Source organism: Odontesthes bonariensis, chromosome 7, assembly GCF_027942865.1.
Source record: "Odontesthes bonariensis isolate fOdoBon6 chromosome 7, fOdoBon6.hap1, whole genome shotgun sequence".
Classification (NCBI taxonomy): Eukaryota; Metazoa; Chordata; class Actinopteri; order Atheriniformes; family Atherinopsidae; genus Odontesthes; species Odontesthes bonariensis.
Window position 1 is genome coordinate 29,653,647 of NC_134512.1, and position 144,179 is coordinate 29,797,825.

Consider the following 144,179-nt stretch of genomic DNA (forward strand, 5'->3'; position numbering starts at 1 on the left):
ATAACATGTAAGAATCCCCCATATAGTCCCCATAAACAAATCTAATTTCTGCTGTGATCAATCCAATAATATAGGCTCCCCACTGTGTCCCCACAAATATTACTTGAGATGAACTTTTCCCTTTGATATTATTTTTGTGACAACATCAAACTAATAGAATAAGAAGAAAAAAAATGATTACAGGACTCCGATGGTATTCCACCATCTCTACTCAGCTACTTTGAGATGTCAAAAAGCAGAGCAGCAGTCTGTGAGAAACTCATCCTTGAGGAACTTGGAGGTATGTTGACTTGTGGAAGAATCATTACCACTAAACTTCATGCTTTTATGGATTACCTCACCTGTAGACACCATGTTTAAAGAGCCACTACAAGGACATCTCAGTCCTTGTAGGTTTCCCCACTCTGGAGGCTGATATCTGTGCTTTCTTTTACTTTCTACTCAGACTCCACAGCATCACATTATGCTGATGGTTCGATAAATTTACCAATTGAACTCGATGAGGATATAAGGAAAGTGAATGAGCAGGTAACTATGCCTCTTTACAGTCCAGTCTCAGCGGTTGTATTGTATGACAAACAAAACACTGACGCATGTGATCAAACTGTTTGTTTTCCGTGCTGCAGATTACTTGTGAAACAGAAAATGAGAAGAACATGACCGACGGTGGGTGAAAGTCAGAGTGCATGTAGGGTAAAATAAAATGAAAATGTGTTATAGAGCGGTGAGTAATCTCCAAGAACAATGTTGCTCTGCTGCTTAATAAAATTCTGTGCGGTACTCACTTATTGCAGAATTCTAGCTGTAACTAAACAAACATGCTTCTGTATTCTACTGTAGAGCACCTGTTGCATGCCTCATAATGCGCTTAACCATCCGTGGCAATTCAACTTTTGTCCACGAGAGGTCGCTCTTTCTTGTTTTGTTTATATTCAAGCTGTGCAAAATGAGGATATACAGAATCCCAGCATTTGTACAGATCATTGAGTGTTAGTATTACAAGGGGAAGGCGTAAGTTGATGGTAATGAGGCTTTTAAGTGTTTGAGCTTATGGAAAAAGCATCATTGACACACCGTCTGCTATCAGCCCTGAGTTGGTAAAGCTTGCTACTCCTAAGCTTAAAGGATAAGACCGGTTTTTTGACATTGGGCCCTTGATTTCACATTATAACATGATGTTCTACTCACCCCTGCTTGTTGTTGAACATTTGGAGCTGTTCCGAAGATATTCGCGAGGCGTCTGGCTGCTCTCTTGAGATATTCGGCCATGAAACGGTTTCCTATGGGCAAGCTTATACAGGCACAAACTATGCTGTTTATAATTTATTAATTACTCTACACTAGCACTGATAACGTGGAGGTGCGTCGCTTACTTAAAAAAATCCGGGTTACTAATTTTGAATTTTAACCGAATGAATAAATAGGCAGCAGGTCTGTGGGCTGTCTGTGGCAGTAGCACGACGATGAAGAGAGTAACACCCACTTTCTGACAAAAAAATCAAAATTACAATAACCCGGATTTTTTTAAGTAAGCGACGCACCTCCACGTTATCAGTGCTAGTGTAGAGTAATTAATAAATTATAAACAGCATAGTTTGTGCCTGTATAAGCTTGCCCATAGGAAACCGTTTCATGGCCGAATATCTCAAGAGAGCAGCCTGACGCCTCGCGAATATCTTCGGAACAGCTCCAAATGACAAACAACAAGCAGGGGTGAGTAGAACATCATGTTATAATGTGAAATCAAGGGCCCAATGTCAAAAAACCGGTCTTATCCTTTAAGTAGCATGCTGCCTTGATAATAAATGGGAACAATTGTGTGTTTTTGGTAACTGTGCAATGGAAAATAAGAGATGACTGACTACAGACTAGAGAGGAAAGCATGACATTTTTGTACTTTTGTCAGATGAGTATATGGAGAATGAGAATGATTTGGCTCTTGAGATCAGTGAACATGAGGCACAGCGAGAGAAACACCACAGTGAGAAGGTGCAGAAAGAAGAGCAGAGGAGACAAAGGGAGATGGACTTCCAGGAGGAGCTTAAGAAGATCATGGAGGAAGAGAAGGTAAGTCACGTTGGATTCAACATGGTGCCTCATCCCAATAGTGGTGAAAGTAGCAGATAAAACATAGATTTTTAGTAACTAGTTGAGCTGAGCAAATTTGTAAACCTATACTGCATGATGTTTTGTGCCTTATATACCTTACAGTATATGAACTTGCCTATACCATTTGCCTTACTTGAGAAAGAAAGAAACTTTCCACTTGACTTCTTAAGAGTGACATTTAAAACCACTGTCTGTATCCAGCTCCAACAGATGAAACTTGAACTGTTGAAGAAGAGAGCCCAGGAAAAGCTTGAACAGGAGCTGCTGCTTCAGCAGGTATGCCCAAAGTGAGCATTTTTCATCAGTCTATGAATAGATGCATTGTTGTTGGCGAATTAGCCACGAGCAATTTAATATTTATGGAAATTCCACATTATTTCAACTGGCTAGACAGTGTGATACTGAATTTTTAGCTTTTTTTGATAGCGATATTTAGCTTCATACGTAAGTGGTTCACTGAGCTCAAACACAAAGATGACATTCCCTCCACTTGGTGATTATACCAATTGAATGTAGTGGACTAAAGTAGGGTTGTTTCTCATTTCCATGTGTTGTTTTTGTATTTTTGAAGCACACGTCATGTGAAGAAGTGAGACAGTTATGCTTGTTGGAGCTTTAATAACTACAGTATTTTTACAAATTAGGAGTTAATTTGTAACTTACAAAAACGAGTGGAGTACGAGAGGAGGATGATTGAAGAGGAGTGGAAGAGGAAAAAAGAGGAGGAGGCGGAGAGAAAAACAAAGGAGAAAGAAGAAAGGAGGAAGATGGAAGAGGAAGACAAAAGGAGAAGACAAGATGACAGGAAAGAAATGGAGGAGGAGAAGAAGAGAAAAATGATAGATATGAGACTTACAGAGAAAGAGGACAAGAGAAAGAAAGAAGAGCAAAGAAAAAGGAAGGAGGAGGACGTTGAAAAGAGGAAAAGTGAAGAAGAAAAAGATGAGACCGAAAGAGAGATGAGGAAGAAGGAGGATGAGAAAAAAATACAAGAAATACAGTTAAGGGAAGAGGAGATGAGAAGACGGGTTCAAGAGGAGAAAAATGAAGAAAAGGAGGAGAAAAGAGTAGAGAAGAATGAAAGTGTGATCAAATGGGAAACTGAAAAGGAGGAAACAAAAGAAAACGAGGAAAGATTATTGCTTGGGGTGGCTGTAAAGAAGATCTCACAAGTTGGAAAGAGAAGAAATGAACACAAAGTAAAGCCTAAGAATGAATTGAGAAAAATGGAAGGTGAGGAGGGGGAAAAGAGTGATGAAGGTGAGAAGAGAGGAGAGGAGGAGCTGAGAATAGGTAAGAAAACTGAGGTGAGAACCAAGCGTGAGAAGAAGGAGGAGGAGGAGGAGGAGGAGGAAGAGCAAAAATCTGAAGAGGAAAGAGAAAAGGACAAAATGCAACTCAGAGGAGATGAAGAAAAGAAAAGGGATGAGGAGAAGGGAAAAAGTGTGGAAAATAAAGATATGGTGAGTACGGAAGAGGAGAAGACCGCAAACACACAGACAAAATGGCATGGGGTAGAAAAAAAGAGACTGAACAAAGAAGAGGAATGCAGATACACAGAAGAAGAAATCAAACTCAAGCAAGAAATGCAGGGCAACAAGGAGTGTGCAGGAGACACCAGAGAACTGGTGAGAAAAGAAGAGGATAAAGAGAAGTGGCAGGATGAGCTGAAGAAACTTCAAAAGAAAGAGGATGAGACAAAAAGTATAGAGCCAGACATGAGACATTATGTGGAAGAGGCAAAAGAACACAAAGAAGAAGAAATAAAGATGGAAGAAGTTGGATTGAAAGAGGAGACTGGAGGCAGAGAGGGGAAGAAGGATTCTGAAGAGGAGCGGATCAGCCAGAATGAGGTGGAGGAGAAGAAAGAAAACAACAGATTGAAATCTCATAACAAGAAAACTGGCAGACCTGAGCTCTGGTCCTCCTCAAGCCCTGGTCCATCACTCAGTGAGTCCACGGTGAGCCGGGCCTGCTCTGAACCTGCGCAGCACCATCTTTTAGACAAAAACGTCTGTCAGGCTTCTGCATGTAAAACTACGGTCCGACAAGATTCAGTGATAAAGCGCTGCACCCCCCCCTGCTCCTTACCCGCGTGCCTTCCAGAGCACACACAGCAGAAGAGGCTGTCCTGGATGAAAGACTGCATGCCCTGGTCCAAACTGTCCCTCCAGAACACGAGGAAGCAGAAAGGTTCCGTGTGGAGTCTGAGAGGGCCGAGGAGGGCGGCCGGGGCCAGCAAGCTGCCCCCCCTCTGCCCCAACACCCTGCTCCAGTCATCAATCTGCAAATCTCTGCAGGAGGTAACAACTGCTCAGCCCTGACAAGACTCAGTGCTTCAAATGGCTGCATCCTGTCTGACGTGTTATAGTCTGACGTGTTATAGTCTGACGTGTTATAGCCTGACGTGTTATAGCCTGACGTGTTGTAATCTGACGTGTTATAGTCTCACGTGTTATAGTCTGACGTGTTATAGCCTGACGTGTTGTAATCTGACGTGTTATAGTCTGACGTGTTATAGCCTGACGTGTTATAGTCTGACATGTTATAGTCTCACGTGTTATAGTCTGACATGTTATAGCCTGACGTGTTATAGTCTGACATGTTATAGTCTGACGTGTTATAGTCTGATGTGTTATAGCCTGACGTGTTATAGTCTGACATGTTATAGTCTGACGTGTTATAGTCTGACGTGTTATAGTCTGACGTGTTATAGTCTGACATGTTATAATCTGACGTGTTATAGTCTGACGTGTTATAGTCTGACGTGTTATAGCCTGACGTGTTGTAATCTGACGTGTTATAGTCTCACGTGTTATAGTCTGACGTGTTATAGCCTGACGTGTTATAGTCTGACATGTTATAGTCTGACGTGTTATAGCCTGACATGTTATAGTCTGACGTGTTATAGTCTGACGTGTTATAGTCTGACGTGTTATAGTCTGACGTGTAATAGTCTAACCTGTAATAGTCTGACATGTTATAGTCTGACGTGTTATAGTCTGACGTGTTATAATCTGACGTGTAATAGTCTGACGTGTTATAGCCTGACGTGTTATAGCCTGACGTGTTATAATCTGACGTGTTATAGCCTGACGTGTTATAGTCTGACGTGTTATAGTCTGACGTGTTATAGTCTGACGTGTTATAATCTGACGTGTTATAGTCTGACGTGTTATAGTCTGACATGTTATAATCTGACGTGTTATAGTCTGACGTGTAATAATCTGACGTGTTATAGTCTGACGTGTTATAGTCTGACGTGTAATAGTCTGACGTGTCATAGTCTGACGTGTTATAGTCTGACATGTTATAATCTGACGTGTTATAGTCTGACGTGTAATAGTCTAACCTGTTATAGTCTGACGTGTTATAGTCTGACGTGTTATAGTCTGACGTGTTATAGTCTGACGTGTTATAGTCTGACGTGTTATAATCTGACGTGTTATAGTCTGACGTGTTATAGTCTGACGTGTTATAGTCTGACGTGTTATAATCTGACGTGTTATAGTCTAACCTGTTATAGTCTGACGTGTTATAGTCTGACGTGTTATAGTCTGACGTGTTATAGTCTGACGTGTTATAGCCTGACGTGTTATAGTCTGACATGTTATAATCTGACGTGTTATAGTCTAACCTGTTATAGTCTGACGTGTTATAGTCTGACGTGTTATAATCTGACGTGTTATAGTCTGACGTGTTATAGTCTGACGTGTTATAGTCTGACGTGTTATAGTCTAACCTGTTATAGTCTGACGTGTTATAGTCTGACGTGTTATAGTCTGACGTGTTATAGTCTGACGTGTTATAGTCTGACGTGTTATAGTCTGACGTGTTATAATCTGACGTGTTATAGTCTGACGTGTTATAGTCTGACGTGTTATAGTCTGACGTGTTATAGCCTGACGTGTTATAGTCTAACCTGTTATAGTCTGACGTGTTATAGTCTGACGTGTTATAGTCTGACGTGTTATAGTCTAACCTGTTATAGTCTGACGTGTTATAGTCTGACTTGTTATAATCTGACGTGTTATAGTCTGACGTGTTATAGTCTGACGTGTTATAGCCTGACGTGTTATAGTCTGACGTGTTATAGTCTGACGTGTTATAGTCTGACGTGTTATAGTCTAACCTGTTATAGTCTGACGTGTTATAGTCTGACGTGTTATAGTCTGACGTGTTATAATCTGACGTGTTATAGTCTGATGTGTTATAGTCTGACATGTTATAATCTGACGTGTTATAGTCTGACATGTTATAATCTGACGTGTTATAGTCTGACATGTTATAATCTGACGTGTTATAGTCTGACGTGTAATAGTCTGACATGTTATAGTCTGACGTGTTATAGTCTGACATGTTATAATCTGACGTGTTATAGTCTGACATGTTATAATCTGACGTGTTATAGTCTGACGTGTAATAGTCTGACGTGTAATAGTCTGACGTGTTATAGTCTGACGTGTTATAGTCTGACGTGTAATAGTCTGACGTGTTATAGTCTGACGTGTTATAGTCTGACATGTTATAATCTGACGTGTTATAGTCTGACGTGTAATAGTCTGACGTGTTATAGTCTGACGTGTTATAGTCTGACGTGTTATAGTCTGACATGTTATAGTCTGACGTGTTATAGTCTGACATGTTATAATCTGACGTGTTATAGTCTGACATGTTATAATCTGACGTGTTATAGTCTGACGTGTAATAGTCTGACGTGTTATAGTCTGACGTGTTATAGTCTGACGTGTAATAGTCTGACGTGTTATAGTCTGACGTGTTATAGTCTGACGTGTTATAGTCTGACGTGTTATAGTCTGACATGTTATAATCTGACGTGTTATAGTCTGACGTGTAATAGTCTGACGTGTTATAGTCTGACGTGTTATAGTCTGACATGTTATAATCTGACGTGTTATAGTCTGACGTGTTATAGTCTGACGTGTTATAGTCTGACATGTTATAATCTGACGTGTTATAGTCTGACGTGTTATAGTCTGACGTGTTATAGTCTGACGTGTAATAGTCTGACGTGTTATAGTCTGACGTGTTATAGTCTGACGTGTTATAGTCTGACGTGTTATAGTCTAACCTGTTATAGTCTGACGTGTTATAGTCTGACGTGTTATAGTCTGACGTGTTATAGTCTGACGTGTTATAGTCTGACATGTTATAGTCTGACGTGTTATAGTCTGACCTGTTATAGTCTGACGTGTTATAGTCTGACATGTTATAGTCTGACGTGTTATAGTCTGACGTGTTATAGTCTGACGTGTTATAGTCTGACGTGTTATAATCTGACGTGTTATAGTCTGACGTGTAATAGTCTGACGTGTAATAGTCTGACGTGTTATAGTCTGACGTGTTATAGTCTGACGTGTTATAGTCTGACGTGTTATAATCTGACGTGTTATAGTCTGACGTGTTATAATCTGACGTGTTATAGTCTGACGTGTAATAGCCTGACGTGTTATAGTCTGACGTGTTATAGTCTGACGTGTTATAATCTGACGTGTTATAGTCTGACGTGTTATAGCCTGACGTGTTATAGTCTAACCTGTTATAGTCTGACGTGTTATAGTCTAACCTGTTATAGTCTGACGTGTTATAGTCTGACGTGTTATAGTCTGACGTGTTATAGTCTGACGTGTTATAGTCTGACGTGTTAAAGTCTGACATGTTATAATCTGACGTGTTATAGTCTGACGTGTAATAGTCTGACGTGTTATAGTCTGACGTGTTATAGTCTGACGTGTAATAGTCTGACGTGTTATAGTCTGACGTGTTATAATCTGACGTGTTATAGTCTGACGTGTAATAGTCTGACGTGTTATAGTCTGACGTGTTATAGTCTAACCTGTTATAGTCTGACGTGTTATAGTCTGACGTGTTATAGTCTGACGTGTTATAATCTGACGTGTTATAGTCTGACGTGTTATAATCTGACGTGTTATAGTCTGACGTGTTATAGTCTGACGTGTTATAGCCTGACGTGTTATAGTCTAACCTGTTATAGTCTGACGTGTTATAGTCTGACGTGTTATAATCTGACGTGTTATAGTCTGACGTGTTATAATCTGACGTGTTATAGTCTGACGTGTTATAGTCTGACGTGTTATAGCCTGACGTGTTATAGTCTAACCTGTTATAGTCTGACGTGTTATAGTCTAACCTGTTATAGTCTGACGTGTTATAGTCTGACGTGTTATAGTCTGACATGTTATAATCTGACGTGTTATAGTCTGACGTGTAATAGTCTAACCTGTTATAGTCTGACGTGTTATAGTCTGACGTGTTATAGTCTGACGTGTTATAGTCTGACGTGTTATAGTCTGACGTGTTATAATCTGACGTGTTATAGTCTGACGTGTTATAGTCTGACGTGTTATAGTCTGACGTGTTATAATCTGACGTGTTATAGTCTAACCTGTTATAGTCTGACGTGTTATAGTCTGACGTGTTATAGTCTGACGTGTTATAGTCTGACGTGTTATAGCCTGACGTGTTATAGTCTGACATGTTATAATCTGACGTGTTATAGTCTAACCTGTTATAGTCTGACGTGTTATAGTCTGACGTGTTATAATCTGACGTGTTATAGTCTGACGTGTTATAGTCTGACGTGTTATAGTCTGACGTGTTATAGTCTAACCTGTTATAGTCTGACGTGTTATAGTCTGACGTGTTATAGTCTGACGTGTTATAGTCTGACGTGTTATAGTCTGACGTGTTATAGTCTGACGTGTTATAATCTGACGTGTTATAGTCTGACGTGTTATAGTCTGACGTGTTATAGTCTGACGTGTTATAGCCTGACGTGTTATAGTCTAACCTGTTATAGTCTGACGTGTTATAGTCTGACGTGTTATAGTCTGACGTGTTATAGTCTAACCTGTTATAGTCTGACGTGTTATAGTCTGACTTGTTATAATCTGACGTGTTATAGTCTGACGTGTTATAGTCTGACGTGTTATAGCCTGACGTGTTATAGTCTGACGTGTTATAGTCTGACGTGTTATAGTCTGACGTGTTATAGTCTAACCTGTTATAGTCTGACGTGTTATAGTCTGACGTGTTATAGTCTGACGTGTTATAATCTGACGTGTTATAGTCTGATGTGTTATAGTCTGACATGTTATAATCTGACGTGTTATAGTCTGACATGTTATAATCTGACGTGTTATAGTCTGACATGTTATAATCTGACGTGTTATAGTCTGACGTGTAATAGTCTGACATGTTATAGTCTGACGTGTTATAGTCTGACATGTTATAATCTGACGTGTTATAGTCTGACATGTTATAATCTGACGTGTTATAGTCTGACGTGTAATAGTCTGACGTGTAATAGTCTGACGTGTTATAGTCTGACGTGTTATAGTCTGACGTGTAATAGTCTGACGTGTTATAGTCTGACGTGTTATAGTCTGACATGTTATAATCTGACGTGTTATAGTCTGACGTGTAATAGTCTGACGTGTTATAGTCTGACGTGTTATAGTCTGACGTGTTATAGTCTGACATGTTATAGTCTGACGTGTTATAGTCTGACATGTTATAATCTGACGTGTTATAGTCTGACATGTTATAATCTGACGTGTTATAGTCTGACGTGTAATAGTCTGACGTGTTATAGTCTGACGTGTTATAGTCTGACGTGTAATAGTCTGACGTGTTATAGTCTGACGTGTTATAGTCTGACGTGTTATAGTCTGACGTGTTATAGTCTGACATGTTATAATCTGACGTGTTATAGTCTGACGTGTAATAGTCTGACGTGTTATAGTCTGACGTGTTATAGTCTGACATGTTATAATCTGACGTGTTATAGTCTGACGTGTTATAGTCTGACGTGTTATAGTCTGACATGTTATAATCTGACGTGTTATAGTCTGACGTGTTATAGTCTGACGTGTTATAGTCTGACGTGTAATAGTCTGACGTGTTATAGTCTGACGTGTTATAGTCTGACGTGTTATAGTCTGACGTGTTATAGTCTAACCTGTTATAGTCTGACGTGTTATAGTCTGACGTGTTATAGTCTGACGTGTTATAGTCTGACGTGTTATAGTCTGACATGTTATAGTCTGACGTGTTATAGTCTGACCTGTTATAGTCTGACGTGTTATAGTCTGACATGTTATAGTCTGACGTGTTATAGTCTGACGTGTTATAGTCTGACGTGTTATAGTCTGACGTGTTATAATCTGACGTGTTATAGTCTGACGTGTAATAGTCTGACGTGTAATAGTCTGACGTGTTATAGTCTGACGTGTTATAGTCTGACGTGTTATAGTCTGACGTGTTATAATCTGACGTGTTATAGTCTGACGTGTTATAATCTGACGTGTTATAGTCTGACGTGTAATAGCCTGACGTGTTATAGTCTGACGTGTTATAGTCTGACGTGTTATAATCTGACGTGTTATAGTCTGACGTGTTATAGCCTGACGTGTTATAGTCTAACCTGTTATAGTCTGACGTGTTATAGTCTAACCTGTTATAGTCTGACGTGTTATAGTCTGACGTGTTATAGTCTGACGTGTTATAGTCTGACGTGTTATAGTCTGACGTGTTAAAGTCTGACATGTTATAATCTGACGTGTTATAGTCTGACGTGTAATAGTCTGACGTGTTATAGTCTGACGTGTTATAGTCTGACGTGTAATAGTCTGACGTGTTATAGTCTGACGTGTTATAATCTGACGTGTTATAGTCTGACGTGTAATAGTCTGACGTGTTATAGTCTGACGTGTTATAGTCTAACCTGTTATAGTCTGACGTGTTATAGTCTGACGTGTTATAGTCTGACGTGTTATAATCTGACGTGTTATAGTCTGACGTGTTATAATCTGACGTGTTATAGTCTGACGTGTTATAGTCTGACGTGTTATAGCCTGACGTGTTATAGTCTAACCTGTTATAGTCTGACGTGTTATAGTCTGACGTGTTATAATCTGACGTGTTATAGTCTGACGTGTTATAATCTGACGTGTTATAGTCTGACGTGTTATAGTCTGACGTGTTATAGCCTGACGTGTTATAGTCTAACCTGTTATAGTCTGACGTGTTATAGTCTAACCTGTTATAGTCTGACGTGTTATAGTCTGACGTGTTATAGTCTGACATGTTATAATCTGACGTGTTATAGTCTGACGTGTAATAGTCTGACGTGTTATAGTCTGACGTGTTATAGTCTGACGTGTTATAGTCTGACATGTTATAATCTGACGTGTTATAGTCTGACGTGTAATAGTCTGACGTGTTATAGTCTGACGTGTTATAGTCTGACGTGTTATAGTCTGACGTGTTATAGTCTGACATGTTATAATCTGACGTGTTATAGTCTGACGTGTAATAGTCTGACGTGTTATAGTCTGACGTGTTATAGTCTGACGTGTAATAGTCTGACGTGTTATAGTCTGACGTGTTATAGTCTGACGTGTTATAGTCTGACGTGTTATAGCCTGACGTGTTATAGTCTAACCTGTTATAGTCTGACGTGTTATAGTCTAACCTGTTATAGTCTGACGTGTTATAGTCTGATGTGTTATAGTCTGACGTGTTATAGTCTGACGTGTTATAGTCTGACGTGTTATAGTCTGACGTGTTATAATCTGACGTGTTATAGTCTGACGTGTTATAATCTGACGTGTTATAGTCTGACGTGTTATAGTCTGACGTGTTATAGCCTGACGTGTTATAGTCTAACCTGTTATAGTCTGACGTGTTATAGTCTAACCTGTTATAGTCTGACGTGTTATAGTCTGACGTGTTATAGTCTGACGTGTTATAGTCTGACGTGTTATAATCTGACGTGTTATAGCCTGACGTGTTATAGTCTGACGTGTAATAGTCTGACGTGTAATAGTCTAACCTGTAATAGTCTGACGTGTTATAATTTGACGTGTTATAGTCTGACGTGTTATAATCTGACGTATTATAGCATGACGTGTTATAGTCTGACGTGTTATAGTCATGTCAATTATTTTTTCCCTTTCCGAGGATGTTAATAGAGACACATATCTCGGCAGCTACTCACCATGAAACATCCTGCTATTCATTTCCATAAATAAATCAGTTTTTTAGTTTGACTGATCTTCCGATATTTTATGCTTGAATATGATCAAAATTGTTCTTGAATTTGCACAAATTTCCAGAGCAGAACCCTGTGCAATGGTTAAAGGCACCAAGGTCTTGTCCCCTTTTTTAACTATTTGCGAGCGAAAGCTTGTTTAATAAAAGTAACTTGAGTTTAATTTTTCCCCCTGACTCTTCTCTAGTGTATGACATGCTAAATTTTTTAGGATTACAGGTTTTCTGTACTTTTAACTTTCAATATGTAAATAAGGTGTTATGTGATCAGACAGACACTCATTTGCAGGATTGTCCTAAAGACAAAAATGCAACAAAATCATCACTTTGTTGTGCGATGTTTGATTTTCCTCTATTAGACTGCATGGTCGGAAGATTTACCTTTTATAATTGTTGAAAAAACAAACGTATTAAAGTGTGTTTACAAGATAAATAAAAGAAAAATCTTATCAGCAGTGAATTAAACCGGTGATTTAAACTCCTGAGCCCTTAATTGGCTTCACCTCTCCGTCAGGTAACCACGGTGACCCTAGAGGGGTTGCCCGGCTGCAGCCTTTCCACTCTTGTCCACTGTAATCAGCTGCGGTCCCTCACCCTCAGACGCTGTGGCCTCAAGTCATTGGAGGGCATCAGCCGGTTGCAGGAGCTCTGCTACATTGATCTACGGGTGAATACTGAGTCAAAAATATTTGGAGTTGCCGCTTCCTTTTTCAAGGATTGTGTCCTACAACTTTACATTTGCTCTTCCTCAGGAGAATGACATCTCTTCTGTGGAGTGTGAACGCATGACCAGTTTACGTGTTCTTCGACTTGCCCACAACAAGCTGACGTCCATCCATGGTTTAAGTGGCGCTGACAGTTTGAGCGTTCTTGACCTCTCGCACAACTCCATCACACGCATCGGTGAGGCCTAGAAAATTCAACACCAGCTCATGAAACATCAACAGCAACTCTGTTAATTTATTGTTGGAGTGACAAACAAGATGAAAGCAAACTAATTAAGCACAAAGAATGAAGTCTCCACATGTTTTTCGGTTTGATGAATTTTCATCCTCAAAGTTTGACCACCAGACTTCCAAAAAAGTTGGGACACTGTAAAACGTAAGCAAAAACAGAAATCAATGATTTGCAGAGCCCATAAACCAATATTTTATTCACAAAATATCAAATGTTAAAAGTGAGACATTTGAATATTTCACTAAATATTTTAGCTCGTTTTGAATTTGCTGACAGCAGTACGTTTCAAAACACTTGGTACAGCCGTGTTTACTGCTGTGTAGCATCCCCTCTTCTTTCCAGAGCCTTGAGATGACATTTGTTGCGATTCTGTGAGTTGAAATTAAATTTTGACAAAAGTTACGTAAACTAAGGAGATGAGGGGACCTGCGTGTGGATCTTTCTGAGAGGATTGCTGCCCTGATATATGATTCAAGCTGCTCAGAAGTTCTGGGTGTTCTTCGTTGTCTTTTGCTTTGCATTTTAAATTCTGATTTGTTTGACCACACCGCAGTTTTCCACTTTGCCTCTGTGTTTTTTGAATGAGCTTTGGTCCAGCCCAGAGAAGACAGCGGGAGATCTCAGATGTGTTCACGTGAATGACTGAATAATGCCTGTTTTTAATGCAGTGCCACTTCAGGCCCTGAAGATCATGGCCATCCAATATTGATTTGGTCCCTTGTGCACAGAGATCTCATTTTCTCAGAAGCTTTTGATGATATTATGTACTGTAGACTGTGTGGTGTAAGTTTCTCTGAACTTCCTATTAAGGTTTCCTTACCCTCCTATTACATCTGATGAGAAATTAAATAGAGACCTTTCTATTTTTCTGCCGACCGGCCACGTGTTTATTTTCTTCTGCAAAAGGGTCAGTCAACACCATTCAGCGTTTATGGTGAAGAAAGACCCAGGACAAAGGTATTCAAAATAATTTATACCTGAGGAAGGGGCGGGTTGGGGGGTTGGGGTGTGCCTCACTTCTCTGAAACACAATTAGTGTGTCTCGGCACATGGTACATCAAGCAAATGGTGATGTGGATTGGAAAGTCTGTTGTGGGGGTTTCTAAAGCATTTCTAAGAGACAGAATTTACCATAACAACTGCACTGTGACATTGTCCTACAAATTGTAGATGGTTTCTATCAGCTTGCTGAACTTCTGTCCATCTTTACCTCTGAGAGAATCTGCCTCTCTAAGGTTCTCTTTTTTTTAAAAATACCGAATTGCACCGCTTACTTTTCCAGCTTTTTGTTGCCCCCGTCCAAACTTTTTTGAGACGCGTTGCTGCCATCAAATTCCAAATTATATTTAGAATGAATGGATATTGCTTTCGTGTTCACAGCATCTCAACTTTTTTTGAATTTGGTTGTATAAAGCAGCTTGAACTGTTGCTGAACAGACCTGTACTTAATTTAATGTCTCCAATATTCCACAAGAGGGCAGCATCTCTCCTATTTTCTGTCCTGACTCTCATGAATTGTACAATGAAAACAGAATCATGCCCACGTACTCTGCCTATAGACTGCCTATATTATTTTGGAACTGAGCATTTCAAGTTTTTCCTCCTTGTGTGCGGACTCACCCTGAGCAGTTTTCCTATCTCATCAAGAAGGTTCTTGTTTTTGTCTCACTCCTAGCTGGTCTTGAGTCTGCGAGTAGGCTGCAGAGGCTTTCAGTGGACCATAACCAGCTGATCAGTACCAAAGGGCTAAGGGATGTATACACGCTCCTCCACCTGGACTGCTCACACAACCACCTGACAAGTGTGGAGGGTCTGGAGAACAGTGCTCTGCTCCACACACTGGACCTAAGATCCAACAGCCTTACTGAGGTAAAAAGCCCCAGCTGATGAAAACTCTGGATCAGATGCCACTGTTGAATGTTGAAAGCTGAACTGCAGCTGATTTAGGCCCACATGTTTTTGCTTTAACCTTTTATTTTTGTGTGTATAATCATGATAATGATAAATAAGGTGCATTCAATATGCGGTAAGCATGTTAAAACCCTCAGCCAACTTTTTTTCATTAAAAATGTATAAGGGGAATTCAGAGATTATGGCCGAAGAGCTGATCTTTTAAATGACAAGTAGCTGAAGAAAAATAATACATGCAAAAATAAAAATGCAAACAAAGAAAACTAGCCAGCACGCAAGTGTGTATTTGCTCCAATGCACGACTTGGTACCCGACGAGCTTGACTTGTGGACGACACCGATGACAGTAACCACAGCAGGACTAAAACAGCTGACATTGATGGATGGGGTCAGTTGGTCGCTGCCCGACCAGCTGCAGCGGCAGTGTAAAGTTTGTCTAACCTCACAGTGTGACTAGTGTTAACTGACAAGTTGTTTCTCCATCAGCCCCCCAGTCTGAACAACCAGGTCCTCCTCAGAGAAGTGCGTCTGGACGACAACAGCATCTCCTCCCTGCAAGGCCTCGCTGCCTGCTGGCTTCCGCTCATGCAAAACCTCTCCGTGGCCCAAAACAGGTATAGAGTTTTTCCTCCAGTCCTGCAGAGACATCCATCTTCACCTTAAACATTTAATTGGATAAAAATGGAAAAGACAAGAAAAACACAAGTTGCCATTTTTGGCTTGTAACTTTGGTTTTTCGGATGTAACTGCAACCCTCCCTCCCCATAAAAATGTATATAGTTTTCAACACTCATGCAGCCACTTCCATATTTTAGAAGGTGATGAAGTGATGATAGTGAGAGAAATGCACGATAAAGTCATTGCTCAGAGTTTGGATTTTTCCTTTTGTTTCCCAGAATCACCCAGCTGCCTTCCATGATTGATTTTGTGTCCCTTGAAAATCTGGATCTTAGGTTCAACTGTCTATCAGGTAACACATTTTCTTGATTTAACTTGAAGGAAAGCCAACACGTGCCGTCAGTACTCCTGGGATTTTTCTGACTGTCTGCTTACTTTACCTGATTCAGTGACTGTTTAGCTGATTTTTGTGTAGCATCATGTGTGACACATTTTGTAACTCCGGCCATCATTACCATTCAAATACTTTTCTTTAGTTAAAATTGACCAATTCTCTCTTTCTTTTTGTGTTCCAGTCCCTCGCTACAACTGCTTTCACTAAGTCTTTGGTTCTGTGCATTTTGTAGGAATTTTGTGCAAACTATGCCATAACATTAAAGAAACTTTTATATATTTTGCTGATCATTGCTGCAACAAAACAACCCTGACCCGATGGGGTATGGACATGGGATATCTTGTGGTGTCTTGTGGTGTCGCAGAGTGGCAGTGGATCTTCTGATTTGGGCCTCTGTGGATTGGACTTGTTGCTTTGTGTCCCACTGATGTTTGATCTGATTGTGATCTCGAGAGTTTTTTGGCCTGGTCTGTGTTCAGTCTTCCTTTTGCAGTTTTGTGGTGTAGAGGGGGAGACATCTTATTTAAGGCTTTTGAAACCCGAGAGGCGAAACTTGAACTGTGCAAGTATTTTCAACATATTTTTAACCGCTGCATACGCAGAAGAATTCCCAAACTGTGAATGTGGAAGTATGTAGTGGTTGTGTTAAACATTTGCAAGCTTTTGTCTTTCTTCGATGCGTTTTTAAAATAGGCTGAGTAAATATGTTTTTAGAACGGAGTTTTAAATCTGGGTCTTGCTGCATTCCAGTTACTTCAGAAGTTGAAACTCGGAGCAGGGAATGATGTCAAACCCAAAGTTTTCTCAGTTATGTTGCCAGTCTTAAAACCATTATGACCTGATCTCTGACCAAGCTAGCTATCATTAGCAGTGCCATTTGATTGCATTACGTCACATACGACCACAGTAGCAATACGTTGAGAGATAGAGGTTGGACAGTTCCATATGTGTGCAACATATTCACTAAAAGATAAATCGACAGATGAGCTATAAACAGTTTAACTGCGAGGCAGCAGTGTTTGAATTTAAAGCCGGGGATCCTCCGATTTTTCTATCGGAAATCTGACTTTTCAGTTTCTCTTTTCTATTTGGAACTTGAAAGTGATTATTTCCAACTTCAGCTGGAACTAACCATATATCACAACTAAAAGACACCATGTTGGAGTGACGACTGTTGTTCAGTGGGATGTTATTTTATTTTAGTCATTTAGAGGTTTTGGCTAAATGCGTTTTTGACTTGGTGAAAAAACGTTGCAAAAGTTCACAAATCTCTGTGTATTTCATCCAGTTCCTATTGTCTCCACAGGAAAAAAATTAGACTTTTTTTCTGTTTTTTTTGTGTCAGAGCTGCCAAATGTGTGTGAAAATCTGGAGGGATGTCACTTCCTTCGAGAAGTCCACCTGTCAGGGAATCCCCTTCAGCAGGAGAGAGGCTGGAGGTAGGGATGGAGGACGGATGGAGGGCTGTTATTTATCAAACATGTTGTTTCCTCATCTTTTTTGTGCCTGCTAATTCGAATGCATGTGATACCATGTGTTTCCTATGCCAGCCACATTCACTTTGCAGTACCCGCTACATAGTTTAAAATCAAGAAAGAGTAATTAGAAACTTCCAAATTTCTTTCTGAAAATTCTTTGGATAAAAGTTTCAGCCTCCTTTGGTCTCAAATGCCACTTGTCTTGATTGAGATTCAAAGGAACATACCAGTGAAAAGCCAGTATTTGTCTATCACAATTTCGTCTATTGGCTCAGGTAGTCTAAACATTCCAGATGAACACAGGCCACCCTATCCGCTTCCCATGCTAACCAAAGTGATCTGCGTTACCTATTAGATTACCGTGAGGTTCCACAGACATCTGTGTCTCTGTACACCCATACTAAGCGCTTAGAATTCTCAAAATATTGATACAACAGAAAAGTCAATTATCTTTCATTGTCAATTTGCTCATTCTCTTCCCGCGCCTAAATAGTTCAAGACAGTTTCAGGGAGTTTATCTGAAAAATGACCACTTATTTTATTTTTCTTGTTCCTGTTAGGTTTTAACGAGCTGTGATGTAGGCTGTTACGTTATTTGGCTCTTCGTAGTTATTCACACCCATTTAGTAACAACAAAATATCCAAAATATGAAAAACTATATTCGCCCCTCCAAAAAGCCCTCTGGGCATCAGTTTTAGATTTTTTTTTTTATCTCCGATTTGACTTTTGCATCAAAAATGAATCTCTGGTCTTTTTGAGGACTTAAAATCATCAGCACCATGCCAAAATTAAAACTGATTATTTGAATATAAAGTTGTATATTGTTTATTAGCTCACTGTTGTTAGTGGGTCGTTCTCTGTCCAGGTTAATCCTGAAAGCATGCTGCTTTTGAGTTGCTGAAGTTGCTTTTTAAAACTTTGGCAGTTTTAATCCTTAACTGAAACATTACCTTAATATTTCATTGAACTTTACTTAACCTCCTGTGCCAACAGTGGAATTAACCCTCAGTCTTTCCGTACTGGCCCTGCCGCTTTCATCTCGAGCCAGTGATAACAATGGCTAAATTAAAGCACCAAAAGGCAAGCGCTAAGAATTATACTCCCTGTAGGCAGCCCCTGATCCAGGAGACGTCGATGAAGAAAACCCTGGGCCTGATTAATCAGAGCCACTTTAGGAGCCTGTGTTTTGGTGGAAGTCTTCACTAAATGAAATCGGCCTTGTGCCCGTACAAGCTGGAGAAGGAGTTTGAAGGAATGTGAGTTAAGGATTGCGTTTCCTGCACAAATGCGGATAAAATTGATGTCAGTATGAGACATAAAGTATATTCAGTCTGGCTGGAGAAGCTCTATGGCATCTGAACTGCGGAGAGCCTATCTTTATGAAAAATTAGTTTTATTTTTTGGGTGGTATTAAACCCATCTTGACAAATATTTAGTGTGCAATACCTCAGTGGAAGTATTTATGCCTTAAAGCGATCAGGGAAACTGTCAGGTCTAATGTAAACTCAAAAGGAATCCCCCTTCATAACCTTAAGAACTCAACATGTCCGATTGTTTTGTACATTGGCTGTCACAAGTGTGTACGAGTGGCGCCCATTTCTGAGTCGAATTTCACTCCCCACCTCAATGAGGTCATGTAACGACTAAAAGGTCCTATTTGGGTTTGGAGCTTCATTTGAAAACAGACAGCCAGACAACATGCCCACAGGGCTGGAATCTAATTCCCATCTTTGTTGGAAAGACCCGATGGGCCAAATCAAAACTGTATCACTCTGACGGTACACAGATAAAGTCTTGTGCGTCATGTCTTGGTCTCAGAATAGTGGCTTCTTCAAAATGTAAACCATTAACGGTATATGGTACGGTGTGATTTTAAAACCTCCGGAGGGATCTAAAAAGTTACCTGAAGTACACTTTACCACCTGATGCACAAGTTCTGTATGTCTGCTTTTCTGCTACATATATATATATATATATATATATATATATATATATATATATATATATAGCTCATATCAAGCCTCTGTACCACAACAAATAAAGATCAAGCAGAATGAATATATATATGTATATATATATATATATATATATATATATATATATATATTCATTCTGCTTGATCTTTATTTGTTGTGGTACAGAGGCTTGATATGAGATCAAATCATTGGTGTAAAATAAACCTTTTCAATAATCCAACCAACTGTAGAAGTAAAAAAAACATTGATCAAACCTCTTTCATTTACGGAAGATGCACAGTAACAATCACTTATTCAAGTGGTGTGGTGAAACCAACCCAGCTGTCCACATGTGCACCCTTTATTAATCCATCTGAACCAGGACATAAAAAGTTCAACCTCAACACATGTTTTATCCTCCTCTGGTGATGTGGTAGGAAAGATTTAAGAGCATATTGTACCCTGGGAATGATTTTTTTTTTTTTTTTTTTTTTAAAAAGCCTGTTATTAATGTTTTTAAAAATCATCTTTGTGGCGTGAAAACCTATATTTTTTTTACAGATTTTTTTTTTATTGTTGCTATTCCCTAGTGTCCTGTAGAGTTTCCAGCTCCCCATTTTCCCACTGAACACAGACCACATTTGGCCCGTGCTCTGCTGGTAGATGCTCGGTCTGTTTCTGTGACGGATAGTTTAGATTCTTCTGCTTGCACATCCTTAGCCTCAGGCAAAGGTTACCTCTTCCCCAGACTCTCAGCCACACAGGGTCCCCCTCCAGTTGATGCTACCAAACATATATTTGGTAAGGGTTTTTATTGCAAGAAGCACTGTAACTTTTTGTCAAACTAAAATATAACTCTAACCCGTCAACATCAGAGCAACTGTGTCTTATTTTGCAGCCCAGGCAGGAGCTCTGCCTAAGTTAAGCTTCACTGGTGAAATTTCAACTCCTTGATTTTGAGAACTGTCCATTCTATATGTTGTCATCATGTTTGATATCATGTTTTTCTTTTAAGTTGTGCGCATGAATATGAACCACACTGGTCTGTTTTTCAAGAAATGTGCAAAATTCAGAGCTAACTGTGCGACGACTTTGTCATCAATTCAAATACTACACGCTGTGGTTGACATTCATTGTTCTCCTTCTCAGAGCCACACTGCAGAAAACTCTGCCTGGCCTGAGGGCCACTGACAGCCAGCAGACAGACTCCTTCCTCTCAGTCCTGCCCGCTCAGCAGGTCAACATGCTCCCAGGCTGCTTCCTAACTTTCTGTCAGGCTCAGCTTCAGCAGACTCAGGCTTTAGAACAGCGTCACAGCAAAGAACTCGGGTAAGAGCACGATGCTTTTATTTTGTTAACAGGGCCGTTTCATGCCACTGATATAGTCATTGATTCGCATAATAATGCAAGTACACGCAATCAAAGAGAAATGCACTTTTAATTCTTAATTGGAAAGTGAAAAATATACAAAACAAATTCTAGATGAATAAAATGTACACAAGCAGGATGCGGTTTCATGAAAAACCGCATCCATTCGTAGAAAACTTCATGCTTTTCTTTGATGTTAATTCCTGCTGCGAACAGTGAAGAAAGCAGCTGTGAGCGCAGCGGAAAAGCTCCGAATCTGTCCCGTCAGTCCTCTGAGTAGCTTTAACGTACGCTGGCCCGAACAAGCACCTCTTAATGCAAGGCAGAAGAGAGCCATTCACTTCACTGGATCCCTGTTTGCTATTGTAGCCTGTTGACATGACATGAAAGCTCCTGTCGTCTCAATTTAGTTGTGTCAATGAAAGCTAAGAAAGATGGCTATATTTTGAGATTGCCATATCAAGACTGTTTACATGCAAACTAGACTTATATATATGGAAAATAAAGAAGATTGGCACAGCTGCCAGTTCATTGGAAATGATGTAACAGCAATATGTTTGGATGTATTGAGTTTTTGTTTGGGGAAAAAAATGATCCGTTGATTGACAGGAGGCTCTATATGCGAGTTGCCTCAATATTGTGATTTTGGTTTTGATTGTTATCGTCTCTGATTCTAATGGCTGTGGTCCCACATTGTAAAATGCCACACTACTTGTGTGCAAAGCTGGGTTGTGCAGAAGACAGTCTGTGTGGGAGCTGTCATAATTTGAAGGCTTAAAAGCTTCTGATTATAGATATCTGATCTCACTGAAATGTTTATGCATAATAATTGGGACTCTGTCTGAAAATGAATCTGTAGACCTGCTGATGTCCTGTTTGCTGCTTAGCTGACAGCCAACTGTGTGACATAACCGACATGTTTTTATGTGCAAAACTAGCAGGTTACTGAGATCTGTTCGGAAGAGATATCACTGGGTTCATGTGGGAATACATTGTGAAGCCAGGTCTAAACACATGCACATAGAGCTATCCTCTTGTGACAGATCTCCCAGGATTCATGTTGATATCAAATGAGAACAGTCTCTTACTGTATACAATGTCTTAGTTCAATTTGTGAACTAAAATGTCAAAAGTGCTGATTTCCAAAGCAGTTCATGTGGAAGAGGTGAGAAATTCTCAGCCTGATTTCCTTTGTTTTTTAGGTGTCATGGTGTAATAGTGCTGCTCTGTAGTTCCAGTGTCACAAATAGTGCATCCTCTTCTTTTTATCTGACTTTACAGTGTTTTCTAGGGCGGTGCAGTTTTGGCAGCCAGAACCAGAAGTGTTTGATTGATAAAGAAAGAGTGAAAGCTACACAAATAACCAAATAACTCATTTTAAGGAAAAACGGAATCAAATGCAGAAGCAGAATATTGCTGAAATGGATAAGATAACATGGCTGCACACCTAGATACAGGAAGTTGCATTACACTTTTTATTAATATTAGGCGGAGCAGCCTGTTAGACATCAAGCAGTGAGGAATGTTAGCTATCCTCTTGTTATGTCTGATACATAAGGCATAGTGAGCCCAAAGACAACGTCCATCTATTTTCTCAACTCCTTTAGTGTCACTGGCCTCCGCACACGTTGACACTCCGGTGCAAGGAGGACCACCGGCATTTAAACAGTGGTCAACTTTCTGCTTATCTTCCTGACCTTTTCAAATTACACAGCACAAAAGATGAAACGTGGCGGCGGCTACTCATTCGGGTCATGCTGGGGACTCCTATGGCTTGGGGGTAGCGTGCGCTCCTCTTGCTTCACCCCTCACTGTGCACCCTCTACCCCAATGGCCCCTGAACAATGAGCCATTTTGAGGGCTTTGCGAGAGCCAACACAGCCATTTAACCCCAAGCCTGACCTAATGTCAGACTGCATTTTTAGAGGAGGTGAGGTAGGTGCCACACGCCAGCCCACTGGTGACGGTGAGGTGGGGAACTATGGCGTAAATAAGGGATATAATTTCACAGCTTTTATTACAGTGTGTAGGGTGAAGGCTGGATGTCTCTATTTCACACATATAATGCCCTTTTTGATGTAGCTCAGCGATAATTTCCTCTGTACAACGTCTAGTACAAGTATCCAAAATAAATGCATCCGTGCCCTTAAAATGAAAAAAAAAAAAACTATTTGGGAAAAATCAGGCTGTGCAGTGCAGATCATACACTATTAATGTATTTACTTGGGTTCCAAGCTGCTTTATGGATATTTTCACATTTTGTAAGTCAATACTTTGACTCACTTGCAAGTGAAATAGTTCCTCTTCTCCCGAGAAATGTGTTGTATGAAATGCAGCATCACAGCAAAGGCCATTAGATACAATTAGGTCTTATGAAGTACAGCTTCCACACTTTCTGAAAGGACTGTATAGCATTTGCAACAGAAATCATCTCATTAAGCCACATTGTGAAACACAGAGGTGATGGAGATTTCAAGAGAAATTTGTTCATAATATGAATAGAATACAAGTGATGTAGATCTAAATTTACTGTCCTTGTTTGCAGAGATGCATTTCAAAGTTAAGCTAAAGCTTATGTGTATTTCCACCACTGTTATGTCGATGAATATTCAAAATGAATGACTCCATTGCACAATTCTTTATCTTAGGGAAAAGTAGCTGGGTTTTCACCGCTGTTTTTGATTCACATTAAGATATGATATGAATTCAAAATAATAAATAAAATAAAATAAAAGTGAATGGCAACAGTTAAAAAAGGCAAAACTTCCACTGATGCTCAAAGTTAATTTGCATGTGTGATGTGGCTTTTGGGGGATAACTTTGCAAATCACAGCTGTTCTGGAAAAGATTAGAATTGAAATGACGTGACTCAAAACATGTTTCAAGTCTGTGCCGGCAAGCAATAAACAGAGTCTTCCCACATATGATGAAGTATGCCAGATATAGTTTTTTTTCCTCCTGGAGCTTTGTTTCCAGTTTGGACAACTACTTCTTCTACTGAATTACAACCACTAGCAATTCAACGTACCCTCTGGTAAAACTCTGCAACCCAATTTATTTGCTTCAGACCAGTCAATGGAAACGTGTCTGATTCATGTTTCTTTTTGGGGCCTTTCAAGAGAAGGCTTCAGATTTGTTTTTGCTGGTGAAAACCTGGCTGGTGTCCAGATAAGCAAACTTGAACTATTCCCACTTGAAATGCACTGATTCTATTTGTCAAACTCTGAACTACAGGTTGCCATGGGATTTTGTTTTGGATCCCTTCTTTTTGAACTGTGTCATGAGACAATCTTTTCTTGGCCATAACAATTATTAGGGTGAGCTTCTATTTATCCGGCGGGTGATGGCAACGGAGCTCCTTAGTGTGTCCCAAACTTTATTGGATTTAGCATTCTACTTTTAGGGCTCAAAACGGACAAAGCCGATAATAATCAATGTGTAACTTCCACTTCCTTTCACGAGTGTTATAAGAGTGAACAGTCTAAAATGGCCTCCTGCTTTCATACATCATACTTGTGCAACGTTTGTGGCGACCCCAGAGTGAACCAGCAGGTACAGGGAGGGATCATTGGGGTCACAGTCTTCTATGACCCCCTGACTCCTCTCTCTTGCCCCACTGAGAATGAAGAGCTAGGTCTTTGTAGAGAAGATGCAGTGCTCCTTAAGACTACCGACCTTCCAGACACACCAAGTGTGTCTCAGCCCCTCAGGGTTGAAGACGGCGAGGGCAACAGAGCAAAGCACAGTTAATAGATTCATTAAGTTTCCATTGAGGTGGCTTTGTTGTCACTTTATCCCTCATTGAAAGAGACATTATATATCAGGGACTCACATGGAGCAGGCAGGGAAGTCTCTTGTCTCTTCTGGAATACACACAGATACCTGTTTAGGATCACACACCTTACCTTGCATGGTTCGTTGGAACATATAAAGATGGAAAAATCCTTTTTACTCTTGGACTATTGGTTCAGAATACATTAAGATTTAGCATAGTGAATAAAGCTTCTTCAATTTCATTCTGTTACTCTGTACCTCAGTTGAATTATGTGTAAACATTTGTGTTTCCATCCTTTTTGTTTGAATGATTCCATTCCATCGTGCTTGCTCGCCCCTTAAGCAAAAATATCGTTGTAGTCTATAGGTATGACTTTTTGATAGCAGCTATGCTTTTAAATCTATACTGACAACAAAACACACTTTGCTCTTCATACCTTGGGTGTTGTGATTCCATCAGAAGACCTTACTGTCTAAGTTGTGAAGCGGCTGCTTTTCACAGCCAATCCTCCACAGTTCTGAGTTGATTTACAAATGTCATTGACCTCTTTCTGTCCACCTGCTTCTGGAAAAGCCAGTGAGCTGTTTTCATTGGTAATAATGCCATCTAACAAACAGTTGGTTTAAATGCAATTTTTTTTGGGTGTGTGGGTGACTGGGGCCTACACTTCTACAACACTTAATACACAACGTTTTTATGGTGCCTAAAGCAGGGACTTTTTTTATGTCATTGTTTACAGCAATGCTTCATCTCCGTTGGAGGCTGTGAAAAGCTTCTGCAGGCATTTCACGATGGCTCAGAAGCTGGCTGAAGATCAGAGATTCGCCCATGAATACGGTGACACTACTGCGTCTGCTGAATACTTGGATGAAGACCAAACGACAGCTGAAAAGGAAGCGAACATAGACTTAAAAACAGAAGAAAGTTGTATTTATCACCCAGAAATGGATACCAACAGCAAACGAACAGCCGTCTTCCCGAGCAAGAACAACATCCGATGCAGCTACAGCGTTTATGAGGAGACACCAGCTGAAGAGAGTCTGCGTGACACATTTGACATTGTTGCCACTGATCCAAGGACAGGGTCAGCAGTTAGCAAAACTAACTCTGGCCCTGTTCCCTTCTTCACACCAAATGGAGAAAAACCCTCCTTCAGTCTTGACAAAGTGTTTGTGTCCAGCTTTCGCGATATGGACCTCAAAAAGTAATTCACTTGATGTTTTTTCTGAGTCAGTCGTGTATACTTCTGTAGAGCCATTGCATTACATACTTAACTGTCGACAAAAGATCAGCTGATTATAATGTATGTAATGAGAGCCTCCAAATCCTTTGATGGTACATAACTAGACATTACTGAATGAAAGCAAGCGCTCAGCTTTTTATATTATTCTCTTTATAGCAGCTCAGAATTTTATTACTTTCTGCTGCAGAGCATTTGTCATCATTGGGTCCTCCTCTTAGTGATTTACAGCAGGAGATGTTGAAGATCTTTTTCATTTTAACACGCAGCTTCATCATTAACACTGTGCTATCTTTGTGAGGGCTATAGATCTTTGATATGAAGGCTGGCTCTGGACAGGCTTAAACTCTCCAGGGTCCTGCTCTCCAGATGTCTCCTCAGCAATAAATTTGTGTTTTGAAAGATGAAGGCACTATGACATCATGTATATCTCTCACTCTGAGTGTGTGTTCGTCTGCGTGTGTGTCATTTTTGGAGCAGCACAGCGGCAAATTTGATTCAGCGGCGATGGAGGAAATACAGACTGAAATGTGGGAATGTTGATGCCTCCATCGTGGAGAAAGAAGGGGAAATAAGAGGAGACGGTGAAAAGCCTGAATGTGGACCTGCCTATATTAACAGGAGCGCTGCTGGCCGAGACTATGCGGCAACTGTCATCCAGGTAAAACATTTGGAATTTTTTCAAACCGGGCTCCCAAAACCTCTAATTTAACTTGGTGCCCAGGGAGTGAAGCTAGAATAACGGCTGAATATTTTAACTGTATCATTCCACACCAAACCTCTTTCCCTCTGAAGCTGTCATAGTGACAGACTCACCTGGCCATCTGAGATGGCTCCATCAAATTTGGTCAGTCAGAGTAAGAAGAGACTGTTCTTTGAGCTGTGAATGTGTAATTAATCGCTTTACTAACACAACTAGAAAGAAATCACTTTGACACAGTGGATTACAGAAACTATCCATATTCAAACCTCAGCATCAATCCCTGAATGCAGGCCTCAAACATGCCATTGAGACTTTCTTGGATAATCCTCTGCACAGAGGTGTAAGCTGCTGCTCAGAAAAACATGCTACTCACCACCTCTCTCAAATCCCCTCTCAACGCAAAAAGTGTTTGATGAGTCCTTTAGGATTCTCCAAGGAAGACGGTGGGGGGTTGCAGTGTGGAGGAACAGAATGTGTGTGTTGGAGTGTGTGCCGGACGGGTATGAAGTGATTAATCAGATTCCAAAGAAGTGCGGTAGTAAGAGTTCTAGAATTCCTGTGAGGCTTGACTCGAAGTGAAGTGTGCCCCCACAGCCCTTTGGGAATTGGAGGATTTAGAGGCACACTGGAGCTCCATTTGTCTCAGAGCAGCCCGGAGTCACGCAGAGTTCAGACAACAGAACGTTCAGCAATTAAAATAGGGGGCTAACATGTTTTATCTCCCTAATGGGATAACATACAGTATTTACGTTTGCTCTGATTCATGGATAGCTTTCTACCATTTCTTACTCTGGATACCTCCAGGCATTTTGGAGGGGCTTCACTCTGAGGAGGAGGCTTGCATGTGCTCTTGCTGCTGTCACATGGCCTGATGCTGGAGAGGAGGACGCCTTTGAGGAGGTGGATGTGGAGGAATTTGTCTTTGATGAGGTATGCACATGAGTTCATGTGTTCTTCACTTTCATGGTCCAGTAATTTCCCACCCCGTGACCCATCAGACACACAGAGCTGCAAAGAGGTTGATACAACAATGCACTAAAGTACATATGAACATACCCACCATGCTCTCCATCCACACACAAACCTGCCAAAAAAAGTTCTGTGCATGTGCATTGACAGAGACAAAAATATGGTTTACACATGAACTGACAGACATGTACACAATGTTTTATAGTACATGCTCCATGTTATGTTTGATTCTTTTTATGCACAAAGCCAGTACTGGAGAAATACTGGACAGTGACTTTTTCTGAGGATTCACCTCCCAGACATCGCCCCGTGTCAGAGCAGCCATTATCTCAAAAGGTAAACCCCTGATATTATCTGATATTCTTAAAATCAAATGGACTGTTATCATAGTAAAAGTGGCCTGTTACTTTTTTCTATTTTTTTGAGGATTAACCATCCCATGTCCTGTCACCACATTTTTGCTTACCGCCGCTTTTATTCTCTTGAAAAACAAGGTTATTTCCTGAAGGCACGAGGGTTATTTAGCACCAGCAGATGTCATTTTTCACACTTGCAGAAATGTTGTCCCTTTCTTTCCCCCCTCTTCTTCATTTACCTCTCGTTGGATCTTTTCTTTGGAGCGCGCTCAGCACTGTACATCATGGTAGCCGGTTCGGAGCGGCTGATGTGCTGCAGCTGCTGATGTGGTCAGCCTCAGTGTGTTGACACTGAGATACTCATCAAAGGCAGGGGTGAACTATTTAGCACTTGGATAAGGAGAAAATGGAATCTGGACAGTATTTATGCTGGTAGTTTGACTTACATATGGGCAGGCCATAAATGTGAAAACATTTTTTTTTGTGGAAAGTAACAGCCATATTTAAAATGAAAATTTGTTTATTTTAGTTAACTTTGACTGGATATTATTGTATGCATTATTTCTCGTTTTTCCTAAGGTAGACAGAGAAGGCTTCTTTCCCAAGACAAGGATTGAACTCTCCTAAACTTTCTCTAAAACATTGCTATTATTATCATTTTTATTTAAAGCTCTTGAATAACCGTTTGAGCATACCTCAATTGATGCTTCCCTGTCATCAGATATTAACTTTCAAGTTAAAACTGAACGTGAAAATAATTTCTGCACCAAGTTATGTATTGTGAAAATCCTGTCTTTTTTTCTTGCTGCATGGCTGCATTGGTTTAACCCGCAATCACTTAGAAAACGCATCAAATTAAGTGATAGGATTTGCACATTATTGCTAACACCGATTAATATATGTATTTCAGCCTCCTGTGTCCTCTCATGGTTACTCCGAGTACTTATGTTCACCACCATTTGTACAGAGTCCAAAGCAGGCCTGGATGGCTGGGCAACACGTGGACTCGGTTGTACAAAGAATTTCACCAGAGAGGTAGAAAAAGCCACACCAAACAAAACAAAATCACGGAATCAGTTTAATCTGCTTGTTTTCAGCTATGCTGAACAGCTCAACAGGCAATCCATTCAGCTACTCCTGATGCTACTTATGTCTGGTGCAAGTTTGTCAAACTAGCAGTTGTGAAATGGACAATGCAGAAGTTGGTGTTGGTTGCAATCCTGAACTCTTCATCAGTGTTGCTTCCTAATAAATCGGTGTACTGTAGCCTGTAACTCCCGTTTCATGAGTGTGTGCGCATGCAGTCCTCTAGCAATCGAAGTACGAGCTCGTCAACTTAGCTCCTCTATCCAGAGAGCGTTCTTCTGGTTCTCTTGAGTACACATGTTACTCGCAAAAATGTGTCTCAACTTAGCTCTGCACAAAATTAATTGATTTCTTCGTCATCCTGCTATTTCTTGGCAATTTGAGTAAGAAACCCAAGTGGTTCTGCAAATACTGGCATCTCTGTTGGTTACATTTATGTGACAAAGGCATAATAGTTAGCAAGCTTGTTGTGAGCTGCATAGCTGGCTATGTAGTTAGATGCTAATAGTATTTACACAAAATACTGGGGCTGTCTTAGGAGTCCACAATTCAGTATGCCAGGTTTCAAGTTAATCATGGAATTAGCTTTAAACAGACTTTAATTTGGAGCCATTAGAGTAAAGGGATCAGTGATCACCAATGATGCCAAGGCAGAGAAATAAAATCTTTGTGAACTACATTAAACTAATGAGTACACTGTACTCTTTAATTCGGCGCCCTAAATTAGTTCTTTATATTTCTGGTTTGATGTCACAACTGAGCCATTATGTACAGATATAATATATCGATATCAGAAACAAATCAATTGCCAGACAATCTAAATCAATAGGACTCTTATCTATGCCTATGTTTAACATACTTTAATTTCCATTCACGCATCCAGCTCTGATTATCTTGCAAAAACAGACTCAACGCACCAGTAGATCTCAGCATTAGAGCAACATTCAAAAGGACTTTACAGATGCATGCAGTCAGAATTGTTGATCTGTTATGATGATCAGTGGAGATTACTGATAATATGTGAATATGATGGAGTATAATTGCATCCTGTGTAGTTACAATACGAAACATGCATTGGTAAAATTGATGTTATGTTAATGACCTTTTTATGATTTCAGAGGCCAATCTCCTGCTCCATCGTCAGTGCTCAGTGGTCTGTCTGAAAGATCAGAAAAGATTCTGGAAGAATGGTAACTGATAATTTAAGCATACATTGTGCCGATTTCTGATTTCTCATTTTTTGTATGCGTTGTTATTTAATTGTAAAAGAATTGCAGTTTGACATTACTGCTCTTGTTGTCTCCAGGGGCTTCACTGACAGCCGCACAGCTCTACTCATGTTGAAGAGAGCACAGAAGATGAAGTCGGCTAAAAAACAGCAGAAGAAGAATAGGAGTGAGTATGCTCAGCCTGCGATAAAAAAACTATTTGAGCTTTGCTTTTTGTAGGTATGTTTTTTCTGTTCTGTGCTTGTCTGTGAAACAATTATGGGTGAACAGAATTGTTTTCATATGGTTGTAGAAAATGTCTGTTTTTTTAGTCCTAAACATTCTGTCCTCGCAATATGGAAAAACCTGCTGTTGGTACATAAATCTCTTGTCCAAAGTGGAAAAAATCCACACTAATTTTTGAGCCCTTTCATTCTCATCTCTGTTCTCCCTATCGTGCCTCACTGCAGTGAACCTTTCCACCCCATGTATGTTAACGAGCCATAACAGACAGCAGAAGCCAGGGCCTGTCGCCTCTTATTGGGCCTTATGCGAAAGTCTGGAAAGGAAATTACGATTGCCAAGAAAGCTCTTGACAAGTCATCTTGTGATGACTTTCATTCCACCTCAGTGCAGTGGCTGAGTGAAGCTGCAGTGAAAGGTGACCTCACCTCTGCTCTGCTCCAAGAAACAGTAGTGCTGCCACGCCTGTCATGCATGTAGGTCATGTAGGGGGAGGCTGCTCTTTGATCAGAATTGCAAATGCATGATTCTAAAAGCAGTGCTCTTGTCATGTTGCTCCACCGACACACAGGTCTATGTCGGCTGTAACTGCTAATGGCATCTGCCTCAGTGGAACCAGAGAGCTGTTCTAATATTTTCCGAATGTTGTGTCCTGCTTTTCTGCTTCTTGTTTTAGGCCTGCTTTGTCCTGCCTTGACACTCTACTTTAAATTTTTTTTTAAACTCTGTAAGATCCTTCCCTTCGACTCGCCATGTTCAGAAACTGCAATTACCAACTGGCTCCAGAGGAGGCACGAAAGAGGTCTGCACAAAACAACAGATATTCTTTAAAAGGTAGGGCCTCAGATATGCAACCATACACACTTTTTTTTAAAAACCCTGTCGTGTTTTTTTTTTTAGATACTTATTCCTTACTTGAGTTTTGTCTTTGTATTTATTGTTATCAGTTTAATTTTTTACGTTAATATACAGCCATTTTTGCAACAAATTCCACAAATATTTTGGATGGAGGCTAATAATGAGGTTAAACCTACAAAAAATGACATGTTATATTGTCAACTGGTGATTTCAGTTATGATTTGGTTCAAAAGCACCTTTGATGGAAAGTTTGAGTCTTTGAAGAACAAAGATATGATCTCTGGTTTGTCAATATTTGTGTGAGAAAAACATTGAACTGCTTGAAAACAGTGTTCATCAAATAAACATTGAAAGGGTTTTGGATGATTCTCCCTTTATAGTGCAGAATATCATCAAATTATTCAAGTGATCTGGAAAAAATTCTGTGTGTAAAGGGCAAGAGTGCAAGGCTAAGATAGACACCTGGCACATCCGATTCCTCAGACAACACTGCATCAAGAACCGTCATTCATCAACAGCTGATATAACCACACGAGCACATGTCCCTTAAAACTTTACTGTACAAAAAAGAAGCCTCGTGTTAATGTTGTTCTGCAGCCGTGTCGACTTATCTGGGTTCGGAGGTATCTGGGATGGACCACCACACGGTGAAAATGTGTTTTATGGTCAGACCAACCAGTATTCCTCTTTACTTTTTGGATGAAACGGATGCGGTGTGCTCTGGACCAAAGGTGAAAAGGGTCACCAGAAAGTGTTTCAGCAAGAAGACCAAAAGACAGGCTCTATAATAGCATGGGGTTTTGTCAGTTTCCTTGGCAACGGTAATTTACTCTTCCACAAAGGCACCGTTATTGCAGAAAAGTTAATTAAAATCCCAACATATGCTACCTTCAAGACAACATTTTTTCCACTAAAGTGCATGCATTTTTCAACAAGACAATGCAAACCCACATTCTGCATACATTGCGAATACATTTTTTTCGTCGCATTTATCGCAGGTGAGATTCAGGTGGTTTTAAAGTTGATTTCAAATTTCAATGTTGCAACAGCTCCAGGGCAGCTGGCAGCACACTCACATTCTGTGTGCGAATTGCCCGATTTGTTCACTATATAGTCCACTATGAAATGAGTCAGCTGTATGGGGAGCCACCAGGGGCATTATTTAGAATTAAAATCAAACTCTCTGAAATACTATTCTGAAAAGCTTACACACATCCTAATGAAATGCTCTCATACACATAATTGAAAAGTCATGCACTCACACACATTGGTGGAAAGCTCTTATATAAATTAGTGTAAAACTTCAAGTGTATATACGTCAAAGCAATTTCACTCGTGGGTATGAATCCTTTGTTCTCATAAGGGCTTTTTACTAGTTTATCTGAAAGGTTTTCAGTTATGTGTATGAGAGCATTTCATTAGTATGTGTGCAAGGTTTTAATACAGTTTGTGAGAGAGTTTGACTTCATGAGTGTGTATGAGAGTAATTCGGTTAGAAGAGCCTTTCATTCGTACTATGCTTTTCAGCATAGTATGTGAGAGAGTTGGACTTCATATGTGTGTATGCAAGCTAATTCTGAATAATGTCCCTGGTGGCTCCCCATACTGTGGTGTCATAGTGCTGCTCGAAATTTCAACTGAAACTTTCAATTCACTACCAACTCACCATGTGGTACACCAAAAGGAATGCGCAGAATCTGTACACTACATCGATACAATTAGACCGTAATGCCTAGCACCCTAAAGCCATGAGGTGACAGTGTGCTAACAGTAGCTACTGCAAGCTGGCGCCAACCTTAGCAGCTCATTAGTGTTGTTTTCATAGCCAATAAGAATGCCTGGTGCATAAATAAAAACAGCTGTTGACTCTTGGTTATGTTTTCACACAGTTAATTGCTTTTTGTGTGTAATTGTAATGTATTAGTATACTGCATTATTATACAGTTACAGCTGTGGTCACTGTTAAAGTTTTACAGTATGTCAGTGTTTTGGAGAAATGTGTCAATTGCAACATGTTCTTAACCAAAAACAGCAACCGTGGGCTTTCCATCACCTCAGATTTGGTGAATTACTATCCTGCTGAAGTTTATGTGAAACACAGCTGAATATAGTGCGTATAGTTATCAAGCTGTGTACAAATAGTGTCCAACATTCGTAATCTGCTAAACCTACCCACTAAAAAACCTGTATATGAACAATACAACACTGTAACCAATTCAAAGTATCTAACTTGCCTTATGGAGTTAGTGTCATTAATACAGTGTAATGTCATCCCTTCATGTTATTGTAGCACTTATCCCCTTGGAATTAGTGGTGTTAGTGGATGTAACTCCAGTTCTGTGTATTTTGTAGCCCTCAGTGCAACTTATTACTCGCAGCAGTGGGAAAAAATTGAATCAGCCTATTTTACCAGGTGTGCCCACATTTAATAAACCTGTTTAAACATCCAACTTTTGATGCAAAAATGGGTTAAGTCTGGGGGAGTGTAGACAATAGGTTTGTAGGAAAGACAAACTTACAAGTAACTATTAGAGGGATTTGAAAAAAGAAAAAGGAAAAAATGGAATTCCCCTTTTGGTTTACTTCTTTCATAAATTGTGCTGTGGTCCAACCAACAGCTTAAACCATTCTGACACTAAATTGTTTTCTTTCTTTCTTTCTTTTTTTTCTGTGTCAATGTGCTTTCACAGAGCCAAACTGGTTTCAAGTCATTACAGATGACACGCTGATTTTCTAAGAACTTCATCATTATTTATATAGGGTCTTCACGAGGGTCGACAGGTTGCCTGTAGTTTGAAGTAGTCTGATTGTCAGAGGAGAGACAGATCTCTTCTTCCATCTTTTTCTACCATGGCCTGATGTCCTGCCCTGAGGTGCAGAGATGATTTGGCATTGAGTCATACAGAGCCAGACTTAAAAGGGAGAGAGGAGCTGGAGGGAGAGCAGGAGGGAGGATGGGGGAAAGTTGGCTTTTATCATGAGGGCCTGTCTCCATCTTTCCTGCTCACCCCACCTCACCTCCCTTTCCCCCCCACCCGGGTCAAGGCCTTGCATCCAGAGAGCACAAAGCTTGCGGTCATCCAGCAGTCAGAGGCACGCAGCAACTACAGCATTTGCCAACGGGCAGTAAAGTGACTGCTCTTCATCCAATGTTGATATACATATGAAATACCAATTGATTAGTTGTGGGGGCAATAAGGCACATTTATTTGTCACTTCATGCTAAAGCTCCAAGAAAATCTTGAACTTTAATTTTTTTTTGTTTTAGGTGCAACAAGTGGTTCCCTTGTTCTGAGGTTGTTTTTTTTCTGTTATATGGCATCCTCATCTGGTAAATGAGAAAGCTTACCACCTGTGGCATAATTTATTTGTTATGAGAATTACTCTGTTAGCATCTTAGATAGTTATCTATTGTTAGCTTCTACTGCAGGTGTATCGTATCAACTCTTTAATGCTGTGATAAACTCTCAGCCAACTAGCAAACAAGGAACATTTTTATTCAAATGACCTTTCACATTCAATAATCCAGTTCTGCTTTTGCTCTCCACCTTTCTCTTGATAATTTATCATTCAGGACCAGCATTCTCAAGCAATGAATTTTAACAGCTGCATCACCTGATAACTTAACGAGGGGTCTCTGGTTAGCATGTCATCCTTCGTTCTGCTTTAAACTCAGCATCTTGAGGCATATTTCTGATCCGGTTGAGTGGGATCCTGTAAAATGTGTAACTCTAACCAGCTTAATTCTTGAGGAGACGACTCCTGCTGCCTTTTTACAGGATGACCATGAAGCCAAGGCGACAGTAGCGACAGAGGTGGTGTGTCGGGAGCTGACTCGCGGTGCTGTGATCCTGGGTCTCTGTAAATGGCCCTAGGTTAACCTAAGCCCATGCTCCTCCGGTCCTGACCTGTGAAAGGCACCCCCTCCTCCGGATCCATCCCCAGTGCCCGGGGCCTAGCCAGCCCAACCCAGGCTGGCCCAGCCAGCGCTCCCCGACAGAGGCTAACGTTTCAGGCTTTGAGTCAAGCCCCTTCTGGAGGTGATTAGCCCCAAACCCATGACAGATTCTTTCCAAGATATCTGACGCGGCATGTTTATTTTATCCAGGCTCTTTGTGTGGATGTGCTGGACATGAGTAACCCAGTTGAAATGGGTATCAGCTTACATACCCAAAGAGGGAGATAGAGAGAGACAGAATGGTGCAGAACCATGAGAAATATCCTTTTAAAGGCAAAAATACATATGTACACATTTCTCGATTTTATGCGATTTGCATCTTTAAGTGTCTAGTTGCTGCAGCCATTGAAGATGTTGCATGCCCTCAAGCATTTCTCCTCATTTCTACTCTTAAGTTTCCACCAACTCCTTCCACTCAATGCCCTCAAGCATACACTCTCACTCTCTTCCAGCCTTCCTCATCTATCTAAACTCCAACCCCACCCAACATCCGTCTTCAAGTCACAGGGATACAAGAATATGTATTTTTGTTTCAGCCTGGAACCCCCCACCTCCTGAGCACTTAACTCGATTTCACACTTCAAGTCATCAACAAAGTCAAACTGAAACATAATCACTGTGTTTATCAGCGATTATTCAAAATAACTCCACGTTGGAGCTTTTACCACCACTCATATGCATTCAATTTATGAGCTTCCATTTTCAGTATCTCAGGCAGTGGAACTTTCTCCTCATGGTATATGTTGGAGAAGCACTGGCACACTTTAGAGACACGTTGAGCTACAGTATAGTGGAGCAGCAGTCTGAGTCACTAACAGATACACATCCAACTAAAAACACTGAGTCAGTCTAATTTTAGATACACTCTTTCTCTTGTTTGTCTCTCAGATTGCAGCTGCATAAAACAGCACTGTCTAAATTACTGTACACTAAACATTTGACATCTGATGTCATTTTGAAATACAGTACTGTAGTTTTGCCTGATCTTCGCCATGAACCAATAACCAAAAGCCATCTTATATACTTGACAGAGGATTATTAAGATACTTTCTGCTGAAGTCAATCGTAATTATTCAACAAACTAAGAGCAGCCAACTTGTTTTAAATTGAACAAAATTTGACGAGCCTTGCCTGTTTCGAGCACATGAAACCAACTTTGAGGGCTGGTAATGAAGACGATCCAACAGTCTTTCATACACATATTGCCAGGTGTAAGAAAACAGGCATTACGTTCCCTCTCAAAGTCTCTTTTTAAGAAGAGTAATTATTCATATTATTCTTTATTTGCACAGCCAAATGCAATATTATGAATGCTGAGAAGTGTGTACTCTAACTGTAAATATCTTTGCATTTCACATTTTGCTTGTAGATGTAGTTTGAGGGCATTAATTTGTTTGAATCACACTCAGACTGAAATTGGTCTGTTGTAATTTGACTTTGTACTTCAAAATCTGTGTCCAACACTTAGGTCGACATATTTGGCAGAAATGGCATTTGACATCTCAAAACATAGCAGGCCCCCCTGCTCAGCTCTCTACCAAACAGAGTGGCCCCTGCGGTGGTTCCTGGATGCTTGGTACGGAAAGGTGTTTGCACTTTCTACCTTTAGTTGTCCCTATATTCTATGCACTAGACCTTTAACTTACTCATTGTGCGAGCTCACAGTCTCACTGGTGTACCCTCTTTCTCTCAGCGCCATAAAGTGGCTCAGATCCAGAACCTTTGCTTTATTCACAGCCTTTAATTGATTGTGGACTGGCATGCTGTTGTCTCTGAGTTTGTTGCTATGTTTTGTTCCCAGGTTTCAGCATTATCTTTTCTCAGGACTGAATTATCCCTTAAGATGACTGCAACGGACATGTAAACTTATTCATGCACTGTTTCATTTCTTGTTGTGATCTGATTTGCTTCTGAACCTTTTCACGGCCCAGTGTAGTTTTGTTACTGCAGTGAGATTAAAGGGGCTCCGAAGTGCCAACATTGCATCTCCTTTATCTCTGGTTAGCTGCAGGCCAAAACTTTTCCACCCGCCTCCTCCCCAGCTCTCTGATATTGAGTTCTCCCCTCCTCGGTAAAGACGAGATCACTTAATGTGCTTAAGAGCCTCCCTTAACAGGCGTGACTCCTACAGGCCCCCTCCTGATGTCCTGGAGGAATACTGGAGGGGGATTCAGTAGGTTTGAGGAGGTCAAGAGGCAGCTTATAGTCAGGGGGTTCAGAGTGGAGAGAGAGGAAGACTCTGATACCGGAGTGCAACATAAATGTGCACTTTTAATGGGACTTATTTATTACTGTAAACATTCTAAGGATATATTTGCTGTCCTATGATTTATTTGCATTCACTTCATAGTGAACTATCACCAGCCACTTATGATCTATCCTTATAAATCTGATTGTTTAAATGGTTCATATAAGACACATTTAGAAGCTTATTCAAATGAATTCTTATTTGGGTCATTCAGTGCTGTAATTAGTCCTGTATATTAGCAAGCTTCTGTTTAAAAACTCATTTCTCTGGAGTTATTTGGGCTGCAAATGCTCTCAGTTTGTCTCTCAGCTTTGGGAAGTGCTTGTAGCTATTTCCTGGCCTTTGCTGCCCCGGGGGGAAGCATCCATCACTTGACATTTTTAGTGGGACTTCTCAATTAACCCATGAAAACTGTAAGGCTTTTCTCTTCCTTTTACAGCTCCGCAAAAGCAAGTAAATCGCTTAAATAAATGCGTCATTAGTTCCAGCGCTGGCCTGTCAAAATTCATTATCAGTTTACACCCATCCACAGCAGCTTTACTGTCAGTGTAACATAAATGTTTACTTTGAATTACAACCTTATTATGGGATTTCAGAAGAACTCGTAAATCAGAAGCCTTTTTAGATTTCTCTTTGTAACAAACATGTAGAGCATTGCTTTGATTCAGTTTCACAAAGAACCACATGCACCGGCGAAATCATTGGAAAAGCCCAGAGTCCCTCCTTTGAATCTGTCGGCCACTTTAAATACATTACAGGAATGCCCCTGAGTCTTTCAAACATATACACCACCCCGACAGAACCGCTGAGAGCTCTGACCACTGATCTGTCCCTGTGCATAAAAAGTGTGCTGACTGCAATTACAACGAAACATGTCAAACTTTGCCACAAATGAGGCCTGTGACCTGTTTACTTTTTAGAGCTTGTTCACTGATGAGCGTCTGTTAACACCACTCTGTCACTGCAGTATTTATTACGCATTCTGTCATTCAAAGTCACACCTCGTTTTTTCCACCACTGGCTGACTTGCCTGCACGATCCATGCATCCATCCATCTTTGTTACCACTGCCATCGAGAATGTCTCTTAACGGACAAGAGTGATAAAATAATAGCCGTTGTTTTTATTTTGCTGTTTCCTGTCGAATGCAGTTGGTGAGGCCGAGCTGGGCCTTCAGCAGGAAGAGAGGACGGAGCAAACGGGGCGGGAACAGGCTGAACACCGCCTACACACACAGTCTGACAGGCACTCAGAGAGGTGAGGCGCTTCATGTAGGTTACGAGGTGCTGAGTTGGGTTGCTAAAATTACTCTGAAGGGACACTTAACCCACTGTCTTGTATGATTTACCACTGCTACAGTAAAATCTAGCCCTACTTTCCCTTTTCTTTATTTATCAATGAATCTTCCGAATTGGGCTGCATGGTGGTGAGGTGGTTAGCACTCACAGCAAGAGGGTTCGAATCCCGGCTGGGGCCTCTCTGTGTGGAGTTTGCATGTTCTCCCCGTGTATGTGTGGGCTCATTGCGTGGGTTAATTGGTGGCTCTAAATTGTCCCTTGGAGGGAATGTGAGTGTGCATTGTTCTTTGTCTCGTCTGCCTCTGTTTGGCCCTGCGATGGAATGGCGACCTGTCCAGGGTGTACTCTCGCCCACTGACAGCTGCGATAGGCTCTAGATTTAAACATGTTCACTAGGAAATGATAATTGGTGTTCCTTTTTTTTTTTTTCGACAAAAAAGGGCCAGTCAAGATAGTATCAGCTCTCGTTGTTACTTTTTAAAGTTGAATCATGAAAAGCAATGCAAACTTTTCAAAACAAACAAAACCATTTCATCCATCCATAATCGTCCGCTTATCTTGGGTTAGAGAGGCAGCAGGTCCAGAAGGGAACCCTGGCCATCCCTCTCCCCAGTGACACTCTCCAGCTTCTCCTGGGGGATCCTGAGATGTTCCGGGGGCCAAAAGAGATATAAAATCCCTACAGTGTGCTCTGGGTCTGCCCCAGGGGCCCCCTCCTTGTTGGACGGGCCTTAAAAGCCTCCAAAGAGAGGTGAACTCGAGGCATCCTAATCATTATATCTTTTACACATCACATTTTGTACATGCAAGATTTAATCTTTAAAGGAACAGGATCTCTGACTTTGGAAACCCTCAGTGTCTGCACGGTGACACACAAACTTGCATGGGAAGTAAAATAAACTGTGTAATGAGGGAAGCTTTCATTAGCAATATAACCAAAGGATTACTGGCGCACAGGCAGTGAGTGTGTGGGACTGTGTGGGACCCCTTCTCTACCCCACGGCATCTCTTTATTTTTTTTTATCTTGGAGTTATTTGCATGGAATTGGAGAAAAGTCAGTGGACTAATGAAAATAATAAACATTTCTGTATCATCCTCAGTGAGCATTTCTTACCGGAGATAAATTCATCCATTCTGAATGGAGGCAGAGTGCAGCTTGTGGTGAGTTTAGTTCCTGTTTTCCCCCTGCAGTTTATGCGTGTCATAAAATGCAACGCAGTCTCACACCTGCAGTTTTAAAATGAAGGCTGAAAATGGTATGATTACATCTTCTGGGCTAAAAATCATTCCATGGCTACGTCTGCCTTACAAAAACGTGAGATGCATACACTGTGCAGGACCAAAACTGTTGCTCCTGCTCAAAAGATTCAAAATTACTACCTTTTTGAAGGCTCCAAAAATGTTATATGCTCACATTTTCCTTTGTAAATTGTAGAAAAGCTGATGTTTTTTTTAACAGTAATATGCTACAATTTCTTTCTTCATTTTGATGTTACTACCTTCTAAATGTGTGAACAAATGCACCTATCCCTGGTTTTATTGTGAGACTGGACTGTAAAATAACTCCAAATCTGCATTTTTAAACTTTTCTGATATGTGTATTTAAAGATTTGGACCATGTAACAGTTAGAGCCTCCACCCCTGCTGTAGGTTCCCCCTTCAGGAGCCCGCCTCGGGAGCTTTTATTTAAGGAAAGAAGGCGGGAGTTGAGGCTGAACTCAACAGTGACACTTTCAATTGGATCTACGTGCTGCAATTTCTTCATTTCACTTGCAGAAATCCTTGTGTCACCCGAGTGCAGTTTGCCTGGGCCTGCGAATGTTACTGATGCCCGTGAGGTCTTTGAAGTCAGAAACCACAAGTCTCCCTGTGTTGTTAAAGAGCTGCTTGAGTTATGATCACTGGCAGGAGGTGCCGCCCTCTTCCTCCAGTTCAGATATGCTCAGACTGCAGAGTCGCTGGTGGTTTTGTGTTTTTCAAAATAATGGAACGCTTGCGTGGAACCAGTCATTCACGTGTTTTCTGTGCGGTGCGTGCAGGCTGATGCGGCATACGCAGATCGTCCTCACGCCACCGAACTGTGGGCCAACAGCAGTTTGGCTGACCAGCCCGGCAAAGTGAACACTTATTCTGGAAGAAACTCCTCGGGTCATGCAAGTGAGTTCTCTGAATTTTTCCATCCATGAACACCATGTTACCCGGAGCCCTTAATTGGTCTTTCAATAGAGAGAAAAAAAAGTGAATATATTTACAACATACATATCTAAAGCTCAACCCCAAAATAAATGCATTTCTTTTTTCTTTTCTTTTAAAATCCGGTAATCCACAGAAATGCTTTTTACAGACATTTGACTGACCTTTATTACTGATCTCGCAAAAAACGGTTACCTTGTTTTTTTGCTGTAACATTTAACTATTAAATTAGGTTTAATTGAAATAACATAAATTATAAAAAACAACAAAACAAAAAAAACAAATAACAACACAGTGCTCACTGGCGCACACATTATTATGTCTTTGTTTTTGTATTTACGTATGTAATCAGTCAGTAGCCGGGCGAGTCCTTACTGGAAAGAGAGTGGTAGGAGAGCAAATTCACACAAGTGCTGTGCATTTATTACGTGCATGTAAAGACGTTTTAAGGTTTGCATACTGCTGCCCGTGAGTCTTCGCTCACACAGGCTTGAGCTCACAGAGCAGCGGATGAAGACCACTGCTTATTCAGCCTAGATCGAGTCCACCGGTCGGCCGTTGTGGGAGGGGAGGGGGGCCACAGGGTCGGGCTGGGGACAGGGTGCCGTGAATTTCTCTCCTGACAGGAAACAGGCAGAGAGGGAGAGGGAGGAAAAAAAAAAATCAGTCCTTTCACTGAAGAATGACTGGCCCTTCTGTCAGGAGAAGTGGGGGCTCAGGAGTTTGAGTGACAAAGATGCTACTGACAGGCTGACAGCAGATGACCACATTAAACAAGCTCAGGAATCCAAGTGAAGGAGAGCCCTGTCCTTGTTAACGAAGCCAAATTGGATTCCGATGATGATTTCAAAATGATATCCACGAGGTGCAGCAGCGAGTGTCTTCGTGCTAAGCAGGCAAGCTGTTGTTCCCTTCAGGAGCGCTGCCGGGAGAGAGAAAACTTCTTTGTCTGAACCAATGAAAACACCTCTTGTCAAAATTGACGAAGGGCAAATTGAAATGTGAATGTATGTGTTGGGCAAGAGCATTTTTCAAAAAGCCAATTAGATATTTTATAAACTTGGAAAGGGCACGTAAAGGTCTTGCTGGTATGTCACCAAACTTTCATATCAGAGGCATTGGGTTACTTGGGTGAAATCAGGGAATGTAGAAAATGGCAGTCCAACGTCTTGGATGTAAATCCTCATATTAAGCCTACATGGGTCACTAAAAGCAAATAAACAAGCTTTATTTGACCAAAAATAGCAGGGCCTTTTCCTCTGAAGTGGCATACATGCATCAAAGTGAAAGTTTGAAGTTGGAAGGTTCACTTAGTTTGCCAGAGCAGTAAAGCCTACATAAATACTCTGTAACTTACTCTATAACCTGCTGCAATGTGATACTCCCGACTTGCTGGGACAGTACAATAAAATGCGTTTCCAGGCCCACAAAATATTTTCATTACATGCACGGAGGAAACCACTTCGGTTGCATATCTGCTCCCCCAATTTTGCCCGCTGTTCAACCCTAATAGGAGTAAAATGATCGAAATCAATTTGTTGGTCACAGTGGTTGGTTCAAATGTTGAACCCTATCGTTTGTCTGTGGACTTTTTAAAAAACAGAACAATTTGAGCCGAAAAATGGTAACACGTGCAACAAGGTTTGTTGTGCTGTTTTTTATTTAGAACACATCAACTGGAAATTCTTCAATAAACTCGAATGAATTACCACCAAAAGTGTCTAAGACACTGTGGTGGTATTTCTTTGAACTATATTTAAATGAACCAATGAACAGTGTTAACACAACCGATATGAGTAAAATCAGACACATATCGGTTCGACTTGCGAGAGGACAGATATTCTATACAGAACTGGGTCAGTACCTACGATACATCCCAAGCCCCCCAACTGAAACCCCCCCCCCCCCCTCCCTGCTGTTCGGCTCCCTGTGTGGGGCAGCTGTGGAGACCGCAGGCTTGAGCTCTACACGTGGAATGCATCATACTCGGTAAAAGCGTTGCCTTTGTTCTGTGTGTTTGAAAAGCTTTGTGCTGATCCTAAAGTAAAATGGAAGGGCCTCTGATACAGCTCACAGTGCTCCTGAGAGACTGTGGAACAATAACACAAAACTTACCTGCGTACACCTCGGTCTTTGCTGTGAGATTTGATACGGAACTGTCAAAGACTGTTGACACACGGTATTTTTAAGCTTTGACAATATAGCAGCTTTTTCATGTCAAAGCCTTGTTATCATTCTTTAATATCAAACCATAAAATATCAGTATCTGTCATTCTTTAAAGCTTTTATATTCCACTTAAAAATGGGAAACTGGCTTCTTAAAGGGGGAAATCTCTTATGAGTTTGCCTAAAATCAGTTTCAGATTCAGTCACTAGTCACGACATATCTCCCAGCATTCATCAACAAATGCTTTGAACCTGCATCGGGATATTGTCGGACTATTGGAGCAAATTTTCACATTTTTATGTTAAATTCTGTTTGTATTTTGATTCATTCTTCGAAAGCTACATTTTGTTCACGTTGCTCTCGCAGGAGGAAAAAATCCAGTAACATCTCCAACAAGAATTAGTTTCAGAAGGCACAGGCGGTCGGCCTTCCAGACGCCTATTTTATGATATTGAGAGTCATGTTTTCAACAACTTTAGACGAGTTGATCAGACAGTGAGACGGATTTCCCATCAGCAAAATAAGTACTTAGCATCAATTATGTCATTTATACTAGCATTTGAAGTTTACGGTGGACTGGTTTCACACTTCTCGTTTTACGTTGTTTCCAGGAAAAGAAGTTCCATCTCCTAAACGAGTCCCGTCTGCTCCGTCAAAAAAGGAGCGCATCTCTTTCCGAGACCACCCCGTCCAGCTGAGCGGCGGCTGGGGAGGAGGCAAGAAGAGGGACAGACTGCATAAGTAGAACAAAGGCTGCTGCTAAATACAATACATATTCCTTTCCCTGACGGAATATAACTGCGGCAGTTTTGTTTTCAGAATGTATACCTTTCTAATCCTGATACATCCTTAGAAATTACACAGAAAAATATGTATGCGATAGAATACCTCGCTGCCATCTTACTTTTGTTATCATATTAAAATGTTTTATTGCAAAACATGTATGCTAAATGTTAACCATCATTAGTAAAGTGGAACTAATCTGTTTATTTATGATGCTGTTTTACTGGCAGCTCTGAATTCTTCTCGCCAAACTCAGCTGAAAATTTAGGTGGCCTCCTGAACAAAGACCAATCGGACCCAATCCAGCCCCAAATATCTTCAGGGGCTCCCATTATGCCCATTCTGCTCAAATATCACTGCCTGAACTCGATCGCAGCCAACGAGCATCAAAACACATGGAGGAAAGTCACAAAACCTGGGGAAATGACACGCTTCAGATGCAAATGATGGCAGGAAATAAGAACCAGGACCTTGTTGTACCTGTGGTTTTACGTTTCTCGAGATGCTGAAATGTTGTTTCCGAGGTGATTTCAAAACATGAACTGCAACCGTGGGGAGAGACGGTTTTTAAACCCAAAAATGTCCCAAGGGTGGACTTTAATAAAACTCAGAGAATTAAGTGCAATTTTCTCCTTCTGCGGTTATGTTTCGCTCTTTCTAGGCAAAAGTGGGCTCCAACTTATTGCTTCTATGAGCTGAGCACAAATATTGGTGTTAGAATTAGAACATCGGTTTCTTTGTTTTTAGTTGGGAACTATAACGACCATGTCTCTGGACGGCGTCCGTCCAACAACTCCGCTCTACCGGAGGCAGTGAAGCTCAGGCCTGGAGGTTCCTCCCTGGCCTGCTGCCTGAAAACGATAAGTTAATGAATGTCAAAACAAATGCTCAGAGCTTCAGAGTGGTTGCCTGGCAGGAAATGCGTGTCTGTCTGTTTATTTTTCCTTCCATCTTTCAGCTGGAGGGTCGGTTTTAGCTGCGCATGAGTTTTGTCTTGGAGAGTGGCATGCGGCAAAGATGTGGTGGTCCTATTTTGTTCCCCCCTTTCTTAAGAGGGATTCTTCGAGATCTATGGGGGGAAACAAAATGGCCGTCACTGTAGTGGATGAATGTCATTTTTATTGTATTTTGCAGATTAATGGTAGCAGGCAGGTGATATAGAAGTACATGCGCATCTTGTCACTCGTATTTTCTTTTACACGAGGCTGCTTCTGAGATTATATTGCAGAACCGTCTTCCCCCACTCTTCATGAGATTTGCTTACTTTTGGATTAGGGGTAAATTAGATGTAACCTTAGACATCCAAAAATGATTGCCTGGTAAAAATGAGATAAGATTAAAAAAAACAAGGCCCCTCTCAGCTCAGCCTGAAACACTCTGCCGGGCCTGACCTAAAGTCTGCAAAGTTTGTCAGCCGTGATCTGATAGGCAGGAGTTTGGCATCCAGATCGCTCCAAGTTTTATCTTCGAATGCACTGAAAATAAAGAGAAATGATGTATATTTTTGTATTTTTTTTTTGTTAAGCAATTTTCTGGTACGCTGTATAGTCTTAAACACCTTCTGAAGCCACCATTGTCCATTCGTTCCTGTATGTTTGACAGTTAAAAAACCCCAGAAATGCTCATATATGTCAGTTGTATGTTGTCCCTGCATGTTAATGCACTTCATTACAAACTTCATTTTGATCAATCTAAACCAGTGTTGGCTAGAAATGTTTTTACAATAAATAGCTGTGACTCTGGTGCATATGGTGCTGAACTTTTTCCTGATACATGCATGCAAGCAACATGAAATAAAATGTTATACTACATTGAAATGAAACAGTTTACGATTAATCAATTTGAGTTATTTAATGTTGCAGAAATAAAGGGGTTGTACTCAGAAGGGGAATGCTTACAAAAAGTCAGAGAGGAATTATTTCGATCTTACTTTTTTCCTCCTGATGACACAAGAAACTGTTTCTTTAGCCAAAGTAAAGAAAGAGGAAATGGACATAAACTGAGAGGAATGTGCAAGCTCTCCTGGAAATGTGAACCAACTTGGTATGAAAGAGGAACGACACACACATAAGCAGACACTGTTCTGTAGCAGACTGCGGCGGCAGCCAGCGCTGATTTGTTTCCGAAAAGAAAATCCGATTTTTCACACATAAAGTGGGATCAAGGTGACGCAAGGAGAGCTGCTCTCCGCTGGCTTTTCACGTCCAGATGTACAGACACAGCGGGCCTGTAGGGAGGTGAGTGCAGCCACGAGCATGTGGACACGTATGTGCATGAGCTCTGTTATTCAGTGCATGCTTTTAAAGCCGTTTATCTTCTTGATACCTGTGTTTTTCTGATGAGCCAGACTTTTGTTTTGTTTTGTGATATATCTGAGTAGTGAGATCACAGGAAGAACCTTTGAAAACATTTCTTTTTCATCTTGCATCTGATGGGATTTGTGTTGCAGGTGTTTTAAACAAAATCAGGCCGAACTCAGAAATGACTTAAACATGTTTATACTGCTTATATTCATGATCTCACGGAGTAATTCTTCATGTTTTATGTATGTCTACCTACGACCAAGGTCTTGGAGGCTTCCTGTCTATTAGGTATATGCATAGAAATTCAAACAAGAAATTGTTAGTTAACTTTAGATACATTTTCTCTGATAGTGTACGTACGCTGCACTGATTTCTGGACCCCACTAAAGTTCCAGCCCCTGATTATACAGTTATGTTATTGTATTGCTACTAAAACTTTCTTTAACCTTGCCGGCTGGTTCTCTCTGCTCTCAGTCACATGGGACCCGTGCAGCCTGTTAACATGAACCCAGATGACTCGGTGGAGTGACTGACAGCTGAAGTTTGTCAGTGCTCAGGAATGCCAGACTCCTGAAAGGACAAAAAAAACAAACAAACAAATAAAATAAAAAAACAACAAAGATTAAAAGCACTGAAGTGCTTCTTTCACTCTCTGAAATGAATCTTTTCATTTTAGGCCAAAAGTTCTGCAGGCTCCGGCTCCAAACAGCATTTTCGAACTCAACACGGTTTTGTGCTTTTGGGGAAACAAACTCAGGGTCTTTTTTTGTGTGTGTTTTGTGGCAAGCCAAAGTTTGAAAACATTTTAGCAGATTGAATTAGACCTACTGTAAGAGTAGCTTTGGGCATCGTGATGTCATCGCTCTGCCTTCTGAAGTGGCTTGTTTTGGCCTCTCGGGCCTGGTTTGGTTGTTGGACTGTGTTCAGTCACTTTAGGCCTGACGTGACTGATAATCAGTTCAGTTCAGTCATATTTTGAGCATGATGAGTGCTACATGATGTTAGAGCGAACTGGCACTACATGTCACGTTTTTATGTTTTGGTTGTCTTTTTTTTTTTTTAATTTCTAAGTGAAGCTGGAGGTCTTTGCAAGTGGCTCACATGACATATTGGCTGCAGCACTTATAGAATTAGTCTGACTGATCAACCTATGAGGCCAAACACACCAACCTCGCAGACTCTTGCTATTATGGCTGCAATCTCCAAACACAGGCCCACCAAAACCACAGTGAACTTTTCACATTTTCTCCTCAGCATGAGCTAGTCTGCCAGGTCATCTTAGAAGCCCCAATAAGACACCCCCCCCCCCGCTACTTAAGAGTACCCATATTTATTTTTATTTTTTCTCCTGTGGCACCATGCAGCCCCAGGTAACTGCCACTGACCCCCGAGCGAACCAAAGCTCGGGCCGGGGTGCATTGCAGGTGGTGCGGCTCTGGGAAGAGATGTGGAGGTGCGTGGGAGATAGGCTTTGGTTAGAGGTAACCTAACTCCTCCAATTAGGTGAAATATAGAAGAACTCTTCCTGTCGGTTTTTAAAAGAAAAAGAGAGACTCCTGCTGAGTCCAGCGTGTCCGAATGAAACCCAACTTTCCTGCACGAGGTCGCGCTTTAACTCCACACTTCGTTTGTGGAACTTTCGAAAGTCAAATATTGAAGCAAATTTCACGTAATTTATGAAATGTTTTTTTTTTTTTTTGCAGAAAATAAGAAACAAACAAAATGGAAATTGAAGATAAATTCGTAGCACATCACCATGTTCACTCGTGCCTTGTTGTCCATGGAAAAAGAACATGAATAAAATCGGTGCCATTATTGAAATAAGGCATTCCAAAAAAAATTCAAAGCTCGCGGAGAAGAAGCTGCAATTTGTGGCAGAGATGCGTAAACGATTTCCCCTAATTGAGTGAAAATAAAGAGAAAATAAAGAGAAGTCTGCTGAGGTTTCCCTCCAGCAACTCGACGTGTAACTTATGTTTTAGAGCGCGCGGGGTGCTGGTGAAAAATAACAGAAATGTGAATGAAAATCAGTTACCGGTTTATAATGTCTTTAATGTGCCCGCGGGTGTTGGTAAAAATGACAAATGTGTGATTTATTATTGCTGCCTGGAAAAAGAAAAAAAAAAAGAGAGAAAAGAAACTAACTGGATCCTTATTGATTCGTCTGGGCTGACACATTTTCGGTGAGCAACACGTGCTTTTATTCAGTAGGCTACAGACCAAAATTCCAAACTATAATTTCAAATCGAAATGCAGGATTTTCTCCAGAAACCTGTCAGTGTTAAATTTGTGACGCAACGCCTTCATAAAGGATTGAACAATCCCGTTTAAACACATTTATTCTTTTTCTCTGAAATAAAAAAAAAATGCCATAAATTAGTTTCCTCTGTGATTAAGCTCACTGGATAACCAGTGTAGACTGAATGTGGGCGTGCGCGTGGATGTCCCGCACGGATCTTCAAAGTAAATCAGAACATTTTCCTGATGACTTTATCCCGGTGGCTGCCTGCGTTTTAATTTACAGCAGAGATCAGTGTCCATTTAAATCCCACCTTCAGGTGCAACTTGTTGCCGCAGATGAAGCGCTGCCTCACTCTGGCTGTCTAAACATGCTGTAAATTAAAGTCACTGTTGATTGCTTCCTCGGAGTTGCTACAATCCCCTCAAACTGCTGTTTGGTTTGGATTCAGCGCGTGGGAGGAGTTGGGTGCTGTTTCCATATTCACGGAGAGGGAGGTTGGAGTGGGGGGGCAGTTGGAGGGGTACTCTTTAAGGATCTCATACTCTTTTCGGGCTATAAAGACGACGTGCCTTCAAGACAGAGCAAATTAACTCCAGCGGCGAATGATTGCCTCAAGAGCCGTCCGTCCGCTCACCCGACGCGCCGCGACGGACACTTTCTGATTTTCATGCCGGTGCCTGATCAGAGAAAGCGGTGAGGATGATGGAGTACATGGAGGAGAAGTTCGCCCTGAAAAGCCAAGCGATGAAGGCCAGCGATTACTACATGGACCAGGTCATGGAGAGCCTGGACAGCGCGCACTACTTCAACAAGTCTTCCCCCAAATGTGCGCAGGCCTTCGGGCTGCAGAGCGGCGAGCACCGCTCCTCACCCTGCGGGGATCAAACCGGTGAGTCGCGACTTCCTTTTGTAACTTTTTTTGCGCTCTTTAGAGGGAGTTGCTCTGCATCTGTGGGAGAGTTAAGAAGACATGAAAATATTATTCTCCGCCTCCCCCCAAAAATTCTACATTTATTACTATCTTTCCTCCCCATTTTTTTTACGAATCTGTTTATGAATTATTTGTTGTTTTCCTTTTTTTTCCCTGAATATTTTGTAGTTGGTGTATCGAAAACATTGACGTGTTGTTAAATAATATAATATATATTATTTAGGGGTGTAACTGAGAGGGGTTTTATTGGTCACCTCTTCATTTCAGCCAGTTACGGTGTGCCAAAAACGGACGAGGACACTTTGCACTCGGAGCTCGGGAGGTCTTTGGACAGTTGTTGCACCCTGCGGGCGTCTCCGGTGTCAACAGGGCAGGAGAAGACCGATTTGGACGACATGGGAGACAAGTGCGACAGCAACGTGTCCAGCAGCAAGAAGAGGAGACATCGGACGACCTTCACCAGCGCGCAGCTGGAGGAGCTGGAGAAAGTGTTTCAGAAAACTCACTATCCAGATGTTTATGTGAGGGAACAGCTCGCCATGAGGACGGAATTAACAGAGGCTAGAGTGCAGGTACACTTCATCATCTGACTCTTTTAACTTTTTATTTGTATCATTAAGTAAGGCATGGCGACGGTGACGTGCTGTGCGCAAATGTCCACAATTACGTTTTAGTGTTCCGTTTTATTTTGACTTTAAACTGCAACAACCTTTTTTTTAAGTCAAATATTGAAGCAATTTTAATTTTAATTCCACCCACAATTCCAATTTTTTTGAAATTCTACCAAAAAAAAAATATATATATAAATATATCTTCTTTTTTAATTCGATCCGTCTTCTTCCAACTAGGTGTGGTTTCAGAACAGAAGAGCGAAATGGAGAAAAAGAGAGCGCTACGGGCAGATCCAACAAGCCAAAACTCACTTCGCAGCCACCTACGATCTGTCAGTGTTACCGCGGACCGACAGCTACACACAGGCAAGCCGTGTTCCCGTTTCTCTGACAGCACTGCTTTTTTTATATTCTGTATCAGGAGAAGTCAAAGCTGTTTGTCTGCCGTGCGCCATGCCCAGCGCGGCCTGCGATCCTTTTTTTTTTGGTTTTCCTCTTAGTCCTCACTTCTAAAAAAAAAACAAAAAAAACCCCTCAATTTATGTAAGTCACAACACGTTGAATACAGCCTGCCATTACTGCAACCATGAATCACTTATTATGAAAGCCATCCTCAGATAAGAGCCCGGACACTGATTAAAGCCCCTGTGAGGTGTCACGTCGGAATTAATGGCCTTATATCAGATTTCATGTTGGCCGACCATAAATCTTGCTGCTTGAGCAAAGGTCAGGTACAAGATGAGGTGAGAGGAGATGCGGGATGTCAGTTTGTTCTTTCTGGTAGGTGTTTCCTATCACAAACTGAGATTGGGCCTCCAAGTGTTGCGGGCCCTTTTTTTTTTGTCTGAGATGGAAATTTGCCAGCAGCAGCTCTAAATATTGGTTTCTGTTCAAATTATGAGACGAAAGAAAGCAGCTGAAGTATTTTATCTAATGCTGTAAAAGAGTAGTCAGAGAGGGAGTCACAGCCCGGTTGTGTCCCGGCCAAAGACCCCGTCAGAAATTCGTCGGGACTGTGTTGCATTTTCCTCGCACATGTTTCTGATAAGAGTCCCTCAGATACCAGCCATGCCCGTCCGTGCAGCTGATCCCCATTACTGTCGTGAAAAGGGATGGACCTGCTTGGAACTGTGTTGGCTGTTGTCTTTCCAAACACACTGGACACGAACTGGATTCTTGTGGCTTTCAAAGAGTTAGGCGTTTCTTTTGTTGACTGTGTGGTTTTGGCCAGTGTTGCTGCTTTTTAGGGCAGGAGTTAAAGTCCTGCCTATCAGTGGCACATGTTTTTCAAAAAGAAGACAATTTTCAAGTGGATTGTTATAGCACAAAGGAGGCATATCAGTCAGTCATAAGGAGACTTTAACCCTTTAATCGGTTTGTGATTTTTGTTAATCACAAAAAAAAAGCTCCAATTTAGCAAAATGTGCTGAACAGATAGCCAGCTTTCTAATCTACAGGTTTTTAGCTACCCTAAATTCTATTCCCATTGGAAGCTGTGGTGGTACATTTAAGCAATGTCATTTTGACCAAATATAGATGAAGGACTAAATGAATTTGCATGCCACTTCTGCAGGCCTCTCCACTCATTTTGACTGAAATCTTGGCACTCTAGACTGGGTGAGCTGTAGAGTGAATGCAGTCATTTGAGTGCGATCAGGCCATCAGTAGAGTCTGTCCGTTTAAGTTAAAGGCCGACACGCTTCAGTAGATGGAAGCCACAGCTTTAAAACAGTTACTTGGTGTTTATTGTAGCTGACCAGATGGACAGAAATGCTTCCTTCCCGTCCTCTTTGCTCTGATACATAACAAAATGCCAAAAGAGGCCATGTGACCTCCTCGTAATTAGTTCAGAAAACTTCTAAAACCCCTCCAAACAAATAAGAAACCACATGCATTTAAAAATCATCTGGATTTTCATTTTCTGTCAGGTTTTGTTTCTTAGATTCCACGGTCCTCTCCAGTACAACTGAATTAAAATATGTTTCATTTCAAGTGATTTAAAACACACAGACACACACACACACACACACACAGACACACACACACACACACACACACACACACACACACTAAATAAACCAAGAGCTGCATCTTTTTTCAGAAGCCGTGTCCCTGTTACTCTGAAGTTCGTCACATGTTTATTTGGGAACTTTTTGGTAGAAAGCTGCTTCAGTGAAAACTGTTTACAGGATGCCGCAGAGATCTGAAAACAGACTTCAAATTTTCACTGCGTACATAACCAGTCTGCTTTTTTCCCCCCAACTTATTTCAAATTTTGACTTTATTTTACTCCAACAGCTGCTATCTTTTACCTAAACTCCCACTTCAGAGAAATAGCTCGCAGCTTATATTTTTTTGATCCTCTTTTCTCTGTTGGTGATTCAGGTTATTTTATTCGTGGTTAGGTTGAGTTACAGCAGAAAATTAAGGCCCTATCTGAGAAATACGTATTCTAAAAGTTTATTTTTTTTCTGTTTATTTTGAATCAGATCTTTGATCTATGCTGAGTGAGAAAGTGATCACGACAGTAGCTCTTTTCCCAGCAGTTAGGCTGCAATACTCTATATATGTAGTGCATGCAATGATCTGAATTTATTCCCCTACAAACTTTTTCTATTCTACTTTTGAAAAAAAAAAATTCAAACATTCCCTCCAGTTTCTAACACCCTGTTTACCCAGCAGATCCCCAACAACCTGTGGCCGAGCCCGGCTCCTGGCGGCCCTGTGGTGTCCTCCTGCATGCTGCCCCGAGGCTCCCCTCCATGCGTCACTTCCTACTCGCATTCCCCTCGTTCGGCCGCCGCTGCAGCCGACCACGGCTACGTGGGCTTCCCCAATCAGCAGAACCAGTTTGGTCACGTCTCCCTCAACAACTTCTTCAGCGCAGACTCTCTCCTCACGCCGGCTGCCAACAGTCACCCGGCCTTTGAGACCAAGCCTGAGTTTGAGAGGCGCTCGTCCAGCATCGCTGTGCTGCGCATGAAGGCCAAGGAGCACGCAGCCAACATCTCCTGGGCCATGTGATCAGGTTTTTGGAAAATCTGGATAATGTATGGAAAATATTTCTAGAATTTCCAGTTTTTACAAAATGGGGGAAGTGCCTAAAGAAACTATCATATTTTTTTTTTTTTTTTTTTAAAAAGACACAAAGCTGTTTGTCACAGACATCTTCAGACTAGATGTCCCTCTCCTGCTAGGTAGATCTGCATCAAACCATCAAACGTCTGTCTGCACAGTCAAGAAATAGGTAAACATGGAAATTATGCCATGATTTATGCTTCCCTGCATGTTCTAATAGCGACGAGTCATTTGTCATAGACTTCTGTAGCTGAACCAAAGCGTTCATATCATTCATTTCATTTACAGTTTCAGGTGAATGTCCCAAACATTTTTCTTTATCTGACGAGATGTCAGCCGCTCTGGTCACAGCAGACATTTGATGACGCCCTTGTGATGTGTGGAGGTGAGAGCTGTGATGTGTTTTCGTAATGAAGGTCAGGAAGTCAGCATTTCCTCTTGACTGCGACATAAAGAGGGGTGTCAGAGCAGCAGGGAAAGGCCAAAGGCTCTGGTGGGATTTGTGCGCAGTGTGGGTATAGGTGGATCCCGAAGGAAGGGTTCCCAAACCACTTCACTTATTTCTGAGCACTGTGAATAAGCTTTCTGTCATCTTCCTCCCTCGTTCTGGCTAAGGACTGAAGACGAGCCGCACAGAGGGAAAAAAAAAAAAGACTTGATGTGCTAACATGTCTGTGTGCTTTGTAGCAAAGCTCTGAATTTCTATTTTCTGCCTTCGTTCTGCATAACTAGTTAACAATGCAGGCAACGGAGGCAGGTTTTGAAATTGTGTTATAAATTTATATGGTGGAAGCATAATAAATGATTGTCACTTGACTCTGGTATGACTGCACTTTTCTCAAAGATGAAGTTCCATGGAAACGCCGGTGGATGTCTGTTTCTTATCGTCATCTAACCTGCCGAAATATCAAAGCATGCAATGAACTGCTTTTACTGCTGGGCATTGTAGTTTTCTTGTTCTTTTCTTGAATCCATCTCACACCACGTTAATCGGAAGCTAGTTATTACCAGCGAATTCACTGCTTTTGTCTGGGAAATCATGGCTAAAAACCAAATAGCTCAGACGTTGAGGGATTTATTTCAACCTTTCAAAAGAAGGAAACTGGATATTTCTAACCTGTTTTTAGGGTTTTTAGTCATTCAGAGGGTTAGCCACAGACAAACAGAAGCAGTTTGGAATATACTGAGAGTTCTGTTGTATTTGTTTATAATCAGAAAAATTATACAATAAATCTCACAATTCCAACAATTTGTCAAAGTGATGTATTGATAAAAGAAATATGCTTACCTAGATACAATACCTCTGTACTTATTGTACGTTCAAATATTTTGTGAGATGTAGATTCAGGTAATTAAATAGGAATTCAATGAAAATGGTAAATATCAAACACAATACTGCAGTCCTATTGGCTGCTTGTGCTTTATTGCCATATCTATGCAACGACATCAGAGCCTAAGACCCAAAGAAACTGAGCAAACTAATAAAGAAGGTTGGCTCTGAGCTGGATACTGCCCTGGGGCCCTGGAGCTTATGGTGCAAAGAAGAATGCCGCACAAGTTGATGAACATAATGGACAATACTGCACATCTTCTACACAACAGTGCTAAAACAAAAAAAGTGTGTTCAGTCAGAGGCTTCATCAGCTCCGCTGCAACACAGAACGTGACAAGGGATCATTCCTGCCTACAGCGCTAGCTTTTTTTACAAAGACTAATGACTGATAAATAAACATTAGTCTTTACTCATTGTACATATTTATATACACGTATTTATGTATATAACTATATTTATGTATGTATGTGTTGAAGTCATAAAGCATTGGATTAACTGTCACAGGTTGTCTTTATTAAACTTTGCAAAAGAAATACACAAGCTTTTTTTTTTTTTAGTAAGAAAATGTAGCAAACATTTTTTGTTGGTTTAAATGACACACAGTTTTCATCTATTACCAGTATTGTCGATTCGGCATTTGTCTCTTGATGAGTCAATCAGTCAAAGACTCTGGGTCATAATGCTGCACATCGATAAGTAAGGCTGTAATTGTTCAGTGTAGTTCAGTGTAGTGATCAAAACTCATGAAAAGATCTGAACCGTCCACGTGTCAGTTTGTCTCAGAACTTTCTCACTTCCTTCACCTTTTCTGTTGAGTGGGCTCTAACTCCAAAGGTTTCTACTGAACATGTAAATCTAATAAAAACAGCTGTTCACCAGATTTGATCAAAAGTTACTCAAACAGAAGTGAATGGTATATGCATTGTCGGGCCACCAGGGCTCAAGAGTACCTTAGAAAACTATTGTTACTCAATACAGTCCGCCCCAGCATCCAGAAATGTAACCTCAGGCTGTATCGCACAAGGAAGGAGCCTTATATTAACCCTGTGCAGCAAGGCTGCTGACTTCTCTGGGCGCGAGCTTACCGCAGATGGACGCAGAGACAATGGACACGTGTTCTGTGGTCAGATGAGTCCCTTTTTAAGCTGCTGTCTGTTCTGGGGTTGTTTCAGCAGGACAATGCAGAACTCATTCCAAATAACTCTCAACAGTCTTCATACACACAGCGTGTGTGCTGGACTGCCTTTCAATACGGATCTGTGTCCCGTTGAAAATGCATTACGAAGAGGAGAATTCAAAATACAACGTAGTTGGTCAGTGAAGACACTGAAAACTATTCTCTTAAAAACAATTCCCAACTTCTCTGGAGATGCTGTTTTTATGTTGCTTGAATTGTTGTTTGTGTGGGATTTGTTGACAACAAGAAAAATGATCACCTTGATCGTTAAAGTTCCAATTCAGGCCTTTCCCTTTGTACGGTGGAAACATCCACACGAGCTCATTTGACACTGTTAATCTCATCAATTGTAGCTCTCTCCACGACGGACCAGCTTTACATGTTTCTTGTAAAACAAGCACTCCTTGTCCTTCAATCTATCAGACCGTTCTGTAATTAGGAGCATGTCTCCTTCTTTCTCCTCTGTTTCCTCAGTGACTTCATCCTTTTGTTTTGCGCCGAGTTCACAGTCAGCGGTGGAAAACACTTTCAGGGAAACCCTGTCTACAGGACCTGTGGGCTTGATTCAATTAGGGCTGTAACTTGTGTCAGATGCTTTGGTTTGGAAACAAGTTTGTTTCCTTGGGGTACTTCCTGGTTGCTGCCATTCAAAAGTACAACACCAAGAACTTTATCTGCACGCATCATAACACAGAGGCTTTGATGCTGAAGTGCTCATGGGAAGGGGGTTGAATGTGTGACACTGAGGTGGCTCTTAATGTGGATTTTTAACACAAACAAATTGTAATTCACTGCATTAATATGCGTGTTTAAGATATTTTCAATATCCTATATCTGCATTTAAGTTGACTGTGGTCGAAATGATGGTGAATAATCACACAAATAAGACTACGCTAAGATGCAGAGACATATTGAGCAAAAAAAAGTTGACTATATTTGATGATATGCAATCAATAAGCATGACTTTTTTGTAGTTATTCAATGATAAGGAAAAGAGAAGTCTCCGTGTGCACTTCATGTTTCCTACATGGATAATGGATAGGTTTAGTTCATCATCTTTTCTGTTATCAGAAAGTTTTATTTGCAAATGAGTATCACAATTTCCAAATTTATTTATTTATTTTTTGCCATTTTGCTATTGAAAAGAAAAGCCTGCTTTAAAAGCCCACACAAACATTCAGTCGAACATTCATCAGAGTCTTTTGTTTCCTCTGCCTTTATTGCATCCATCCATTACCTTTCCTCCCCTCATTCGATCACGCACAGCTCTGGTAACTTGATACCTGTGGTTATTACTTTTTCTGGATTTTGAAATGGTATCTTTACTGCTGTAAGATACTGGAATGTAACACAGGTTGCACTGCCTTATATTGTTAAATGTAGTATGTGACAAGCTGTGGGTTTGTGAATTTTTTTTGCAAGCACAAGCAGTTTGGGTGGGCTTGACACAGGCATGAAAACATTCAGAGAATGCTGCCTAAGAATTGAAGAGATTCATATTGTTGTTTTCAATTTTAGATAAATCTTAAAGCTATATAACAAACAGGGTCCATATATATTTTAGGGCAGCCTCCGACGCCTTTTGTTAACAATTCTGAGAAAACATTCCTCTTCCACTTCGTTTACACACTACCTGCAGCTGCCAGTTATCATGTCTTCCAGACATGGGAACTAGTGTAGCAATGAGAACAATGGGCCTCATACAAGAACATTTTTGTATTCTTCACTTTTTTCGTAATGAAGGTCTTGTACGAACACAGATTCAACAAACGCTCTTAACTTTGGAAAAGTGTGTAAACGACCTGCGTAAATGATGAATGCCATGAATGCACATGCACGAGGATAGTAAATTTGTATACTCCATGCCCCAAATAATACCATATAAGGCTCCGCTTCCTATCTACTGTGCCAGGAAGTGTTGAGTGTTGACTCATGAGAATGGCATCAAGGCGCAAAAAGAACAACTTTTTGGGCTCCGAGATTGAAGTTCTGCTTTCAGAGATCCAAAAAGGAAAATCTGTCATTTTTAGCATGTCAGCAGTGCTAAAGCGAAGAAATGGGAAGCAATTACGAGTGCATTCATTAGTCAAGCAATCTTGATTCGAATAACAGCGGACTATTTTACGTGACTCCTACGACAGGTCTGCATCACTCGTAAAATCTGAAAGAAAACTCAAAATACAAAAAAATTTGTCAATGCGCAAGTTCTCTTAAATCACTCGTACGCACGACTTTAGAACAAATCTGTTTATACGAGTGGTTCTTGCATGAGGCCCAATAATTTTTCTTTTGGAATATAAAAGTATGAGTAGTGACATTGTAGCTCTTGGGTTAGGTAAACACTTTTACTGACTTTATAACCAGCCACCACAATTTAAATGTTTCCTTCTACCAACAGTCCAACTGGTTTTGTTAAACCATGAGAAGGATCTTCCTTAAACATGAAGTGATCTGTATTACAGTTAAACAGGTTCTACGAGCTCTATAATGAAATAGCTTGTTTGCTCATACATTGTACTATGGCCCAAAGGGCCATCCTCTAAACTACCACCTGTAGAACCACAACGCATATGAGGATTTTCGCCACAGAACTGGCGACCTGTCCAGGGTATACTCTGCCTCTAGGGATGTGGAATGTCACCTCAATGGCGAGGAAAGAGCCTGAGCTGGAGTGTGAGGTAGAGGGTTACCAACTAGCTATAGTTGGGCTCACCTCCACACACAGTGTTGGCTCTGGAATCAAACTCCTGGAGAAGGACTGGACTCTCTCATACTCTGGAGTGGTCCATGGAGAGAGGCGTCGGGTGGGTGTGGCCTCAGGTTGTTAGGTCGAGGATCGACTGCCGGACAACCTGGTAAGCCCAAACAAGTAGTGAGGGTGAACTGGGAATGTCTGGTGGAGGCTCCTGTCGGCAAGATATTTAACTCGCACATTTGCACCTTTGGGAGAATTTATCACACATACCAAGGGAGGTTGGGGACATGGAATCCGAATGGTCCATGTTCAGGACCTCCATTGCAGATGCTGCAAGAGTTGTGGCCTGAACTTGTCAGTGCCTGTCGTGGTAACCAGAGAACCGCTGATGGACCTAGCAGTGAGGGAAACCGCCAAGCTGAAGAAGGAGGCCTTTTGGGTTGGTTGTCCTGGGGGTCACCCAAAGCAGTTGACAGGTACCGAGCAGCTAAAATTAAAATTTAAATTAAATTAAATTAAAATTATAATTTTTGGCCCAAAATCCACCCTCCCCACCTCCCAGCATTTCTCACTCTGCATTGATGGTCACTCCGTCACTCCCTCCCCCCTGGTCAGAAATCTCGGCATCATCATGGACCCCACACTCTCCTTCAAATCCCACATAAACCAGGTTACTAAAATAGCCTTCTTCCACCTTCGCAACATTGCACGCCTTCGCCCTACTCTCTCCCCCTCAGCTGCCGAAACACTTATCCATGCCTTCATCACCTCCAGACTCGACTATTGCAATAGCATCCTGTATGGCCTCCCCTCCTCTGCTCTTCAAAAACTGCTATATGTCCAAAACTCAGCTGCCCGACTGCTCACTCACTCCCCCTCCAGAGAACACATCACTCCCATCCTTCAACAACTTCACTGGCTTCCAATAAAACAGCGAATCAACTTCAAGATCCTTCTCATCACCTACAAAGCCCTCAATAACCTTGCACCTCCATACCTCACAAACCTCCTCCACCCCTACTCCCCCACTCGACATCTCCGCTCCTCTGATGCAAACCTCCTCACTCCCATCACCAAGACCAAGTACCGCACCCTTGGGGACAGAGCGTTCTCCATCGCTGCCCCTACCCTTTGGAACTCCCTGCCCCCCACCATCCGGAACTCCGATACACTCCCCTCATTCAAAAGCCAGCTCAAAACCCACCTGTTCAAAATCACCTACAACACCTGATAAAATGTTCCTCCCCCCCCCCCCCCCCCCATGTGCCTAAAGTCTGTAACAGTGTTTTTCTCTTGTTTATAATGTCTTGTTTTTTTGTCTATGCTTTCTGTTTGTTCCTTATGTAAAGCGTCTTTGAGCAGTTGGAAAAGCGCTATATAAAACCTATGTATTATTATTATTATTATTATTAAAAGGGCTGCAGCATTGGTGGTTGCTGGAGCTAAAATTCAGGTGTGGGAGGAATTTGCGGAGAGTATGGAGAAGGACTTTCAGTTGGCCTCAGAAAGGAAGGCAGGGACGTACCCAAGTTGTGCTTGACCTGGGTGGAAAACTGCTGATCTGAGCTAAGGATATTGGATATAGGATCTTCTCAATCTGGCTGGCTCGTCCTCCGTTGAGGAGGCAGAGTCTGAGGACTTGGGGGAAGACTCGTCCATCGCCTTGGTGGAAGTTGTCAAGGTTGTCAAAAAGCTTCCTGGCGTCAAAGCACCGGGGGTGGACCAGATTCGCTCTGAGATGCGAAAGGCTTGCTGCAGCTGTGTTGGCTGATACGCCACTTCAATGTCGCATGGAGGTCTGGGTCAACACCTATGGAGTGGCAGACGGGGGTGGTAGTTCCCATTTTTAAGAAAAGGGACTGGAGAGTGTGTTCCAACTAGAGGGGGATCACACTACTCAGCCTGCCCGGGAAAGTTTATTGTTGAACCTCGGGTTCAGGAGGAGCAGTGTGGCTTTCGCCCAGGCCATGGAACAGTGGACCAGATCTTTACCCATGCAGAATTACTGAGGGGATCATGGGAGTTTGACTATCCAGTCTACATGTGTTTTGTAGATTTGGAAAAGGCTTACAACCGTGTTCCCCTCGGGATTCTGTAGGGGGTGCTGAGGGAGTAAGGGGTCCTGGAGTCACTACTACGAGCTATCCGGTCCCTGTATAAACAAAGCAAGAGGTGTGTCCACATCCTTGGCATTAAGTCAAACTTGTTTACAGTGCCTGTTAGACTCTGCAAGGGCAGAGTCACAGATCCTGTTTATGATTTTCATGGACAAGATCTCAAGGCATAGTCGTAGAGAGGATGGTATCTGGTTTGGGAACCTCAGGATCGCATCTCTGCTTTTTGCAGATGATGTGGTACTGTTTGCTTCTTCATTCCAGGACCTTTAGCGTCCACTGGAGCGGTTCATAGCTGAGTGTGAAGCGGCCAGGATGAGGGTCAGCTCTTCCAAATCCGAGGCCATGGTTCACAACTGAAAAAAGGTAGAATGCTCTCTCCTGAGGAGTTTAAGTATCTTGGTATCTTGTTCATGAGTGATGGCAGGTTGGAGCAAGAGATGGACAGACAGATTGGAGCTTCGTCAGTGATAATGAGGTCACTGCTCCGGTCCGTCGTGGTGAAGAAAAGGCTGAACTGGAAGGCGAAGCTTTTGATTTACTGGTCCATTTTTGTTCCAACCCTCACCTATGCTCACAAAAATTTGGATACTGACCAAAAAAAACGTGATTTCCTTCGGAGGGTGGCTGGGCTCAGCCTTAGAGATAGGGTGAGGAGCTTGGCCATCCAGAGTGAACTCTGCACCAAAAGGAGCCAGTTGAGATGGTTTGGTATGGTTAGGATGCCTCCTGGTCGCCTCCCTTTGGAGGCTTTCTGTTATGATGCGTGGGCTTGCGAGGAGTAAGGACACGGATGTGGACTTCAAAGACAAGACTTGATTTATTAATCAGAAACAGAAAAAGGTTAACATAAGGCGTGGCTGAGCCGGATGACAAGAACGAAACTATGAAAACAAAACATGATCATGAAAAAACAAAAGACTTGACTTAACTCGTTTTGGCGTGGCGTGGCGTGGCATGAAGGGCGTGGCATGAAGGGCGTGGCATGAAGGGGGGATGTGCAAGGCGCAAGGATCTCACCCAGACTGTGAGAAAATAGGGAACCTAAATACTGTGGGGACTGATGAGTGAATGAGTGCAGCTGATGAGAACGATGGCAGGTGACGTGAGTGAAACTAATGAACTGAACATGGTGACTGAGGAAAGAGAAACTGTGGGGAAAACAATGGCAAAACTAAAACTAAACATGAGCTAGAAAACTAAAGACTAAACACCAAGGCATGAGAAACTAAAACATGATAAAACACAAAACTAAGAACTAAAAACATGGCGCCAAACCCCATGTTCATGACACTTTCTGGGCACGTCCTTCTGAAGACGCCATAGCCATAGCTCTCCATTCTGACCTATGCCACCTAGACCAGCAGGGGAGATATGTGAGAAGCCCCAGTAGCAAATTCACTTCCTGAGGGTGGTCAGGAGGAACAACTTGGAGGGCAAGCTGCTGGAGACCTTCTACAGATCCTGCATCAAAAGCCACCTGATATACTGCATCTCAGTGTGGTATGCTAGCTGCACTGAAACAGACAGGAAGAGGCTACAAAGAGTGCTCAACACTGCACAGAGGATCATCGGCCGCCCTCTCCCATCCCTGGACTCCATCTACAACTCCTGCTGCTCAAACAGAGCTAGAAACATAGCTCAAGACAGTTTGCACCCAGGCCATCATCTGTTTTACGTACTGCCCTCTGGGAGGTGCTACAGGTGCATCAAGACCAGGACAAACAGACTAAAAAACAGCTTTTATCCCAGAGCCATTACCCTGCTGAACGTAACTAACTGCCAATATACATATTTATGTATTTATCTTGTTGGTATATCACAATGTATTCACACTTTCTTTTATATTTTCCGAATGCATACTCAGCTCTTGTTTGTTAAGTGATCTGCACTTTAAAGCAATACTATGTAACATTTCTACCTTAAAATAACAGCTTGAAAAGAATTGTGCGACTAGAATGAGTTTTAATATTACGATTGGCCTGTCTCCTATGCCCTTCGGGGGTCTGAGTTGGAAAAACTGCGCTATGTAACTTTGCTGGACCGGCCCGGGAGCTGAGCGGAAATACTTCCACTTGCTTTCTGGCACACCTACCGCAAAAACAAATAGACCCCTCTCACGCTCCCAGGTACATTTGATTACTCTTACCTTCTCGGTCGACATAGCTTGCACCTTCTGACTCCTCGCCGGTTCGTCAACAAACGTGAAAGCGAAAGGGTGTTGTATTTACGACAGTGTAACCGTACATTACCTCCAAGCCTGTAGGGGGAGCTCCAGAGTGGGCTCTTTGAGAAGTTACATTGTATCGCTTTAAAGGCTAAGCTTTTAATTTTGTTGTGCTGGTGTACAATGACAATAAAATTCTGAATCTGAATCTGAATGAATCTGAGATGGCCCCGGGTCATACCCAGGACTCACTGGAGGGATTATATGCCCCATCTGGCCTGGAAATGCCTCGGGATCCCCCAGGAAGAGCTGGAGAGTGTCGCTGGGAAGAGGGATCTCTCCTGGACCTGTTGCCTCCACGACCTGACCTCGGATAAGCAGATGAGAATGGATGGATGGGTGGACTTTTATCACTTCTTGGTTGGGTTTGAGCAATAATATCACTTGCTGAGGGTTAGAAGTCAAAACCACTTGGTCAGAGTTTAAAAAACATCATAGTTAGGACTACAATATAATCGTTGTATGATGACAACATCACCATGTTGGCATCAGGGTTAGGGTTCGCTGGCAATACCAAGATGGTTTCCAGTTGTAGTCTCAAGTAAGTCTCATGTGAAAACTTATTTTCTTTTTAATTTATCATCATTCTTTAAAGCCTCACTCACTGTTTGTTTAGGTTTAGGTAACAAGAATACTTTATAAAGGTTAGCAATCATAGTTAGGTGTAAAGTAAAGCCAAATAAAATGCTGCATGTTCATCACAAAGCATCACTATGTCGCAGGTGATGTACTGCAAATAGCCTGGTAAGGGATTACTAAAAAGAGCAAAAACTTTTTTTCCCCTCTTTCACACAGGTTACAGCTTTGCCAACTCTTCAATTCAAACACTGCATGTAAGGTTTTGAGACGAGATTTATTTCATCCAGTGATATGATTTCTACCTCCTCCACCTCTGATAAATGGGCGTGTAACTAAAACTCCAATCTACTCTTTTACTGCATTCATCATCTCTTTTCCACTACCTCTCTCTCTCTGCTGCCATGCCCCTCCAGATCATCTTTTATCTCTCTGGAGAGCGGTGATCATCACACTACTGGACAACCAGACTCATCGTGCAGCCAGTCCTGCACCGTGTGTGAGTGTGAAAGAGAGAAGGAAAGAGTGAGAGAGCTCCTGCAGACCAGATCCATCAACAGCTCCAATGGGTTTGACCCTTCCAGGTTAACCGCAGCCATTAATATAAGAGCTTCCCTCCCCTGCCTCCCTACTTCCCACACAACCTCACATGGGGGAGGACAGGCCTCTGCATGTGCACAAGCCTGTGTGCATGCATACACACACAGCTATGGACATGAAGAAATAGAGGTAGATCAAACGTTCTGCTGGCAGTCAAATGAAAAATGGTGTCCGCGGTCACGTATGTTCCAACGGTGCAGATCTACACTCGTGTCTGCCCACTGTTGTTATTCTAATCCCTCAACGCTGATGTTCTACTTCTACTTTTCCCCTGGAATGGATAGAGACATTTCTCATAAGCCTTCCCCCTGGTTCTTTGTGATATTATTTGACCATTTGCTTTTCTTTACAGGTCATTTAATACAAGGGTTCTATTTTAAACCGTGGCAAAGACAAATTCCATGAATTACAAACTTACAGTTGTAATTGTACAGTTGTGGATGTAAAGATCCCTTTCCTTTACAATGAGTAAAGCAGACTACAATGGCAAAACTTAGGAACTGATCTTAATGACCGAAGACCTGAAGGCAGAGACTGAATCAGTTCTGATCTTATGTTAAAACTTGGAAAATGTTTATGTTTATAAAGTTCTGTATGTAAGGCTTACCATTAAACACTTTAAACAACAAAGATTCACAGATTCTTAAGAGTTTCTGAACCCCTCAGAGTTTTCCTCACATGACCTGCTTGATTCAGGTCCTTTCACAACATTTTTATTGGACTAAGGTCAGGACTTTAACTTGGTCATTCCAAAGTAATAACTTTATTCTTCTTTAATCGTTCTTTGGCAGAGCAGCTTGTGTGCTTAAGTTTGTTATCTTGTTGCAAGACTCTTTAGTTTCAGTTTACAGACAGATGTCCTGACATTTTGCTTCAGAGTTAGCTGATATCATTTATAATGAACTGTTCCATCTTGATGACAAAATGTCAACAAAACTTGTCCAAACCATGATACTACCACAACCATGTTCCACACATGTGTTAAGGTTCTGTGTAAGGCAGTGTTTTCATTATTTTTCTAAGCACAGGACTTCTCATTCAAACCAAAAAGGTTAGTTCAGTTCTCCCAAACATCTTTTCATCCGCCTTGTGGTTTGTCTTTGTGATCTTCAGCGAACCGCAGATGAGCAGCAGCGTTGTTTTTGGAGAGCAGTGGCTTTCTTCTCGCAACCCTGTCATCCACACCATTGTTTTTCAGCGTTCTCCTGATGATGGACTCATGAACATTTATATTAGCCAGCAAATGTGCTTAAAAGTTGCTCTGTGACCCTGTGTAGGTGGAAAGCACTGCTCTGTAACCTTCCTGATAGACACACATCTTCACTGCCAACTTTTTTAGCATGCTTGAGTATACAACAATCAGCCTCAGCTGCTAGTGTGCTAAGTGAATTAAGCCTCAGTAACTACAAAGATTTTGTTCATATCATGTGGTGCATGTGTTTGCCTACAATTTTGCATCAAAATGGCTGCTGCAAAATCACTACTTTGAAGCATTCTGTTTAGGTTTAGATGCAAAGAATACTCTGAAAATCATCTTTCTTGTTTTGGAAATTGGAGTATCTCAAATAAAGCTGCTTATCAGGACACAAGAAGCAACATTTTCTTTGAATGTCTCCTGTTCTTTGAACAAAAAGTTGTCTGCTCACACCCGTGAGCCACCCCCTTAATTGAAAACGCTTGACTGTAATTTAACCTTAGATTAACACAGATTTTTGGCATTAAAAGAATTTCAATTTCCTCATTTTCCTCAATAAATCACAGAACCTGAACAAGTAGCTTTTGGTATTTTGGGCACTCATACAATTTGTGTGAACATTTGACAGTGTTTCAGATCATAATTGTGTAGAAAAAAATCTCTTTATTTAGATATTCTATGCATATACATGTAAAGCCCTCAAAGTCATGGTCTGAGATGTCTAAAACTTCACACATACAAGTCTGTTGGATAAAACCCAAAGGCCTCAGGAGAGATGAAGATGTTTTTTTTTAAGCCACATGTGGACATTTTCATCACATAACACTGTTTTAGTTTCTTTTGTTGCATCAACAGGCAGTTTCTTTCTCTCTTTTTTTTTTGCTTGCACAAACTGAACTTTCTGATTTTTTCCAGGAATTTTCACAACAATTACTGATCTTAGTATTATTGTAAAAACTGTTGTTGTTATTCTGGGAACAAGGTCAGTCATTTAAAAAAAATCTTGTGCAAAATGTTCTTTTTACAGTTCTGTTTTTACTTTGTATTCCTTGCTTTCGTTTCCATTTCTGTCATCCACCTTCCTGCATTCCTTGACAATGTGCAGCACAATGTATAACTCGAATAACCATTTGTTATAGACGTGTTTTTCCTTTTTCTTTTTTTTGGCTTAGATTTAAAACATTAAACATGTTTCATCAGAAGAGGAAACATCCTGGGGTGGAATGATATTCCATGAATTAAAAACTGACTTCAGTTGCCGTTGGCTCAGTCTTTAAAATAAAACAAACTTGTGCCTTTTATTTAAGTTGAAAATAAATAGAAAAATAAAGCATTTTGTCTTGTTGTTGTCAAAGCTTCTCACAATCTATAAATGCCTAATAGCCCTCAGGAATCAGGGTGTGCAGCCAAAAATGCCTTTCAGGAGGTCCCTTATTCTCAGCTCGGGGAGGAAGTGGTCCACAACACGCCAGAGGGGACTTACAGGAGGCTATTAGAGGCCTGTGGCAGGATGCCTCACAAATTCAATTAGGAAGAGCTAGGACTGGATTTGGACTTTCTACTAAGGGCTGTCAGTCAGGGTGCAGAGAGCAGGTGTCCTGTTACCAGAAATGTTAGAGGGGAACTTTGGTGCGTGTCTGTGTCGATCGTTATTTGTATGAGAACACTCAGTCTGTTGTACTGCGTGCATTTATGATATTCTTTCGGAACCTGCACCCGTGTGCTTACAGTGTCATTGTGTTAAAGCTGTAGGCCAGGTCCCTTGGTAAATGTAGTCCAATCCACCGTAACCAATGAAGAATCTAGCTGATTATTACCTAATCACTGATGTCATCTCCCTGCTGAACGCGAAGAGTGACTGACATCACCGCGGACTGTCACTCTTAGAGTATCATTACATTAATATATCGGACAGCCTCATTTTGAAACTTTGATACTATTTTTGTAACTAAGCAGTTCTTATAGCACAACTTCCCACCTACCATTTAAACGCTGTTTGACTGGTTTTGCTGTGTGTTTTTTTTCTTGCTTTTTGATTTTTGAAGTTTGACTAATGTAGGTGGTGCTCTTGTATTTATTTTTTCAAGTTTAAATAAAAATATAGTTATTTATTTTTTTAATTCAACATATCTTTATGCAAAAATGAAGGATTTCTGCTCCTTAACAGTTTCCAGTCACTTGTGAAGTTCCTGAAGGATACATTTTGGGGCTATATATATCTTCCAGAAGCTCAGCATTTAATTTCACTCTTATGCCAATGATACTCCTTCAATCTGGAGGACTGCACATATGTCACAGCCATCCTACACTGTCTAAACTTTTTTCATTTAAATCACAACAAGAATGAGGCGATCATTTTTGTCCCCAAAAAACATCTCAATAAGTTTAGCCTGTTCAGGCCCAGGATCCTCTGAACAACTACGTTTAGCTGTTCCTTGAATGAGTGAAGGGAAGTTTGTTTGTATAGAACATTTTATGCAGAATTCAAACTGCTTTACATGGTGCATTTGAAATAAGCATAAGAAAGTAAAACAAAAAGTATTAGGGGATGAAATAAAGACGAAAAGCAACTAAGAGGTAAGAAAAGTGTTGTCATGTATTAACTGAATGTCACTTATTGGAGTGAAAACACTGTTGTCAAATGTTAGTCTAACTCTCACATCACACAAAGGCATATGGTTGAGTGCGGTGCAGCTGTTGTGTTGTTAGACATTAATACAATTATTGCTTTCTTTGTTCTATTTGTTTTATTTTGCACTTTGGACATGTCTGCTTGTTTCTGATTAAAACGTTATCATCATTCAGACAGCTGAAGTAGACACCAGTACAGTCAAAATAAGTCTTCTGTGCAGGTGATGTAACCTTTTAACTTAGCTCTTCGGCTGTTTTTCTTTCCCCTCTTGGAGATTCAGCTCCCACTACGGCTGAATAGGGTTTGTAATGAACGTCCACTGATAGAACCGCAGAGCTCCCGCAGCAGAGAAAAAACTGACCCTGGACTCCTGAAGTGGGATTACTTTTTACGCTTCTCTTTGATGGGGCAGTTTATCTGAGTGAGCCACTCTCTCCATGTCTTAATACACTCTATTCACCTTCTTCTTTCACACAGCTCTCTGGATATTGACAGAGGCTCCGTTTGTCTGTTTCAAAGACCTAAGAGACCTCCAGAGCCATTGCGCCATTAACTGGAGTTGTTTAAAAAATTTTGCTCGTTTTTGCATGACCACAAGAGCTGTGTTGTCAGAAGAAAACAGCTCCTGGTAGTCTTATCCAATCAAATCAGCCCATCATGAGTCTTTCCGATTGACTCTCGGCTCATCACTTTTTGTAAGCTTGTAAAGAGAAAACATCTTTCTGAATCTGTTGATGCAGTCAACTGCACTACAGTTCTACACCGTTTTAGATGCGTTTTTCTGCCAGATGTTTTTTAGCCAGAAAAACAGAGGCGTTTATTTTTGCCACTCTGGAGCAAAAGTGAGTACAGTCACATGTCTGTCAAATGCCTGAGGACATCACGTGCTTACTCTCTTTTAGACCATTTCAGTTGGAGGACACGTTGCTTCTGGCTGTATGTAAAGGTTTCAAGAAACCAAACTGTTTAGGAGAGATAACGGTCTCAGTACCGGCTTAGTGTTTGCAGCTTTCAGTCAAGCTTAGCAGGGAGAAGACGTAAAGGAGTAAAGATTATCAAGGTGACCCGTCCAGGGTGTACCCTGCCTCATTCTGTGGGAGCTGGGCTCCAAATTATCCAGCGCCAGAGTAGATGGATGGAGCTCTCTAATCTTGCTGTTATGAGTCTGCCTGGTAACAGATGACACATTGCTGCTGATGTTCTTCCTTTGTCTCCGTATTTCAGCTCCCTGTAACAGTATTTATATATTATAACATCAGAAAATCATTACATTGATCACCTCTTACAAACTATGCCGCCTCAGATAATAAAGAATATATGTTTGCTCTAATTAATTTTACAAAAAGAGGAAACAAGTGTGTTAGCAAGCATGCTGTGTGACTGAAGGGGTCAAAGAACTGCTTTACTCTAAAGCGAATGAGCAGTTTTTCAGAGGTGTCACAGCCACTGCACGAGAAAAACATCCAAGAACAGTTTCATAAAAGTAGGCCAAGATATGAAAACTTGCACTTTTTATCCGCCGAAATCAGACCACAGAGAACCGGTGTTCATCAAGCTGCAATCCTCCTGCCTTCACAGAGATGAATGTCTGCACCACATGAAAGCTGACAGGGGGAAGATAGCTCCTGCTGTGTGGTGGCCAAACCTAACTGCAGTCAGGTTCTGCAGCAGCCCCACAGTGGCCCATATATCTGACATGACTTTGTTTGGTTTACAATCCCAGGTAGTTCACAAATGCTATAAATAAATGTGGGAGCATATGCGCTCAGAAGGAGGCAAAAGCTGGAATCTAATTCCTGGCTCATACAGACAAAAATAGATGTGTAAATCACAAGTTTGCTATATATATACATGTAACTGTATATAAAATGCTGATAAAATTATTATGTCATTTAGTTAAGTGTTATGTAGCATAATTGTAAAACAAAGTTTATGGCTAGAGACATGTGGCACTGATGAAGTTCTGCTTAAGTCCACTAGATGGCAGCATACGATCAGTTCCATAACAGGCAAAAAGGCTTTCACGTTACAGAGCTACACTCTGTGTTTATGCAATGCTAGACCACCATGAAGATACTGCTATATTTATACTGTGGAAATTATATCTGACCAAAGTATGTGAACATTTTTGTCAACGGTGGGGGAAATATGTCGCATATAATGACTTACAATGCTGTTGTCCATTATGCATTTGTCCTTTTCCGTACTGCAGAATCCAGAAATGATGCCCAGGTCTCAACTAATCTTTACAACTGTAAAAACAAGTGTTCAGTTTGGAATAACTGTCTGGAATCCCCCCCGCCTTTTTTTTAAAAGCAGGAGCACAACAAACGCAGCTGTGGTCTCCTCATCCTGTAATTCTGAGGCCACTTGAATTTGAAGGCAGGCACATCAGGTCAGCTCTCCTTTCTTTTCTGCAGGAGTGATATTTCCCTGAAAGCATGCCACAAGTGCTTCTAAAACCACTTAAAGTAGGGGGGGAGCACCAGGTGGGGCTGTTCACTGCTCTCTCTCAACTTTTTCATCAGAGAAGATAGAAGATGGCAGAGTGCTAGCGCTATGATGGAGCACTTAGTCTGCAGATTGAAGAAAAAAAGGAGACACGAATGAACTTCACCCTCAAGAAAAGAAAGAATGGCAGTAATAGTTGGATGTTGGTGGACAGATGGTCATGATCAGCAGTGTAGAGTGCTTTCGTATGGACTTTTGCAATGATGAACTTGTTGCCTTGTGTTCAAGACTGACTGTGTCCCTATCAATGCAAAATGTCACAAAATCATGAATACTGAGCATCAGTCTACACAGCGAGGCCAAAGGTCATAGTTAACTACAGAAAGCAGTCTTCACATGTTCTTTGTTGAAGCTAATTAATTGGATTGAAGGAGGTTAAATCACCTTTTAGAGGAAAATCTTGCATTTTTACCATCTTAAACCTACAAAGTCACTGTGAGTTATCTGCCCTGAAAGCTCATAGTGGATCCACATCTCACTGGAATACTTTTTATTTATTTTGTCATCCATACTGTGTCTGTGAAACACATGAAATGCAGAAATTTACTTTTAACTGTACAGTATGAATGAATGTATGCACCAAGGATTTGGCAGGTTAAAGAGCTGCCGCTTTTAAATCAAAATGCCAAGAAAAAGCAGCTCTAATTATTATGCATAGATTAGCAGTGGATTAAAAGACAAGGTTGATTGGCCAAATAACATTTATGAAGATACTGAATATTTCACATAAAGTTGCTAACTGATAGTGACACCTATATTTGAAATGAATGTGACATTTTTGTGATCTCTCGATTTGGGAACAGGCAACTATTTGCACGCATGTTGGGCACAATTTTACCTGTTCAATGCGACCTGCTGCCCCCTGGTGGCCAAAAAATCACAACTCTAAAAAAAAAAAAAATCAACATTGCAGTCTTGAACAACAAGGGATACATAACTCTGGCAATGATTCTGGAATCAACACAATGTAGGATGTTCATTCGGCTGTTTTATTTTGAGAGCTGTAGGTGGAAACCATGGAAAAGATTATAAAACTCATTCAAGAAGATAATTTAACTCATTGTGTGACAAAAGATGTTGGGTGGTTCCGAGTTAGCGTGTCTAAAATTTGGAGCAAATACAAACAAAATGGGAAGGGTGTAAAAGGGAAATATACAGGTCGACCAAGGAAGACATGTCAGGACAGGAGGAACTGTCAGGACTGAAAACTCAAAGCAATTTACCTGAAATTAGAACAATTTGTGACAGCGCTGTAAGAAAGCGGCTGAAGGAAATTGAATTTTCATTTAGAAAAGCTAAAGGTAAACCATGTCTAACACCCACAGAGAAGAAATCAAGGTTACAGTGGGCTAAAGATGGTTGGATGAAAGTGATATTTAGTGATGAATCATCAATTTACACCGGGCGAGGAGATGATGCTGGAACTTTGATTTGGTGCAGGTCCAAAGAAACATATAAAGATGACTGCCTGAAGAAAACACACACATTTCCACAGTCTTTGATGATATGAAGTTGATGTCAGGTAAAGGATCAGGGGAGATGGTAGTCACTTCCTCTACAGTGAATGTTCAGGTGGACATTGGAATTTGGACACAAAATTTTCCCATCAATCTAAAGGTGGTTTGGTGATACTGAAGTCATTTTTCAGGATGATGATGCATCTCGGCACGGAGCTAAGAGCCCTGAAACCTTTCTTCATGAAAGACACATGAACTTAATGACATGGCCAGCAAACAGTCCGGATCTCATTCTGAAAGGTTAGGATGGAAATTGAAAGCAGAAAAAAAGGTTCATAACAAGGCTCCATCCTGCAAAGCTGATATGTTGAAGCTGAAAGTTGGATTCTGATTGATGAAGAATGATGCATTTCATTAACAAAGTCCTCAAGGAATTAAAGATGTCATAAAAAACAGAGGAGATGCAACAATGTAGCTGTAATCTTTTTCTTTCATAGTTCATAATTTCATTATATTTTCCTCCACTTGATCATGAAAGAGAATGCCAGCAATGATAAAGCTTGAGTGCTCTGCTGTTAAATGAATTTTTTTTTTTTGTGATGTCTGTTTTTTTTTGGTTTATTTTTAAACTAAATAAAACATCTGAATGAACATCCTCCAAAAGTGGTGATTTCATCATTTTTACCACAAAATGTGACTTTTCTAAAATGTGCTTTACCACACATTGCTTTTGCTTCCTGACTTGGACATCCTTGCTAAACGGCACATTAGGGTGTGTGATTATAGTCTTGCTCGACCAATATCCCGCAAAATTTAGCTTGACTGCTGAGAACAAAAATGAAATGAGGGAAGTTTGCTTGAGCCACATTTTTTTAAATAGTTTTTTTCATTTTCAAACACTGTGTGAATTATGAAAAAGACGCATGACAAACGTTATTTTTCCCTTTTGTTACGTATCACAGTTTGAATCTAATCTTGTAAAAACTCTAATCATGTTCAAAACTTTGAATTCTTTAAATGTTGTGCAAGGTGAAAAGTTGGGATGAAGTAGAAAATGATCAAAAAAACAAAAAGCTGTGATTCTTATATTTGCATGGACTTTTCTTTTTCATTGCAAACAGTATGAATCTGCTATATTCAATGTTTTTCTCACCAGTTTGATTGAACTTGTCAACTATACATCATTTTTTGCATTTCAGGCCTGCAACACATTCCAGGAAAAGTTTGGAGAGTGAAGCTTTCACCATTTTGTAATGTTACTATTCCTTCTCACCACACTTTTGTCATTAGGGAGAACAAGTGATGAAGTGTTACGGTTGTTATTTTGCACCATTCTTCCTGCAAATATGTCTGAAGGTATGCATATTAAGGATTTATTGTTGCATTCTACTATTCTAAAAGTCTCTACACATTATCTGACAGGTCAGGACTGCAGGCTTCAATGCTTCTCTTCTTCAGCCATACCTTTGTTATACATACAGAATGAGGTTTTGCATTGTTCACTGTTAAAAACAATGTATGGACGAGCCTAGAAAAGATGTCATCTTGAAAGTTGCATATGTTGCCCTAAAATCTCACTTTTCTGCATTAATGCTTCGTTTTTGCACAGTACATTTTTAAGTTGTCTTTGTGAATGTAACTTAGTATTGTAGTGCTTGACAAAGGTTTCTTACAGTAATGAATTGTTTATTGACAATATGCACCATAGAGAGAGAGGAATTCGGAAATTCCTTCCAATCATTCTTTAAGTAGTGTTATCTTGAAAGAGTTCAATGATTTTCTCATGCACTTGTTGGCAAAACCGGAGCCCTCTTGTCCATCTTTGTTCTTCAAAGACTCTGCTTTAAAAAAATCTGTTTTATATATATATATATATATATATATATATATATATATATGTGTACTAGGGCTGGGCAAGTTAACTCGTTATTATCGCGTTAAATTGTTAATTGTTTAATGCCAATAAATATCGTATCCCGCATTAACGCAGGTTTTTTTGGGGGGGGGGGGCTTTTGTGCCTTTAATGGATAGGGAAGTTCAAAAGACAGGAAGCAGAGGGCAGAGAGAGGGGGAACGACACGCAACACAGGGCCGTCCGATTCGGAACTCGAACCGGGGCCAACTGCAGCGAGGACTATAGCCTCTGTACATGGGGCGGCTGCTCAACCCACTACGCCACGTACCACCCCTGTTTTAATATTTATTTTATTATTATAAAAGTCTGTTGCTCACAGGCTTTTATTTTGTAAAAGTCTGTTGCTGTCTGCTGCAGAACCGGAAAAGAAAGTAATTTGGCGGATCCACCAAACATGGAGAAGGGTACGGAACTTTTGCTCGGCCATTTTCATTTTAAAGGTCTTCCAGACGGCGGAGTCGACAGAACCAAAGTCATCTGTAAACACTGCCAAGTTGAATTGTCTTCTCAGCGTAGTAGTTCCAGTCTAAAATATCACTTAAAGGCAAAACACACAACTGATAGCAGCAAGTCATTCAAGGAAACAGACAGTGGAGCGAGGCTTCTACATAAAAACTACAGAAAGATGCTGATGTTAAAAGTGTGTTTGCACAACAAATGTTATGGTACTTTCATTCATATGGCAGTACATTAAAATAAAACTAAATGCTAAAAGCTATACACTCCTTTTGAATTCATTTTTGGATTTTGCGTACAAATGAGATTAATCGTAATTAATCAGGGAAATTATGTGATTAATTAGATTAAAACTTTTAATCGTTGCCCAGCCCTAATATATACACATATATGCATATATATGCACATACTCTATATATTGTATATATACACTCATCGTTCACTTTATTAGGTACCCCTGTTCAAATGCTTGTTAACACAAACAGCTAATCAGCCAATCGCGTGGGCGCAACTCAAAGCATTTAGGCATGTGTAGGTGGCCAAGACAACTTGCTGAAGTTCAAACCGAGCATCAGAATGGGGAAGAAAGGGGATTTCAGTGACTTTGAACGTGGCATGGTTGTTGGTGCCAGACGGGCTGGTCTGAGTATTACAGAAACTGCTAAACTACTGGGATTTTCACACACAACCATCTCTAGGGTTTACAGAGAATGGTCCGAAAAAGAGAAAATATTCAGTGAGTGGCAGTTGTGTGGACGAAAATGCCTTGTTGATGTGAGAGCTCAAAGGAGAATGGGCAGACTGGCTCGAGGTGACATTTGGAAGGCAACAGCAACTGAAATAATCACTCGTTACAACCAAGGAATGCAGAATACCATCTCTGAACGGATAAACCACACCACAGTGTACCCATTTTCTGATGGCTACTTCCAGCAGGATAATGCACCATGTCACATCTCAAACTGGTTCATCCTTATTCCCAAATGGATTAAATGATGAAACAAAGATTGAACTCTTTGGACTGAATACCATGCGTCATGTCTGGAAGAAACCAGGCACCGCTCATCACACCTGACCAATACCATTCCTACAGTGTAGCATGGCGGTAGCAGCATCATGCTGTGGGAATGTTTTCAGCAGCAGGAACTGGGAGACTAGTCAGGGTCGAGGGAAAGATGACAGCAGCAATGTACAAAGACATTCTTGATGATAACTTTCCCCAGAGCGTCCTGGACCTCAGCTTGGGGTGAAGGTTCATCATCCAACAGGACAACGATCCAAAGCACACAGCCAAGATAACAAAGAAGTGTTTGTGATATTTCTGTGAATGTCCTTCAGTGGCCCAGCCAGAGCCCAGACTTGAACCTGATTGAACATCTCTGGAGAGATCTGAAAATGGCTGTGCATGGACGCTCACAATCAAGCCTGATGGAGCTTGAGAGGTTCTGCAAAGAAGAATGGGAGAAACTGCCCAAAAATAGGTGTGCCAAGCTTGCATCATCCTAAAAAAGACTTAAGGCTGTGATTTGCTGCCAAAGGTGCTTCAACAAGTATTGAGCAAAGGCTGTGAATACTTATCTACAAGTTATATTTGCAAATTTTTCAAACAAACTTTCTTCACTTTGTCTTGATAGGGTATTGTCTGCAGAATTTTGAGGGAAAATGTATTTAATCCATTTAGGAATAAGGATGTAACATAAAAAAGTGGAAAATTTGAAGCACTGTGAGTACTCTCCGAATGCATTGTGTATATTTATATATATGTATATAAATCTATTATTTATACATCTATATATAGATATATAGATATATAAATAATCTATGTGTATATTAATTCTAACTCCATTACAAGCACTCAATTGAATGCAAAGCATTGGAACGTGTTGAAATGAAATGCAAAAATGAATTTATATAAATCAAATGAGGCAGACTTGACATAACATGAACAATCTTGTTAAATTTGAGTAAATGTAAGAATCGTGGCAATTCTTTCCCTTATCTTTTCTTATTTGTTTAGTCTGCATTTCCCATTCCTTCTTATCTTTTTTATGATATGAGGGGTTTAAGGCAGACTGAGTAAAAAAGGAGTCCCGAGGCTGTTGTTTGGTCTTAACAGGATGACAGTAAGATCTATAGACAGGCATTTCCATTTTATGAGAGAAGTGAAAAGCAGCTCTCCCATACACACATCGTCTTGTTACCTTGTTAAAAGTGTGAAAGTCTCACCTAGCAGGAGGCCACCAGTTACAGTCTGACATTTTACACACACATTGTAGCTGTGTGCCGCAGGTTGCAGTGGATTTGGTTCTCACATAAATTCAGGCTTTATTATCCCTGAGTAGTAATAAAATGCACTATATAGTTAGCTGTTGATTAAGTTAGGTTAGGTAACTTTATTCATACCCGAAGGTAGATTTGGTTGCAGTTAAAAGAGTTGGCTGCTTACACACACACACAGACAACATTTATTAATGATTAAGAATCTTACCTTTCAAAGCATTAGTCTAATTATCATTGATGAATTGGGGAGCCTTGGCTGAGGTGGTAGTGGTTTGCCTCCATTCAGAAGACTGGTGGTTCTCGCCCCAGGTCTGTCACGTGTTGAAGTATCCTTTAGCAAGACAATGAAATCCCACATTGCCCTTGATATTCTTACTGGTGTGTTAACGTAATGAAAAAAGTCCTCATGATAAATATATAGAGTTCAAACATACAGTATTATAATAATTGTTGTATGTCTACGGGTGGGTAGGAAACACAATGAAGAGCGCTATTTAAGAGTCAAGAGAGGGTGTCGCTGAGGAGAGATAGAATGCCTTTGGAATCAATATTAGGAGAAAAATGCCCGCGATGTTAGCAGTTGACATGCGAGCATCATATCTATACGTGGCAAGAATAAAGGGAAATTTGGATAAACATTTACCAAAAGAATATGTTTGATTGGCTACAGCCTGAAAAACTGTTTGCACAGTTATATAGGCTATGGTGTTGATGTAGATGTTAGCACGCTAAATGTGCCATGGTGAGTTGCCAGCAATTCAACCATACTATCAAATGGTATGACAAAAAAAACATTTGTTGATTAAAAAGTTCCATATTAAAATGAGAAAAACTTGGGCTAGCTTTGACTTCCATGTTTGTCCTTGAAGATTAATATGAATAGTCCTTTTAGGCCTAACAGGCAACTGCCATACATGGGCACATCAGATCTCCCTGTGTCTCTGCTGAAAGATGGAAATGATAGACTTTTTTGTGAATGTATTGATAGAATAATGTGAAACAGAAACATTTCCAAGACGCAAACAGTGCACTGACATAGAATGACAAACTATTATATGAGATAAAAGAAGATCTAGGAAAATGATAATAGATGTGTAAAGAGATTACTTATGGTATGACTTATTTGACTGAGTCAATTTGGCATCTTCTTATATGACCTCAGTTCTCTCGTAGAATTTAGCTTTCATGCGTGAGCCTGCGATGTACAGCAAAATAGGTTAACATGAATCATTGAGATACATTTCTTGGATGAGTGATTCCTTCATAGTGCATCTTCAGCCCAAATGAACAAAGGCGGGGACCATTACTGAGCACTGAAAAAGAATGAAAGTACTGTAATGCAAAATGATGTGTTTAAAATGGTTTCTTAAATGAGAAGTTGGGAGGTTAAATAGGAAAAGTACGCACTGGGGTGATTTGGTGGCAGACACTGACTCCTAGAACTGGAAAGGTTTTGACAGGCACCCATGGTTTGGCAAGAGGTATTGGTTTGTTGGACTGATGATTGATTTTCTTGAGCAAGATGCAGAATCATTCTTCTGAAGGTTAACAATGCAGCCTTTGTTTACATGCACAACCAAAAAGCTAGTTATCTCAGAAAATTCTGCAATGGAAGGGCTAACAGCTAAGCTAGCTAGGTATTGGTGGTGAGACATGAGTCTGATCATTTTAAAACTTCCTATTTATCTATTATTTTCTCCCAATCCTGCATTTAAAAAAATTTTAATTCTTAGAACAAGAAATGATTGAAAAGTAGCTGAAATTATTTGAATCGTGTTGCACCACACTAACCTAATTTGCCCTATAAATAATTAAAAAGAGATGACAGGAAACAAAGAACAAAAGACATTCAACAAAAGGTCTCCCAATAGATTGGAAATCTAAATTTTATATTATAAGCCTAAGCCACCTGCTTCTTGGAGGCACCTTGCAGACATATACCATAGTCTTTTAATGCAGTAACATTTGCTCCTCAGCTTGGTAATCATCAAAGTTGGAAAAACACTAAACCTGTTAAGAGTTGAAAATATAACATAGGTTAAAAGCTTATTCAAATTGCTGCTGAATGATCTGATAGATAGGAAAACCCAAAGTGTATATGGAATATGTTTGTGGGCAACGTATCACAGCACTCAAATGTCACAAATTGATTTAGTTTTTGGGCAGTTATGCTTTTTAATGTACATATAACAACCACTTACAAACTGCAGAATAAGCATAAAGTGGGGATAGCAAGGATGGAAACACAAGACACAAGGCCTTGTGCCCTCTGGTACATCAGCTTCCATGTACTCACTGATGGTTCACATCTGCACAGTGATGCTATAATTTCTCATACACATAGGCTGACATATGCATCTAAACAGAAACCTGCAATAATTGGTAGGACAAGTAGTGTTCCTCATCATTTAAAGACAACCAATTAGTGGGACAATGACAAATCATCGAGTGTATCTTTATCATTTAGGCATGAGATTTAGGCATGAGATAAAATGAGATTAGAATTAGCACCTTTAAGTCTTAAAACATAGTTTCTGGCCAAAGGAGAATAATTTAAGTATCTCATGGTCTTGTTCATGAGTCAGGATAGAATGAAGCAGTATTAGGGTAGTATCTGCAGTGATGTAGATGCTCTACAGGGTCTATTGGGGTGAGGAGAGACTTAAACTGTTAAGCCGAATCAACAAGATAATCTAACTTCCAACATAATATCATAAATACTAGCAGTGGAAATGAGGTTCCTCAGAACGGTCTTTGCACTCACCCCTGGAGATAGTGTGAAGAGCTCAGAATGGACACTGTTCCTCCACATTGAAAGGAACCATTTGGCCCTCTGGACATCTGCCAGGGGAGGTGTTTCAGACAGGTCACACGAGGAGGAGGCCTCGAGGCAGACACAGGATGGCTACAGGATGGCTTGGGAACACTTTGGAATCACTTACGAAGAGCTTGAGGAGGTGGCTGGGAAGGGGGAAGTCTGGGTATCTCTATCAAGATCATTGCGGCCACAATCTAGTCCCAGAAAAGCAGTAGAAAAATGGATGAACGGATGGATGGATAGATGGATTCATGTGAGAGAGAAACAGGAGCAACCTGAAGTGTATTGTGCAACACCTTATCTGCAGAACACTCCCTGTGGGTACTGTGTCACACAACGGAGTGGTGCATGGAGTATCACCTCATCAGCTTACATGGACGCTTACATGACTGTAATACTTATGAACTCTGTTCTTGCAAGAAGAAGAGGGCTGTATCTAATGTCACACAACAATAGCCGTCATTCTTTATACATCTAACAGGGATGCTTATTTGCAAAATGTAGCCCATATCTACTCTCTCTCTTGTTGCAGGACAAATAGCAAGATCAGGTTGCTTACGGCACCAGTGGGCTTTTCTTTCTATTTCCTTATATCGTTCATATCACACAGGAGATGCTTTATATGTAAATGCATGCTTATCCCTGCTACCTTAACCAAGAGGTTGTAGTTATTAACATTCTAATGGCAGCAGGCAGACAGCAAAAACAGTAATGGTTTGATGATTCATTAACATAAATTAAATATTAAAGCAACATCTGGAGGCTCATAGCGTCCTCTAAAACTCATTACGGCTGCAGTTGCTCAAGCTAAAGAGGATTAGTTTGAACTAGCCTGTTGCTATGTAGGCACTTTCTGTGAATCAGTATAAATTGTTGACATATCAAATGACAGACGTGACAAGTGAGATATTAATTATTACATGTTTTATTTTAGAAGAAGAAATATTGCTTATTGTCCATTTTTACCTGAACAGAAATCCCTCAGTAAGTTATTTTCAGAGTCCTGACAACCTCCTTGTTACTGATCAAGGTGTCAGAAATTCCCAAGTCATCTCCTGTTCCACTGACAGAGTGTCGATTCTGGGTGTACAGGTGTACAAATGGCAATTGGTGGGATTCTAGTTAGTTCGACAAACTCACAGGTCAAATCTAACAAGAACCTTATGACTAATGTCAGAACGCTCACAGGATTGGTTTTAAGGCAGCCATGCCAAAATGGGGTGATTAGATCGTTGTCCAGTACAGGCAAACACTGGTGATGGGTTCAAAGATTAGATAAGCATGCATGCAACAAAAGAAAACTTTACAATGTTCTAGAGTAAAGGGCCTGCATGGAATTTTTATTGCCTTTTATTATGTGCTTATATTAAAGCTATAAACTGAGATAAATAGGGATTTAGGAGGCTAAAACACTATTTGGAGGACGGCACAGTGGTGTTGTGGTGGTTAGCACTTTTGCCTCACAGGAATAAGATTCCTGGATCAAATCTCTACTTTCTCTGTGGAGTTCGAGTGTTCAGTCCTATGTCCAGCGTCCTCCAGCTTGTCCAAAAATATGAATGATAGGTTAAATGGTGATTCTAAATTGACTACATGACTGTGCATGGTTGTTTGTATCTGCCTCTCGCCTGATGGGAGCTGGGAAAGTGGGTAAGGAGAGTAATGGAATGGAGGCAAGTTGGTGATCAGCTTCAGTAGAATCTTTTAATTTATTTAACTTTTCTGCCAAATGTGTTTCTATGAATTTTCATTTAACATACCTAATCCTACAGAATGTTGAGATTTGACTCGACTTTTCCTTCAGTTCAGTGTTATTTTTGAAAAAGTAAAGTAAAATCTCTATATAAATGCCCTTTGTGCCATCCATGTTTTCTGTTTACACTTTGTCAAGTGTTTTGATCTAATTTGTTATCCAGCTCACAAATAGTACAAATAAATCCATTGTACTTGGAAAGGTATGAGGAAAACCGAGAGTTTAAACAGGGAAGGGTGACTACTGCTGTGTTACATTATTATTTGTATTTATGGCCCCTGTACTGTCTTATTTTAACCTTACCTGTTACCGGGGGTGCATCTAAGATGAAAATTTTCAGTATGATAGATGATTATTTAAAATGCTTCCGTTCACATGCATGAATCTTTGCCAGGCTTGCAGAGCCGCAGCTGCAGCATTGGTTCCCAGAGGGCCCTCCCCTGCAAACAGAAAGCAGTCCATTAAGATTCAGTAGGAGATCCAGGAGTGGATGGTTGGCTCCTCCGATAATGTCCAGACATTATTGATCATTAGCAATGCAGTAGCATTTTTTCCTGTGATTATGGCAAAAAAAACAATTATCCCTTCAAGTTCTGTAAACCCAAGACTTTATATATTAAATCCATTCTTTAGGGGCGGTCGGTGGCATAGTGGGTTAAGCAGCCGCCCCATGTACAGGGGCTACAGTCCTCGCTGCAGCTGGCCTCGGTTCGACTCCCGCACCTAGCGGCCCTGTGCTGCGTGTCTTTCCCCTCTCTCTGCCCCCTGCTTCCTGTCTCTCTCAAACTGTCCTAACATTAAAGGCATAAAAAGACCCCCAAAAAATAAATCCATTCTTTAAGTCAACTGGTCATTTTAGAAAAAAAATGAATTAATTCCAAATTAAAATTTTCCACATATCTATTCAATACAAACAATCAATTTAAACATCTTTAATTAGCTCCCGTTGAAGTCCATACATTTTCCCATTGTGTATTAATGTTAATTCTAAAACCTGCCAAGCTACAAATCCAGGAAAAGCAGGAACACTATGACTCCATAACATGTGCACAGGGTGTACACAGGCTAGCAAGAGCATTTCACGACTCAACATTTGAAGCGTGGACTTGAGCATTTGATCCAATTATCAAAGAGGTTTGCAGAGTATGAAGTGTATCTGCGATATTACAATTGCAATGAGTGTTTGGGCAATATGAGGCTGGTTTGGGATGTTGTACGAAATGCAAATGAAAAAAAGAATGCAGTGATTTGCAAATACCATCGGCAAACCACTTGTGCTCATTTCAAAAGTCAACATCTCTAATGGTTTGCTATGCATTAGTCTGTGGAATTGGGAATCTGCACATCTGGAACTTTTCACTACGTGAAAATATTTGGCGCATCATGAAACGCACAAATATTACAAAGAAGACCCAGGACTGTTGAGCAGCTAGAATCCTATTACAGCGAAGAATGGGACAACATTCCTCTTCCAAAGGTCCAGCCACTGGTCCCCTTAGTTTCCAGATTGTCAAGCGAAGACGGAATGCTACACAGTTTCATGCCAGTTTTCACCAGATAAAGATTTAGGTGAAAGGGAGTCCAATCTGTCTCCTATCTGCAGAATTAGGTTAGCCAAGCTTAATCCCAGCCACCAGAGCCAAACACTGGTCCCAACCGTCTCTTTGTTACTGACTCAGTCATGTTGCACTTTGACTTATGTCACGCCCATGGACTCATTTTTAGTTTTCATGTTTTAGGTTATGCTTTTGTTTTCAGTCCATGTTTAGTTTTTAGTCATGCCTCAGTTTCCCTGCACTCTGTTCATTAGGTTCACTCATTTCACCTGCGTTATTCCCCACCAGCTGCACCTTGTCACTAATCACTGTCCCTATTTAGTTTCCTGCCTCCCCTGTCAGTTTGCCGGATCTTTGTTGTATGTCATGTTTGCCATCCATGCACGATTCCTGCTCACTCCATGTTCCTTGATTACACCAAGCTAAGTGTTTATTTATTCCATGCCATGTCCTTTTGTTTGTTTTGTTTATAGCTACGTTTTTCTCCGGCTCAGCCGCGTTTCATGTTGATACTTTGTTTTTTGTTTAATAAACCAAGCCTTTGTTTATTGAAAGTCCGCATCCGTGTCCTCCCTCCTTACCCAACCTGACAACTTATTCCTCCCATCCTACTTGCCACCCTGGTCTGGTGTAACTACAATCCTACCTTTTCTGCTGCAACATTTTGGTGGCCAACCGTGACAGTAGAAAATCCTTCGTGTCTGCATGTGCTGTTTGGGTTAGTAATAAAACCCCTTCCAAACCCAGTGCTGGACTGTTACAGCCTCCACCTATTCCTGCCCATCTTTGGTCCCATATAGCAGTGGATTTTGTCACCTGCAGTCTGTAGTCTGGGTTCTGTCTGCAAAGTAATGGACAAGCCAAATGCAATAATCAAGTTTCTAAAAGAAAAAAACCAAATTTAAGAATGGTAGCCTTATTTTATCTCACCACCTGGAGTTTACACAAAACACACTTCAAAACTTGTCTACTGGGTGAACTCTTTTTTTTTTCTGTCATGAGCGCTGTACCCTTTTCCTGTGTTTGATACTGAGTTGCTGCACCATGACTGAACTGCAAACAATCTTCCAGCTCAGACCTCACCTCAGCCTGCTTCTTCTTTTGGAGAAAATGGATTCAGTCAATGCTGGGAGAAACCTTACCAAGACTGTGGTAGTCTGCAATCCTTGTTCCCAGCCATTTGCCTGTTGGAATTAAGACAGACTTTCCCTGGATTACTCCATCAAGCGTCACCAAGCCCCCTGTGAACCTGGACTGTTGCCAATCATACTCACCTATCTACTTATCTTCGTTTAGACTTCATACTGTAGAAATCGTAAAACAGCAGCCATAAAAACATTTGCTATATCAGGATAGAGCAGTGAATAACATTATTTTCAGACAGCATAGATACTTTTCCTCTGTGTGTTTCATAATCTAGGATCATCGATTATTTTATGGCAACCACTTTGGATGCTAGGCATACAACGAGAATGAGTGAACTTCCATTTTTTCCCTACTGAATGAACCACATACCGCAAAACATCCTCAGACAAGAAGAGGGATAAAATATTATGAGCCCTTGTTGCTCTGGTTATCCTGAGATGAAGGACTCTGAGAAAAATTTGATTTTTGGTTTTGAATCTGTTTGTTTTGCCCTAAAATTTTGCACCTTACATGCACCACCAAGTGGTTTTCTAACTTCGTATATTGGACTTTGTAGAGCACCGTTGGGCAATGTAAGTAAGCAAGGAAAGGGAGATATGACATAAAATAGCGCAACAAATACACATGCATTCTACTTTTTTTGACTGAACTGTTAAAATGTTGAAGATCATAATACACTCTTCACCGTAATAGTTGAGATCAGAGAATAATGATCATAATAGTCTAACTAAATGTAAATTAGCATTAGGTTGCATATTAACAACTAACCACTGAGTTAAATTTCACACTGCACGAAAAGAGGGATTTGTGTCACTGTGGACGGCAGTGAACTTCCGCGAATTTGCCTAATTTTCGGACGCACCTGGGCGCTTGCAGGCAGACAAACTTTAAGTTTGTTGAGCGACAAAATCGTCGGAAACGAACCCAACTCGCGGCGGGCTCTCACAGCGGGGTGCTAATGGCCCAGCGATTAGCACCCCGCTGTGAGAGCGCCTGGACCTCTCACTGGCCTCGCTGGTATTGGACAAAAAAGGCACTTGATTACATGAAAAAGCTCTTGTAAAGCTGACCGCCCATTGGCCAATAAGGTTAATATATGCATACTTTATATGGGCATATCATTCAGCAATTATGATTAATAATTGTGATTATGATTACTAATATTCCTGGGATGTTTGTGTACTTCATATATTCACGTCATTCTTATAAGCTGCACTATGACTAGGCTAATGCAGGCATGAATGACGTGAATCTATTGAGAATGAAAAAGGAAACTTTTTTTTTTTTAAAGCGCTTTTATTGCCACACCACACAATGTACATAGCTTACATTGTAATAAGAACCATGTTGATAATAAAGAATTGAAAACTATATACACACACTGCTGTAGCCTACAATATACACAATAAGCCTAAACGCCGCCGTTTGGAATCCGCATTCTTCGCATTACTCCGGTCCCTGCAGAGTCTGCGGAGTTGTCAGACGTCCTCATCCTGGATCAGAAGCTGGCTTCTGGGAGTTGTTGGAATAACCAATAAATAATCCATGCAAAGCATATTGACAACTTGTCTATAAAGTAACGAAAGTCATATTGACAGCGTATATGTTCTTACTCTCTTTCACTCTTCTGTGGTGAGACTGTGAGTATTTCGGGTTGGCTTCAAGACGCGCCTGTAGCACAGCACACAGGTCCGTCACGCAGCTAAAAAAAAACAACAAGAGGAATGAATAAAATGACCAGTGCTTAAAAGTATCAGTGCCAGCCGTGGTAAAAGTCAGCGCCGCTCACCCTCGATAGTGTCCCCGTCTGCCTCTCTGAAGTTCGGACTGTTTGCCACCGCCTCCTTCAAGCGACTCGTTACATCCATATTGTGAGGTGACAGTAGCCTGTAAAAACAACAGGCCTATGGTTAATAAAAAAAAACTGCATTGACGTAACGTAACATCGGGTCCAACTCAACTAGATATTGGGAGAACATTCACTTTTTCTTACCCTTGACCTGGATTATAATGCCACGGTGAGTTATGCAGGCGGCGAACTGCTTCCTATAAATTGAAAACACGAAATTCATTTTTTTTAAATAAAGCAACTCACACTGGTTTTCACGTGATGGACACAATTAAGTTGAGTTTAGCCTAAAGCCACAGTCAATAACCTACTCTTACCGCGATTTTCGGATTCTGTATCCGCCTTCTCTTGCGCTCTTCAACTTCTCTGGAATGTAACTTCAGTCCGTTCTCGACGGCCATCTTGCCTCCAACCTAGCGAATCTCTGGTCCATTCCCTCCAGAACCCTCTGGCCACCATACGAGAAATCCCGGTCATAGCATTCAACAGGACTTTCATTTTATCTGCCTGTAAGCAAGTGAGTAAGTAAGTTTAATACACAGCACATTTAAAATCAGCGAGAACTGTCCCAAGTGCTGTACAGTGTCAACAAGACTAAAATTAAACAATCAAATGGTCATGTGCAAGTAGAAAAAAACACACAAACCTGTAGACCCGCAGAGAGTTGCTGGGGAGTTGAAAGCAAGTAGTCTTCCAGCCAGATCTGCTCCTTAAACTTTTTGTTTACACTGCACGACACAATGTTTCTCATACGTGATTGAACGAGAGCTTATGCGAGCCGTTAAGCTCCACCAATCATATGCGTATACGTCATTACACGGAATACTCGCGAGACAACCTCCCGTCCTTTTGCTATTTAATGTTGTCTGACCACAGCTGGCAATTTGCACTGTGTTGACACAAAAATGGACTCTGCAAGGACAAAGAAAAGACCTCGGCGATATTGTGACCATTGTGACACCGAATTAAGCCATACACAATAAAACACTGAGCGCACTACTGCACATTATGTATACAGGCCAGATTTATATATTTTTATTTCTATTTTATTTAAGAAACCTTTTTAGAATATTGCTGTTGCATGCTTATTTTATCTTTATCTTATCTTTATTATTATACATTTGGACATCCAGTGCGGGCAACAAAGAAAATAATTTCTTTGTTCAGGGAAACACGTTTCTAACTGCACACATGACAATAAACCTTTGAAACCTTGAATCCTTGAATTTTGCCCACAAAAAGCGGTTACAAAAGAGGTGTTTGGGAGAAAAAAAACCAGATATGCATCACCTGTCACCAGCAGACAGCGTGCACCTCTTCTTTTTCAAGACAACACAGCAACAAACTTGGCTGGAGTTGGAGGTGATGGTGAACGTGTAGAAACAGGCCTGCCCACCCCCCACCTCACCTCACCCCACCCCACTTGAAAATGACTGTGGCACCTCCTGACCTGATCACTGGCATTTACATATTAAAGGCTCTCCTAAGTAGGGGAGGGGAGGGGGGCATGGGGGAGCAGTTGCCAGGTCAATTTGCGACAATTTGGGCCAAGTTTTCACTTTTACCACCGCAAATGCAGGGGCTCAACGTATGCGGACATGTAAGGGGCCACATACATCCGCAAATCCCTCTTTTCATGCAGTGTCATTGGCATATATTAAAATATTTTTCTGTGTCATGCTAAAACAATAATATAACTTATTCTTTGATGTCAATATCTTCAACTGTCTCACTCCACCCCTAAAACTGTCTGTTTTGAACAAAGCTGGAATGACAAGGCTAACGTTAGCATCCAATCATACTGGATCAAGTAAAGCTACAAAGTCTAACAGTGCACTTCCCTGTCAATTACCTTTTCATTTAAGAGGAAAATTGTGTTTATGTTGTTTATTCTTTTTTAAACAAATAATCAAAGCATCAATGGTGATCACTGATGGCCCTAGTTGGAGCCATACTTAACCATAAAAGTTCTCCCATAGAAAAATACATCAACAGCCATTGAACTTTGAGCCACAGGATAGATATGGACAGCAGTCAATAGACTATTTTGCAAATCTGAGATAAGGTTAATGCTCTGGAGAGCTCGGGAGGGAGACTCACCATTCGCATTGCTAAAGGTCAAAAACTATTCGCAGTCTCCTCTGAAATTTTATTCACACGCTGGGTACCCTCACAGGTTCTATGGGACCTGGCACCGAGACCAAGGCTTGGCTTATGTAAGCTTTCGAAATAGATTTAGCTACTGCAACAGTAAGAAGGCCCAAGGGAGGATGTGTGGGTAGAAACACTTGAACATGCTCCCACCACATTCAGTGCTTCTTTTTAGCTTGTAAGGAATCAGCTTTGTCGCCACAGGGAAGGATGAATATGCTCTTCAAAACCCACTGAATGCTCTCACACTACAGAGGAGGGGGAAAAAAAGCCACAGAGATGTGCTGAATAGGTCTGCAGTGTATACAAGGACAGGCTGTCCTTGACATCAAAACAAGAAACATTCTCATCGTGCAGTCAACCAAAATGTTCCATTACAGTGGAGATCTAACAGAGTAAAGGTGTCTGGCGGTGGATATTTAGCAGGGTAATATTTAGACAGGAAAGAAGTAAGAGCTGAATATTTAAAGGCTTTTGGATCTGTGGAATGTGAGTTATGCAGAAACCTGCAGCATACATGTTAGCCGAAACCTCAAGTGAGAAGAGAGATGCCCTTGTTTGGAGTGTTTCCAGAATTTACATTTAAATAGCATATACAGAATGTGTAAATCAAACAGAGCTACAGAGAATAGATGGAATACAGCACAGTGTTCGGACTGAGTTGTGATTTTCATTTTGTCAAATGCAGGTAATGTGTGCTGAAACTGCAAAGACTCAAATCAAAGATAAATACTTCAGTAAGAGCTGGATTATGATGGAAAAAGGGGACTTTTTACTGTGACTGTTTCTGCCCTTCTAGAGCTGAGCATGCAGAAATTCTTGAAAAGCTTCATTGTGATCTTAGGGGTGTAAAAAAGAAACAAAGTCACAGTACACCACAGTGACGTGCCCAAAATTCCCACACACGTGACACTAACAAACTGTATTTTAAGTGACAACATCTGTAAGCCTGAGCAGTGCTTTTACTGTCTGATCTTAGCCACAAGACTTTGTTCGTAATGTTATGCCTCATTCGGAGGGGCTTTATTCCCCAAGCAGTATATTGTGGTAGATAGATAGCTTTGAATGAAACCTTGCAGAGATGTTCCTGCTGTCACTGATAGAGATCGCTATTTGTGAAGATTCATTCGCAAGATTTTTATCATTTAATGATTTTGAAAGGTTTATTCATGCTTTTATCACACCTCAGCTGGACTATTGTAATGTTCTTTATGCTGGAGTTAGCCAGGACTCCCTTCAAAGGCTGTAGCTGAACCAGAATGCTGCAGCTTGTCTGTTGACACAAATATATCAGTGTGAGCACAACTCTCCAGTACTTACTCCCATTCAGTGACTCCCAGTACTATTTAGGATTGATTTTAAGGTTTATTGTTGACTTGTAAGTTACTTAATGGGCTTGCTCCTTTTTAATTTGCTTTCTAAATCACTCAGAGCTACTAATCAGTTGCTCTTCATTATCCCAAAATAGAAGAAGACGGGGCCTTTGGGGTTTTCACCCAAAGATTATGGAACCAACTGCTTTTGCATGTTCAGCAGGCTTCCACACTTTAGGTTTTTAAGTTTCATCTTAAAACACACTTTTAATTCTTGGCTTTTGAATCCATAAAAGAGTTTAATTCTCACTTTTTTTTTTAATTCAAATTAATTCAGTTTTATTTATATGGCATCAAATCACAACAAATGTCATCTCAAGGCATTTCAAAGATACAGTCCAATTACCAAGCTAAGGAAACCAACAGATTGCATCAAAACTTCTCTTTGACCCAGTCCTCCATCCTGAGCATGCACAAGGCGCCAGTGGAAAGAAAAAACTCCCTTTTAACAGGAAGAAACCTCCGGCAGAACCAGATTCAGAAAGGGTGGCCATCCTCAACCAGCTGGGGGTTGAGCGGACAGAAAAGAGGGGACAACAAGGCCCACAACACCAGGCTAGGGATACCTGCTGAGAAAGACAAACACAAGTTACCCCCCCCCCCCCCCCCCTATATCATTGCTTTTGAAGTTTGAAATTTTTGAATTGCTTTTTTATATCAATTTTTCTGATGCCTTAATTGCTTAATGTACAGAATGTTGGTCATCACAGTTGTTTTAGAATGTGCTTTATAAAAAAAATTGACTTGTGGAAAACAGTCATGGGATATTTGCCACTGTTCCATATGGGCTGTGCTTGGCAGTCACGGGCATTAGTCGGAATCACAACATTAGAGGTCCTTAGCAAAACAACTGGCTGTCAAACCCTGTTAATGTTAGTTAAACATTGCCAGTTTACATTCCTGTACATTCTGATTTAACACTCCCAGCGTAGTGCATGCCCTATGCAAGTATGTTCTCATGATATTGTGCATGAATAGCTGGCACACTGCTTACTCCTATTATAAAAAAGGTCTTTTAATGTGCTATTAACTAAGATTTGTCTGTCACAGAACTTTTTTTTAACTTTTTCCAAGTGCACACCAGTAGACATCCCTGACACATGGAAAAGAAATGACCATCTGTTTTGAAGTGTTATACTACTGTGAAACTTTAGTTTTGGGCTATACTTCCAGGCAATGGAGGTAGATGGACTCTGGATTTGGATTTTGTTGACAACAAAGGAAACATTCCAATATCAGCCTCTACATTTAAAATCAAATTATTTTGATAATAACTTTTTTTTTTTTTTAGCTTTGTTCATATTGTTCAAAATAACCACATACAGCTTTTTGTTCTGGAGATACATATGAATGCATTGAAAGTAAAAACAGATTTAGTGGGTCCCTTTCTATTGCTAGCTGAAATATATGCAGCCAGAAAAAAAAAACAATAGACTGTAAATGTGGCTTTAGTCGCTCACTTTCACATCACTGTGTGACAGATTTATGGAGCTGTTTTTTTTTAAACCTCTTATATATTATTCAGCAGCAGATATTGAAACATGATGGCAGAGAGAGAGCGGGAAGGAGGGTTAAAGTGGTTTATGTCTCATCTCAGGATCCTCTGGCTGACCTAACTGTTTTTACTACATCTCAGTGGCATCTTAAGGACTCCAAACTGGAGCCAGAAGAAGTCTATAAACACCAGCAGAATAATTCGAAGACTGTTAAACCTAAAGCTCTCTACGACCTGTCAGCTCCTTTGTTATAAAATCACTATCAAGGAATAAATTACCTTGCTGTCTCCAAGTTTATGAAAAGCATTAATTACAATACAATTTTCTGAGAATTTGAATTTCTTAAAATGTATTCAAATCAAATCACTTCTGTAAATCATTAAAATCAGACTAATTTGCAAATACACTTGCATCAGTTATTCAATCAGTCACAGCAAACACCGGAGCTGCAATTGTTCACGTACTGACTGTTGCACTCTACCAAATGTATTCAGATGACTGCGACACAGCAAAATGATAGCATATAACACAGTGGGACAAATTTCACCATGAAACAGACCTTTTTATGTTTGCAGACAGGCTGCATTTGCACATTAGTAACAGGGCTACATGCTATCATCATCTACAGTATATAATCAGTGCTGTGATATCACCATGCTATTCTGTTTTGCATCTACAAGTGTCACTTTTTTAGTTTAGCTTGCCGGCATACTAAAGCTTAGTGTGCTAAGCTATTTAGATTCTATTATTATTATTATTATTTTTTTTACTTTGTTTACAATAATGTTAAAATTATACACCAAAAGTAGCCTACTTGGTTAAGGTAGGACAATAAAAGCACCACATTAACGTGAGGAAAACATCTCGATTAGGCATAGAAATGTACAGAACATGCTAGTGAGACAAACTGACATTTCCATGGTAATACATTGTGCTACTATTACTTCGCTAGCTTGCAAAAAGCCTGCACGTTCAAAAGTTAAGCTTTGGGGATAACCTCAAAAACAATATAGCTTCCTATATACTCCTAACCAAGTGTCGATACGATGAGTTGGGAGTTAGAACAGGTTGGAATTGGTGGAGAAGATACCCAAAGTCTACAGGATTCCTCCTCTTGGTAATGTGAACATCTGATGTACTGTATATTTCAGGTTTGATCAGAGTGTTGGATTAACCAGCTGACCTCTCTGGACTCGAGGAATAGTAGGTGAAAAAATATTAATGAGTGGTCAACCAAAGCCTGTAACAGGTGTGCCATTACACCTCAGATATCCCTTTAGTTGATATGACATAAAGATACCATCCTTCTTTGGGAAGAAATTCACAGAGTGTCTCTGAATGAACATGATAAATGTGAAAGGCTTCTGCAGGGAAAGATGAAAGGACACTAGTGACCAAACTGTGCATTAACACGCTTTCAGTCCTGACGCACACCGAAAATTACAACATAATCACATAAAGTGTTTCCTCTCCTGCCTTTGCTACTTAGAAAATAATCAAATGAGTAGAAACACTTTGCATAACGCACATCTGTGTGCTTTAATGAACCTAATCTCCTTGAAAACACACAGCATGATTGCTGCTCTGAGTTCCTCACAACCTTTATGAGAATGGACACAAACCTGCGAGCAGAGAGGATCAGCACTTCTTGACTGTAAAATTACTTTTTGATTTGTGATGCCATATTGAATCTGTAATCACAGGCTCCTTATCAGAGACACAGCCTTAAAAGAGAATTAACAGCAAAAAAATAAAATAAAAAATCCACCCAAAGAGTGGGCAGGTAGTATTTGGTAGAATAAAGTGTCAAAAAAACTTGAAAAATTGCTATGTCGTGATGAGAATAATGATTCTTTAGAAAAAAAAAAAAAAAAACTGCATTAATGAGTCTAAATCAACTCCCATTCCCACTGAAAGAGGTCATACTTTTAGTATTCGTCTCACATTTGTCAACTCTGAGAAACACATAAAAATTGTGCTGTTGATAAATGAGATACTGATTAAATCAGTTAGTAAGAGTGGTGTATGGCAAAATTTTCATGTTTAAGAACTATATTTTCTTAGTTCTTAAACATGAAAATTTTGCTATACCTCAAATTTATACAGAAATGGAAGCCAAATTAATTTAAGGTTGTATTAAGCGCTGGTACATTTTCTCACATAAGATTTCAGGCAAAGCCCCAGTGAACTTCACTGCTGATGTACAAAACAATACATCTTCATCAATAATGTACAGCTTGAGAAAAAAACCTATGAATTAGTTTGGATTATTTAGTAATTATTTGACAAACCCAGAATAGGAAATCACAACAACAGGAATGAACTTTCAATTTCAGCTAAATTCACCAACTACGCTTCAATAATGAAAGCAAAAAAAAAAGCAAAAGAAAAGCTTTTAAGACTTATAGTGATTTACTGCATGGACAACCTTAAATTAACTCTGACAGAAGGGTGCAGTCGTATGAGCCTGAAGCTGGTTATGAAGCCCAAATGAACACCTACATTAATTGCTCTGTGTGCATTTGATTTATTGCTCACAGGTGAGTGTTTTGGTTTAACATGGATTGTTACTTTTGGTTGCACTTTGGTGCCTTTTTCAACTAGGACTGCATCAACTTTCTAAAGCCGTTGTGCTTTTGAAATTCATATCTCCCGATTGTTCCTTGTAGCTCTGACGTTTGCTGAGATGAAAAATTGCTGCAATTTGCGCAGGAAGTGTGTTTTTCTGTTTTTGATGGTCAGACCTTGAGGATTTTTCCCGACAATGTGTTGTCTAACAGCTCAGGACAATGGAAAGTCCATGGAAATATATACATTACAGCACCATTTTTACTAAGTGCTCACAGTTTTGGCCTTTGAGTCACAGTCTTGCTGAACAACAAATTACAGGCTTACAGAGCGAAAACACCGACTGACCGCAAACGTGTGTACAATACATTGATCAGATTCTACATCTACACTGGTGCATTGGTAGAAGTTGACAAGCCACTTGTGTCTCAGGAGTGAGGTGAACTTTTAAAGACTTGAAAGCTGCCGTGGGGAAAATAGGAGTGAAGAAACAATTTGTTCATCCTCCTGAAGGCAAATCAGAAACCTTGACGTTGTCTGAACCTGTACACCTGCAATCTACTTGGACTGATTCCCACCTGATACACAACACGCCTGGCAAAGCACACAAAACTGTTCATGTGCTGTAGCAGGAATGCCCATTTCATACTTTCAATCAACATATTTTCTGCTTCTCAGAGTTTATCATTCGTAGATGATGCTGTTGAACAAAAGACAAAGCCAAAACTAATTTGTCACGATGACGCTGAGTTAATTCCACCACTTAGTATCAATTTACTCAAACAGGAACTGCATGCACTTTCTCAGGTTGCTAATAAACTGGAAGTAATAAGCTCCTAGATACCGTTTTAGCATGCCAGTCGTGCGTTATGAAGACACACTGCATCAAGCTTTCATATCCTTGAGTAGCACAAACAGAGTCATCACAGTGGAGAACTACTCTCACAGAGGCAATTTCACTACTTATATTACACAGATGACTAATTAGAAAGATGCGCGCTTCATTGAGCTTGAGTAAATATGTTGGAGAAAGTCAGATCTCAGGGCCTCTCAGCAGAGCTGGGGATGCTCAGCCATAGTTTTTTTAATTATAAAATTCAAGAGGCCAAGATTCTAAGGCATTTAAGTCAAACATACAGCTTAACATACACAATACAGTCCAGAGCTAGTGTCATTCATGGTCCATTTAATAGTTGTTCCTTTGCTTTTGATCATATCACGTGATGTTCATTGGCAGTTTTCCCTGTTCTTCATGCATTTTGTCTCCCTTGGCTTCTTTTAAGATTTCATGTGCATTTCTCCTGAAAGGTTGAGTTTAAACATTCTTTCTTGGTCTGAAACTAGTTTAAGAGTCATTTTGATATATTTGGTTGAAGATTTCGGAAATTTAATTTTTTATCACGTCATATTAGACTAAATTGACTCACACAGGCCAACAGTATTAGTTGTTGAAGCATATTTGCAGTCCAAGAAGTTATAGGACATTCCCTGTGATTCAAAAATATGGGGATGTTCTTTTATGATGGAAGACTTGCACTGAAGGAAACCGATTCAATTTAGTAAAACTTCAAAAGTGATTCGGTCACTTTTCCGCACTAGAAAATAACAAATAAGTTACTCCTGTATGTTTATGCTTAACTATCAATGGGCCTAGGAACTCTGCAACTTGCTCCAAAGTTCTATCTCTTTTTTGCAACATTTTGTTAAAACAGTGTAGTGGAAGTGTATTTTGATACAGCCAAATTCCCCATAAAGCTGATCTCATTCACCTATTTTGTTTCAGGGGAGTCTCAATCAGTACAAGTCATGGTACTTCAAAACAAATATATATAGTTTTAGACCAAAGCAAAACTTGTAAAACGCAACGAAAATTTTAATCAAGCTTCTCCAAATCAAACTAACACATCCAGATTGGGGGATAGAATGACTCCTGCATGTATACTCTCAACTACATTCGGATGGTCCACAGCACTCAATAGATGTTCTAAGGTTCCATCTTTTTGCATCTCTTAGTAAAGGTGTATATTGATACAGTTTGATTCCCTAGAAAGTCACAGTAATTCACATATTTTTATGTTTCTCTTGTCAGATGCCAAAAGTGTCAGAGCTCGACAATTCTAAGCAGTTACAAGGATGATGTTGCACTTGAATGGACCTGTCGAGCTGTAACTGACTCAACTGTGCACCTAACCGCGCTTAGTGAATGGGGGTGAGGAAATATTAAATCTGCTATCAAAAAAGAATAACTCAAATGTTTGTGATGTGCTTGAAAAGCTCACATATGTTAGTTATGGGGAAAATACTATTACCTTTGGATATCCATTTACATGTATCTTATTACTGAGGTCTTGATATGACAAACAGCAATATGTGGTTGTCTCGCCTCACTTGTAAATACACGATCATGACTCATACTTACTCCTTGGGACAATTTCAGAGACACCATTTGATCTAACATACATGTTTTTGGACAGTGGGAGGAAGCTGGAGTACTTGGAGAGAACCCACGCATTCAAGGGGAGAACATGCAAACTCCACACAGAGAGGCCCCAGCCAGAAGTTGAACCTGGAATCCCCTTGCTGTGAGGCGACAGTGCTAACCAACACACCATCGCGCAGCCTCTATCATGATCCAATGAATTCCAATTTATTAAATTTCAAATTAGTCCAATGTATATACAACCAATTAAAAAAAAAAAACGTTGCCTACCAAAGGAAACCAAAAGATTGAACTGAAAATCCGCTTCAATCCAATCTCCCGCCCTGAGCGCACATGAGGCGACAAAGGAGAGAAAAAACTCCATTTTAACTGGAAAAAACCTCTGGTAGAACCAGACTGAGGAAGGGCGGCCATCTGCCTCGACCAGCTGGGGGTTGAGAATAGGGCTGGGTAAAAAAATCGATTAAATCGATTTTGGATCGATTTCATTTAAAATTTGCATAATCGATTTGTAGGGCATGAGATCGATTTTTTTTTTTTTTTTTTTTTTTAAATTTTTTTTTTTTTTTTTTTTTTCATGAATGATTTTTTTCATGAAGTTACTGGTTCCAATCCACACGGCTACGGTAAGAACCATGTGTTCCCCAGTCCAAGCAGTCATCAACCCACTAATTCTGGGCACCTGTAATTATACCTAGAACTAAGTTAGCTACCATAAAAGAAGTGCTCCCCCAAGTGGCTAAATCTAAAACTACACTAAAACCTACCTATAGGTGAGACTAAAATGGCTCCTACAAATGTATTTAATTAAGTAGGCTGTCACGTTGAATATAGTGTAAAATCTTGCTAATACTTCTTTCCACTGGGTGGCTTCAGGTGTTACTAATATAATGTAACAATCTGTTAACACTGTCAAGCCACAGCCCTTTGAAATATTGATGTCAAAATGCAACATTTTGAGGTTAAATCCTGGCGCCAAGAGAAGCAGATGGAACCGATTCGGATCGAATCGAATCGAATCGAATCGAATCGTGATTAATCGATTTAAAGCCCTAAGAATCGAAATCGAATCGATCCAGGAACTTGGCGGTGATACCCAGCCCTAGTTGAGAAGACAGAAAAGAGGGGACAACCAGTTCCATAACACCAAGTCAGGGATAATTGCTGAGATAGAGAAATACAGTGACAACATTAATGTCACCTGGTTATGGAGAGTAAAAGAGAGCGGAGTGAGGAAAGATTCATCAGCATTTTGGATCAGCTGGAGGCTTTCCAGAGATTTTTTGGGACAGCCCAGAAATAAAGATTTACGGTAGTCCAATCTGACATTCATAAATGCACTAATCTTTCTGCATCAGTCAGTCAGACAGGATGTTTCTAATTTTGCAATATTACGGAGGTGAAAGAAGGCAGTCCAAGACACCTGTTTTATATGTGCGTCAAACGACAGTTCCTGGTAAAATGCAACTCTAAGGTTGCTCACTGTGGTACTAGAAGCCAAGGAAATGCTATCCATAGTAAGTGTAGTTCTACAAACAATTTCTTCCTGAGGTGCTCAGGTCCAAAAATAACCAATTCAGTTGAGTCTGAATTTAGAGTCATCCAGGTCTTTATGTCTTTAGTAGGGCTGTGACTCGATTAAAATTTTTAATCGCGTTAACTACAGGCTTTGAAATTAATTAATCGAAATTAATCGCATTTTAATCGCATATACTTTATCCTTTAGAAAATTAACATTTTCAACAATATTTCAACAAACACAGAACATATCCCTATTTGAAATCTGAATGTAGCATGCATGAAAACACAGTATATAGAATCTTGGATGTTAAGCTGCGTTGGGCCCCCGTTAGCTTCCACGCTAGCTGCTACATGTCCAAGACACATAATGGCTCGGCGGCCAGCAATCGGATAAACCATTGAAGTGAATCAATCCTGTGAAAGAATGAAAACAAGTGAATGAAACCTGCACTCACCCATTATGAAGTTAACTCTGCCAGCCCTTCCATAACCTGCTCAGCCAACTCCTTGACGTCGGGTATGGTTGGTAACGTTACGGCGGTTAACATTAGCAACGAGGCTGCTAGGCTTGCTAAATCGGTAAGCATTAGGCTACTGAAGAAAGCTAGACTTTTTAGCTACGTTATATTATCATCTTTCTTCTCTATAACCTTTGTTTACGGCCACTGGCCCTAACCTGACGAGCTAGCTGTCAAATCAACGGAAGTTTTCACCGGAAGTTCTCGAGCACACGCAAACGCTCTCTCCAGACATATCTTTCTTTCATTCCGCCCAGATGAAATTTAATGCCGCATGAAATATTGGCTACACAACGAGCCCCTCGTCAGCCCTCATCATCAGTAAATTTCTGAGTGGGTGCGATTAGTCTTGCGTCCATCCGTCTGTATTAAAAAAAAAAAAAAAAAAAAAAAAATTATAGTGTGCGATTAAAATGCGTTATTTTTTTAACGAGCTAATATGTGTGTCGTTAATTAATCGAAATTAACGCGCTAAAGTCCCAGCCCTAGTCTTTAGACATGCTTGTAGTTTAACCAACTGATTGGTTTAGTTAGATGCTAGATTGGATATAGGTCTATAGTTAGCTAACAGTCCAGGATCAAGATTAGGTTTTTTAGGTAAAGGTTTAATTACAGCAACCTTAAAAGTCAGAGGTAAATATCCTGTCAACAGAGACAGATCGATCAAAGAAAGAGCTGACTGAGGGGAACACCTTCATGAACAGTCTGGTTGGGATTGGGTCTAAAAAAAGTTGATGTAGCTATTGTTGTTAGCTGAGAGAGTTTGACTGATAGAAAAAAAAAATATTGGTGCAGAAGCTGATGAACTACTACTGAGAGTTAAAGGAATTCATGGTACAACAGAACTCGGACTCTTAGTCAGTCAGCGAGGCTGACTCTTAGTCAACCTGGGATTGTTCTTATTCTCTTCTATCAGTGATGAATAATAAGCAGTTCTCGCTTTGCTAAGGGCTCATATGTTATTGAAGGATCTTTCCAGACTTATTCATATTCATCTAAGTTCTCTTTGTTGTGTATGCACACAGTCTGACAGGTGAATTATGGAGGCCGCCAAACATTTTTTTTTTTTTACATTTTTTAACCTTTAAATCGTTAAATCATACAAGAGAATCTTTAAAGCTAAAGGTTATTCTATGTGTCTCAATTCAAATCTAAAATCTTTTTTTAGCTGCAGAACATTAGTGCAGAGGCAGTGTTACCTCAAAGCAAGAACGTTCTGTAATAGAATCTGCTGCTGGCAGAGGCCTTTTCTGGGGAGTTTTGCTCTCCTTGTGCCTACATGAGTTTTCCTCCCACTTCAAACACATGCCCATTAGGATAATTGGGGATTCTAAACTGGCCAAAGGTACAACCTTGCATGGTTAGGCCAAAATCTGGTTCAGCCCCCTATAACCATTTACTGGATACATGAGGGAAGCTGATGAATAGAGGGATATTCTTTCTGAGATGTTCCTGGAGCTGTCTCATTATCTTCCATAATTAGTTTAGTTTCTTGCAACTGTTGATAGCCTCTCCATTTCCTGCAGGCTCTGCAATGAGAGATAATAGTGTCAAATTAGTGTAACACAATAATACCTGTATGCAGATATGTTCTCCTTTTCATAGGTGTACATAAAGTACAAAAAGTCTAACGCAAGAAGCAAAATAAACATCTCTTCTGTGTGATCACACAGGATACTTATCCCAAAGCTTTAGAATTTAGATTTACAATGTTTCAGTGTGTTGAACCACAGTTTAAATGTTCACATTGTTGCACTTGTTGTGAATTAAGGCTAGCAAAGTGTGTCGAACACCATTGAAAATGCAGGTACTGTAATTACTGGTAATCCTTTTGTCGGTGCAGCCAGTGGAAATTGTGTGCAAGCCATGCTCTCCCCCTTCCTGACTTAAAGCGCTCATGCAAATGAAGGTGTTTAGGCCAAACATCGCTGCAGAAAGCTACAAATCCATTAATTCCTGTTGTAGAATGGGTTTGGGAGGCTGGGATCTCCAAGCAGGGTGTAAATTGAAGCCTCTGTTGTTTCATGTGCGATAGAGTTTCTCACCTCTTAGGATTAGAAGTAGAACCGGTAGGTGGGTACTTGTTTGGCCTTACCCCTGGGGAGCCAGTTCTCACTCTCCCAAGACGTATGGCAACTCCAAAGCCTCTGGCTGAAATACAATCTTGAGCTCTGCACAGGAAAATCACATGGACTCCCGAAGAAACAATACACCCAGGTATTGTATCATGGTGAGGAGGGCATGGAGGGTCAAACGATCACAAGATAAGGTGAAAAGTAAGGACTGTAACAGATACATAGAAGGTTTTGGCAATTTCACTATTGAAACAATGTATTATTGGTCTCACAATGGTCTTGCAATTGAAACAGATATTGCATACTCATTATCAAGTAGAATTTATTAACCATCAAAGAGGTTAATGGCTTTCTGCAAATGCACCATCAGAGCAAGAAAACCAGGAAATCTTAAATGCGTGTAGTTTCAGTCCAAATGCAGAAAACAAGGCTGTGATTAATGATTGTACTTGACAGTTCTTTTCTTTTTTTTTTTTTTTTTTTCCCCCCTTGTCCTGTCCAGCACTATGGCAGCAGAATTGTAATCTGAATACCGTTTATGCTAAACGCATTTGCTATGCCAAGGGAAGCTTTATGAATGTAAAGCTCCCCTTGATGTCCATCAACTCCTCATTTTTATTTATTTATTTTTGTTACAATATTTAACATGATATGATAATAGTGCCAAACCGGACCGGGGGACAGAGAGAGAGGGAGAGCAAAGAAGAGAAAAAAGGAATAGAAACATGAAGAGACAAACATAAAAAACAATGAAAAATCAGACAACCAGCTGCTACACCTGTAGAAACAAAACTGAAGACAATCCACGGCTTTTGTGGGGAATCCAGCACCAGGAGCACCTGTAAGCAGACAAGAAGAGAACAAACACACAAACAAACAAACAAAAAAACACAAGCAGCAGCAATCTCATATAATACACAGGTGACCTTAAACCACAGGACAGCACAACAACTGCTTAGTGAGCATGCTACTGGGCTGATGAATGTGTGTGTGAGAGTGTGTGTGTGTGCATGAACATGCAATACACATAGATGGTCCCACATAATAACCATGCTTAAATATCAGTGTATAGGGCCACAATCCCCACCCCTCCCAGCAATCAGAAGCAGGCCGAGAGGGCCCCCAGACCCAGGCCACCAACAGCCCCCTAGGAGCACAGAACCCGGGAAGCCCACCATAGGGACAACCACGCATCCCCCCAGAAGACAGCAGAGGAAGCCCCCGGACAGAGCCCCCACAAGCATCGGGCAGAGCCCCCCTGGCGACCAGAGGCGGCAGCCTACCAGCCCCGCCAGGCCCCCGCCACCCAGACATGGGCTGCACGCCGGAACTGGCCCCCGCGAGCCTGAGCGCCACCAAACCTCCCGGCAGGGGCCCCGCCCAACACCCGAGAGGGCCAGGCGCCCCAGACAGCCAACCGCAGTGGGCCAGCGCCTGCCCCAGTGCCCCTGGGCAAGCGCCCCGGGAGTCAAGACGTGCCCACAGGTGGGTGAGGCCGCGAGCAGCGGGGAGGAGCAATGCCACTAGAGACCCATCCAGAGTGTACCCAGCCTTTTGCCTGATGGGAACTGGGATAGGCTCTAGTCCTCCTGCAATCCTGAATTGGATTAAGCAGGTATAGAAAATGGATGGATGACTGAAGCACAATTCATCGTGGTTTGTATTTGCTGGGGGTGACCATCAGGTCTACACCACTTTTCACCTTTTCTTGGTGGGATCATTTGAGTACACCATAAAGGGTTCATAAAATAGTCCTGCAGCCTAGTATGTATAGTATCCTTAGTATGTAGTGTAACAGTGTAGTAGTTGTGTGTAGTAACACTATAATTGTACAATTCATAGATGGTACAAGGTAATGCTTTGGTTTACGTGATATATCATTTCTGCTGTCTGCTCCCGGTTAGACACTGACATTAGTAGCCAACTACACACAATCCCACTTAAGAAATTGGCAAAATACCCCTTTAATGTTTTCTGCTTCATGGTCTCCTATTTCCAACCACATACAAATGTATAAGACATTAGGATTTCAGGTGATTAGTTCACACCTAATGCAGAAATACTAGAAATGCTAACTCATGGTTGCGAGATGTATAGTCATCTTGGCTGATTAAATATGTATTTATTTATCATAGTTTCATAGTGTGTGGATTATGAGTTATTTTGTTTTTTAAAAAGGGGCTTTGAAACAAATCAGGGCTCCAAGGCCTGGGGCAGTTAAATGTGGGCTTGAGCGATGGCATATCTATTCTATCATCAACTGTCTGAATAAAACAGTGAGCAACCACTATAATGGCTATACAACTTAGTTTATACATGTCCCCACCACGAGAATGACTCTGGTACCCTCTTAAATGTGCAAAGAGAGTTTTTTTATGGTCTACTATTTTACACGGAGACATCAAAATGAAACAGCATGTAGGGGTTAGCTTCAGAAGGAGGAGATAAGTAAGAACAAAGTGAGCTATCCCACAGTGTCAAAACAAGACCTCCCATTTCACCCCTATAGACTATGTGGCCCTGAACCAGATATCAGACACTTCTCAGGAACAGAGACCTATTTAGACAAAACTATCGGACAACTTGCTTTGGCACCAGGCAGGCTCTTTAGACATCTTAGAGATGTGATTCTTTGGAATTTTCTTCTAATATTTGGGTGAGCACACCTGTATTTCAGAGAAAAATTTGATTACCTCTCAGAAAAAAAGAGAATAACAAAACAAAACAAAAATGGAATCTAATGGCGATCCATCTCTGTGTTTTTTAATCTACAGCCATGTGACATGGTGGCTTATGCCACATTCATCATTTTCTAAGAGCCTTGCAAATCAGCATGGACTCCTATTCCTTCAGAGAAATGGTTTCTTTTGCTCATGTTTTTTTTCTATTAATTTGTGAAAAAGTACCACAAGTATTCTACCTCATTTGGTCTTTCCACATTCACAATATGATTTATTCTTGATAAATAAAACCAGTATGCATTCTCAAAAATGTATGTAAATCTTGTTCTGGATGGGTCAACATAATTTTCACAAAGCATGCACTGGTTAATATAAGAAAAAGAGCAGTGGTTTACTTTTTTTTTCCACTGATGGGAAAAAAACCCAACAAAACAACATGTTTGCAATTCTTCAACATTAATGTATTAATTTTTCCCAATTGAAACATTTATTTAAAAAATATGTGTAATAAAAAAATGTTTGTCCACATGTCCAAAATGTGAGACATAACCATCTATATATCTACATCTAACCATAACCATATACTGTATTTCATGCCTAAGCCTACAAATCATCATTTGGGGCCCTGCTCCAAAAGTATTCCTGGATCTTTTTTATTTTGTCCTCAATAGTTGCTCTGATGCTCACTAGCTCCCAGACTCACCTTGGCACATTCACATTGGCAGGGTAGTATGCACGTGTTTGGCATTAATTCATAAAATTTCTTGTAGTCAATCAAGGTGGTGGACAAATTCATATATTTTGAATTCATGACAGTTCTGTTGATCTGTAGTTAGTTTCTTTTGGTGTTACTCCCAATTCCCCTCTGGGCCCCACTTATGTATTAAGCGATGTATCTACTCATCCACCACAATGCCTGACAGGAGCTTCCACATTGTATAGATTCAGGTTATTGGCCGGTATTGGATGGAATTGCCCCCTTCTGGGTATCCTTTATGATCAGGTCTGTCTGACCATAGGTTAACAAGTCTTGGTGGGTCCCATCCATTAGTCAGTAGGTGTGTGTCCTGTAAAGGACAATACTTGAGAAACTCTCTTGGATGACTGCCACTGTGATTGGTCCGTGGGCTACAAACAAGATATTTCAGGCAGACCAATGGCAGTGCTTTTTGTGGATGAGAATACCTCACTTTGTATCTTTGCTAACATTTGACAAACTCAAAAGTTGTATAGCGACTTGAAGGTAGGGAAAACCCCTAAAAGCCTAATATGACTTCCTTATTGACTAAAGACAAAAACATTTGTAATTTCTTTGCTGCAATGACGTGCGGCGATGACGTCATCCCACTAGACGCATGTTTAGAAAGCCCCCGACAATAACAACAACACGGCAGCTCTGAGCTAACAGTGCAATAGTATGCGTTCATTTATTCATTCGTCTTAGAGTATTGGTGAAATAAAGACCGAAAATGCCTTATTTAGAAGCTGTATTGTCAATGCCCCATTCACTCCTGTTATATGGATATACGTGGATCTCGAGTGATCTTTTGGCGCTTTTCCACTAGCCTGGCACGGCTCGGCACAGCTCGGCACGGCTTGGCACGGCTCGGTTTGGTTGTGTTTCCATTTACAACCGAGTATAATTCGTGCCTCCTCGACGTGGGCGGGGCTGAGGTGATACGGGAAAATCGACCTGGTTGCAGGTACTGCGTGCTAGTGGAAACACGCAATAGCGCGCCGTGCCGAAGCGAGCTAGTGGAAAAGCGCCATAAGAGCGTCTGAAGGACGCTGACTTTCACCAAACGGTTATTGGTGAGTAGATGAATGTATTTTATGCAAGAAATAAGGTCCAGGTTTAAAAAAAATGAACTTCCCCTTTCAAGTCGTCTGGAGGTGGTGGTAGATTGAGACACTTTCACAAACCTAATCTCCATGAACACCCAGTCGCAGTCACCAACTTATTGTTAGATTTTCAGTAATGCAATAGGAATGTGATTTTATAGTGGGAGAATTGTTGCCTGTGTAGGCACACTGTCTTGAGTGCATACAATGATTCAAGCTTCTGGTGTGTCTTTCCTTTAAGGGGTGAGCTCAGGATGTAGATTAGTGCTTTACAGTCTTAAGATAAGCAAGAAATAGAAAAATGCAAACCTGAGATGGCGAAACTATGTTTTTTTAAAAAAAAACCATTGCAATACTGGTTTTCACACTTGGAATTAGTGAAACTGAAAGAAGTGGCTGTGGTGGTATTACATATGCTTTAAAAAGCATGCCTTTTCATATGATTAATCCAATATGTCATCTTGCATTTGATGGCAGGGTCCTGTTTGGGACTGTGTAGCATCCCTACTTTTTTTTTAACTAAGTTATTAAACATCTTGGAATTGAGCAGACCAGTTGCAGGACATTTGGGAAAGGGATGTTATACCTCTCTTGTCTGATATGGATCCTAGCTGCTCCACAGTCATGGGTCTTTCTTGTTGTATTTGCATTTTATGGTGTGTTGAACGTTTTTAAAAGTCTGCAGGCAAGCCAGTCCAGCACCTGGTCTCTTCTTCTAAGATGCCATGCTATTGAGTGAGAAGCAATATGTGGTTAAGCATTGTCTTGCTGAAATATGCAAGACCTTTCCTGAAAAAACTGTCATCTGGGAGCATAACCTGTACGGTATATACTTTTTAGCTGATAAAAAGTCCCCTTTAGTCTTCTGAATTTTCAAAATTCGGCATCCATAATTTCCAAAAAGAATTTCAATTTTCAATTTGTCTGACCACTGAACAGTTTTCCAATTTGCAATTTTAAATGAGCTTTGGCCTAAAGAAGATGGCAGAGTCCCTGTTGGCCATGTCCCTTGTACACAGAAACATCTACAGATAATCTGAATCCTTTAATGATATTTTGTAATGTAGATGTGAGTATTAAAAGTTAACTGATTTAACTTTTATTTATTTATTATTATTTTTTCTCTTCTTTTTGCTGAACAGCCTCTCTTTGCCCCTGAGAGACTTTGCCAATCTAAGACTCTGTTTTTGTATCAAATCAGTTGGCCTGTTGCCAGCTAACTTAATTAGTTGCAACACAACTTTTCTCTAGATGTTTCTTTTTAGCACCACTTACTTTTCCAGATTTCCTTTGCTCCCATCCCAACTTTGTTAGAGGTTAACTGGTTTTGAAAATTTCTGATAAAAATCTCAATGTGAAATGTAAAACCAGATTAAAAACCGTACACTAATTTTCCCATTTCCTCAAACAAACCCCTATCAACATCTGTGTTAGCCCATCTGATTTATACTGTCAGCTTAATGCCTAAAATGGAATGGCAAATCTTTATCAAAACACAGAGGCCTGTCACAGTTATGAAGAATGGTGTAGAAATGTCTTTTTAATGCAAGGCCAGTCCGTGGGTGTGTGTTAGCTACTATGCAAGAACAATGGAGGGTGTTTCCGGATGGAATCAAAGAGCCTCTGCTACCAGCTTCCTGTGATTACTGAGGGAGTGAGTCTGTGACATTTGTGTGTGTGAAAAAGTAACTGACAGTTTTTTACATTTCATGCTTACATTTACTCAGTGTATGTAAAGAAGAGGCTGGACTGTCCCTTCCCTACATCCAGATGCTTCCACATAAGAGCTGGTAAGGGTCATGATCCTACCAGCTCACTCCCTGCCTTAGTGCGTAAAACAACAGGTGCTCCCTGCGTCCGCCCTGACATCATATCCCAAAGCGCATCAATATTTGAGTGCACTCAAGCCAAAGAAAGCAGAGCAAAAACAATGTGAGAGGTGAGACAACATGGGTGGCAGACTGCCTCAGTAGCACTTTGATTTCACAAGTGAGGAGCCAGCTTAGATAACATGTGTGGCTCTTCCTCAATTTAATTTTTTTTTTTCATTATGACAATATAAACATCCTATGGTCATATCTTGTTTCAGACCACCAGAGCAATGTGTGCATTTTTTTTTATTTCATCTTAAAGAATACGCATGTGGCTTTACAGAAATGCTAGAGAAATGATGCCCATCACAATCCTCATTCCACTAATTGTTGGTGAAAAAAACTGCCACTTAGTAAATATTAATGTAAACCATGCTTGCCCCAAACTATAAGAAAAGCTAATTTAATAAAATATTCAATATATAGTAGGTGTGGTATTGTGAAACAATTAGTCTAAATGTAAATTTACATATACACATTGAAAGAAAACTCACAGCTCATACTTCTGTTTGCCGAAGCCACTAATAGCTCAGCTTCTCTGAGATCAACCTATTCTCATTCCAGGCTTATACTGATTATGTTAGGTTAGGTCAGGATCTCACTGTGACGATTTTCAACATGCAGGGTACTCTTAAACCGTTGTTTAAGGACATGCAAGGTCTTTTGCGGCTGGTAATAGTCACCATTGTTCCAGAAGCACATTTGTGAGGTCAGACACTGATGTTGGACGAGAAGGCCTGGCTCGCTGTCTCCACTCTAATTCATCCCAAGGGTGTTTATCGGTTGACGTCAGGACTTTGTGCAGGCCTGTAAAGTTGTTCCACACCAAACTCATCCATGTCTTTATGGACCTTGCTTTGTGCACTGGTGCGCAGTCATGTTGGAACAGGAAGGGGCCATCCCCAAACTGTTTCCACAAAGTTGGGAGCATGAAATTGTCCAAAATCTCTTGGTATGCTGAAGCATTCAGAGTTCCTTTCACTGGAACTAAGGAGCCATGCCCAGCTCCTGAAAAACAAGCCCACACCATAATCCCCCCTCCACCAAACTTTACACTTGGCATAATGCAGTCAGACAAGTACCGTTCTCCTGGCAACCGCCAAACCTAGACTCATCCATCAGGTTGCCAGATGGAGAAGCGTGATTCGTTACTCCAAAGAACACATCTCCACTGCTCTAGAGTCCAGTGCTTTACACCTCTGCATCCGGCGCTTTGCATTGCACTTGGTGACATATGGCTTGGATGCAGCTGCTCGGCCATGGAAATGTATTCCATGAAGCTCTCAATGCACTGTTCTTGAGCTAATCTTGAGCTAATCTGAAGGCCTGAAATTTGGAGGTCTGTAATTCAATTCAATTCAGTTTTATTTATATGGCGCCAAATTACAACAAATGTCATTTCAAGGCACTTAAATAATATAGTCCAATTCAAGCCAATTGGAGTTCAATTCATTGTAATCATAATTAATTAAATTCAAAATAATCCAATTCATTCATAGAGACCCAATTCAAAAACAATTTCCTAGGTAAGGAAACCAAAAGATTGCACCGAAACTTGTCTTCAGTCCAATCTCCCGTTGTAGCGATTGACTCTGCAGAAAGTTGGCGACCTCTGCGCACCATGCGCCTCAGCATCCGCTGACACCGCTCTGTCATTTTACGTGTTCTACCACTTTGTTACTGAGTTGCTGTCGTTCCCAATCGCTTCCACTTTGTCATAATACCACTGACAGTTGAATGTGGAATATTTAGTCCCGAGGAAATTTCACGACTCGACTTGTTGCACAGGTGGCATCCTATCCTGGTACCACGCTGGAATTCACTGAGCTCCTGAGAGCGACCCATTCTTTCACAAATGTTTGTAAATGCAGTTTGCATGCATAGGAGCTTGAATTTATACACCTGTGTCCATGGGAGTGATTGGAACATCTGAATTTAATTATTTGGATGAGTGAGTGAATACTTTTGGCAATATAGTGTATATTCTACAGTGTATTTTAACACATAACCAAACAAAAACTCTTCCTGCTTAACTAACCAAGTAATTTTAATTTTTAATTTGAGTGTATTATGAAGTAATGCAGTACTCGAGTGACAAAATTAAGAAAAAAGACCAAAAAAGATCAACAAAAATTAAAAAATAAGGAATTAAAACAAGATTGGACTCCAACATGAATCCTATGCTTGGAATAGGGTATCACCTCCCCTCCAACACTCTCATGAAAACCACGTTACTTGCTGAGTACTTGCTAAGTATTTATTAATGACAGCTAGTTTCTCTCTCAGTTGGTACCACAGAATGACAGCTGGAGATATGAAGTAAAGAGGTACCTTGCTTGCTGAAAACCTGACTGGGTATGACCGGGCATCAGTATGTGACATGTTGGGAATGAGAATGTGTTGCTGAGATACTTGTTGGCCTTGGATATCACAGTTAAGTTCAGGTTTCTTTCATGTAGCACTTAGTTGTTTGCTGCTATATTAAGTTTGTAAATATCATATATTACCGCAGACATCTAAGAAATAAGACTGCCTGGCAGTGCAGTGGTTTGCACGGCCTAGCCTAGTGTAAATAGTACGATGGGTATAGAAAATGTATGGAAGAATGTTCATTATCATTCATGTTCGTTTTTTTCTCTCACTTATTTTACAGTTTTTACTGAGGGATTAAAAAGTTTAATTTGTTTAGATATATTTTTTGAGAATCTTCTGAATTATAGACATTAGGGCATTATGCAATTACAATACATTATTACAATGTACGCATCCCCTTCAAAATGTTCAAATAGTGAAAAAAAAAGACAACTTCTTTTGACATTATAAAAAATTATACAAGACATTCGTAACTTGGGGGGTTTGCATTGACTGGTAGATTTAATACTTCAGTCCCCACAATCGGCTTTGCCCACTTTTGGTTGTATTTCTCACATTTTTCTGAACTGTTGATCCAACCAACATATTCTGGTCTAATTTGCCTGAAATTGTTACAAATCACTGATAAACTTTTCACAAAGTCATTGTAACTCATATATACAGATAGTATTTAAAATCATTAATCTTTGGCGATAAAGGAGCTCTCGAATTATATGTATGAAAAAGATAAAAAGCCATGAGTGGAGTGATTGCTGTTTACTGTTGGTAAGGATCACTTTTGTGGTGCAATTTACTTCTGTGATGATGCTTCATGAAAGCAGCCGACTTGTTTGTTTACTGTCTGCAGGGGTTGTTCACCTCCACTGTGAAATGGCCTGAGCAAAGTGATAATTAAGATGGGAGGTTTTAACTCAAGTCCAAAGGAGGGAATGGACAGAGGAGAAAGGCGGTGACGTCACGGCTCCAGCAGGGGCTGGTGTTTACGGCATACCACGTCTCCCTGGAGAGAGTTAATGTGATGGTCAAAGCTAATGGAAACAGTGAGGACATCAATGGGTTTAAAACGGGAAGAAAATGGAGCATTCCTGCAGAGTCCAGGAAGGCAGGAGTGATTGTGTGTCATGGCCAAAAAGGTCATACCAGTTATTTAACACAATCAAGACAATCCTTCCTTTAACAAGCTCTGCTAATTTTCTATTCACTATGGCAAAGTCACTCATGTGTTCTTTCTTTCTTTGTTTTTTAATTTAATGATCTGTTCACTAGGTCCAATGTGTCCTATGTTCACCTTTAATTTAAGGCTGTGTGATGCTGTCACAACAGACAAGATCGTGTGACATTAGTCATAGCTTGAAATAATAAAACTTTGGAACTGAGACCAATTTGATATTGTTCACCCAATATAAACTACTACCTTGATGATTCCCTAGTCTACTTTACTCAATGACTAAACAGTTGGAAAAAAAGATCCCGTTTGGTGATAGCAACTGTTAGCAGACTATGTGCCAAACTAAGATTGGGAGCAAACATTATATATGAGATCCCCATGTTAAATGCCAGCATGCCATTGTGCATTTAAGGCCAGTGTTATAGCTTCTGCATATATGAGAGTGATGTAGATTTTGGAAAACAATATATGGATGGCCAAATCTGTGAATGTGCTAAAAAAAATCAAACTGAATCTAAAGAGGCTGAGAGAAAAAGCATGGGATACAGACTCCAAGTGGACTAGAAAGTACTATAGTAAGTACCACTTTATGGTTGTGTGTGCTTCCACAAGAGGGTATAATTACAGCGTGGATGTGCTGATGTTATCATGTAATCCAAAGCTTTGCTGCTCATAGATCCATTACATTGAGTCACATCATTCACATATCCTACTCCTTTTTCAATGTTCTTCTCAGCCACTCTTTCTCTTCTCTGTCCTGCACTCTACTCGGCTTCAAAAGACATGTGGTGATGTTGCCAAACCAAGTTAAACAAGTGAAATATTGCTACCCCAGCTAACTAGCAAATGCTAGCAGTAGCTAATATTAGGTCTCTATCCTCTCATCACAATAATTAATTCTTGTGGTTGAATTAATTATTCAATTAAATAAATAAGAATGAAATAAAAGTATGCAGATGGCCTAATGGCAATACACAAACCATGGCTACTCCCTCACACGGTCTTGAATGATTACATTTACAAATTCAACAGTAGGCCAAAAGATAGATACTTTTTTGTATTACTTTTAGCTTGATTTCTACCCTCAGCTGCTTAGCTATATCACAGTTCTTCTGAAGTCATTAATTTTCTGTTGATTGTTAAAAGCTAATGTACACTTCTTTCATCTGTGTCAAAGAAAAAATATCATGTCTGCTACAGGAAATGCCTGACTGAAATAGGTGATCATAACTGTTGGGGACTTTCCACTGTTTCATTTCCTTCATTACCAACCACAGTAAATATGTAACTACATCACATCCTTTGAAATAATCATTTCAAGAGTGAGCAGGGCTGAAAACAACAGATATAGAGACAGAGGATGTAGTCCAGGAATGCAGTGTGCAAAGTTCATCAGCAAAAATAATCATCATCTCATGGCCTTTTTTTGTTGTTTGAAACTGGACAATGTTGGCTAAGCTTAACCATTATGTGTGCTGGTATGTATCCAGTACAATCCCAGTAGATTATCTGAAATAATAATTAAACACAAGTGGTCTTTAATTACAAAAAGGTGACACTGGGAGTCGATATTTTTTCGAAACAAAAACATGCTAATATTCATGATCAATGTCAAGAACAAGGCACCAAAAGACACAAACAATCCAGATAACTCCTGATATCTCACCAAGAGGCAGACAAAAAAAAAGAAAAAAGAATTTCTTCCAGTAGCACATCAACACTTTGTTGTAGCTTTGTGATGGAAGAATTTATCAGACACATTAACCTTTGACTTGAAAATCTTGACATCTTTGACGTCTACATCCTGCACAGCCCTCTTTAGATCTACCCACTGCCTCTGAGACATTTCTAATATGGCCATGATGTGCAGCATAGATAAAGGCAGCACTGTTAGTGAAAGTGGAGAGTGGCCCAAACATGTGATCAGTAATCTGATTCATGCCATTCAGAAGGCATAATGTATAATGTCATGGTATGACCAGTTTAAAGGTTAACTACCCATTATTCTGCACAGTGTCTGTTGTTATATTCAATTGGTTTTTTTTTCTTTTTCAATAATACAACTTTCAGAGGTCATCATCGCTCTTTACATGAATCATCCATTGTGTTTAAAGTTTACTATCAGAGCTGCATTGGATTAACTTTTCCTCCTGTTAGTCACCTGACGCCCACTTGGGGAAAATCCGGAAATTAGATGAGCATGATATTTTATCTCAATTTTGTAGCAAAAAATAAATTAATTTCTTCCTAAGAAATTAATTTCCAAACCAAAAGATAAACATGAAATTTCAACGTTACACTCAAAGCCTAGTATGTTTTCTGTAATTCCTGGGTAAAGATTTTAACACTTTGGGTAAAATAAAGAGCCCTCAGTGTCTGTTTAAATTACAAGTAACTCAGGGTGTAAACAATGATATTCATTGCACAAAATAAGCAGAGACTCACATTAAAAATTGTGAGAAATCATCATTTTGGAAGCAAAGTTTAATTCAATTCAGTTTTATTAATATAGCACCAAATCACGACGTCATCTCAAGGCACTTCAAACACATAGTCCAATTCAGTCCAATTAGAATTAAATTTATTCTAATCCAATCATAATCCGTCCATCCATCCGTTCATTTTCTATATTTTAATCAGTCGGTCGGGTCGTGGGGGGGCTGGAGCCTATCCCAGCGGTCATTGGGCGAGAGGCGGGGTACACCCTGAATAGTGCCGGCCACACAGATTAAATGGATCTCTTCAACAGATTGTTCAATTCTGCACAAGCCTGTTAATGAGGTCTTAATCTGAATCAGGTATGTTGAAGCAGGGCAACATCTAAAACCTGCAGGACAGCGGCCCTAGAGGACCGATTTGGACATCCCTGCACTAGGCCAATAGCAGCATAACTAACTATAAGCTTCATCAAAAAGGAAAGTTTTTAAACTAATCTTAAAGGGAGAGAGGGTGTCAGCATCCCGAACAAATTACTGACAGCTTGTTCCACAAGAGAGGGGCCTGATAACTAAAGACTTTGCCTCCCATTCTACTTTTAGAAACTCTGGGAACCTCAAGTAACCTGCAGCTGGAGAGCAAAGTGCTCTCTTTGGAAAATGTTGCATAATCCAATCTTTAAGATATGATGGAGTTTGGTCATTTAGAGCTTTAAAGGGGAGGAGCAGAAATTTTAATTCTATACTGAATTTAACAGCGATCCAATGAAGAGAAGCTAAAACTGGAGAAATATGATGTCTCCAGCAATTTGGATCAGCTGGAAGCTTTTCAGAAATTTTTTTGGGACAGCCCAATAATAATGAATCGCAGTAGTCCAGTCTTACATTAACAAATGCATGGGCCAGTTTTTCTGCTTCAGCTTGGACCGGATGTTCCTGATTTTTCAATATTACGAAGGTGAAAGAAGACAGTCCTAGAAACCTGTTTTATTTGTGAGTCAAAGGACAGATCCTGATCAAATAAATCCAAGGTTCCTCACTGTAGTACTACAAGCAAAGGAAATGCCACCTAGAGTAACTAGATAAGCTAGAAAGTTTCATCCTAAACCGCTCAAGTCCAAAGGCAACAAATTTCTGTTTTGTCTGAATTTAGGAGCAGAAAATTCAGTCATGCAGCTCTTTATGTCTTTGAGGTATACTTGTAGTTTAACAAAGTGATTGGTTTAATCTGGTTTCATAGATAAGTGTAGCTGAATATCATCAGCATAGCAATGGAAATTTATGCCATGCTGTCTGATGATGTTACCTAATGGAAGGATTGTTTAAATCCCAAGAACATGTTCACCAGTGCCATATCTGTGCTACAATGTGCTCTGAATCCTGACTGGAACTCGCACATTCAAAGTTAATAGGGGAAATTTAATATGGATAACATTTTACTGCTGTGGTTGTATCATGTGCATCATGGTATAGCATGAGTCAGACTATTCTGAGACACGTGAGAAACAGAATAATTAAGCCACCCAAAGAAAAAGGATCATTCAGGAGAGAATGAAGAAGCACGAGAGGAGAGCAGCGGGACATAATTCCACGATATCGTTCTTTTGATCTGCAATACAGCTCATGACTGCGGCCTCTAAATCTAATTTTCTGTGGAAAAGTTTTCTATGGTTTAACAGGGAAAAAGACTGAATAAGCTACACTGTAGTGTTAAAGCATTTCTGTTTAAGTGTGGTTCTTGAAACCACTGCTTTGTGACGCTTTCTTCCAGCAAACATACAGCCAGACTTCACCGTGAATACTGACCTTTCTTTGCACAAACAAACCATTTTCCTCACTTCCTGTACAGCCTGCTATGAGCTCGTCTAACTAACAACACATCACATGCAGCAGCCTTGTCAGGACTCCCTTTTTGTCATGCTGTAATGCATTGGATGTGCTATAGTTTCAGTATGAATAGTTGATTTCATTAAAGGTTTTAATTCAAGGTAAACCATCATTAAGTCTAAGTGATTTATTTCTAAGCTTAACCTGTGTTGTTGCCTCAATCGTAAGAGAATCTAAGAGTAAAAGTGAAAAAGCAAAGGTCTCACATGGCACTCAAAGTAAATGAAGAAACAAGAGTTTCAAAAGCCGACCCACCACAGCCAATTGTTTGATAGACAGTCTTTATTTTATATTGTTAATAATTAATGATAAATACTGGAATGTTATGCACATAGTTGGCATGCTTATTTTTCACTGGTATGAAAAACTGACCAGTGGAAAAATTGCTATTCAACAAAATCTAAACAGATCCAACAAGTAGTTGGTGGATATAAACATTTATTACATATATTTTCATGAAAACATTTGGGTTCAAGGTTTTGGTTTTCCAAAAGCTTCTTCCCCCAAGCTCTCAGAGCCATATAGTTGAACTGTTTTTTGATTTCAGAAGAAGAATCTTAAACCTGCTCCAGGTCCAAAACTAGTAATGTTAGCATCGGGCTCTGTGTCGATGGAGTGTTGTTTTAGCAGTGTACTCCATAATGTGTTCTGATGCCTCGGTTCCTCAAAACAGTCAGCAAGTAACTTTAAACTAATATACAAACATGTAAAAAAAAATTTCAGGGAGGTTTGCTCAAGACTAACGAGGCCATGTGAACAAAAAGCTCCATTTTCTGGTCCACACACAAATATTACAATCGGGGTGGGTGAAAATCTAAAACCCGAAAGCTGTTTTCAAAAGGTTTTGTTTTAGCGCCCAAAAAACTGTGTCTGTATGCGGATGATAGGTGCAACCCCATCGAAAAATCTTTAGTTATCAGAACATTCTAATATTCTTGTATACGTGACTATAGCAATGTAGCTGTAATTGCAATTGCTTCAACTGAGACTGAGGTTTCCTGAACTAAACACAAAATTACTCACTTTTTACCCATTGTTCCCATTTTATTTACAATAAGTTGTTATTTGAAACAACAAAACTTTTTTTTGCAGTCTCACAATACTATGTCGGGCCGCATGGTGGTGGTTAGCACTGTTGCCTTGCAGCAAGAGGGTTCCTGGTTGGAATCCCAGCTGTTTCCCATGACCCTGAGCTGAGTATAGAAAATGGATGGATGGACACTACTATGTCTTGTATACTGCAAAACCTACAGTACTTAGGTGTGATGATATAAACTGCTAATCTTTTTCTTGCTACAGAAACAAAAAGTTAATTTCAGATGCAGCTGTGATGTTTGGCCACTTCACACCAGCTGAATGTACCTGACTGATGGATTAAGCATCAAAATGATCTTTAAATTAAACACTGGAAAAGTTTGGGTTATTTTGAGCCTTTAAAGTTCATCACAGAGATGTGCCTGCAGTTTACAAGACTGCAGTAATTTTCTTGTTACCTGGGTAAAACAGGGAAATCTATTTGTTAAAATGACCAATTTTCCTTAATTCACATTTATTGCTTTTTCCCACAGGTTCCGCAAACGTTCATACAATCTATTCTCCACAGTAACAAACCATGACGAAAAGAATCTCTATTTGTGAATACTTTTCAGCTTACATCTGTTGTCAGCCTAACTCATGTGTTTCACATTCCTCACACAAGGGAGGGACTGCAGCCCTGAAAGCCCTCTTTGACAGGAAACATCACAGGAAGCCACTGCCCATGAGTGCACGGGAGCAACTGGAAAGAGACCCCAGCCCACCAGGCCAGGCCAGGTCAGGCCCTGCTCTGTCATACATCCAGGGACAATGGAATGCAGCTCTTTTTGGGTGAACCTATTCCAGGTTCTCAAATCTCTGCTACAGTTTTGTACCTGTCAAGAGGCAGAGTGAGCTTAAAAAGAAATTGTCAACTTGGCTGTGTATTCCAACGTTTTTTTCTTTTCATTTCAGGAACATTTCTGGTGGAAAAATGCTTCTTTATGATGTAACAAAACGTCAGACTCTAGATTGACGGCAGGGAGCAATGACTACAGTCAACGTAGCAGGAAACAAGGTTGCTGAGATTTTTCATGGATACTTTTGAACCTTAAGAGTGCATTGAAGGGGACAACTGCCAGGGAGTGGAGAGTGCTTTTAGTTACCATGGCGATGAGCAATGAAAGAAACGGCTGCTGTGGGTTGTGAAGAGGCTTTTGTTGTTGTTTGCTTGTGAAAGACCTTTGCCATATATGTGCATGTGTGGCTGTGTGTACAGTATGCATTGTATGCATATGTTTGGGTGGGTCTGCAACACTAACAGACCCCCCCTGAGGAAGTTAGCCCCAAATCATAATCTCACAGACTTGGTTCTTCAAAGTGCCAGCTCTGGAGGGGAAGTGTGTCTAGATTAGTGCTGTCATCTAACCTCCACATGGCACAGGATATAAGACAGCCTCTTGCCCGCCATCAAAGGCAGAGCAGGCCTGACACAGCGCATCGGTCCTCCCGAGTCTGCCACTTCAAACCTTTTCGTCGTCAAGCTAATTCTTCAAAATCTCCTTTCTCAGGAGAAATGCTATGGTGAGACAAGTCAAAAGATTGTTTGCACGATTGTGTTGCTGAAGGAAACTTGTAAATGCCCACAGTGGTTCTTTTCTGTGCAGTATGACTCCAGCTGTAGCAGTGACATGTCTGTACAACTGAACTTTTTATCCCTATTAATTGGCCATGAGATTGTGGTTTTGAAACACTGTTTTTCTGTTTAAACAATAATCCCTTTCCCTAATTATGACATTGTTTTATTAGTATTTGAAAAAAAGCAAAAAGTTTCGTAATCACGATGCAGTCACAAATAAAGTGCAAAATGCATTATTCATAAAAAAATATAATTAGTAACATGGTCAGTAACAACATATCAATTGCTTTCAATATATTCTAACCCTTTAATGTGCTGTTTATTTAAAATTCATAAAAAATTAGTGGAAGTAAATCAAACTGAGCCATCTTTACTTATACCTGATAAGGTAAATAGATCTTATAAGAAAAGTGAGTATACTTTAGACTAACACTTTGTTACCTATGATACTAACTTATGAGTCAAAATAAGTTGCAGGTTATTAGGTCAAAAAGTTATTGATCCATGTCATTGAAAAAATGCAACAGAACTATTTTCCTCTGCGTAGACATTAAAGAGTTAATGAACAATGTTTCACATAAATATAACATTTGACTTGGTTACACTGTTCTTTTTTTCAGGTTTGCATTACAGTTTGCTTTAGAGCTAAAGCTAATTTAGATCTCTCACAAAAACTCAAAACAATCCGTTGATTTTTTTTTTTTTTTAGCAAGGCAGCTTTTCATGGATTGGAATTACATGAATTAGACTAATTTGGGTGAATTAGATTTAATTGGATTGCAAAATGGACTGTTTCTTTTAAAGTGCCTTGAGATGACTTCTGTTGTGAATTTGTAGCATATAAATCAAACTTGATTGAACTAAATTGAACTGAGGTCTGTTTGAACCTGCCGACCAAGCTTTCATTCCTCCAGTGAGATTATTTCTGTTTCCAGAGCCATAAAACAAAAACTTTAACCTGTGTGTACACAGTTGTGGTTCCTTTCTTGGTCTCTGCGTCTGTGTTGGAACAAACTGAATCCATCTTTCTTGTCCCCACCTGACTGTCTGTCTCAGCGGTGACAGTGTCTCCACCTTCTTGTAATGAAAGGCTGCTGTTTAATGGAGGACTGAGCAGCATCAGAGAACACCTGTAGGAAAGCAAACAACCCCCGCCAGGACAGCAGCTCTAATAAGGAGGAAAATTAACAGTCATGCCAAAACATAATGTGCTTATGTGATGTGGGAGGATTAACTTGGCAAGCATTTGAAGTGCGTGTTTGCACAGAAAGGTTCAATGTTGATGGTGAACTTGACTTGAATTCATGAACACCAATGCATTTCTTTTCAGATTGCATTTTGCAAACTGCAGCAGCACATCCACCCTCACCCTTTCTGTTCTCTACCTGGCAGCAGTGACAGTTTATTGCTTCTTGAGCTCTTTTAAAAGGTGATTCATGCTTCTTGGATGGGGTGGCACTCCAAAAGAGCTCTGATTGAGGTAATTAAGCCCAAGGCCCTTGAACTACTTTGACAAGCCCTGACTCATACAACACGAAAACAGTGGTGGTGGGACTATGTGCACGGCCACTGCATGAATATCCTCAGATGCAACAATTTCAGTCCATTCTTTCCTCATCTCAGGTCCTACTCAGACCCCAAAAAACAAAACAACAGACAAACAAACTGTCTTATTTGAAGTTTTGCCTGTTGCAATAAAAAGAAGTTGAACCAGTGGAATGACTTGTGTTTTATCTCTCGTCATAATCAAACCGAATTTACTGTGAAGCTTGCTTTGGGAATACCATTAAATGTAGGGCAGGGTTTTGGCACGTGCCCAAGATGAAGTTTATCCAGAAAAACACGACATGTGAAGACAAAACCGACATGCTTCATTAACCATCTTGCTGCACTGCAAGTTGCTCAACATCCAGGTTTCGAATCTGTTCGTGTCATTTAGCAATCAGCAGCTGTAGTCAACTGTGCGCTCCGGTCTTACCTCATCCTTTACAATCGGAAAGCCTTTTATCACTTTCTGAAATGTGTTTCATCTAAACTGTCACTGCAGTGAGAGGGGATCTGACTGACAGATCAGAAGAGAGTAGCCAGCTTGTAGAATCTCTTTCAGTGTGCAAATTGCTTTCCAAATGACCAAATGTGATTGTCGATCCATGTATTTGAAGTATTTGATCCAAACGCATGTGACGGTGATTTAATCTGAGGCGTAAATGGGCTGTCTTCTACATGTGTATAGAGAAATTAAATGCAATCCCAAGGCTTTTGATCATAGACATAGCCATGTAATTGTACAAAAAATGACAAGTTAGTGGCTAAAATTATTAATTTCATTTACACAACCTATTTTCTTTTCTGCTGTGTTTAGCTTGGTCCAAGACACAACGCACAGGGTTGGTCAAAATAGTTTCTGTTGTCATTATGTAGTCCGCATTGTGCTGTTGAAGTATGTTAACTGCCACTTTGCCTTGATGTTAATTGATCGTGAAAGCTGCAGAAAGATAAGACAAACTATAGCCACAACACACTTTGATTACAAACTTTGTCTTACTTATGTCACAGTTTCAGTTTATGAGTTGCTTTTTGCTGCAAGCAAGAATGCATTCCACATGGCGAGGCTGCAATTCAAAGTGCGTTTCTGACTGAAGAGGATCTATAAGATGAATCAAATTCAGCTCTCACCTTAAGAGCCTGTGGAACAGCAGACAATAACAGATTATGGTTAACTCAAAGTGCCCAGTTGTCATAACAGGGAGGGCTGAATAAAGACAGCTTTTCAGTCAGCCTAATTGTGATTTTGGTGGATGTAATTATTGTTGTCGGCAAACAGATTTGTGAGCTTTGAATTGCTGATCAGCAGCAGAGAGAGGAGGCAAGCATTACACTGGGCTTTCTTGACAATGAGTCACTTTGCAACAGGTAAAAAACTGCCTCTTCACTGTTTGCTCTAAGAGTGGAGGAAAAATAAAGCCATGAATTTATTGCAGTCCAAATGCTGCACACTGATTCTGAAAAGCACTTAATACAAAGACACGTATTCCCAAGACTCTGTAAGAGTTTCAATAGTCTGTCTTAGCTTAAGTGCAGGTCTTTACAACCTGCCAAGAACTTGAAATTTACACCCTAAGCTTTGTTTAACTTTTTGTGGTGCCTCAGCAGCCTAAGCAACGACTAGTGTGAGAAAAAGCACAGTGAAGACATTGATGCCTTCAAAACTGGAGTCGTAATCGGTTCGTTTTATTATTTACAGTGTTTTATAGCGACAGGTGCCTCGACTTGTTTGACTGTGGTGAGGTGAAAAGAGTTTGTCCTCAAGACATCCCTGTGCCTTTTCCTATAAATTCTTTTCTGATCTACGTTTGAGCTCATTAGTTTCCTTTTCTGCCTCGCCTTGCCTGAGCCCCATGAACAGCTTGTCAGCTATGGTGGGGGCAATTCTCAAGAATGTTATGCAATGCATGTTATGGGAAGACCTCTGCAGGTCATAAAGAAAAAGGAGATGTGAAGGATGACAGGTGACAGTGTGCAGCCACAACTCTGTCTGTCTGTCTGTCTGAAGCGATGTAGATGTGGACTGAATGCCTGCTTGTGAGTGAATTTGTGTTTTTTTTGGACACACTGTTCTGGCCGATAATGAGTGCTTTACAGCCCAAAGGAAGAAAAATGGGAACACTGCTATTTTCATTTTGAGCTGCCCAAAATATTCAGTTAGAAAAAAAAAAAAAAAACATTGTGGGACTGGTTTTTACACCAGGAAGCAATTGAATTACTGGGAAGTGAAAATGAAATAAATGGTATTGGTGGCAATACGTTTGCACGGAAAAAAACAAGTCTTTTTATATAATGAATCTAAACTGGCAAAGTGTGCCCAGTGGCAGCTGGAATAGGTTCACCCAACCCATCTTAAATGAAATACAGAATGCAATAATTTGCATACCAGATTTTATTCACAATGAAGAAAACATAACAAATGTTGAATGTGAGTCATGATACTATTTCATGAAAAATATTTCTTCATCTTGAAATTGACGGGAGGAGCCCATCTCAAAAAGGATAGGGCAACGGAAAGTAAGTAATGCTACAAAGAAATAGACGAAAGAACACATTGCAACTATTTAGGTTAATTAACAAAAGGTCAGTCACATTATTAGCTATAAAAAGAGTACCTTAGAGAGATAGTCTCTCTGAAGTAAAGAAGGGCAGAGGTTCAACAATCTGCAAAAACCTGCGTCTACAAACTACAAACAAAGCAATTTCAGAATGATGTTTCATCTAAAATTGTGAGCAGTACATAATATTATTGAAAGATTCAGAGAATCAGGAACGTCTTTGTGTGCAAAGGACACAGCTAAAAATCAGTTTTAGATGCCAGCGATCTTCCACAAATGAAGCTTAAAGCTCTATCATGCGAAAAAAGAGGCCATATGTGGACATGACCCAAAAATGCCTCTCTGAGACATAACTCATTTAAAATGGATTGAGGCAAAGTGGAAAACTGTTCAGTGGTCAGACAAATTGAAATTTGAAGTTATTTTTGAGAAACATGGATACTGGATTTTGGCAATCTGGAGGACTAAAGGGGACTCAGTTCAAAAGTCTGCATCGCTTATGGGATAGGGGTGACCTTGAAATGGCAACTTACACATTTGGAATGGCACCAAGGTACCTTTAGATTTTAGAGCAACATATTCTGTCATCCAGAGGATCTCTTGCCTCATACATTTCAGCAAGACAAGCTTAACCGCATACTGCATCTGTTACAACAACATGGCTTCGTAGTGGAAGCGTAGCCTACCTGCAGACTTGACCTTTACATGATACATTCTATTTTCATTTACAATTTACATGGGGTCCCAACACTATTGAACTGAGGTTTTAAACTTAATCACTATATGTCGACAAAGTGACCGAAAGTTATTGAACAAAATCAAAAAGGCTTTTATATAGTGAAACAAAGATTACAGAGCTAAAAGACACAATAATTGGCACTAAGTTGGCGTTATTGGTTAAGGCCAAGAAGAACTGCACTATGGGGAAAAAAAAGCATAAAAAGACTATCGTTTTCAAATCTTATATGAATAAGCTTTTACTTAAAACCCAGAGAAACTTTTGAAGATAGTCGATATCTGTCATTACAAAAAGGACTGTTAATAGTAATTCTCTTAGAATACCTTGATGTCTTTTTAAAGTTTAATTATGGGCACAAAAAAAGTTGTGTTCTTTGAAATACAAAAGAAAAATGACAAACTTTAGAGACAGGTGGAAGACTCCTGCCAAAACTAATGGCTAATGGTTGAATAAAAGATTCAGTTACCCAACATTTCTTTCACCAACTCAGCACAAGCTTTTAAAAGTAAATTCCAGAGAACGCCTTTGTCGCAACTTGAGGTATGATGGTGAGACAGATAACACTGGAAATGCCGTCATAATCCGCCATTCCATCAACAGGTATGGGGCACCAGTGCGAGATTGTCCGCATTGTAAGCTGTCCAGCCTTTCATACTTTGTTACTTAGTAGCTTGAAGCAGTGAAGGAGGGCGGGAGGGGGTTAGCAATTAGTGTGTGAAACAGATATCCTCTGCTTTTCCACTCACTTGGCCTGCTGTACCCCAAGTACAAAGTGTTAGTCTGTCAGCAGTACTTTGGCATGAAGAGAGCGCTTGCTGTTGTTTGTGAACTCTCATCTGCTTATATTGTACAGGTCTGACAGGGGGTTTATAGGTAGCTGTGACGTTTCACATTGGTTACTCTGCGCTTTGTAGAATCTTTATATTTCAACCTCGTTTTGACATAGCTAAAACAAAGTTCACAACAATGATTTATAGTTTTACACAAGAAGTCTTTATTATGAAAGTTAGTGTGTGGTACACATATACAGTAACAATTTTATTTTGGTGACTTTGATTCAGTAGATTTCTGCTTTTGAAATATTATCAAAATATTTTCTGCAAAATACAGTTCTATGGTAAATAAATAGCTTTTCAAATTGCTTTAGCAAATTGCTTTTAAAAATTGTGCGCGTCTCATATTTACAGTACTTACAGCAAAAAGTATTTACAACCTGGTTAAGAGGAATGTTTCACAAATATCTAATTGAAGAAATTCGACATCCAAACCATTGAGCTATTTGTTTTAATATAAAACATTGTCCATATATTAAAGTATGTACAAACAAGTGCAGCTTTACAAACAGTTTGAGAACTTGAGAAAAGCCCAAATTCACTTTCACCTTTAGCTAATGGCACTGTGATAACAACACCTGGCACAGACAGAGACTAAAATTTTGTGCCTCTAAATGGAAAATCTGGCTGACATAAACAGTGTATTTGCAACCCCAGGGTGTAATTCATTTCATAAGTGAAGGGCAGGCAAAAATGACATATTTATCAGTCGGCTGTAGTGTCTGCTGATGAGTGAGTCCTGAAAGTCTTTACAATGTTTAACCAGAGTGGAGACAAAATTGTTTCAAGGACACATTCATTGATTTACAGTTAAACAAGGAGTTAAACTACTTGCTGGTTAACAATACAGAAACAAAATGACTGCCTAAAAATGAAAGCAGAATGAAAAGTGTTCCATTCTGATAAAGAGGATTATGAACAAAGGAAAAAAACAACAACTTTGTCTTCGAGAGGAAAAAGGTTAAACAAAGAAACTATTCACATCTAAAAGGAATCAGGAACAGGACTATAAAATGGTAGGATATATTATTGGGCACCTCCAGTGTCCTCATCAGTAAGTGGGACCCAGCTGCAGACAAGATGGTGGACCACTCGGTACCACCCACAGAGGCACAGCGGAAGCTGACAGTGACAATGCTTTTACGCAAACAGAAGTAGATCTTTTTTTTGTGTGTCAATTTTAGCTATATTGTTTGTGTACTATCTTGTGACAGAAAAGAAATGCTGTTTGTTTGACTGTTTAAAAAAGTTATTTAACTTTTTAAAGGTTTCATTCCACGCTTCAAACACTTTCAAAATTGTTTATGCAACTTAAAAGAAACAAGTTTTATATGGTGCTGTTGAGTGCAAAACCTTTGGATCAAGTTACATAAGGTTGTTAGCCTGTGCATCCCATCTTGAGGATTCAATCCTGATTATTCAAGCGCAAATGTCAACTATATACTACACTACAGCTTACAGATGCTAACAAGACAGATTGTCTTAGATCAGTAGCTATCTGAAAAAGTCGTACTAAAAGTGTAAGGGTGAACGTTGATTTATTTATTTTTGACAACTTTTCATGCCAACTGCCACCGTGCCATCTTTAGACAGTTTCCACAGTCCACCATCCTGCCTGCAGCTAGGTCTGTTGCCCGTCTACATATTTCATGTATGATTTCATTTCACACTCAAGTCTAAGCATCTGTTGACCTTACACATACCCACATAGTCATTTAAGAACACTTGAAGCTTAAGTTGAGGGTATATTTAGATCTCTCCTACAAAGAATTTTGTGTCTACCAGAATAAAAAAATATAAAATAAACAAATCTTGTTTTGGTACAACTGATTACTTTCGGTTTATTCAATAAGACTTGACTCATTATTCCAAAAGTCTACCATCTATCACTTTGCGCACTTTTTGTCGCAAGAAAACACACAAAATCAATAAATATACCCAATGATAAAGTAACTTAACTCAAGCAAGGAGATAAAGACCATATGTGAGAGGCACAAAGTGAGGCTGGTGCTTGTAGAACGATAAATTGGAGGATTACCAGGATTCTTCAAACGTCTGTGTCTAGCGGGGGAGGGAAGTCCAGGCATGGTGACAGTGAGTCCTGACTGTGTGTGGAGCTAATCCCAGTGTCTGAGTCTGTGTCTGTAACGTCTACAGGGGACAGGCTGTGTTTGGGTTTCACTGTCTGGGACACGCTGCACTGAGCCTCATTTTTGACAAGGACAGGTACAGGCTTCTTTTCCTCCATGCTGTCCATGATTTGCAGTGAGTTCAGCTGGGCTGCAAGCTGCCAGCACTCCTGGTCCTTAGCAACCAGTGTATAGTCAAAGTACTTGAGCTGCTTGTCGATTTCTGCAGCTTGGTTTTGAAGTGCCACGCCACTGAATATGCTGTGTTTCAGTTCATCTTGCAGCCCCTCAACCTCAGCATTATAGACTGCTTCATCAGTTTCAGCAGGAAAACCAGATGTGGCCGCAGCTAATTTCTGCTCATTGTCCTCATCTTGGACCAGAGGGAAGTTAGCCTTCCTCAGCTCAGCGTCGATATCCTGGGAAAGCTGGACGATGAGTTCCTTGTGCCTCTGAACCTGCATCTCCAGCTGTTCAACCCCATCACTGCTGTACAAACACTCGAGATGCTCATCGCTGTGTCCCGCTAAATTTGGGCCGCTGGCCTGAGCGAGTGAACCCTCAGATTCAGCTTCCCTCTGCACTTGCTGCTCAAATTGCTCAATCTTCAAATCCAACTCTCTCATCCGCTGGATCTGCTCTCTGATTGTGTGGTCCTGGTTGAGAATAAGCTGCACCATGCGATCGATCTCCTCGGCCCCTGGAGAGCTCCTGCTCTCTTTGTGAAGTTTCTCAAGCTTCCGGAAAGCTTTTTTCACCATGCGCTTTTGCTTCTCCACTGGCAGAGGCTGGGCATACTGAGAGTGACCATGCTCCCATCGTTTCGGCCTGGCTCCTCTAGACTTTCCAACCATCTTAGTGGGCTGAGGCACAAAATCACTGGTTTTCACCAGAATGAACTGTATAAAGGGTCGCTGGTCACCCCAAGCATACCAGAGTCTCAGGATCCTGGTGAGAGGTGGCAAGGCTCTTTCGAACCCCTTCCATCGCTCGACGAGACAGAAGTCTTTGGGCTCCCCATGCAGGAGTCGCTTGCTCTCTGGGATAGACTTGTGATCCTCCAGTAACGCCTGAATCATATCTGCACATGTTGTGTGCTTTGTTACTCCACAGACGACCTTCTCTTCATTGCAGACAGTAACTTGAATCTCCTTTCCAACCACAGGCTCTGCATCTTTTGTCCTGCGAGAGAGACAGAAAAACAAACTTACAATTGAGGCTACACAATGACATTTGTGAGTCCCTGTACATCCACTCACTTCTAATGTAGCTTTCCAATTGTTTGAATTGTTTACATAATGCTTGACAGCATTCTTTGTTATCCTATGTTGTACAATATTTATACGGATATAGAACTTAATTTGGTTCAGCATTAAAATATCAGTAATCTCAACACTGATCACACAATTCTGAGGTATTTAGAGATGTTGTGGTTAAAGTAGCTGCAACCACCCTATGTTTATAAAGACCATTGTGGCGCCCGTGCTTGTTAACGGTTTAAACAATACGAACACATAAAGTACATCCACAATACCCGAGAGTCAAACAATTAAGTACAGTTCATTGGGCATTTGAACTCAGCTGTTGACATGGCGACACTGAACAACGTTTATGCACAGCTGGCCTTTTTCATTCCAAGCCAAGTAGCCGGCCCACTTCAGAGATTCCCCAACTTTATGTCTGATGCCACTATGAAGTTCACATTTGTAGGGCACACTATTAGAGCACTTTGAAAAAAAATTAATAAGTGACTAACAATTTAAATTATTGCGTCTCCCTGTGGGGAATTTTTTATTTTATTTTTCTATTAAGCTAATTCATCAAAATTCAACTTGTCAGTGGCTAATCAGCCAATGTTAACATTCATCAGCTACATTTTTAGCATGTTAGCAACTCATTTAACTCCCCAAAGTGATCCACACATTTAAAGCTCTTAACGGCCTCGCCTCATCATATTTATCTGAGCTTTTAACAGTCTGCAAACCTGGTAGAGCTCTGAGGTCAACAAATCAATTTTTGCTGGAAGTGCCCAGGTCAGAATACAAACCCTGGGGTGACCGAGCCTTTTCCCAAAGCTGCCCCTAGGCTCTGGAATAAGCTCCCCGTCGAGCTGCGTCTTATTTCTGACCTGGGCCTCTTCAAATCTAAGCTAAAAACCTACTTATTTAGGATTGTAGTATGATGATAATAAAGTATTTTTCTATTCTATTCTTCTATGATGGCACTTTTATCTTATCTTAATCTATTTTGTTATATTCTATTGCTTTCACTGTTCTTTTATTGTTTTTATTTGTTTTGACTTATTCTTCTCTTTATTTATTACCTGCTATAAAGCACTTTGGTACACCGTAAGGATTGTCTGTAAAGGGCTGTATAACTAAAGTACATTTACATTTACACATGGACTTTGTAAGGGTTAAGACACATTTCTAAGTTTGCCATAGGGCAATACTAACAGAATCAGTGATGTGGATTTCTGTGCAAAATCAAATATACTCTGCCAAATCAGATCAGATTTTCATGAACTCTTGTTTGTTATGAGGTGACAAGATTAACAGTATACTGATTACATTTCAGTGTCAAATTCAGTTATCAACTGCAGATTTATGCCAAAAGACTGCCAACATTCTAAAAAGCCACAACTACACTTTAGGACATATAGGGCTACTGAAACCAGTGATGACATTCCATGTAAATAGAGTTAAATAATGGAAAACAAAAATTGTCCACTGTATTGACTGGTTGTCCTCCTTTTATTTGGTGTGTTTTTTAAAGATGAAAAAGTAATACATGTAAAGCAACAAGCCGGGATAAAATTCCACATTCTTGGTTGTTGGAAGATCTGAGCCTGCATATGCTACACAAACTTGAGGGTGAATCAGTTGAATCAGATTCTCACACAAATTCAATTCCAAAATTTTTCTTAAAATTAGGCTCATTTTCTCATGTTAACAAGAAAGCAAATTTAATCAAAATCTGTTCAAAATCAAGCAAGGTACAGTCAGATTTAAACACTCGGATACATATTTCAAATGGTCTTCTTCAAATTAAGAGACATATCTATCAGACCCACATCGGGTAGAGACGACCATTTCGAGCATGTTGACATTAGCATTTAACTTTTCCCACAATCTAAGTGCCTTGGTCGTCTTGTTTGTCTCTAGATCAAATAAGACTGGAGAGAAAAGACAAAAAAAGAAAAGAGAGATGACAGAAAAGAGTCCTTAACAGAACCTGAAACCTCAATAATGACATCACAATGTCTTTAACCCCTCAGCCCACAAGGCAGCCTTAAAATGTCAAAGTAAAATGATTAATTTCAAATAAACATTTTTTTCAAAAAGTGGTTACTATAGCAGTTACAGAGTTGCAACCCTTGAATGCAAGACGGATACTGTCACTCTCGTGGTTTTTAGGATCTTTCACTTCTAAGATGTATGTTTTCATGACTAGATCCCACTTTAATGGTTTTCCATTAGGTCAATGAGCAGAAAACTACATTCACTCATTTTGTGCTCCCTGGCTTGATTCTATTAGACTGTTACTCATCATCCTACCCATCAGAGATGATCATTTAATGGTTTGGTTCTGAGCTATTTAACCCCACGGCGCTCATTAACTTTTCATCTGGACCGTAAAATTTGTGCAAAAATTGACCACTGATGGACCAAAGATATCCATTTTTTACATGGTTAATGGAGCGCCGGTAATATCCAGGACCTAATATCCAGTCATTAAATGATAGGCACCGGCAATGCAGACAGCCACAAGTAATCAAATAAGTAGATAACCTTGGCAGACATTTCAATCTGATTTTAGGATAAAGAATGATGTATCATGTTATTGTTGAAATGAAATATAACATGTTTAAATATTCTGCAGATCATGTGATTTATTGAGTTCACTCTATTGAAGCAGACTGCCAAGTTTCTGTCTCTGTGAATTACTCATATTTAGAGTTAAAGCCTCCTCTGAAAACAAAATTACATGACATATAATATTACTGTAATTATGGTGCCAAAGAAAGATTATCCATATAATATCAGTAAAAGACAAAAACCTGAGCTCCTCCTCTAATTCTGAACTAAGGGCTGATTTTGTGGGTTGAAGGAATGTTGGTCTGTGGTTTTGCAGGCCAGCAGGCGATATTTCTTTAATCTGTTGACAGCAATAAATCAAAGTAATGTTGTCAATGATGTTATGTTTGACTGAGAATGAGTTCAGAAACTTAGTTTCAAATAACCACACAAGATTACATCACTGAGGCAGTATGACATTGATGGACAGAAACCACTGGGACAAACAGTGTATCACTAGTGCGTTTTTAAATGCAACGATCCTCTGTGCACCTTTTAATGCTTTTATAAAGCTTTTTAAAACATAGACATGGTGGCTGTAAATAATCCATATTTATGGGGGGGGGGGGGTTATCCAATCAAATACTACAATTGTTCTCAGGCTTGATATCAAAAGTGTGATATTATTCCTTCACTTGCTACGCAGTCACAGCTTCAGATGGGAACCTTGCATCATGTACCTGCTGTGTTTTTATCTGCTGAGCAATCATTACTCGGCTGCGACTCACATTAACCACTGATTGTAAGCAGGAAAGATGAATGAAAAAATACACAAGCGAACCAGATGATACAGAAATCCCATCCACCGAACGTCAACACAAATGAGATACTACAGGTAAGAACATTATCGTTTGAAGGAGAGAACTTGAATCCTGAATTACCACGTCTCACATTTTGCAGATTTTACAGAATGTGTGTTTTTATGCAGAGTGGGAAACAGCACACAACTGAAGCACTGTGTAAACCTGTTGAATAATAGGTCCTGGGAATGTGATACAACGTAAGAGGCTGGTTAATGGTTATTCAGAGCCTTGGAGAAGAGCGGGGCAAAGCAAATACCTGAGCCGTGCGTAGGCTACACAAGTCTTTGGCATATCTAGACAATGAGCATGGTGACTATAAGCTAAAAATTTTCCAACTGCATCGACCACGATTGCACCCCACGCCTGCTGTACATTAAACAAACGAAAACAGTGGGTGCACACACAAATAGCCACACCTGTACAGCATAACCCAACCCAACAACAGCCCTGCATTACTTCATATGTTAGTGCAGCTTTGAGTAGACGAAATTTGTGAAGGCAGGGTCAGAAATTCCAAACAAATTAAATGGTGCTGATGGAAAGATTAATAAGACAAAAAACAAGGTAGTTGTACAAGATGTGTTTAAAAACACTGAAGCGTAAATATTTCCATCAAACCTAAACATGCGAGAAACAGGTTTCTGTGGTCATTTATGAGCATAAAGGTGAATAAACATGCTCTATAAACAATTGTGAATTTTAGTGAGGGTGACCTGGTCCCTCAGCTGTACAGGAAGAGGGTACAGCAAAGGAGGGAAACACCTGTGTTTGTCCTGGGCCACAATCACTAACTCTCAGGCAACATCCTGCCGGCACAATTTAATGGACAGAGGGAGGAAGAGGAATAATGGATTCACTGTAGGTCTTTTTTCAGCTCCACTCTAATGTGAAGAAAGCGTTAACAAATATGTTTGTAACAGTTTTATTATGGATGGATGGCAGTGTTTGGGAAACCAAAATGTCAAAGATTTAACTGGGAAGGACAAGAAATGAACATTGAATTCATTCATGACCATGACTTTCATGACATGCTTACATAAATGGCTACTACAGACTGCTACTAGCTAACTGGATCAGCTTGAATGTAAAAGAGAAGGAACACTAATGTACAGTTAAGACTTAAATGCCAGTGCGGCTCGGTTTTTAGAATTTTGAGGTGGTTCCTATTATACAAAAATACACTTATACAAGCTTGTGTCATCTGACTTTGTGCGTATTTGAACTGGCTATCTTGAATTGGCAGAAACCATTTTAAAGTTCATACTCTTAAAGAAAATAGCTAAACTAAATTTCAAAAGAGAAATTCTCCAAATTTCACGTCAGAATGAGGGAAACATTTTGATGAAACTGTTATCAGTCCTTGGGAATGCAAAAACCTTCAGACTCCCTGGCAGAGCATACAAAAGTACTTCACGCTTCACAATTAAACCCATCATAAGGGTATATAACTTCTGGTGCCATTTGGAATCCAGTTTCCAGACACAGTAAATGAGGGTGCCTTCATAGGTGAGTTTTGATTGATATAGTAAAGATAAAGCTGACACTGATGTTGTAATTAACTCAAACCCACTGTATGATGCCCTCACTTAAAAGGAACTATAAAAACTTGATGCTGTACAGTGAAAGACACAGGATAGGTTCGAGCTCAACATTTCACACTTGAGTGCACCCAAGAAACCTGAGCAAACCAGCTTGACCTCAGATTGAACTTAGAGGCAGAGATCCACAGGTAGACATCAGACACGTGGGAGGAAACCACTTTTAAATTATAGGAATTTTGGTGCAAGTTTCTGCGTGGAATGATTACGTTGCAGCCCCACGGTGGTGGCATAGTCTCCTCAATTGTAACACTCATAATAACAACCTTGTAATTCCTTCTTGTGTCATAAATTTGCAGGCAACAAGTTACCACGGAGGACAGCGCGCTGGGGGTTTGAACAAGTCATCGCAAATGACAGAATTACAGCCCTCAGTCTCAGCAAGCCGTCTCAGATCAGTAGACATCTGATAAGGTGGCAATAGCAACTTCAGTTCTTTGTACATATATAGCACATTATTCATGTGAACTCAGAAATGAATGAAATTATATGAAATATTAGAATATAGATGACATAATACTGACATAAGTAAAGCACAGACTGAATTAATAAAGCATACACCCAAGTGATGCACATTTTTTACAGCAGGAACAAAACTTGGACAAATATATCCCATAACCACTGCTGTCAACAGGATTGTTTTTCTTGCAAAAGGATTCATTTAGTGACAACATTTGGATTAACCTACTGGTGGTGATAAAATAATTGGTTTGCGCTTGAGTGCAAGGCTATGCAAGACTGCCCCTGTGGGGTGTTCGTTCATGCAAACAGAAACAGCCGTAATAATGTTCAAGTAATGTACGATCTCTAGCTGCCATGGGAGCAATTGCATGTTAAGTGTAAAATGACGTCCATTTAATGAGAGGGTTGCAAAATAAAAATAATGTATTTAATTTCTAACTAAAATGTTTGTTTTTAGCCATAAGGTTTTTTTTTTATTTATTTTTTTTTAAACCAACCAGGAAGTGACAAAAGAGTTTCAATAAAGTGTTGCTATTAAGTGAACATAACTCAGAAGTGGATAAAATAGTTGTCATATGTTGGTTTTGATCAAGCGACCCATAGTTCAAAGCATAACTGCACCACCCAGCGCCTTCTTCCGTGTGAGAACTTTGTGGCTTGTAAAAGGAAACACTTGAGAATGAATTTCGTTCCAATGTTTAAATGCTCATATGAGTCCTTTCCTTCATGTTGGTTGTAAGGGCAGCACTTTAGAAGATTTATTGTTTTCATTGGAGAACCTGTTGAAACGTGCAGGGATTTGAAGGGCTGCATTTTAGAGAAGAAAAAAAAAATGATTGTAATATTGTCTCTCAAGGACCATGTTACACTCTGGATCTACAATGTCAGGGAAAAAAGGAGGCTCTCTACAAGAAAGGTTACCTTATCCACCCTTATTTTTCCAACCTCCAGCCTTGTTCAGTAGCGGGTAAGGATGAGGCACATTTGGGTGACGCTTTTGCTTTAAACTATTAAGACTTATGAAGCCGTTTCTCATGGTCTGCTTTTTATGGAAATTTTTTACTCTGAGTTTTGGTTGAACAAGTTCAGAACAAACAATACTGAAATCAGCACATTATCAATAAATCAAGATAGTTAACCATTAAAGAGTGGTGGCCTGGTTTGCCAAGAGGCCTTTACCAATAATAGCATGTACCCTTTCATTATTTGATACAGCATGTCCATTTCCATGATCGCTGGCACCACCTCATAAAATTACAGATGAGTATTTAATTTGCCGTGATCGTAAAAAAGAGTTCAGGCTAATGGAAAAGTCAATAGTTTTGCAGTTTTATTTACCCGATGATGTTGCTGGCAGAAAAGCTAAGATATCAACAACGTGATGACAGTTTGTCACAAATGTCATCCGTTCAATAGCAGACATTTTGCCTAGTCTGCAAATGTCAGCTTCACGGCAGCACCAGGGGAAAACTAAAGGGATCATCCAGCTCAGACATTCATCCTCTGAGCACACTGGATTTTTAAATTCAATTAAATGGCAGGCAATACAGTTGTCAAGACATTTTCAACTTGGATCTTCTGGTTAGCGGTGTGAAATTTTTATGCAGTCACGCTGCTAACACAGCTATTTTTAAAATGCTTCCTCCTGAAAGTCCCTCTAAAAACTACCCTATGTGGTAAGGTGGTCAATTAAACAATTTTCTACTGGAAATTAGGTAAGTCAAACCTTTCAAATCAGTTGAAGGGAACAAAGTGCCTAATGTGGGATAAAACCCACTACTTTGCAGATGTTTGCGCTGTTTAAGATGACCAAAACCAAGCTGATTTCCTCTCAGAAAAACTTCATCAAGCGATCAAACGTATAAGAAAGAAAGTACAGTATCTACATAATGTCTGATTTATATAGAGAAGAAAGGAACACAGAATACAGGAGAGAAACTATCCAGTGCTGGACTGAAGGTGCTTCCTCTTGCTCTTATCTGTAAGAGGATGAGGCATTGTTGAGGAAATAACATCACCTTTCTATCTGGATATGTTTATCTCTGGAATGACTAGCGCTCTGATAGGCATCTGTGAGCAGAGACACAACACCCCTTCCCTTCTCTTCCTCTCCTCTGTGAATCCCCCCACCCCTATTATTTTCTACTCCCAGCAGGCCTGAGAATCACCAAATTAGCTGTTGCTTGCATTAAAGATAAATTACTTCTTTTGTCTCTTTTAGCACAAATATCATCTTTCTTTATTGTTTGCTCTTGCCTGCTAATCTGTATGAACCAAGCAATTTCAGCAGCTAATTGGCCCTGTGCATAATGCTGTATTGTAGCAATAGTAGCGTAGAGCAAGAGGGCACTACGTTACTTTGTCCACATATGTCACTGGCAGGCAACCACTTCAAAAACTATGTTTCAATTAGTATCTAATGGCTTTGCTTGATAAATTGCTATGTTTTCACTATACTGGAAAGAACAATTGGTGCTGCGGGTCCATCAGTGTTGGAGAACAGCTGTATTACCACCATGACATGAAAGCAGAAGAAGGATAGTGTTCCGAGGGCAACTTAGTAGACGTCTGGGTTTATTTGAAGATGTTGGTTAAACATTTGGATTTAGCCCAGATTTGAATATACTGGCAATGAAAGGTAACTTGTCTATTTGGGAACTCAACTCAAGATGTACTCCTCATGAACACTTATAACAACTTACTGAGCAAAACAGCCACACAGTACTGTAAACACCACCACACTGTCATGTTGCTGATTTCAGACAGACATTCTGTCTGTGAAGCAACTGAAACTGTAATTACTGAAACATACTAAATGACTACCTCTTTTTAAACGTATCTATGTACTCAACTGCCCTCTTTAAGACACCCCGGAAACAATTTTGTTCGCAGCCTACAGCTTGTACAATAACACATTTTTGACATCACAATGCATGGAATTAAATTGATATTAGTTTTTGTAATTTGGTGAGCAAACTGGTGAGCACATTTCCATCATACAATATCACAACAGGCTTTGTAGAGAAAAGCCAGCTCCTTTCAAAAACTGAATCACCAGGAGCTATTTGCATCATGTTGCCGCTGCTGTAAGGTGAACTGCGAGAGAGAGACTCGTTGCATAACAACAGGAAGCACTGAATAAAAACTAGCCAGACTCTGGGGTAAAATCTGGCAATAAATCCCTAAGTGTGTGACCCCCTGTCACAGATCACTTGTTCAGTGTGAAGCCACTACTGCTTCGAAACTCCCAGACAATGAACAATAAAACAATCCGACAACAAATCTTGTGGTGAGAACTTGACTGAAATTGTATGTGCTCTTTTTCTTATTCAGTACAATGCCTCAATGATGCATTGTGAGAATAAAAGTATAGAATGAAATCACATATATTTAGGTTTGTTGCAGTTTTTGTGTTTCAACAGCAACTTCACGTCCTGTCATTCTCTGGCAAACATCACACTCAGTGTTTGGGTGCGAGTCTGTAATCAAACGTTTGACACGCCAACAGATCTAAACACTCGACATAATTATAGGTCCCACAATGGTAATTACTGTGCAGCGCACACACACTTGCACCAAAAAGGAAAACACAAGACATCAACTCGAGACAACTTCAGTCTGACTGTTTGAAGTTTTCTTAAAATCCATTCTGCTGATGGTGCCACTGTCAAAAAATATATGCATTCATTTAGCATAAAAGCCCGTCTCATATCTGAACTAAATCTAAACCTTTTTTTTTGCTGAGTTTAGTTGTATGCAACAATGTTAATAGGCAGAGCTAATGAATGTACTTCTACTTTCTTTAGTTCTTTAGTAGAAGTACACCTCTACTTTCTTGATCCTGTTCTTGTCAATCCTGTAAGGAATTGGATTGTGTGCCAGACACTGAAAGATAAACTGTTTGTCATCACAACAAAAGGCTGCAGTCAACAAATCAAACTAAATTTCTGCTGCAGTAACAGGAGGAGGCTTTGTGCCTATGTAAACTTAATTTCCCCACCTTTTGAAAGCATGGCTGGACCCCAGCTGCAGCCAGAGACACATCAAAAGGCCAAGTCAGACACTTAAGGAAATTGCTTTGGCAAATTATCTTAATCCTGATGATAGGATCTCACTGAAACTGAGAATGTTCTTATCACTCCATTAGATCAGATGAAAAGCTTATCTTAAAAATGTTATAAAAACAATAATAAAAAAAATCTACACATTTGTTGTTACACAGTTTAATTTACGAGGAGTGAGGACCACCACTGAAGGCCACACAGACTGAGAGGGAGTGTCAAATTTTATCACAAAAACATAGCTCCACTGCTGCCAAATGCACACGCACATACAAACTGCCACTAACGCTGACTTCTTTTGACTTTTTGGTCACAGTTTACCCCTAAAATACCAACACAGGTGTTAAGATGCCCAAAACAAGGTAAATATTGGTTTAAAACATTAACAAAGGTGTGCTGGATAGTTACTGATAACCCTGAGTTCCAAGGCGCATTTGCCTCACTTTAACACATTGCTATTTAGATTTCACTTGTAGCAGCCTGCAGTTTTTTTTCTAAAAATAATCGCGAAGATGCTGTTACTTAACCCACTTTGTTTCGTGTGCACCTCACTTTTAAAATTCACGCGCATCGGCGCTTACTAACACCCGGACTCGGGTTAAAACAAACAAAAAAAAACACACTCAACAGGTTTCATGAAACCTTACACTCATCTCATCAAGTTACCTGTTTTTCAGTCGAGTTTTGAGGAAGTTTTTCCCAAACGGAGCCATGACTCAGGGACGCAAGAAAGAAAGCTCCGGCGATCCAAAAGAATGCGTTACAGCAGTCCCAGCATGGCAGGACGAGGGACACTTAACTGGGACGCTTCAGGAAAGTTTGTAAGCGTCCCGACTGCAACTCTGTTCGTCCCATCCGAAGAGCGGAGGGAGGTGTTTCCCAAGAAACTCTGGTGAAACTCTGCCCCCTTTCACCTGCAGGAGCTCCCGCAGATAAAGCGAGTAAAGTGGGTTGCTCTCTTACTGCACAAACAACTGTAAAATGATATTCATTTAAATACAAGGTGCTGAAAATAATGTGAAAAACGTGTAGGAAATAAGAACACGTGGAAAAAGGGGGATTTAAGTAGCCTATCGTGTGCGCAAATGTCGCCTAATTGAAATAATAATTTTAAAAAAAGCCTATTTCAAAATACACGGGTCATTAAGTCCACACCTGCACCTCTGCACATTTCATTTCGTTTTTTATTATCCCACCGTGCAACGAGGAAGCAAAACATGTGTCAGTGAGTTGCACTACAGAGCACTCAGAAGGAATTGTGTTCACATGGGAGCTCTTAACTGTCCCTCCCTGCTGGATTTAAATGACAGATTAAATTCAGATATCAAAGGGATGCAGCCTGTTTTTAGCTCAGTTTAACCGTTTTATAATGCTCTAAGTATCTTTAGCCGAACGAATAGGTCCTGAAGTTGATCCAACGGGGCTATTTACTTTTAAAAGGAGATTATTCTCTGTGGGTGCCAGTTACAATTTGTGAATTTGGCTTGCCCACATAAACAGGAAACATGAATTACAATTAGCTTTGTGTTATAAGAAGGAGTTTAACTTACTGTAGTCCTCTATATGTCCAATATTCTTCCCTTTTTTATGTTTTTCAAATATGTTCAACTTTGAATGACAGATTCTATCATTTTTAACAAAATGATCATAATTCCTAAAATCCAGTGGCCAACCCAGGTTTTATATGTCAGGTTCATATACGTAAAGTCAATGCCCTAAATCATGCACTGATATTGTGATCATTCCTGTGGACCCCACAGTAAAGCCCCACACATTGTAATTTTATTCCAAAACCACAATAGCTCAGTTCAAACAAAACCTTTAATCTCACATTTTTAAGGTCTTGTCTTGATGTGCAAAGTAGATCTGCTCATTGAAAAAGGCCTCATTTTAGTTAAAGAACAAAAACCACAAGAAAGTTTTAGATAACTCGACATCAGAAAAGAAAAACGTTTGAGAAAGACAACCATATCAGAACACAACATTTAATAAATGCTTGTGTTTTCAGTTTTATTGTGTTTCTCAAATGTTGTGGCGTTTCCTGTGTTGTTGCGTTTATAAAAAATATTGATGTATTTTCATAAAGTTCTATTTCTTTTGTTAATGTTTTTAATGATTCTTTTTATTGGGTTTTCTGAAATCCAGTAATCTTGATGTTTTCACAATGTTGTGTGATGATTTATTTTTTCGAAATGTAATTCTTGTTTTTAACATTATTGAAAATATATAATTATAATCTGTTTTTTGGTTTTGGTTTAGTTTTTGTTTCTAAAAATACGTTTAGATTTGGAAACAGGGTTTTCTGAAATCTGTCGGTTAATTTTGGATCGTGAAGGCAACAGGTCCAGAAGGGAAACGCTTTGCAGCTCTGAGGCGTACCCAGGCCAGATGGGATATATTTATAATTCCTCCATCATGTTCTGGTTCTACCCCAGAGGCTTCTCCCAGTCCTCCCAGGTCACGGCTTGAAGAAGCCACAAGAACGAAATCACCCACAAAAAGCTAAGATGCAACCCTAAGGTTCCCAAACCAGACATTCTCCTCTCCGCAACTATACCTTTAGATCCTGTCCATGGAAATCACAAATAGGATTAATGACAAGGAGCAACACTGGTGGAGTCCCAAAGGCGAAATCAACAAGCTCAACTTTGTGCCAAGGATGCGGACACAGCTTTTGCTTCGGCTGTGTAGCCAAAGCAAGTATCCCATACTCCCACAGCAACCCCCAATGAATCCCTCATAATCCTTCTCCAAGTTCACAAAACCCATGTAGACTGGACAGTCAAACTCCCATGATCCCATTAAACTCTGCAAGGATGGAAATAGGGTCATCTGTTCCACAACCCACGCAAAAACCACACTGCTGCTTTTGAATCTGAGGTTAGATAGAATGTGAAATGTTGTCTTTTTAAAGAATTTGACATTTCATGGTGTTCCTGACATTGTTTCCCAGTACAAATACCTAAAAGGAACACTAAAATGTCAATAATAAGTCAGTAAGCATGATAAAAAAAACCTACTTACAGCTATTAAAATCTTCTTCTGAATGAACTTTGAAAGAAATCTACTTAAAGTGCAGAGAATATAGGAAATCTGACATCTACAGTTCTCTAACAACTCATAGTGAACATGCAATAAGATGTTCTGGATTACACCTACACCAGACACATATGGGTACTAAGAAAGGTTTAATATTGAAAATGTTAGATTTTTTTTTTATTACTATGTTTTATGTCTTGCCAGCCCAGACAAGAACCTGTTGAACCAAAGACACAACAGGATTTTGCAAAACAATATTATTTTCATCCGAACAGTGACACATAGAGTGAGTCTGCACCCTCCCACATCACCCCCCACTACCCGTCACTGGCAGACAAGTGCAAAGCAAACCTCGGACTGAGTGCAGTCAGATAACCAAATCTACCAAACCGTGACGCAAAAATCTTTCGCCTTGTGATGCCAAAGTGACGTCTGATGAGACGCTGACACAGTGGCAGGATGGAAAAAGATGGTATGGTGAGAGATGGGTGGAAGGAGGGGGCGGGGGGCTCTGTCAGTGGGTGGGATGGTGGGGATGGAGATGAGGAGAGAAGAGGAGATGGGAGGGTGTGGGGGTGAAGAGACTGATCCTCTGACATCACATTGGCTCTTATATACTGAGGGAATGGAGCCAACTGCACTTCACATCCAACCAGGAAACTGCCAAGAGAAGAAGAGAAAGGAGAAGAAAAAGAGAAAGCAGTAGCACCACTGTAAATTCTTCTCTAGCCTCTCTGACCCTTAACCTTATGGACTAGATTCCTCCTCAGGTGAATTCTTCAGTGTGGAACGCTTTTTTTTTTGGTTGTTCTTACTTTGTTTTTCTCATCAAGATGCAGGCACAGTTGGCATGTATGCTTCTCCTCTGCCTCACATGTGGCACACTTTGTACAGGTAAGCAACAGGGTTCTTTCAGCAGGTTGTGTAAATCCTTTTATGACCTCATTTATACTAACAAAAGAGGGGAAAAAGCCACAACACAGAGTTTATGTCATTTGTCTTGGATATGACTTGCTCTGTGCAACAGGTGCGTCCTTTGTTTATTTAGTTTATTTAGTCAGGGACCATGTGCAAAGTACATTAATGACAAAGTAAAGAGATGACCTGCACCAGATTGTAGCTTAGCAGCTAATTTCCATCTGCAGTCCCTGATGATACTGTAGTCAATTTGAATGGCATTCATTCTCATTGATTTAATGGAAATTTTCTTTTACGAATTTCAAAGATTCCTTTAAGTTTGGATGTCAACGTGAAATACTGCAACACCGTGGCTGGCAAAATGATTTAGCGAGCTATTTCCTGTTCCAGAATAGTGTTAATATGCTTTTGGAGATCAGGAAAAATGATGAGTTGGAAACGTCAATTGGGAAAAAAACACACTCAATCTTATTTTCTGCACAAGTTGCGATGTCTTGATTCAGGATTACTCCTTTTATCGGTTGCTATAAACCTCTTTTCCTCAATGATACAAGAAAAGTTCTACATCATTTAAATATTGGAACCAATTTCCACTCTTGTGTAATATAAAAAGGTTCTTAGAACAAAGCAGCATCTCCTAGAATTTAGATATACAGAATATTCATTTTTTCATTAATTTCTTGATTGCGTTTGGCCACACTAAACTTCTTCAGAGACTACATTCATTTGGATTCAGGAAAACTTTTACACTCAGTAAGTGTGCCCACTAGTGTGTCACTCATTGGAAGCATTAAGTTGGCTGCCAAAAAATAAAATAAAGGTTTACATAGTTTCTAAATTACAACTAATTTCCTTTTAACACCTTACTGTAGATGACTGGAATGTTTTAGCATCAGATGATCCCCTATAAAGGCCTAAACTGATGAAAATCATTATGTAAAAAACACATCTAATGAATCTGACTTATCTAGATTTTGCTTAAGGTTGCTGCTCATGTTGTCTTTTTCCAGATGTCGACCAGGAGCAGCGAGCGCTGGCAGAGGAGCTTCTCAGCAGCCTCCTCACTTCAAAGGTATAAGCTCTGTTTGCCCCCGTAACATCAAAGAACGAGTGTCCAAAAAGCCTCAGCCTAGCTGGCCCTTTAATGACCCCACCATCACCCTCACACGCGTGATTCCCAGGTGTTCTTTCATGAAACTTAGATCCACAGTCGCAGCCTCACCTTTGGCCTGTGTCCCCGATGAGCTGGAGCTAAATAATCAAGTAGAAGGGGTTGTTTTGTGTCCACTATAGCTTTCAGATAGGCTGGTTTTTGTTTTCAATTTTAAAGTAAATGAGCCTTCTATTTATTCATCTGAAATGTATACAAAACAAAGAAAAAAAACAATTATAACCATCACTCCATTTGCTGCAGTTATCAGCATGTCCTCAGAAAGACAGAAAAATAACATCTGAAGCAGAGGTAAGGGATTCACTTGCAACTTTTCAACTTTTGTCACATTTATCTGGCGATGTGCGATGAGATGGGAAGAGAGAAAGTGGAAATAGAGGCACTTGGAGACGGCCGGCTGAGTCTAATGGGATTCAGATGGACCTGACAGCATCACAACGACTCATCTTCCTCTTCTCTTCTTATAAATTACTGGGCTGCTCGCTCGGCGACATGACAGTGACAAATCAGCTGTGTGATTCACTGCTGCTGATGCTCGGAGGCTGCTCAGGGGTGATGATAATGATTACAACTTGCCGGAAGACTGATAGAGTGCTTGAGAGACTGGAAGGAGACGTGTCGTTGAGGATGCTCTCGATCTCCATCTGAACAATATGCACAATCGTAAAATGAATGACCTGCTGGTGCACTTCACTTTTTCTCTGATCAGATAAAGGAAGTAAATCTCCCTTACATGATTTCATAATTCATCTGTTATTCTGGCTGGTTTTGCGCTGGCTTCTGCCAGTTTTTTCAGAGTTGAGCCTTCTCTCAAGACTTTACTGCACCTGTTGTACAGCTACTTCAAAAAGAGCACAAGTTTTAGCATGAAGATCTGGTTCAAACTACAAAATCCTCCACGTGACCTCACCTGCCCCCGTTCACTCACTTGTTTTAAAACTAAAACAAAACCCACTTAAGTCTTTGAAGCATGAATGATTTTCAAATCTCAGCTTTTTGATGCATCCTTGAACCGATGGCTTTTATTACTTGTTTCCTGTCTGACAAACATATGGAGCCTTTATTGCTCCCGATTTAGGAATGTCAGAGGACACCATCCTCTGCTTCTCATAAACGATGCAGGGCAACTGAGTCTTCCAGGGCTTGTGACAACAACTGAAATCTAAATGAGATTAAAATTAGTTTAAATTAGTGCAACATTTGCTTGTTTTTTATCTGACAAGTTATTTCTTCCTCCCAGAATGTTTTTTTATAGGAGAATGTCTCAAAGCTTTGCTGCTTAATTAACTTGAAAAGATATTTGGACCTGTTACCGAGATTTTTTTACTGGTTCTTAATCATTCAATGGCTATGATTTATAAATAGAAATGATAAGATATCAAACATATATGACAGATATAAAAGATATTCCTATATTTTCCATGGAACAACAACGGATCAACTTCGGTGCCTCTTAAAGGGAATTTCCCCGTACTTTTACTGGAGCCACAACAGCAGAAACAATTAAATCAGTAATATATCCACATTTCAGTTCATTTCAGACCACATAAAAGGCAGCGCCTTGAAAAAACCTCTTCCCCTCAGTCTGTGCAGACTGGGACGTGGATATGAATTGAGCACCAACAAAAGCACACATAACCAGTATCCAATTGCCTCCTGTGTAGTGTGATTTCAATCATGGTCACATCCAGAGATAAGGATGATTACAGGCAGCATGTTCACCAATTATAGCAAGGATATTGGATTAGATTGCATTAATCAGTTGCATTAAGTTGTTTCTTGACATTGTGTCCAACCTATTTTTATCCAGATCTAATAGTTCAAGAGGTGAATTCAGTGCAGTTTCCATATAATAACCTCAAAGAGAAAAGAAATTCGGTTTGACATTGTGTGTTTTTATCATCCTCAGCCTCTCCCTCCCCCCTCGACTTAGTTTTCTCTTCATCAGTTCCCATTGTGATTTAAAACAGTAGACATATCATATTCTCAAAACCAGAGTCTGCTTTATAGTCAAGTTCTTAATCTGAGAAATGAAAAATGCATTACATTAAAAATGTAATGCAATAATCCTCATGCCAGATGATCACACTTCCTCTCCATCTCTATCTCAGTCTCCTTTTTCATTTTCTTTTCTTTTATTTCTTTTCTTTTCCTTTGAAGATGAAACACAGTAAGCAGAGTGCCCCCTTCTGGCATGTATCGCTGGCCAACCTGTGTAGGCTGGTGGGCGGCCTGCGGCAGGGGGCGTGGAGCGGCGAGGAGGAGGAGGCCGAGCTGAGGGAGGGGAGCCTCCAGCTGCTGGAGGAGCTGTACAGCCTGCAACACATCTGCCGGGGGCTGGACAGCCGGGAGGAGCGGGTGAGAACTGCACACTCACACAAAGACAGACTATCACAGAAAGCAAGTCATGCTTTTCATAAAATATGTTTTATTGCTGTATATTGCGAGAACTGAAGAGGACCTTTTTCCTGCCTAAAGCTGTGAAGAGAAGCTGTCTTTTGGGCAACTTTATTCACTGATCACTGAATGCATGTGGTGTGCATTTTTGTGCAAGTTGTAAATATCTGTACATGTGTATCATTTTTCAAGTAACACTTGAGTAAAAGTAAATTCAGCAGAAAAACCGAGTCAGGTACCATGAGTTCGCACTCATGAGTATATTTTTTCTTGTTGATGAAAAGATTTTCTTTTTGAAAACAAAAACCTTTTTTCTTTAAATATGAGCTGAGAAAAGATTACAATTCTTCTCTTAAGATTGATTACAATGTTGAAAATCCCAGCAGACTTGATGAAAAAAAAACAACTAAATTTTATGAGCTCATCTTCGAAAATAAACAGTAAGACAGAGTGAAGGAATAATTGCATTTAAAGTCATTTTTGAGCAAAATTAGCTCCTATTTAATTGAGAATGTGTATAAATACATTAAATGTAAAATATTAGTACCATCATACTGAACAAAAGCACTCATGTAAAAATATCCATTGATCATCCAGACCCACATTCTAATCTTGCATATAGTCTTAAAAATGATGTACATTCACAAATTCTAAAAAAAATATTTATAAATTGTCAGTTGCTGAGATGGGTATTGGGCAAAAAACCCAAAAAGCTATAATCCAGCAAAGCCAATAACAGCATGTCTGGGCTGATATAAAATCCCCTAAACTTTTTTGCACTGACACGCTTCCAGAAACACACACACAGGCATCTGCACTTACTCTAATCCTCACCAACATCCTACAAAGACACGCACTTCACAGGCTCACAGTACCCTCTCCTGTAGTAAACACACCTCATTAAGCCCCCACACCCTCCCACCACCCTCCTCATCTCTTCCTCCTCCATCATCGTCCTACTTCAAATCTTAACACAGCGCCTGCAGATTAGCACCTGTGTTGTCATGCATGGAAGCTCAGAGCAGGCGCACTCCTTTAACCAGCTACACCACCGCAGCTCCCCCGTTACCCTGCCACTCAGCAACAAAACATGTACCCCCCCTCCCCAATTCCCATTGTGTGACACTCACCTGCTGTCGTGTCCCTCTCTCTGCCCCTCACAGCTACTCCAAGACTCACTAGAGTTTTCTGAGGAGAGCAGTGATGCTCCACTGAAACGAAAATCACCCTACATTCTGAAAAGGCAAGCCGGCCACAACACCAAGTCGCGGAGGCCGTACATCTTAAAACGAAGTACAATTTACTGACAGCCACCCCAGAGACAAGGGGACGTTTTAATGGACCAGAGCATACGCTTTATGTAATGGTGTGATTTTTTGTCTTTTATTGTAGCTGCAGTGTTTATTTCTTTTCCTGATGTTGTTTTGATCCAATCAGACCCTTTAATTGTATGTCCAGCACTGAGACCTGTCTTTATTCTGCCGCTGAGAATAAAATCCTAAGCATCATGCACACTGTGTATCTCTAAGAAACTGTTCTTCATTTATTTCTTCACTGCGCAGCAAGTCTGTTCTGTTAAGATCTGATTAAA

General features: G+C 40.2%; 4 protein-coding genes across 4 annotated transcripts; 3 read left to right on the top strand and 1 right to left on the bottom strand.

Annotated features, from left to right (window-relative positions):
- The first annotated feature begins 1,914 nt into the window (after nt 1-1,914).
- lrriq1 (leucine-rich repeats and IQ motif containing 1) lies at nt 1,915-45,664 on the top strand. Its single transcript, XM_075471084.1, has 22 exons — nt 1,915-2,067; nt 2,311-2,385; nt 2,754-4,412; nt 12,719-12,871; nt 12,957-13,107; nt 14,837-15,030; nt 15,558-15,685; nt 15,968-16,041; nt 17,429-17,522; nt 20,667-20,846; nt 25,400-25,864; nt 26,381-26,561; nt 27,408-27,533; nt 27,819-27,908; nt 28,839-28,963; nt 30,133-30,204; nt 30,321-30,409; nt 31,198-31,299; nt 38,680-38,785; nt 39,928-39,988; nt 40,867-40,984; nt 43,799-45,664. Exons 1-22 carry the CDS (start codon nt 1,915-1,917, stop codon nt 43,930-43,932), a joined length of 4,530 nt encoding a protein of 1,509 aa, XP_075327199.1. The 3' UTR covers nt 43,933-45,664.
- A 3,550-nt stretch (nt 45,665-49,214) lies between these two features.
- alx1 (ALX homeobox 1) lies at nt 49,215-53,081 on the top strand. The gene is made up of 4 exons (XM_075471085.1): nt 49,215-49,404; nt 49,714-50,018; nt 50,295-50,423; nt 52,740-53,081. Exons 1-4 carry the CDS (start codon nt 49,215-49,217, stop codon nt 53,079-53,081), a joined length of 966 nt encoding a protein of 321 aa, XP_075327200.1.
- A 69,209-nt stretch (nt 53,082-122,290) lies between these two features.
- rassf9 (Ras association domain family member 9) lies at nt 122,291-135,907 on the bottom strand. Its single transcript, XM_075471086.1, has 2 exons — nt 135,730-135,907; nt 122,291-125,464 (listed from the first exon to the last, which is right to left on the bottom strand). Exons 1-2 carry the CDS (start codon nt 135,774-135,776, stop codon nt 124,201-124,203), a joined length of 1,311 nt encoding a protein of 436 aa, XP_075327201.1. The 5' UTR covers nt 135,777-135,907; the 3' UTR covers nt 122,291-124,200.
- A 2,846-nt stretch (nt 135,908-138,753) lies between these two features.
- On the top strand, nt 138,754-144,146 carry nts (neurotensin). Its single transcript, XM_075471087.1, has 4 exons — nt 138,754-138,996; nt 140,031-140,092; nt 142,352-142,549; nt 143,752-144,146. Exons 1-4 carry the CDS (start codon nt 138,936-138,938, stop codon nt 143,893-143,895), a joined length of 465 nt encoding a protein of 154 aa, XP_075327202.1. The 5' UTR covers nt 138,754-138,935; the 3' UTR covers nt 143,896-144,146.
- The last annotated feature ends 33 nt before the right edge of the window (nt 144,147-144,179 follow it).

Bases quoted from the DNA above. Each gene is read 5' to 3' on its own strand.
- lrriq1 (XM_075471084.1), top strand. From the start codon at position 1,915: ATGGAGAATGAGAATGATTTGGCTCTTGAGATCAGTGAACATGAGGCA. The intron at 4,413-12,718 runs GTAACAACTGCT...CCTCTCCGTCAG, and splicing joins TCTGCAAATCTCTGCAGGAG to GTAACCACGGTGACCCTAGA. The intron at 28,964-30,132 runs GTAGAAAAAGCC...TTATGATTTCAG, and splicing joins CAAAGAATTTCACCAGAGAG to AGGCCAATCTCCTGCTCCAT.
- alx1 (XM_075471085.1), top strand. From the start codon at position 49,215: ATGATGGAGTACATGGAGGAGAAGTTCGCCCTGAAAAGCCAAGCGATG. The intron at 50,019-50,294 runs GTACACTTCATC...TCTTCCAACTAG, and splicing joins TAACAGAGGCTAGAGTGCAG to GTGTGGTTTCAGAACAGAAG. The intron at 50,424-52,739 runs GCAAGCCGTGTT...TTTACCCAGCAG, and splicing joins GGACCGACAGCTACACACAG to ATCCCCAACAACCTGTGGCC.
- rassf9 (XM_075471086.1), bottom strand. From the start codon at position 135,776: ATGGCTCCGTTTGGGAAAAACTTCCTCAAAACTCGACTGAAAAACAG. The intron at 125,465-135,729 runs GTAACTTGATGA...TCTCTCTCGCAG, and splicing joins AAAACTCGACTGAAAAACAG to GACAAAAGATGCAGAGCCTG.
- nts (XM_075471087.1), top strand. From the start codon at position 138,936: ATGCAGGCACAGTTGGCATGTATGCTTCTCCTCTGCCTCACATGTGGC. The intron at 140,093-142,351 runs GTATAAGCTCTG...TTTCCTTTGAAG, and splicing joins GCAGCCTCCTCACTTCAAAG to ATGAAACACAGTAAGCAGAG. The intron at 142,550-143,751 runs GTGAGAACTGCA...TGCCCCTCACAG, and splicing joins TGGACAGCCGGGAGGAGCGG to CTACTCCAAGACTCACTAGA.